A 144,179-nucleotide genomic window follows, 5' to 3' on the forward strand; every position below is an offset into this window, starting at 1 on the left:
CGTGAGACAGAGTTTGCACTTTTGCTTAGATCTATTTTTAGTAGGTACATGTGTTTCCTCTTTGCTTCCTAACTTCTAACTTCAGCGTCTAATACAGAGTTGGCTACCAACAGGGTATGAGACAGATAGAAGAAAATTAACTAAAAAAAACTTTGCACCTCACAACCTGACTATCCAAATGGCTATTTGTGCAATTCTTTTAAAAGAAACAAGTTCTTGCTTCTTTTACAGGGAGCTTACTTTACAGAGGAGCTCACTTGAAGAAAAAAGATACACACTTTTAAAAATTTTATTTTATTTCATGTATTTTACTTTATTTTATTCACATAAAATACACAGTTAACTTTATTAGGCATAAAGAAAATACATCTTTTCTACTCCCACACCCCTGTTTCAAGGAAAATACATATTAAAATCAGAATTCAATAAAGCCCGTCTACTAGAATGCCTAAAATTTTTTGAGGCAGAAAATGACAATTTTTGGTAAGACTATGGAGCAATTGATTTCTGTATATTTCTGGTAGGAATGTACATTGATACAATTATTTTGAGAATTCTTTGGCAGTATTTACTCAAACTGGACACACATCCACCTTAGGACCTAGCAATTCCACACGTAACAACTGCAATCATGCACTTATTCTGCAAAATATATGGACAAGAATATTCTGGCCCGCGTGGTAGCTGACTCCTGTAATCCCAACACTTTGGGAACCCGAGGCGGGAGGATCATGAGGTCAGGAGATCGAAACCATCCTGGCTAACACGGTGAAACTCTGTCTCTACTAAAAATTCAAAAAGTCGGGTGTGGTGGCATGTGCCTGTAGTCCCAACTATTAGGGAAGCTGAGGCAGGAGAATTGCTTCAACCCGGGAGGCGGAGGTTGCAGTGAGCCAAGATCGTGCCACTGCACTTCAGCCTGGGCGACAGAGCGAGATTCTGTCACACACACACACACACACACACACAAATATTCTTAGTAGTGCTATTTATAATTGTCCAAATCTGAAAACTCCCCAAACGACCAACAAGAGCAGAATGAATAAATAAATTGTGCTATTTTTTTCATAGTGGAATATAAACAGTAATAAGAAACAAACTACAGCTGCACATAAGAACAAATTTCACAAACATATTGAATGAAAAAAGTCATAAACAAAATAATACATTTTAGGTGACTCCATTTATATAAAGATCAAAACCAGACAAAGCTAATCTGTGATGTAAATAATCAGAAAAAGTGATTTTCCTCTGGGAGAATGAAATGACTTGGAAGGTTTTCAAAAATAAATATTTCTGGGTATTGGTGGTGTTATGTTTTTTGGTCTTGGTCCTGGGTTACATGTAGTTTCTGTAAATTTATTCATCTGTACATTTTCTATTGATATACTTTATTATGTTAGGCTTTAGCAGAATTTTATTAATGTTATAGGGATTTAACTTAAGAGTACTCTTATAAATTTAGTAATAAATAGCGTTTGTTTGTTTTGAATGAAAAGTCTAAGTGTATTTTAAAATACATCAGATTTTACTTTTATTTTCTCTTAGGCAAACTAACATTGAGAATAATACAAAATAGTTACGGATGCAAATGCTTACATCAGAAAAAACGTGTTCCTCATTTCACTTTTTACTATATTATTGGACTGTAAATATTTGATTTTAAATAAGAAAATCACATGCTCAAGATGGAAAGATTAACTTTTTAGGTATCCAGACTGACATGGAAACTGAACAGGGAAGTGAACCTAAATATAAATATAAACATTTTAGAGTCAGTAGCCTGAAAGTGATAGTTAAATTCCTGACAAACCAAAGTCTATTTACTCACTCAATTTGAAATGTTATCAACCAGTGATCTGGAAATCTAGGTTAAAATAACAATTCTTTTAATGACCTAAAATTCTGTAATTGTATTTGACTAAAAAAAGAGGGAGATTTTTCAATGTGATTTTAAACTGTAAACTCAAATTAGTATACAACAACCAAAATTACATGAAATCACATCTTATCCATCTGTCTGCTTGAGAGTTAAATCAAACTACTTTGCAAAGTGGAGATAAATTTAACTTTTATGTCTAATTTAAAATGGAGAGAGTTGGAATAACCTGTTTTAATGTCAAAAAAGAGGCAAATATGCCAACTGAAGTTATAATGCTCCATGATTTTTTTTGTAACTATTATCAATGAGATCCCGTCTTTTGCAATGACATAAATGGAACTGGAGATCATTATGTTAAGTGAAATAAGCCAGGCACAGAAAGACCGACATTGCGTGTTCTCACTTATTTGTGGAATCTAAAAATCAAAACAATTGAACTCATGGATACAGAGAGTAGAAGTATGGTTTCCAGATGCTGGATAGGGTAGGGGAGGCCTGGGGGTGAGGAAGCGGGGATGGGTAATGGGCACAAAAAAACATAAAAAGAATGAATAAGATGTACTATTTGATAGTACAACAGGGTAACTGTGGTCAATAATAACTTGGTTATACATTTTAAAATAACTTAATGAAATTGGATTGTTTGTATCTCAAAGGATAAATGTTTGAAGGATGGATACCTCATTCTCTGATATATTTATTTCACATTGCATACCTGTATCAAAACATCCCATGTACCCCAGATATGTATATACCTACTATGTACCCATAAAAATTAAATTTTTTTTAAATTATAAACTTTAGAAAAATCATAGTTTTTTCATCTAATCGATATTAAAAAACATTGCATTGTGAAGGTAACAACTGAAAAAGCCATCTTGGAATCACAGATATCATTTCATTTTATATCAATTGATTCTACTCACAGCTCATTCGTTAGCACTAAAAATAAGCTTCATTTTAGGTTCTTTTTAGGTCAGATTTTAGATAACAGTAACTGACCAAAAATTGGATTTGTTAAGCTATTAGACAGATGAACAAAGAAAAAATAATAATGTGGCATGGCATTCCTCCTTTTTAAAGAAAATGATGTATGAAACTTGGAAGCTATTGCTTTAATAATTACTGTAGCTTTTATTTATTTATTAAATTTATGATTGGCACATAATTTTACATATTTATGGGGTAAGCCTATTGTTACATGTATGCATTGTGTAATGATCAATTCGGGGTAATCAACATATCACCCTAAACATTTATCATTTGTTTGTGATGAGGACCTAAACCACTCTTACAGGTATTTTGAAATATACAATACAATATTGCTAACTTCAGTTATTCCAGTATATAATAGAACACCAAAACTTATTTCTCCTGTCTAACAATTGCTTGGTACATACTGGTCAAGCTGTCACCATATCCCTCATTCTCATAACCTCCAAATCCTCTGTTAACCACTATTATATTTTCTACTTCTATGAGAACAACTCTTTAAATTTCACATATAAGTGAAATCCTGCAATATTTGTCTTTCTGTTAGTGGTTTACTTCACTTTGGATAAACTTGGAGAACATTATGGTTCAGCTTTTCTTGGATATTTATTCTAAAACTTTTGGATGTACTAAACCAACTCAAGCACTAATTTTCTTCCCCATATGCTAAATACCTCGTGAAGAATACTGTAAACATGTATAAAGCATAATTTTATGCATATATGATTTTAAGCTCAGCTAGGAAAGTATTGAAAGGTACTTGATTTGTATGTGTGTATTATGAGCCACATATTAAGTAAGCCACAAATTCACAAAAGAGGGTAATTTTGCTTAAGAAGTGTATGGAGGCTGGGCGTGGTGGCTCACGCTTGTAATCCTAGCACTTTGGGAGGCTGAGGCGGGCGGATCACGAGGTCAGGAGATCGAGACCACAGTGAAACCCCGTCTCTACTAAAAAATACAAAAAATTAGCCGGGCGTGGTGGCGGGCGCCTGTAGTCCCAGCTACTCAGAGAGGCTGAGGCAGGAGAATGGCATGAACCCGGGAGGCGGAGCTTGCAGTGAGCCGAGATTGAGCCACTGCACTCCAGCCTGGGCGACAGAGCGAGACTCCGTCTCAAAAAAAAAAAGAAGTGTATGGAAATTGAGAAATAGAGAGGTCTTAGGAATGAGCTGTTAGTAATATCAGTAATATTTTCAGAATAAATAGAGTTTGAATTATCAGCAAAGTAGAATGAATACAATTTGTTAGAAGGAAATGAGCAAAATGTAATCAAAGAAACTGAGGTTGATGTAAATAATGATGATAGAGAACCATGTACCCAAACAGAACATGGCTTTTGTATTTACAATATGATGGAAGAGTTAGCCACGTGGACTCTTCCTTTCAACCATAAGAGAGATCATGAAATAAAGCATGGAGAAGTGTGGCAAAGTACAACAAAACCAAAATGTAATAATTTATTCATAGAGTGAACAAAAAGAGCGCGTTTCTGCTTAATGTTTTATGTAATCCTATCTTTTCCAAATGAAAACATGAAACTCAAATCTGTAATCCGATCTTACTGTTTATAATGTTTGGATAGTTGGTTCCCATAGTGAAACTGTTCGTTTGTAACTGATTAACTGTACTTTCTGCCTGTGAAAATGAATAATTAAATACTATTTACCACCCAATTATTTACAGCAGTAGTTAAAATGTGACGAAAAATAGTTAACAAAATTATTATAATGTACCTAATTGATAGAGAATTCTTGCTGAGTTGATGAATTTTGAATGTCTATATATATATATATATATATTTTTTATACTTTAGGTTTTAGGGTACATGTGCACAATGTGCAGGTTTGTTACATATGTATCCATGTGCCACGTTGATTTCCTGCACCCATTAACTCGTCATTTAGCATTAGGTATATCTCCTAATGCTGTCCCTCCCCCCTCCCCCAACCCCACAACAGTCCCCGGAGTGTGATGTTCCCCTTCCTGTGTCCATGAGTTCTCATTGTTCAATTCCCACCTATGAGTGAGAACATGCGGTGTTTGGTTTTTTGTCCTTGCGATAGTTTACTGAGAATGATGTTTTCCAGTTTCATCTATGTCCCTACAAAGGATACGAACTCATCCTTTTCTATGGCTGCATAGTATTCCATGGTGTATATGTGCCACATTTTCTATATTAAAAATAAAAATGCTTTAAAAATGCCATGTATGCATTTTATTTGTAAAGATCAAATAAAACTATTATACAATGTTCTATGAGCTTTTGTGCAAACATGTTCAAATATACACATATAGGCACTCATAAATACATATTTATATGTTAGTTTTTTTTCACTTTAGGAACTGTACTGTTCATCACATCTGTGTCTGTTAGATAAACTGTATTCTCAAATGCAATAATGACAAACACAAAAATAGAACATTTTAGCTTAAAATACCAATAAAATATTTATTATATATGGAAGTAATTTAGTTTTCATTTTTTACACTATATATTTTATAATTATAATGTAGGATATTAAATGATGGTAAATTAACATAAGTAGAAATTTAAATATCCCAGCTTTTATTGTTGAATAATACCAATATAAATGTATGTTTTTTTATCTGCCTAAATGAAATCAGGAAAAAAATTTTAACTCGCAATCTTCATACCAAAATATGTTAATATCTATTTAACATTTAATAATATAAGGATTAGGCTGGGCGCGGTGGCTCACGCTTGTAATCCCAGCACTTTGGGAGGCCGAGGCGGGCGGATCACGAGGTCAGGAGATCAAGACCGCAGTGAAACCCCGTCTCTACTAAAAAATACAAAAAATTAGCCGGGCGTGGTGGCGGGCGCCTGTAGTCCCAGCTACTCGGAGAGGCTGAGGCAGGAGAATGGCGTGAACCTGGGAGGCAGAGCTTGCAGTGAGCTGAGATTGCGCCACTGCACTCCAGCCTGGGCGACAGAGCAAGACTCCGTCTCAAAAAAAAATAAAAATAAAAATAAAAAAATAATAATGTAAGGATTATTAAACAGTGACTGTGAACTAAATTTGCTTATAAATTATTTCAAAAGCTATAGCCTACTATTTTTCTAAAGATGATATAAAAGCAAGCAGAATTGAACTGGTTTGCATACTAGCTGAATTGCATTTAACTCTAATTTCCATTGGTGTATTCCATATATCTGGAAAACCAGACTATTTCATACTTTGAGAATATATAGTTCAATAATTTTCAGTGTTAAAAATGATAAATGTTATTTCTGATCTATACTTATTTTTTCTATGCATTGTAAGTGCATTATTCATAACTTTTACACTGGGAGACATTGTAATTACATAGCAAAAATATCTTGATGATAATTTATAAATCTTGCATATAGTAGTGTATGATGTAGAAATATTCCTTACTAGCACAATATATTTAAGGCAAAATCTCCCATCTGTGTTCTCATGAAAGATTATGTGCACAAGTTATGAAAGATCTTAATAAAATCTTTATGAAAAAGAGGATTTCATAAGTAAACTGGAAAACAATGCATATTATATCCCTGCTTGATGATTTGCAGTATTCTATTATTAAAATCTATAATACATCTACTGACAAAAATACACTTAATAGAGCTAAGATGGTATTACCTATATCAATTTTAGGATGATTATTTTTTCACAATGTTTACAGTTATTTTGCAGAATATTAATTTACAGTCCTGTTACTGAATTTTTACAGATGTCCACTTAAAGCCAATTTAAAAAAACACATTTTAAAAATACTGTATGACAGGTATTGTTTTAAACATTTTAGAAATATTTACTGATTTAAATCTAATAACATGGCTATGAGGGAAATTAGAAAGCTATGAGGGAATTTTTATCTCTATTCCACCAGTCAGAAAACTGAGTCAGAGACAGATAAAGTTAATTGCCCAGAATCACACAATGAAAAAGCTGAAAGATTGAGGATATGGGCTCAGAGTCTGTGGTTCCACCATTGGGCTCGACTCATTGCACTGGGTATTATTCTTATTTAGTCTCTACTTAATTGCCTTTTGGCCTTTTGGCTAAGATCTGTTCTGATCAGTCTAATCTTTATTTACTTCAATTTATTTCAGTTCATTTATCTTATTGATTGTAGCAAGTAGAATGTTGTACAAATTAGATTAACTCTATGTATGTACATCTACATCTGTGGTAGGAGACCATTGTGAATTGCACAATAGTGATGCATTTCATAAAGAAAGTGATTGCAGGTGGAGCATGGGCTAAATTTTTAAGAAACTGATGACAGCAGGAGCACTAGCAAATCCCCATGAAATCTAACACATGTAATGAGAGCAGCTGAAACAATGAACATGACTAACTGGAGTGGAGGTATTTGTGATCCTGTAGAGAATACTCTCTGAAAACTTTTAGAGTGGAAATTGAGTAAATGCTGGAGATTCTCTATTAAGAGTAAGAAAATTAGCCAATAAAATTAGGGTGATTACTGCAGCTATCAGCACACAACTGTATTCACACACAAGGTAATTCTTGGAGAGTCTACTACCTTACTCTTCTTAACTCTGATCAAACTGAAACATATGCAAAGCAATCACATTCATAGAAGTAGGAATAAATTCTACTGTAAACTAGAAAGGTGTTAGATAAGTTGCAATAAAAAATCTATTGCATAAGTTTTAAAAAATGAAAATGATATTATTCTTATTTGACATTGGAATCAAATCTGCCCAGGTCAGCTTGTAATTAGGTTACGGTACTGGCAACTGATCCAGTTGGAACAAGAATTGAGAAATTTTGACTTTATATAATCTTGTTGTTATTAAATAAATAGGTCAATAGTCTCTGAAAAAAGTTGGGGTCACCAAACCTGGACTCGAGGCTGAGTTTTTATGTTTGATCTGTCAGTTACTAATGATTTGATTTTTTGATATATTACATATTTCTTTTGTTGCTTAGTTTCGTCCCCTAAGAAAATGAAACTACATAATTTCTAAAGTTTTTTTTATAAGTTCAAGGTTCTTATTGGGTCAAATATTAAAAGAATCATTCATGTGTTTGTAATCACATGTCCTCTCTTTACGTGGTCAAACACCAAAGGAAGTTAGAGACAGTTTCCTTTAAGTCTTTTGTTGAAACTCAATGGGTTTACCAAAAAAAGGTGTTGATAGTTGTATAAGTCACATTGGTAATCTGCTAGACATCCAAAATGTATTAACCAATTTCCAACTATGTACTAGGTATTGTGCCACCCTAGAGAGACAGCATTATGCCATACACAGTCTCAACTTTCATTATAGTTATACAATATTTGTGAAACCCGGCACGTAAAGAGATTTACAGCCAAGAGCTATAAATGCTATGATAGAGATAAACACAGGGAAGGGGTAAACTAGATCAATTAACAGATTTTATGAGTCACTAAGCATTGTTTTCTATGTATAATGACCTAGAAACTCATATAGGAGGGATACGTGATTATTAACCAGATGAAGAAAGAACACTACAAGATAAAGGGAAAAAATGCTAAGATCTCGAGGTGAGATGAATGGGGTGCTTGAAAATTGTAATTAAAGTGTAGCTGGAATGTTGAATTTAAGAATCACGGCCAGGCGCAGTGGCTCACACTTGTAATCCCAGCACTTTGGGAGGCCAAGGCAGGAGGATCAGTTGAGGTCAGGAGTTCGAGACCAGCCTGGCCAACATGGTGAAACCCCGTCTCTACTAAAAATACAAAAATTAGCCAGACATGGTGGTGGACGTTTGTAATCCCATTGAACCTGGGAGGTGGAGGCTGCAGTGAGCCAAGATCGTAGATTGTGCCACTGCATTTCCATCCTGGGTGATAGAGTGAGACACAGTCTCAAAAAAAAAAAAAAAAAAAAAAAAGAATCAGAGGTGGAACTGTTGAGGAAGCATTTGTTGAAAGGTTCGTCTGAATTTTTGTCAGGATCCAGGCCTTATAGAAATGTCCTAAGAGATGGCATTAAAGTGGCATCGTCTATGTAAGGTATAATAGTTTATCGTTGTAAAAAAGTTAATAATAAGAAAAACAGTGACAGTACTTGTTTTTGATTTCTAGTGTCCTTTCCAAACCAAGTAAAATTTAAAAATGTAAGTTCTGTCAACATAAAATATTGCTCTGATTCTCTTTCTTCCTTCCCCTCAACCTTTTGTCTCAGAGATATGGGATTTTTCATGGACATATAAAATGTCGTTGATGTAAAAATAGCTGTGATATAACTGGTCCCGCTCAGTTAATGCTAAATTGCTTGAACTGAATCTAGTGTGTTGTAAAAAAACCTAATGCAAATGAAATTTAGTAGAGTTTATTTGAGCAAAGAACAATTTGTAAATTAGGCAGCACTCAGAACTAGAAGAGGTTCCAAGAGCTCTACCTAGCAATGTTACCAATCAACTTTCATTTCACAGAAAGAACACAGATGTGAAGTAGGGAAATCACCTGATTGGCTACATACAGCTAGACATTTGCCTAATTTGGGCATGGTGTGAAAAGTGGGCTGCCTGTGAAGGGCTGAAGCCCAACTGTTTGTGATGGCCAAGATGTAGCCATTCGTTATAATCCCAAATTAGGTTGCGGTTTGTACTTAGCAACTCAAAATATGGGAGACCATCTCACACTAGTGGCCTCCTGCTTATTTAATTTGAGAGCTACCCTAGGCTTGCCTCTCTGTTGGCACATCAAGGAATTCAATCGCATCTCTGGAACAGAGGATTCTCAAAAAAAGGGCATCACATGTCTTTTTTTTTTTTTTTTTTTTAGAGACAGAGCCTTGCTCTTGTTGCCCACGCTAGAGTGCAATGGCACAATCTCGGCTCACCGCAATATCCGCCTCTCGGGTTCAAACAATTCTCCTGCGTCAGCCTCCTGAGTAGCTGGGATTACAGGCATGAGCCACCACGCCCAGCTAATTTTGTATTTTTAGTAGAGATGGGGGTTTCTCCATGTTGGTTAGGCTGGTCTCGAACTCCCGACCTCAGGAGAAAAGTGCTGGGATTACAGGCGTGAGCCACCTTGCCCAGCCCACATGTCTTTTTTAGTCTAGAGAATTTATTAATGTTTTTTCATTATCACAATGATAACATTTTAAGATTTGTGAATTTAAAAATATTCTCTGAAGTCTTTCTTCTACATTTATTCATTGAGCGAGAAGAGATACTTTGACCTCTACCACATTTGTTTGATACTGAATTTTTTTTTTAAACATTAACTTCTGGTAAAAATCTAGCAAGGGTAAATTTAATTTGTCAATATTTTTCCTACACTGTCTTCCAATTTTGCAAATAAAATATTTAAAAGTTTAATTAAATATATTTTATGAAATATGAATATTTCAGAGAAGAATTAGAATGGTTGCTTTATTAATAATTTATTCAATTATAATCAGACACCAATCTTAGCATAATCACAAGTTTGGGAGTAAATATATAAATTGGACTGAATTTCGGAGTACACTTGATGTAAGACTTGGGGTACACTGGATATAACACAGCTAATGTTAGCTGATGTCAGCAATAATGACTAATATTTAATACCTGATTTAGACTGGATTTTGGGGTACACTGGATATAAGACTTGGGGTACACTGGATATAACACAGCTGATGTTAGCTGATGTCACTAATAATGACTAATATTTCAAACCCGATTCAGTAACATAACTGCCATTTACAGTTGTCCCTTGAATAACTTGGGTTTGAAATGTGGTCAACTTCCACACGTTTTTTTTTGTTTTTTTTTTGTTTGTTTGTTTGTTTTTGCCTCTGCTATCTTTAAGATAGAAAGACAACTCATCTTCCTCCTTCTTCTTGGCCTACTCAGTGTGAAGATGACAAGGACAAAGACCTTTATAACGATCCACTTCTAGTTAATGAATAACATTTTATCTTCTTTATGATATTCTTAGTAACATTCGCTAGGTTATCTTCTGGTAAAAACTTAGCGTTTAATACATATAACATACAAGATATGTATTAATTGACTGTTTATTTTATCAGTAAGTCTTCCAGTCAACAATAGGCTATTAAAAGTTAAGTTGTTGCGGAGTCAAAAGTTATAGATGAATTAATGACTTCATGGTGTTTAGCACTCCTAATCCCCATTTTGTTCAAGAGTCAACTGTATTAGAGTGTTATAAATAAATCACAGTAGCTTTTGGCTATTTCAAAGAATAAGTTTGTACACTGATGGGAATGAAAATCTTACACTAAACCAATTCAAAACAAAAGACTTTTGGGAGCAATTAAACGAGAGTTTGAAAACTCTTTTGAAATTCTGACCTATTTATTTGAGTCAATATGGTCTCTAACATTTCACTTTGAAGAAGGTAGTACTCTAGAAAACTGAATTTACCAACTTTTGGTGTCAAACATTAATATCAATATTAAAATGTTGAAATGCATTTTGTATAAATGCTCTTTAGAAACTTGTTCAAGCATAAAGAGCATAAAAGGAAAGTTTTTCTTTGAGATGTCAATTACAGATTCTATTGGAAATACTGCATAGCTTATTAAAATATTCAAAATCTCATTTAAATTGAAATGATTATGTATAATGCCATTAAAATCACAGGCTCTCCTGGTAATCAATGTTCAATGGAAGAATGAATAAGCTCAAAGTTTAAAGAATCTTTCAATTTACTGCCAATCTTTACCATAAAGACTATTAATTACTTCTGGTACACTCCAATTTATTATTCAATACGGAAAAGGAAATGATCTATATAGTACAATTGGTTCTAATATCATTGGATTACACATCAAGTGAGTGCTAAGTATGAGAGGTAGCAATTGTTCGAAGTTTTAAAGCAGATGTTAATAAAGAATATCAAAATTTTATTTGCATTTCAGCAAGTATCTCTATGTTTCTTAATCTACAAAATGGAAATGATGATACTATTTCAGATTTTTGTGAGTCTAACAAGAGAAAAGTACGTGTAAAGAAAGTATTTATTAATTATACAAGCAAACTATATGACTTCTCAGTAATTGGTAAAATGATCATAATGATTATGGGACAATTTTGAAGATTAAATGAGATAACAATCAAGTGAACAACAAACTGTCACATTTTAAACACTAAAGAAAAGCAGATATTTGTTATAGTTAAAAAATAATCACATACCTCTTTGAACTTATTTATAATATATATTTTTAGAAAGACAAACATGTTAAAATATATCACATGCATTTAATGAAAGAAGAATGTTTTGTTTGGAATGTGTTAATTGGATTATTATATATTTTCTATGTCAAACCTAAAAATATTAAACAGTAATTAATTTATCATGGACTACAATTTGTAGATAATTATCAGCCTTTCTCCAGTTTATTGGTCTCTGTTACAGAAACATTGACACAGACTATTCTTTTTCAAAAGAATCAACCATCACTCCCAGGTTAATATTTAGCAGCTATCCAGTGACTCATGTATCTAAAATGGCTTAAAAGCATTGGAGTTTGTTGGGAGGCCGAGGCAGGTGGATCAGGATGTCAGGACATCGAGACCATCCTGGCTAACACAGTGAAACCTCGTCTCTACTAAAAATACAAAATATTAGGCCAGGCGCAGTGGCTCACCCCTGTAATCCCAGCACTTTGGGAGGCCAAGGCCGTCGGATCACAAGGTCAGGAGATTGAGACCATCCTGGCTAACACGGCGAAACCCTGTCTCTACTAAAAATAGAAAAATTAGCCAGGCGTGATGGCGGGCACCTGTAGTCCCGCTATTCGGGAGGCTGAGGCAGGAGAATGGCGTGAACCCGGAAGGCGGAGCTTGCAGTGAGCCGAGATCGCGCTACTGCACTCCAGCCTGGGCGACAGAGCAAGACTCCGTCTCAAGAAAAAAAAATTAGCCAGGCGTGGTGGCGGGCGCCTGTAGTCCCAGCTACTCTGAAGGCAGAGGCAAGAGAATGGCGTGAACCCGGGAGGCGGAGCTTGCAGTGAGCCGAGAGTGCGCCACTGCACTCTATCCTGGGCTACAGAGCAAGACTTCGTCTCAAAAAAAAAAAAAAAAAAAAAAAAAGCATTGGAGTTTGTATCTCACTTTGTTTTATTTGTAGGCGTGAGGATATATACTTTACTGAAGAAATAGTAAGAGAGTTGACGTATAGGGACCAAGGTTAGGGTGTGTTAGAAACAAAGCAGCTTTCCCTTTTAGAAGAAAGGTCGTATGAGTTTACAAAGGAAACATAATAGAAATTCTGGGTCTCTGAAACCTTGAACGAGCTGCATTTAAATTTAACAAAACGACACTAATTTTCTTATTTATTTTTTCTTAAATGAAATTTGGCTATTGTTGCCCATTCCCCTAAAGCTCACAGGCTTATACAAATTTTGCGTAAAATGCACAGTCTGTTGTTTTCTCACAATTCTAAACTGATTTTCAACATGGCTTTCTATCCATTAGCTCCAAAGTCAGGTTAGATATTAATGGGTAATTTTTTCTCCTTCTTGGTAGAGGAGTTTTTCTAAAGCTAGATGAGGATCAGACCAAAATTGGCAATTACAATTTTAAAGAGCAACATCCAGAAATATAGGTACAGAATGAAGAATCTGATTTAAAAAAATAGTTTTGAAATTGGTAACATTTAAAAATAAAACCACAAGGTAAAAAATGAAGACACAGAAGGACAGAAAAGAAGAAGTCTGGCTGAACTTTTCTGTTCAGGGTCAAAATGACTTTGAAGTGCAGCAAAAAACAGGAATATAAAATAAAATGTTAAAATCACAAGGAAAAAATAAGCCTTTCCAAATTTGCCCCATCTCTTATCTATCAGACTCAACCCAAAAGAAAATTGTTGGCAGATGTTTTATATAATTTTTTTTGTGAAATATGAAAAAGAAAAGGAATAAATATGAATGAATTGAAGAGATCAAAATGATAGAATTTGAGCAAGACATAAATCAGTCATATTAAGCTCAATGCCTTATGAAAAATTTTCAGTGGTATTACATGTTATCAGGCAAAAGGGCCCATATGAATGTTAACAGTTTTTAAATATACATCTTTTAATATCTGAAGAAAATGATAAATAATGCAAACAATACAATCAAATATTATGTAAGATTTTTGGTAGTATTTTTAAATAAATATTTGATGTTTTTAAAAAGATGTTACACAGATTGGTTGCCCATTATATTACACTACTCATTTAATGAAAAAGCATGGTACACATACTATATGAAATTTATAGCCGAAGATTACATTTACTCTAAAAATGATTTTTGGAGAGTAGCAATTGATACAGAATTTTAAAATGATGTTACAAATTTTCTGTGTGTCTGATTGTAATTCATATACATTAGTGAGTGGAAACAGCCATTATTAAATCTTCTACAGTTGAAATCATTCATTTAAGTTATTGTGCATTGAACCAGTATTGTGCCTGGTTTGTGGATAAATAAAGGAGTCCCTATTCCTGAATAGCTCAAAGTACTATGAAAGAGAAGAATAAAAGTAGAAGATGAAAATGCTCTCTGAACTCGTATGCATGTACAAAGTAACAGCCCAGCACAGTAAGAAAAGCTCAATTTCAATCCTCCCTGCTCCTGGCTACCAAGGATCTAAGTGATCAGGCCCCTGAGAGATACAGCTTTTGTTTCTCCTTCCAGCCTCATTATGTTACACGCACTCCCAAAATTCTAGCCTTTGTCATTCTATGAATTACTAGAATTACTAGGATTATTCCCTCTACTCAAAACTTTTGCACTTGTTATTCCTTTATACTTAAATTATTTCTGTTTTTTTGTTTGTTTGTTTTTTTGAGAAGGAGTCTCACTCTGCTGCCCGGGCGGGAGTGCAGTGGCGCTATCTCGGCTCACTGCAAGCTCTGCCTCCTGGGTTCACGCCATTCTCCTGCCTCAGCTTCCCGAGTAGCTGGGACTACAGGTGCCCGCCACCACGCCTGGCTAATTTTTTTGTATTTTTAGTAGAGGCGGGGCTTCACCATGTTAACCAGGATAGTCTCGATCTCCTGACCTCGTGATCCGCCCACCTTGGCCTTCCAAAGTGCTGGGATTGCAGGCGTGAGCCACCGCGCCCGGCCTTCTGGTTGTTTTCATAACTAACTCCTTATTTCCCTCTGGGTCTCATGGTTGCTGTCAATCCTTTAGAACTGTTTTCTCCGCCTCTGTTTTGTTGTTGTTTATCTGGTAATTTTTAATTCATTTGTTTCTTCACATGATTGGTGTTTGTCTTTCTTGCTGGAATAGATGCTCCATGAAGACAAGTAATTCTTTTGCATTTTTCCTATACTATTGTAAATTCCTAGCATAGTACCTAGCTACCCTGGTTTCCTCATCTGTAAAATGGAGATAGATTATAATATGACTTGGCGAGGTAAGTTTATAAATTAAATAAGAATATGCATCTAATATTTTTAAGAAAATAATACAATCTTTATTAATTATTTTAGTGCAGTTTACGTAGTGGCAGCCAAATAAAATGTTGGTTATGTATATTTTTTACACCTAAATGTTTATGCTGATTATTTTCTACATGCTACAAGTGTTTGACTACAGAAGAAATATTGTGTTTAAAATACATTAACATAGACAGTATAAAAGTTTAACTTTTTATATGTAATGGTTACCAATAATATAATTCATGGTAAACATACACATATGCAATAATAATTATACATTATATTGGTGCTATTGATAACAAATTATATACCCATTCAAGTATTAGATGTGTCTCTTCATGATTTAAATGAATTTTATGTTAAATATGACCACATCAGCATTACAATGGGTAAAATAAGCACATAATCCCTCTGATTCTGTTAGTCGGTTGTGTGTAAATTTGTTTCAAATTAATATGATAATCATATGTAAGAATAAAATCGAATCTTAAAAGTAATTTAAAATGTTAAGTAAAAATATGCTATTTTTAAGTGTATATAAATTTAAAAAGTTTTTTCTTTTACTAAATTTTATATCAAATAAATTTATAGGACATTCAACTATATATGCATATCAAAACATACATTGTCAGAATCAAATACAATATAGAGATAAATATCTAAATTTAAAATGTTTTATTTTGGAAGTAAGAATTGCAGTTTGAGGCATACACAAAGGATGTGTGGTCTTCGGTATGTCCAAAGCACAAAGGGAAGTTTGGAGATTTATTAGTAGAGAAATAGTAAGTTTTGTTGTGGAAGTAAGTTTCTTGGTGAGAGGTGACAGCGTGCTGGCAGTCCTCACAGCCCCCACTCGCTCTCGGCGCCGCCTCTGCCTGGGCTCTTTCTTTGGCGGCACTTGAGGAGCCCTTCAGCCCACCGCTGCACTGTGAGAGCCCCTTTCTGAGCTGGCCAAGGGCAGAGCCGGCTCCCTCAGCTTGCAGGGAGGTGTGGAGGGAGAGGCGCGAGCGGGAACCGGGGCTGTGCAAGGCGCTTGCGCGCCCGCTGGAGTTCCGGGTGGGCGTGGGCTTGGCGGGCCCCGCACTCGGAGCAGTCGGTGGGCCCTGCCAGCCCCGGGCAATGAGGGGCTTAGCACCTGGGCTAGTGGCTGCGGAGGGTGTACTGGGTCCCCCAGCAGTGCCAGCCTGCCGGTGCTGTGCTCTATTTCTCACCGGGCCTTAGCTGCCTTCCCGCGGGGCAGGGCTCAGGACCTGCAGCCCGCCATGCCTGAGCCTCCTACCCCCTCCGTGGGCTCCTGTGTGGCCTGAGCCTCCCCGAGGAGCACCACCCCCTGCTCCACAGCGCCTAGTCCTATTGACCACCTAAGGGCTGAGGAGCACGAGCGCACGCATGGCGCGGGACTGGCAGGCAGTTCCACCTGCAGCCCTGGTGCGGGATCTACTGGGTGAAGCCAGCTGGGCTCCTGAGTCTGGTGGAGAGGTGGAGAACCTTTATGTCTAGCTCAGGGATTGTAAATACACCAATCAGCACTGGCACTCTGTATCTAGCTCAAGGTTTGTAAACACACCAGTCAGCACCCTGTGTCTAGCTCAGGGTTTGTGAATGCACCAATCCACACTCTGTATCTGGCTACTCTGGTGGGGCCTTGGAGAACCTTTGTGTGGACACTCTGTGTCTAGTTAATCTAGTGGGGACGTGGAGAACCTTTGTGTCTAGCTCAGGGATTGTAAACGCACCAATCAGCGCCCTGTCAAAACAGACCACTGGACTCTACCAATCAGCAGGACGTGGGTGGGGCCAGATAAGAAAATAAAAACAGGCTGCCCAAGGAGTGGTGACAACCCACTCAGGTCCCCTTTCACACTGTGGAAGCTTTGTTCTTTCGCTCTTTGCAATAAATCTTGCTACTGCTCACTCTTTAGGTCCACACTGCTTTTATGAGCTGTAACACCCACTGCAAAGGTCTGCAGCTTCACTCCTGAAGCCAGCGAGACCACTAGCCCACCGGGAGGAACGAACAACTCCAGACGCACTGCCTTAAGAGCTGTAACACTCACTGCGAAGGTCTGCAGCTTCACTCCTGAGCCAGCGAGACCACGAATCCACCAGGAGGAACGAACAACTCCAGACGCGCCGCCTTAAGAGCTGTAACACTCACTGCTAAGGTCTGCAGCTTCACTCCTGAGCCAGCGAGACCAGGATCCCACCAGGAGGAAGAAATTCCAAACACATCTGAACAGCAGAAGGAACAAACTCCGGACAAGCCGCTTTTAAGAACTGTAACACTCACCGCGAGGGTCCGTGGCTTCATTCTTGAAGTCAGTGAGACCAAGAACCCACTAATTCCGGACACATTGGCACCAGAGAAGATTTTGGGAGCTGGCAGGCTTTGATTGATGAGTGATACTGGCAGGTAAAACTGGTCTTAGGGTTGCAGCAGGTGATTTTAGCAGCTGAACTTGTAGGATATTTAACTATTGGAGCAGATGCTATGTGCCCTGAATGCTTTTCTCCTGGCTCCTTGACCCTGATTCTCTGATTTAGTTGGATAGGACAAGAATGATTCAATTCATATAATCAATTTTTCATATATATATATATATATATATATAAAATATACCCAACCACCCACCCACACACACACACGTCTATGTGTTATGAGTTAATATTTTCACAAAAATGTAAAAGAAATTGAGTTTGTAGTATAATTTTTTATCTGCTTTTTATCACTTCATCATCATCAGTAAGGAGTCATGTCTTTGGAAAAAAACTCTAATAATTGCTTTATAATTTCTTTAAACAAAAAAAGTGACAGGTGGATTTTATGGCTACTACATATAAATAAACTTATGTACTCACATTACACTCAAATAAGATGGGGGGCTCACTGCCAATTCTTTCTAAAACTATTATATTAAATTACAGCATTGACCAAGAAAAAAGATAAAATAGTCAATTTAGCCAACAGATCTGTTAAACTGTCTTCCCCAAACCAAAAAGTAAAACGGAATCCCAAAGTACTTCTACATGCACTTATTTCTTTTTATTACTCAGAGAAAGTGATTTTATTTCCTGTAGCTTAACACTAATCCCTTCACTTCTGATTTCTATTCCAGTTGCTTCAATTTCTTCAGGACTGGGAATTTTTTCCTCTTTCTCACATACATTCAGTCTCTGTCTACTAATTAATTTCCCATAATCTCACAGCATTTTAATCTCTCCCATCTTAGTAGTCTTTGTTTTAAATTCTGAGCCTGTACACACTAAGTCTCTTTTTTCACTGCTAAACAACTGTGCAAAAAAAAAAAAACATGCAGCTCACATATGTCACCATAAAGCACCATCAATTTACTCTGCCAAACCAAACTTGCTTCTGACTACATTTAAAAATATCTTTCCAAGATTGTAAATTAATTGTAAAATATAGTTCTCTGTTGCAACTTCATTTGATAACAGTTGAATACTACTTTATGATTATTTCTATTTCAGAGGTAATACATGACAGTGATTAAAAGCATAGGTACTAGTTTTGTGAAATTGAATAAGTGGTTTAAAATGTCTGTGTCTTAATTTCCTTTTGTGTTTAATGTGTTAGATTTGTTAATACATGTAAAATACAAAGACAGTTAATAAATGCTCAACAAGGCAGGGCCCGGTGGCTCACGCCTGTAATCCCAGCACTTTGGGAGGCCAAGGCGGGCAGATCGCGAGGTCAGGAGATCGAAAACATCCTGGCCAACACGGTGAAACCCCGTCTACACTAAAAATATAAAAAATTAGCTGGGTGTGGTGGCAGGCACCTGTAGTCCCAGCTACTCGGGAGGCTGAGGCAGGAGAATGGCGTGAACTGGGGAGGCGGAGGTTGCAGTGAGCCGAGATCATGCACTCCAGCCTGGGTGACAGAGCGAGAATCCATTTAAAAAATAAATAAATAAAAAATAAATGCTCAATAAATACTAAGCATTTTTATACTGGGTATAATTATTCACTCTTCTGGTCATTGTTTCTCACACCACTATCTGTATGCTAATTTTACTTAAATTTATGCAACAAATCAATTCTATGCATATAATAATCTCAAATTTAACCCCAACGGTATTTTGCTTATACAATTGCCTTTCAATTTAATCATCATACTTTGTTTTCTGTCTCTATGAGGAAGTTCATCCTTGACTGATCTAACTTTGCCAAGAGTTCAGAATGCATTTATTTTCCCTTTTCTTTTATTTTTACTTTGCTTTTCTTTTAGTTCTCATACATTTAGTAATGTTTCATCTCTACTATAATTCCTAAAAGTTCACCATACTGCATCTCATGTCTATCATGATGTTACCACAAAGAATCCCATTTGTAAAATATCATCTTTCAACTTTTACCTATATTATTTTAATAGTTTCCAAATGGAGACTTTTATTTAATAAAAGGGAAATCAAATCAGGTCACTAAAATTACAGCATAACAAACCCTCTGTAGCACAGTGAGCAAGATTCTTCATAAATTACTCGTTTAGCTCCCTGCAATTTGGGCTGCAGCCATAATAATCAACATAAAGCACATCAAACACATCATGTTATTTTATTCTTTGGTGCTTTTTCTTACTCTAGCAGGAATGTCCTTCTCATCTTTCAAAAATCTTCCTGTTAAGAAGTTTTGTGGCTTTTCTATCTACCAGTGGAAATAAAAACTTATTACCTGAGTGTCCCAAGTCCCCTTTGAATACAACAAGCACAGTCCTTCAATCTTTGTGTGGCATTATATGTTTGCGCAGGTTTTACAAACTTAGTGAAAAGGACTATGACTCATTAGTCTTGTCTGTTTGAGTAGCTAATCATGTCTGGCTCATCTTCCTCCTGTGTATCAAATTCACATCGACAATGCCATAAATAACATTGATTAAGTGTGAGGTAATATAACTAGGTTTGTTAAATAATAATGCTATTAATTTGCTGAATTCAATTCTATAAATTAATTGAACTTCTTACAACGTGCTGTTTTGATTCTTTCTGATACACAAAGTCCACAAATATGGCAGCCAAAGTATTTTCCTGCATTCAAGGAAGTAGTATTGTACACACACCTGGAAGACAAAGTAAGTAACACCAGGTAGATGTAAATAAACCATAAGACTAATTTGACCTTAGAGCATTTTGTTGGTTTTGATAAATAAAACTTATTTGGTCTGAGGTTTAAAGTGCACCCAGAAATTTTAAAGAATGACAAATTCTTCTGCTTTGCAACTTGAAAGGTCAAATAAATAAAAGCAAATACAAATAAAAAGTTACAAGGGTTTTTGTCATTGGTTCTGTTTATGTGATGGATTACGTCTATTGATTTGCATATATTGAACCAGGCTTGCATCCCAGGGATCAAGCCGACTTGATCATGGTGGATAAGCTTTTTAATGTGCTGCTGGATTTGGTTTGCCAGTATTTTATTGAGGATTTTCACATAGATGTTCGTCAGGGATATTGGCCTGAAATTTTCTTTTTTTGTTGTGTCTCTGCCAGGTTTTGGTATCAGGATGATGCTGGCCTCATAAAATGAGTTAGGGAGGAGTCACTCTTTTTCTACTGTTTGGAATAGTTTCAGAAGGAATGGTACCAGCTCCTCTTTGTACCTCTGTTAGAATTTGGCTGTGAATCTGTCTGGTTCTGGGCTTTTTTAGTTGGTAGGCTGTTAATTACTGCCTGAATTTCAGAACTTGTTATTGGTCTATTTGCAGAAAAGGCCTTCAATAAAATTCAACACCACTTCATGCTAAAAACTCTCAATAAACTAGGTATCGATGAAATGTATCTCAAAATAATAAGTGCTATTCATGACAAACCCATAGCCAATATCATACTGAATGGGCAAGAGCTGGAAGCATTCCATTTGAAAACCAGCACAAGACAAGGATGCCCTCTGTCACCACTCCTAGTCAACACTCCTAGTCAACATAGTATTGGAAGTTCAGGCCAGGGCAATCAGGTAAGAGAAAGAAATAAAGTGTATTCAAATAGGAAGAGAGGAATTCAAATTGTTTCTGTTTGCAGATTACATGATTGTATATTTAGAAAACCCCATCGTCTCAGCCCAAAATCTCCTTATGCTAATAAGCAACTTTAGCAAAGTCTCAGGATACAAACTCGATGTGCAAAAATCACAAGCATTCCTATACAACAATAATAGACAAACAGAGAGCCAAATTATGAGTGGACTCCCATTAACAATTGCTACAAAGAGAATCAAATACCTAAGAAATAGAACTAACAAGGGATGTGAAGGACCTCTTCAAGGAGAACTACAAACCACTGCACAAGGAAGTAAGAGAAGACACAAACAAAGGGAAAAAACATTCCATGCTCATGGGTAGGAAGAATCAATATCATGAAAATGGCCATACTGCCCAAAGTAATTTACAGATTCAATGCTGGATAGCTACCATCAAGCTACCATTGACTTTCTTCACAGAATTAGAAAAAAAAATACTTTAAATTTCATATGGAACCAAAAAAGAGCCCCTATAGCCAAGACAATCCTAAGCAAAAAGAACAAAGCTGGAGGCATCACAAGACCTGACTTCAAACTATACTACAAGGCCACAGTAACCAAAACAGCATGGTACTGGTACCAAAACAGATGCATAGACCAATGGAACAGAACAGAGGCCTCAGAAAAAATACCACACGTATACAACCATCTGATCTTTGACAAACCTGAAAAAAACAAGCAATAGGGAAAGGATTCCCTATTTAATAAATGGTGTTCAAAAACTGGCTAGCCATATGCAGAAAACTGAAACTGGACCCCTTCATTACACAAAAAATTTACTAAAGGTGGATTAAAGACTTCAGTGTAAGACCTAAAACCATAAAAACCCTAGAAGAAAACCTAGGCAATACCATTCAAGACATAGGCATGGGCAAAGACTTCATGACTAAAACACCAAAAGCAATGGCAACAAAAGTCAAAATTGACAAATGGGATCTAATTAAACTAAAGAGCTTCTGCACAGCAAAAGAAACTATCATCAGAGTGAACAGGCAACCTACAGAATGGAAGAAAATTTTTGTAATCTATCCATCTGACAAAGGGCTAACATCCAGAATCTACAAGGAACTTAAACAAATTTACAAGAAAAAACAACCCATCAAAAAGTGGATGAGGGATATGAACAGACACTTCTCAAAAGAAGACACTTATATGGCCAACAGACATATGAAGAAAAGCTCATCATTACTGGTCATTAGAGAAATGCAAATCAAAATCACAATGAGATACAATCTCATGCCAGTTAGAATGGCGATCATTAAGAAGTCAGGAAACAATAGATGCTGGAGAGGATGTGGAGAAATAGGAATGCTTTTACACTGTTGGTGGGAGTATAAATCAGTTCAACCATTGTGGAAGACAGTCCGGCGATTCCTCAAGGATCTAGACCCAGAAATACCATTTGACCTAGCAATCCCATTTCTGAGTGTATACCCAAAGGATTATAAATCATTCTACTCTAAAGACATATGCACACGTATGTTTTTTGTCACAGTGTTCACAATAGCAAAGACGTGGAACCAACCCAAATGCCAATCAATGATAGACTGTATAACGAAAATGTGTCACATATACACCATGGAATACTATGCAGCTATAAAAAAGAATGAGTTCATGTCCTTTTCAGGGACATGGATGAAGCTGGAAACCATCGTTCTCAGCAAACTAACACAGGAACAGAAAACCAAACACCACATGTTCTCACTCATAAATGGGAGTTGAACAATGAGAAAACATGGACACAGGCGGGGGAATATCACACACTGGGGCTTTTCAGGGGCTGGGAGGCAAGGGAAAGGATAGCATTAGGAGAAATACCTAATATAGATGAGGGGTTGATGGGTGCAGCAAACCGCCATGGCGTGTGTATACATATGTTACAAACCTGCATGTTCTGCACATGTATTCCAGAACTTAAAGTGTAATTTACAAACAAAGTGACAAGGAATGCAGTACACTGGGTGTAGAGAATTTGTGGAAGAATAAAAGAATGGTTGTTTGTAGAAAACAGATTTTTACTGGAATCCACAAGGAGTCAAGAGCACTAGAAATGGCATATGCATGTTGGCAGATAGGAGACTATAAATCTATATATATGTGAGATACACATGTATTTATATAAATACCTGAACTTTTTATAAAATACATATGTAAATTATAAAATACATCTGTAAATATATATTAATATCTAAACTATATAAATATATAATCTATAAAAGTATGTAATTTATATGAAAGTAGCTTTGCAATATTAACTTGTGTAGTGTGTCAAGCATTATATATTATATATACACATATAATAGAGAGAGAGAGCAAGAGAAAGGAAATAGGAATGGGAGATAGAGACAGGATATAATATAATATTTGTTTAACTTAAACGGATACAGTGCTTCTTTTTGCTGCAGTACGTGTATATATATGCATATATATGTGAGATATATCTAAATATACAGACATATGTATATCACATCCATACATCAGACATAAATTCAACTATATTAGTAGTTACATTAAACAGAAATTACAAACAAATGATGTTCAAAGGCAAAGATTATAAGATTGGAATAAAATAAAAACAAGATTCAATGATATACTGTCTGCCCTCTACCTGTGATATATTTCAAATTAAAATACCTGAATAGTTTTAAAGTAAAGAAATTGGAAACCATATACCAAGTAATCAGTAACCAATAGAGAGGTGGAATGACTAAACTGATACCAAGCAATGTATACTTAATGTATAGAATGTCTTCAAAGTAAAAGCAGGACTTTTTTAAGGATTAGAAAGTCAATACCTTGGAAAGATGGGGAAATTTTGAATGTATATCCAGATAACATGGTCTACATAAGTTGATTTTCATTTGCTTCTGTTAATAAACCTACAAACTTTATTTCACCTTTTACTTATGACTGAGATTAAAGAAGTTTGACCCATCATACATTACTTAGTCATACAATACAATTTTATATAGTACCCCAAATCACACATTTTTTCATGTACTACATGTTTTAGCAGCTTCATTTTGATATAATATTTTATATTATTGAGATACAACACCATAATATTCACTCAAATTGTACAATTCAATGCTTCCTTGGAATAGTCATAGTTGTGCCATTATCACAAAACCTAATTTTAGAACATATTCATCAAGTCTAATCTATCCATTAGCAACCACTCTCTATCTCTCTCCTCCTCACATATAGGCAACCACTAATCTACTTTGTTTTACTATAGATTTAGCTATTCTAGACATTTTGTACAAATGGAATCATACAATATGTCATCATCTGAGACTGGCTATTTACATTTAGCATGATGTTTCATGGCTCATGCATATTATAGAAGGTACAACACTTCATTCCTTTTTATTGCTGAGTAACCTTCCATTGTATGGCCAAACTACATTTTATTGATTTATTCACCAATTTATGAACATTTTGAAATTTTTCACTTTTATGTGGTCATGAGTAATGCTGATATAAACATTTAGGTACAAGATATTTTCTGGATTTTTGTGGTTTTCATTTATTTTGGGTATGTAATTAGAAGTTGAATTACTGGATCATATTATAAACCTATGTTTAAATTGTTTGAAAACTGTCAAACTATTTTCCGAATTGGTTATAATAGTTTACATTCTACTAGCAATGGATGATTGTTCCATTTTAGTCACATTATCACCACCACTTGTTATATTCTGTCTTCTGATTTTTACTATCTGATTTTATATGTAGTAGCATTGTATTGTGGTTTTAATTTTTATTCCACGAATGACTAATGATAATGTGCATCTTGTCATGTGCCTGCTGGCCTTTGGCATATTTTCTTTGGAGAAATATTGGAATCAAATTATTTGTCCATTTTTAAAATTAGCCTATGTTTTTATCGAGTCATTAGTTTCCTTTATATATTCTAGATCTAAGCCCCTTATAAGACATATGATTTGACAATATTTATCCCAAATATTGGTGGTCATTTTACTTTTTTGATATTACCTACAGCACAAAAATTTTAATTTTGATGTAATCTATCTATTTTTTAAATTTTATTCTTATCATTTTGATATGATGTAGTAGCACTGGGACTTCTAAAAGTATCCATATTCAAATCAAGTGGTAGAATCACCAAGGTAGACACAGTGCCCAGCATCAATGGTAATTGTGTCTTCATCAATTTCATTCCTTGGTAAAATGACTGTAATTCTGTCAAATCACATCTGAGGGATTTTTATTTTAATAAGTTGACTAGTATTTTTTTTTAACTCAACAATAATATAGGAAGTTATTTACTGCTGAATTTCATGTGAGGCTATTTCTGCTGCCTATATTGTTATGTAAACTGCCTGCTACAGCTACCAAGATAATAAATAATTAAACAGTCAAATTTATCAGACATAATCATTTGAAAGACTATTTGGAAGTGAAAGGGTTTTAATGTTGGTGAATTGTTTTACTAGCTCTAAATATTTCTTGATAATAATTTTTAAATTTCTTTTCAGTTAAGGAAATACTTTTCACCCTATTGTGTATATCCTGCTAGAAGTTAAGTTCTATTTACTTTTATTTCTGAACATAGGAAAGAAGTATAATTAAAAACTAGGCCAATTCAATGGTGTTTTTCCGAAAGTAAACTTTGAAAATGATTGGTGTTTATTTATTATAATGAATTTTTCCTAAAATTTCTGGTTCTTAGTTCCAGACAATATTTCAATTTTACCACAGACTTAATGAGCTATTTATTATTTTCAACAAAATATATTTTCCCCACAAAGCACAATATTTGTAAAGTCACTTTCAAAGACTTTAAAAAATAATTTGAAAAAAAGTATAAAGTAGTTCTACAAAAATTAATAGAAAAAATAGTTTTATTCTAAACTATATAGTTAAGTTCGTATCAGATTAACAAATTAAGACTCTGAGAAAGAATATAAATAAGCTCATCACTCCAGTTCTGTAAGTACTGACATTTGTTAAAAAGTAAATCCCAGACTGACTTTTTAAGTTATCAACTGCTTCTTGTTTCCTCAAAGGCATTTTGTACTTGAAAATATTTGTCTTATTAACATAATTCAATATGCTAGAAATCTGAAGGAAGATACAAAGAAGAAAAGTTTACAATAAATCTGTCTCTCTCTTTCATTTTTACCATGCAAATACCATCTAAACAGTTAGTTCACATTTAAAGAAAATCATAATCTATAACCTTTGAACCCTCTTCATGATGGCATATTGTTCATAGCTATAATGACTAATTGAGAAAATGGAGCATAAAATTACTAAAGAAGCATAGAGAACTCATATTTAAATCACAGGAAAAGTTAATTAATTGAGAGAGCAATCAACAGAGAGTGTTATTTAAAAAATGATTATGTGAACTATGATAGAGGTGAAGATGGGAGAAGATAAAACACAGATTGTCATTAATTTCATTACTTTTTATAAAGTTAGGAAAAGTAAATGCCATGACTTTAATAATATTCAAATGAAAGAATGACAGCTTGAATACATTTGAAGGCATTATATTTCAGAAACATTGTTTAGGACCAGTTGTAGCCTAATAGTGTGTCTAGGTTTCTTTGGTGTAAAAAGCGTGTTTAAGGTGATTCCTCAAATCTTCTTCCCAACTTTTACCCATCACTAGCATTCTCTCCCTTAACAAGAATTCCTAGTTTTGCTTTGCATCTAGGTTTAATCTAGGACTGTTTTCTTATTTTAAATTTCTCATTCATTTAGAATGACTGTTTTGCCAATTTCTAAGTTAATTATAAGGCACAGTAATGGAAAATATGCCCTTCTTAATAAAAGTACTGTAAAAACTGGGATTTATTTTTTATTTTTTATTTTTTTTGTATTCTTAAAATTCCCTATTTTATTTGCAGTACTTTATTTATTTACTTCCCGTGAGAAATGAGGGAAAAAATATCTGTAACAGCGTATATACGTGTGTGTGCGTGTGTATTAGATATGTGTATGTGTATATGTGTGTGTATATATATATATTTTTTATCCAATACATACATCCTGGTGTCATCTTGTGCCTGTGAGTAGCAAAACATAAGTGTTACAAACGTTTATTTCCTAGTACTAATCTCAGTTTAATTTTTGTGTTTCATTTCCCCTTCTTTATTTTGCTTTATCAATTATACTTATTTTTAGTTATCTGTGTGTGTGTATACACACACACACATAGGTATATCTTTTGATTTGTTTTGTTTTGCATGGGAGGATATTTGAGTCAAAACACATGTAACTCCCAATCTCTTTCCTAAGAAACTCACTTGACTTACAACATGGCATGAGGAAGTTCAAGCTTAAGGTAATTCTCAAGAACAGTGAAAGTTGTAATAAAAGGAAAATGGGAGGAAATATGTGAATTTAATGAAGATAAAGCATAGACTCTAGGTCAGCTAGTTTACAGGAGGAACCACCAGGAAATCATTCTCTTGAACTCGGAACAAATATCAAACATGAATTTCCAAAACTATCCCTTCAAAAGAACTACAGTTTGATACAATAATACTGTAGAACAGTTTATGCCCTAGGGAACTGTGGAACACATACATCAATCAGCCAGCAATTAGTGGAATTTAACAGCTGAATTTGGTCAGAGAAAGAAGAACCTGTGCCTCCTGGGGAAGAATAGAGGCTTACCAATGTCTGGGGTGAAAGAATTTACTAAAATAAGCCAGGCACTCCTATAAAATAAACAAGCCAACAACAAGAGCACATTGCGGAAGGGACAGTGGAAGTGCCCAGAGTTTCAACAATATATTAAATGTCCAATTTTTTTGCTGTGAATTATGAGGCATGCAAATAAACAAGAAAGTGTGAACCATTTTCTTGGAATAAAATTTGTTAATTGTGTCCAAAAGTAATTTTTAAAGTACTTGCTGTTTTGCTGGCAAAAATTCACCATTCCTATGACAATTCTGATTCACTGTATTAGGTTTATATTGATCGATATTACATTAACCTTTGAAGCTAACTGCTAACAACTACTTTCACCAGGTCTAAACAAGAATAATAATTGACTTCAGGAATAAGTCTCATTTTCTGAAATTAATTGCTTTCATTTATGGTCTTCGGAACTTATAAAGTTACTTAATTCATGCTAACAATATCAAATTTATCTAGAAAAAATTTAGGAAATCTTATCACAAGATTTTTTTTAAATTATGTACATGTATACCTTTCAAAAGAAAATAATATGTATTATATGATGGCTTACATCTTTGAGAAATGACTTCTTAGGCAGAGATTTTCATAAACATTAGGGAGTACACTCAAGAACAGCCTCTGTCTGTGAGTGAGTGAAATAGGATTGTGTAGAAGCCAGTGTTTAAATTTAATGCAGTTGCCTTATCTGACTTACATAATACACAGCATATGCTGTAATCAAAACAAAAATTAAATATATATAATATTTAAATACTAAAAAATAGAAAGCCAATAGTTAATAGTAAGATGCTATGAATACATCTTTCTCTTTATTTACTCATTACTGATAATTAAAAATATTTACCTTCTCAAAAATGAAAAAGAAAACAAAAAAATTAACTAACTTAGGGAAAGAAAATATGTGTATAGTATTCAATTGATCATTCAACATATATATTTTGTCTGATAAATGTGAGTCAAATATTATACATGAGACTAAGTCAGAATTATTCATGCATAATCTGGAGCCATCACAGAAGCAGACATAAAGCCAATATTAATACAAAAATAACTATTTTTAATGTTACCCATTATTCTGAAGGAAAGGCAGAGGGTATTATAAAAGCATGTGTTAGGTTATCAAAGCTCTTTGGTGTGGGGATTAGGAGTATTTCCCTCAAGAAAGGACCTGAAGTATGAGTTTGAGTTGATATCACATATCAAAAGCTAATCAGAATCTCAAGACTAAAAGTAATATGGGGAAGGTGGTCAAAGAAAATAGCTAAACTTATTTAGGTTATTGGATATATATATTATTATACTTAAAGACTTTATTATATAGTAATAAAACCATATTATATAGTTTTGTTTTATTAGCCTACATATGTAGACACAGGCTGAACCAATAAGTTTACATTTAAATGAATTATGATCAAAGTATATCAATTGCCAATATGTACTCAAAAGATGTTGAATGTCTAAAAGATTTATTATTCAGAAAAAACACAGTTAAAATAAAGTCAAACATGTTTGCTAATATGAGAAAACAGAATTTCTAACATTATCACTCATATAAGTTGATTATAAAAATTACAACCAATGAAATAATGAAGATAATAATTTAATGACAATAACTTTCCTAACAGAAGCAATAAAATTTCCTTCATAATCAGGTTTTATATTTAACCACTTAAAACAAAAAGAAGAAACAACTGAACATTATTAAGCTTATAAAGTATTCAATAATGGTAAGTAACTATGCAAAAATCCATTACTTTTTTTTTTTTTTTTTTTTTTTTTGAGACGGAGTCTCGCTCTTTCACCCAGGCTGGAGTGCAGTGGCGCGATCTCGGCTCACTGCAGGCTCCGCCTCCCGGGGTTCACGCCATTCTCCTGCCTCAGCCTCCCGAGTAGCTGGGACTACAGGCGCCCGCCACCACGCCCGGCTAATTTTTTGTATTTTTAGTAGAGACGGGGTTTCACTGTGTTAGCCAGGATGGTCTCGATCTCCTGACCTCGTGATCCGCCTGCCTCGGCCTCCCAAAGTGCTGGGATTACAGGCATGAGCCACTGCGCCCGGCCAAAAATCCATTACTTTTTAAATACAATATATTGTTAGAAGAATGTCATACATATCAGCTATGACGATTTGCTACAAATGAGAATTAACTTGAAATACATTTTTAGGGGTTATTTAGAATGTTGAAAACGTCTAAATAATCCCTTAAAGCAGTAAAGAAAAAGATAATATTCCTGATTAGGAAGTCTAGAAATAGTCATTTATAAATTTTCTCGGAATAAATATGAGTGCCCTAGCCATATAGTTTTTTTTTTTTTTTTTTTTTCTGGCAATGCAGAGTAGTCTGATCTACCCATTAGGACTGTTAACTAGTACTCCTATCATAAATAACTAGGATACTAGAAAAATTAGACAAAATGACTATTTCAAATAGTGGCAACAGGTGATAAGAACTGAGAGAAAAGGCACAAATGAGGTGAGGGGTATAACTGTACCACCTTTATAATTCATGAATTTCCTGAACACCAGCTTAGGAAGAGGGACCCAAGAAGGTAGTTATACTCTCAGTTGGAAAGACAGAGATCTACATTTAGAGATGCTTAGTTTCCTTGTGTATGGGGGGTGGAAATGCCAGATGGGAAGAGATGAAACAGATAAATAGCTCTAGAAATCTGCAAAGAGCTCTCCTTGGGTCTTTTGTTGAATAGCAAGTTGTGTATGCTGAAACTGGGTGTGATGGTTACTGTTGTGTGTCATCTTGACTGGGTTGAAAGATGCAAAGTATTGATCCTGGGTGTGTCTGTGAGGGTGCTGCCAAAGGAGGTTAACATTTGAGTTAGTGGACTGGCAGAGGCAGACCCACCCTTCATCTGGGTGGACACAATCTAATCAGCTGCCAACTTGGCTAGAAAAAAGCAGACTTGCTGAGTCTTCCAGCCTTCAAATCTTTTTTCCTTGCTGGATGCCTCCTGCCTTCGAACATCAGACTGCAAGTTCTTCAGCTTTTGGACTCTTGAACTTACACCAGTGATTTGCCAGGGGCTCTTGGCCTTCAGCCACAGACTGAAGTCTGCATCGTCGGCTTACCTACTTTTTTTTTTTTTTTTTTTTTGAGACGGAGTCTCGCTCTGTCGCCCAGGCTGGAGGGCAGTGGCGCAATCTCGGCTCACTGCAAGCTCTGCCTCCCGGGTTCACGCCATTCTCCTGCCTCAGCCTCTCCGAGTAGCTGGGACTACAGGTGCCCGCCACCACGCCCGGCTAATTTTTTTTGTATTTTTAGTAGAGACGGGGTCTCACCATGGTCTCGATCTCCTGACCTCGTGATCCGCCCGCCTCGGCCTCCCAGCTTACCTACTTTTAAGGTTTTGGGACTCGAATTGGCTTTGATCCTCAGTTTGCAGAGGCCTATTGTGGGACTTCACCTTGTGGTCCTGTGAGTGATACTCCTTAAAAAACTCCCCTTTATTTATACATGTATGCTATTAGTTCTGTCCCTCTGGAGAACCTTGAGTAATACACTGGGTCTCCGTTAAAAGGGCAATAAACAACTTCTATTAAAAGAAAATGTACTGTAGAGCTATATGCTAAGCAATGAGCAGCACAGGATATGTTCAAGTCCCAAACAACCAGAGTGGACACGTCATTAAAAACACAGGGTATTCTGGAGAGGAAGGCCAGAAAGGCCTCACATTACAAGTTGGAGTCCACCATCTCTAGAGAATGCTACTAACAAAGCTTAAATGAAGCTTAAAAATAAACTACAACAGTATAGACGAATGTACACATAAATTAACTACATGCTCATAAAATGTCCACATTATTTGAAAGAAATAGTGCAAAAGTTGGACAAAGTTAATGTTTGCAATGCACTATATCCAGGAGAGATTTCTACATGAGTGGAGAACCAGGAAAATGGGATCTATAACCAATAGGAAATTTAGTCATTAGAAATAGACCCAGAAATGACATAAATGATGGAATTAGCAAGTAACAACTTTAAGAAATCAATTTGATAGAGGGAATGACAGATGAATAATCATACAGGCTGATGGATGGAGGTTCTGGGACTTAAAATATAAACATTAGAAGAAGAGAAATCGAAATTACACAGCAGAACCCAGTAAAAATTCCAAGACAGAAGAATAAAATGTCTGGAAAAAGTTAACTGGATGGACTTAACAAAATATGTGACAGTGCAGAGAAAAGTTAAGTGAACTTGAAGAAAAATCATAGAAACCATCCAATTGAAGGACAGAGAGAAAAAAATTTGAAAATAAATTGAACATAATGTCAGAGAACAAATGAGATAATATTAAGCATTGTAATCTATCTGTAGTTGCACTCCCAGAAAGAAATGGAAAATTTGGATTTAGAAAAATATTTAAAAATACATTGCCACTTTTTGGAAAATTTAATGGAAATTATAAACCCAGCAATCGATAAAGCAAAAGAAAAATCTGCAAATTCATTCACATACACACACACATCCCTCAAAGTGGCAAATTTCTGTGAACAAGTGATGCAGAAAAAATTCATGAAAGCTGCCAGAAGAAAAAAACTTTAGACCAGGCGCGGTGGCTCACGCCTGTAACCCCAGCTCTTTGGGATGCCAAGGCTGGTGGATCAGGAAGTCAGGAGATTGAGACCATCCTGGTCAACATGGTGAAACCCTGTCTCTACTAAAAATACAAAAATTAGCTGGGTGTGGTGGCACGTGCCTGTAATCCAGCTACTGGGGAGGCTGAGGCAGGAGAATTGCTTTAACCCCGGAGGCAGAGATGACAGTGAGCCAAAATCGCAGCACTGCACTCCTGCCTGGCACAGAGCGAGACTCAGTCTCAAAAAAAAAAAAAAAAAAAGAAACCCAAAATCTTCAAATGCATTCAATGGAACTAAAATAAACACAATCACAGATGTCTCCTTTGAAATAATATAAGATATAACAAAATGAAAGGGTATTTGAAAATCTATAATTAAAAACCTGGAATCTAAAATTCTATACCCAACGAATATGACAAAGTAGTGTCACACATGTAGGAGCTTAAAGAAATTATTAACAACAGACCTAAGTAATAAGAATTTTTAAAGGAAACATGAGAGTAAAGGAAAACTAGTCTCAATATAAAGTCAGATTTGTAAAATGAAATTAAGAATATCAGAAACACTCAATGTGTAGTAAAGATAAAAAAACAGTTCTTTTCCCCTAAATTTTGTCTGCTTTAAAATATAACACAGTTTAAAGTTAAAATAATAGCATAGACTTGTAAGTTTAGAATATATGTAGAATTTAATTGTTTAAAAATAATGACAAAGATGAGGTGTTACAAAATGGAATGTACTGTTTGTTTACATTTTATTTAAGGTGGTATATTTTTAAAATAATTTCCAGGATTAAAATAATTAAAACCATTATTAAGGAATCATGAGAAAAATTTTCTAATACTAGATATAAACATTCAATATAAGGCTATTACAAGGCTTTTTTCCCAAAAAAATATAAATATACGTATCAATGGAAGAGAATGTGACATAAAATATTCAGAAATATATTAAAAGATGGAATTTTAAATTAGTGAAATAATCACTAATTCATTGTAGAATAAAATATATATTATTTGAGAAGATTTTTACAGAAATATGATATCGTAGGCAAACATCCAAGGAGCAGAAACATAAAAGCTAGCATTGGTTTACTTGAACGTAGATTATTCCTCCTGCTTGAGTATGAACTGCTTTCATTACATAAATAAAAAGCACACAATGTCTCATTTTCTATCTTCTGTTAAAAGAAAACATTTTTCCTTCTCCATCCAGCATCAATAATAATCAATCAAAATCCTTTTGTTGCTTTACTCTGTATCGATATATTATAAAATATTGTCCAAGAATTATTAACCTTTGAACAACTTTAAAAGGCTTATGTATTTTGTTAAATAAAAGAAAACTCTATTTACTATCTAGATTAATTTCCCTATCAATATATATTCTTGAAATTTTTTTTGCTTTCTGAAAAATCTAATGCTATTAAACTGTTAACTATTGGGGAAAGCTTTAGAAAAGCATCTTAATTAAGTTAATGTAAAATTAAATTAACTATAACATCTTAAATGTAATAAATATAAAAAATGCAAAATAAATTGACAAAGTTCAAAACAGATACTAAATATTGTAGTAATGTACATCATATATTTTGCATGTAAAGAGAAATAAAATTTAAATAATCCAAATGAAAATAATATTTTTAAAAATTATATATTAGAAGCAAACAGAAAACAAAAGCCGAAAAAGTGCCAAAGGTGCACATATATTACCTTGGTCATATATTCTGTGTATATGAAAATGCAAATATTATTTTATTTTATTAAGAGTGTTTATATTTTTATACTGTTCTTTAATTCACTTTATTGAACATTAAAAGGATATAATAAAATTAAAATCATATTAAAAACTAGTGACGTTTGTAACATATCTTATTAAAAAATACACTCAATAGAAAAATGCCAAATGATAAACTTGGTTATATTTACATGAAAAATATATTCAACTTCACTAGAAATTAAATAAATGCAATATTAAACAGAAATTTGGTGCACTTTAATGGTTCAATAGAGATTATTTAGTTAAAATGCTGATTTTTAAGAATTCAGTCATAAGATTTATAATTCACACACAGATTTTACACATTTTAATTGGCCCTCTGGTAATACGTATCAAGAGCCTTATATGTGTTTATACCTCTTACATGGGAGTAAGGGTGAAGAACTGAATTATGGTGATATTACATATCAGTTTGTTTAATGACACTGAAAAATGATGATGCTATGTATAGGTAAAATGGTTAAACAAAATTATATAAAATTCAAACTTTTTGTTTAAGCCGCAAAATGCAATTATTCCTTTGTTTTTCAATTTACTCTCTACCCAGACTCAGCCAATTTTCATCAAAGAACTATGGATCTTCAGCTGAGTGTGTTGCACCTTTACCCAATAACCTCATCCCACGTCTCAGGAAATAGTGGAGTTAAAGTTTAGTGAGGGTTGATTACCTAGACAGTTCACAGAACAATTTTCATCAGCTGAATAGATCTAGGGAGGTTTTTTTTGGGCACAGAGTTTGTTGTGCATAATGCTTTTCTGCTGGAATATAAAGTAAAATGTTTCCTTTTTCATTGGCAAAGACAAAGTAACAAAATTCTGTCAGTATTTGGAATTGTGTTATATAATAATAGCATAGGCATGTTTAAACCAGACAACGTATAGTATTAAAAACAAGCAATTTTTTTGAATTCTTAATTTGTTTCAAACTTGGTGTTTAGCACTTTTGAAATTATTAGTACATCACATTTATTCCTTATAAACCTAAAGACATAAGTAAAAACTAATATGAAATGTACAGTGATAGTTTACAGATTATTTATGCTCTTTCTAAGTTTCCCTGTAAATGCTACAAATTAATGAAAGGCCTTTCTGACAATACAGTACCATTTAAAAACTTAATTTTATAATGTTTGCACAATTAATAAGATGTTTATTCTTAATGTGTTTACTTGTCACTATCTGGTATGTTTTGTGTGTCAATCCAGAGTAAATCTGATTAGAAAAATGTTCACTTAAACTAGCAAACATTCCAAATGTGCGCTTTAGATGTTATTCTTAAAATAGTCTATAAATAGAATATATGTTGTCATAATTTATTGCATGCTATTAAACACATATTGTATTTAAATGAAAAAATGCATTTCAATGCCATATTACCTGTTGACTCCTTTTATGTAGTGTGCTATTTTATTGCATCACTTACATAAGATAAATGATCAGTGATGTAGTTGAGTGGCTAATAATGCTGGCTCTTGAGTTCAGAAATTGTTGGTAGACTCCTGGATTCATCAACAAGTAAATGTGAAGCACTGAAAAAGCTACTTTACCTTCCTTGCCTTAGTTTTCTCAATGATAAAATAGGATATTATTTTCTTAATCATAGAATGGTTTCCAATATGTAAGAGTACTTACACAACACCTCTTAGGCATATAAAAATATACCAAGAAATAATCAAACATTGCATCTGAGAAAATATTTATTTTTCATTTTTTGACATTTAAGAACATGATTATATATGTATTAATTTAAGTAAACAAAAGCTATTTTCTCTAGTTTTAATACCCTTTAATTTCCTTTTCTAAATTTTCCTATTCCTAAAATGCTACCATATTTTATTTCTCCGGATAACCTCTCCTCTAAACAAAAGTCCTGAATAATCAAATTGAGCCAGTATAAGAATTTAGATTATGTATGTATAACAAAGCAGAAAAAATCTGAAATAGAAATTAATAGATCATACTTCACATGTTATTGTGGAAAGAAATTCTAGGTTTATATAATACAAATTTAGAGTCTCCATGAAGCATTCTTTAACTCACCTAAAATTATTACAGAAGCATTTCATCCAAAAAATGTTCTGGGGATAAAAATAAAAAGACTGACATCAAGCTTATGCCTTAATATATTATTCTTTTATTGAATTAGCAATCAGGAAGATAATATGTCATACTTCAATATAGTGGTAAAAATTAAACGATAGAAGATTTTAAATGCTTGCTTTCCACTTTAATCCTTCTAAAAAATTCTGTATGGTAGGTTTCCATTCAGTATACTTTGAGACATAATCCTACTTACCTTCACAAATTGTTTTACATGTATCGATTGTTGGAATGTTCATGCTTTAGAAGTTAGTTTTGTAATTACCTGTTTCCAATATTAATTTATGTGGAAAGTGCAAATTACTAATTTGTTGGTGTTTATTACCAGGGGGAAGACAATTTTTCCATGGATGGGAGTGGGTGGGGGAAATGAATCTGTTCCACTTAAGATGATTGGGCATTAGATTATTGTAAGAAGCATGCAGCCTAGGTCCCTCACATGCACAGTTCGCAATAGGTTTCACGCTCCTATGAGAATTTAATGCAGCTGCTGATCTGACAGGAGGTGGAGCTCAGGTGGTAATATTCAACTGACAGTGGCTTGCCTCCTGCTGTGTGGCCCAGTTCTTAACAGGCCAGTGGCCTGGGGGTTGGGGACCCCTGATACAGGGTGCATTTGACTTCTGCTTAAGAGAGTAGAGAATAAGCAGAATAACTACTGATCAAGTTTACAGCTAGAATAGTCATGCACATTATATGATTTTAATTAACCATATGCATAATTATCTGTTTTATCATATTTAACTTTTTCTTTTTCAGGTTTTATTTCCTCCTACTCTCTTGTTCTGTCTGAAACAGAGTAATTACATGATAAAAGATTCAAAATAATGAATGAATCATAGAAACTATAACAGGTAATGAATGTTGAGACAAGAAGTTACAAGGTTCATCTTTGTAGTGGGGAAAGATGCAGTTCATTTATGCTGTAGTACATTTGTGTCTGAACTCAGAATCAGAGTTCTTAGAAGACTGTTCTACTTTACAACCTGCAAGAGCTTTGTGTTTTCAGAATTTTAAGCCTTAGGGCAGACTGACTCTTCCTGGTAGTAGTTTGAGATCAATTGCCTGTTGCAATGTTCTTCATCTTAGGTTTGCCTTCCCTGAAGTTTTGTGGAAGGGTAGAAACCTGAGAGAGTGCTTGCTGGGATTTGAAGTGTTTACTTTTATACTTGGCATTTATTTTGAAGTTTGGGCATTCTCTGTCTTCAATTTATGCCAAAGGCATGATTTCCATCCAGGTATTTTTTTTTCTTACAGCTTTTATTGTTTTGTGAGATAAGATTGAAAAATTTGAACCTTGTAATCTGCCATTGTCTTTAGTTAACCAGTGTCCCCACATGTTACCCTGAAATGAAAACTTTGAAATTATAAGAAAAACAAGGATTTAACAAATGGAAATCCTGGATTTTCTTGAATATTACAACAAAACTAGATTTTAAAAGGTAGTCTGAGAAGCTGAGAATGTTCATGAGCTTATGTCTGCCTCATGTTATGCAATGAATGAATATGAGAATGTTTATTATAGTCTTAGAAGAGTATTCTTAAAACTGCATAAAGGTAAGATGTAGGACTTGAAATAATTTTGAAAGCCCCTCTCACAATTTTTATTATGTTAATGAAGTCAAACATGTTTTCTCATTCCCCAGAATTCCACCTGTGATAACTAACATAAGTACAAGTTAATTAATAAAATAATGCTTTTTTTTTTTGGAATAGAAGCACTATTCCTAATATTGACTTATGCATGATAATTTTATGATTTAAATTTCAAGCAAAATATTATAGTATATTTTTTATGAAATAATCATTATGTTAACATAAAATATACCTTTTGTATATACTTATTTTTTTGACAAATAATAATTATGTATATTTATGGAGTACAATGTAATTAGTTGGTGAGGTGAAGGATATGTTAATTAGCTTGATTGAATCTTTCTACAATGTATGCATAAAACAAAATGTCATACTGAAGCTCAATATAAAATATTTTTAATGTGTTTTGTGAATTAATACCTTCTTTTGGATGTTATATCTCACTGATGGTGATGGCAGCCTGTCTGGAGCAGCCACTATGGGGACGCCAGCAGCAGCAGGAGAGGCACAGCTGGGACTGCATGCTCTCTGTACCCAAAGAGGGCCAGAAACAAAGTGGAGCCCCACCCCCTAATGAGCTGGTAGGGTGGGAGCCCCGCACTCCCAGGTGCAGCTGCAGCCCCCCAGCAGCAGCTCTGGGCCAGGGCATCCTGGCACTCTTGGGGGCCCAGGAAGCTCCCTGCCCCCACAGGCTTAGAAGTGCCTGCTCCCGCTCTCTGGCCTCTCTCCACTCCTGGTGCCCACTCCAGTGTGGAGCAAAGTTGTGGCCAAGTCCCGGTGCTCTCATGACCTGGCCAGATGTGCATACACTCAGGGTGGTGCTGACATGCCAGTCTGCTGCCATCTCAGCCCCCTCCAGAATTTGAGCAACAATGAGCACAGGAGGGAGGCCAGGGGGCTGAAGGCAGCTTAGCACTAGCTTGCAGATGCTCCTTGGCATGGACAGCCTGGGCTCCATGGACAGCTTGTGGCTGGATGCAGACAGGTTCCTAGGCAGGAAGGGGCAGGTCCCCAGTGAAAGCCCACATTCAGGCCAGAGAAAGCCTGAAGCCTGAGAGCCAGGCTGCCTGTTACAGATGAAGTACGTGGCCTGTAGTGAGAACTTTATTGATAATTGTTTGGCTAATCTGATGGTGCTTTCTCCAGGGCTGCTTGTGACCATCCAAGGACCAACAGCATGCACTTTCTCCATTCTGAGCACGTAAAAACCCCAGACTCAGCCAAACTCCAGTGCTCCTGGGGATGACCTGCCTGTGGAAAGGAGCTACCCACTAGGGGTCTCCTCTGTTCTGAGAGCTGAACACTCATTGGGATGACCTGCCTACAGGTTTAAAAATATTAAACTATAGTTTAAAAATATTAAGCTATAATTCACTAACAGAAGACTCACAGAGAAATCAATAATCTTCACTGTTAAATGACACACTTCTATGTAATTCATGGATCAAAGAAAATGTTTTAATAAAAACTAAAAAAAAATTTTAAATAAAAAGAAAATACAATGTATCAAAATACAATGGATTCAGCTAATACAGTGCATACAGGAAAACTAGCAGCATTAAATGCTTATGTTAGAAAAACAGAGAGGTTTCAAATCAACAATGGAAACTTCCACTTTTGAAAATTCGAAAAAGCATGGAAAAATCAAGTTAAAGCAAGCAGAAAGAAGGAAACAATAAATATATAAATAAAAATCAAAGAAATAAAAATTAAGAACATATAGAATAACACTGTCTATTTTCACAGATGATAGGGTTCTCCATACAGAAATGCAAGGAATCTATAAAAACAAACAAATAAACAAAAAACACTTAAAAATAGAAAATGATTTTTGCAAGGTCCGAGGATACAAGGTCAATCACATTTTTATGTAGTGGAAAAGAGTAAGTGGAGAGTAAAAAAAAGTTTATAATAACTCAGAAATTATTGGGTATAAGTCTGATAAAATATGTGCAGTTGTGTGAGTTGTGTGTAAAACTACAAAACTCAAATGATAGAAAAAAATGTCTTACATAAATGGGGAGATATAAAATGACCAGAATTAGCAGACTGAACATAGTAAAGATGTGAATTCTATCCAAATTGACCTATGAGTTTACCGATTTCAATGAAACTTTAACAGATTTGTAAAATTTTATGTTAGACTGATTCTAAGTTTCTAACTTTTATATGTGTGTAAAGCATATAAGGAGAGCAAAAAAAAAGCTAGGCTATGTAAAACAATTTTGATTAAAAAGGCTTAAGGTGGCAAGATTTACTTTAATGTTAAGACTTGACTTAAAGTTACAGAAATTGAAACTGCAGTATTAGTGAATTGGGTAGAAACATAGATCTATAGAGTAGCACATGAAACCCAAAGATAGATTAATGCAGTCATGGCCAAATGATGATCAACAAAATTCTCAAACAATTTAATGAAGAAAGAACAGCCTTTTCAAGAGGTTTTCTGGAACAATTATACACCTATGTACCCAAAACAAACAAAACAAAGAAAACAAATAAAAACCTCAAATTCAAACTTTATATAAAAGAAGCAAATCCTGATTAAAACAGATATATAAATGCAAAGCCTAACATATGAAACATGCAGGAGGAAATCTTAGCGACCTGGGTTTAGACAATGAATTCTTAGAAGAAGTGTGATTTGTAAAATTAAAAAAATCAAATTATTAAAATTTTTGCTTCCACAAAAGATGGTTAAGAGAATGTAAAAGATAACTAGCAATTGAATATATTAATAACTACAACTTATAAAGAATGTAAACACATTCATACATACACAGATATATGTAAACAGCTCTAAGCAGTAAGAAGAGAACTGATCTTATTAAAAACGGGAAAACTATTTGAACTAGCATTTCACTAAGGAGGCAACAAAGATGACAAATATGCATGTGGAAAGATGTTTGAACTGATTATCCTTTAGGGAAATGTAAATTAAAACCACAATGAAGTATTACGATATATATTTCAGTGTTTGAAATAAAAATGCTGACAATACCAACTACAAGCAAGTTTGTGGAGCGGCTGGAACTTGCATATATTCCTGGTGAAAATGCAAAATAATACAGCCACTATGGAAAACAGTTTGGAATAAAACGGATGACACATGCACTCACCATATGACCAAGCGGTCTTACTCATATGTTTCTGGAAAAAAATATTCTGTTAGACAAAAACCTGCGAATGTTTGTGGCAGTTCTATTCAGACAATGTGCCATAATTCAGCAATCAAAACAAGCCAACTTTTGATACATCCAACCACTTGGATGTATTTCTAAAGCATTATATTGAGGGAAGCACTGGGTTTCAGTTACATGAGGTATGATTCCATTTATAGTAAAATCTGTAACAGGTAAAATTATAGTGTCAGAGAACAGACCAGTGGTTGACATGAGTCATGAGTCAAGTGTGTGAGTGGGTATGTATGTTGGGGGTGTGTGATTATAAAAAGATAAAACGAAGGAGTTTTTTTTTTTTTTTTTTGAGATGGAGTCTCACTCTGTCGACCAGGCTGGAGTGCAGTAGCGCCATCTCCGCTCACTGCAAGCTCCGCCTCCCAGGTGCACGCCATTTTCCTGCCTCAGCCTCCGGAGTAGCTGGGACTACAGGCGCCGGCCACCATGCCCGGCTAATTTTTTGTATTTTTAGTAGAGGGTGGATTTCACCGTGTTAGCCAGGATGGTCTCCAAAAGTGCTGGGATTACAGGCGTAAAACGAGGGAGATTTTTTAGAGGGGAAAGAACTGTCCTGAATCATGATGAAGGTGAAGGTAAATGCTATGTGAGTGTTCATATTCAAATAACTGTAATCCAATAAAAACATTCAATTTATGGTATGATCTATTAAAACTTAAAATAATTTTAAAAAGAAACAAAAAACTGTTAACATAATTAAGAGACTATATTATTATTATTATTATTATTATTTGCATTCCTACAGCTCACAAATCCCTGAGCTGCCACATAATCACAGTTACTGCTAGATGTATTTGCTTTTGAACTGTCACATAGCAGTGTTATAATTTACTCATGACAAATATAAATAATGTTGACAACTGTAAATGATTGGCATGACAAAAAGGAGCATTCACTCCAGGTGCAAAGAACAAAACATGAAACCAAAAAAATAATTTCCAATACATAAAAAAAAAATCTATGTTTTCATTTGCCTCACTTCAGTCACCGTATTTATTTTGCTGTCATTTTTACTAGGAAAAATCTTGTCTCAGTATTCTTTGACTTGACAGATTATTTTAACTAAGACTTAGTTGAAATTAATTAGTATTTCCAGCATGTGTGTTCTACAAAGCAATGTGTTAGTTCAATGTCAATAGACATATCTTTAGTACATCTTCAAATACATTTTTGAAATAATTAGCTATTAATGAAACAAAGAAATGGTATGCAATATTACTTTAGTGATTTTCATGTTTGCTTTTTTGGTTTATTTTATGTACGTATAGTGATTATTAATCCACCTAATTTTGTTGAGAAAATTTAAAATAATTGGTATTTTAAAATTATTATTACTATTAATAGTAGTATTCAATTCATCATCATGATATGTATTTTAACAAAGATAAAAGTGCATAGAGTGGAGAGTGTGTGTCCCTTTCCCACATGTCTGAAGTCTATCCAACCCACAAGTTTACCACTTCTGCAGTTTTAATTATTTATGAATCCTAGGTATTGGGTCATGTATATGTCATACATTACATAAATGTTTCCTCAGTCAAAATGAGATTATAATTTCTTTCGTTTTTAGTGATTTTATTATTTTACATATATTTTAATTCATCCCAAATTTAGTTTGGCATATAATTCAAATGGTAGTTCTAATTTTTTAAAAATCTCTATATTGAAATATATAATTAATACAAAAATAAGACACAAATTTCGAGTGCAGTTTTATTAATTTTTTACATAGTTTTTTCATGCATGTCAAAATATGACATGTCAAGAAACAGAATATCACTGGCAGCCCTGAACCTCTCTTTGCAACTTACTCCTTGACCTTTCCTCCTCAAATATAACCATTGTCCTGACTTATATCATTGTAAACTAACTTTGGTTTATTTTGAACTTTATATAAATGAATATATGTGTCATATGCATTAATTTATTTATATTTCATTCAGAATTAGATTTGTAAAAAAACTGTAGTATATACTATTTCCTTACATTTGTACACTAAATTATATTTAGCCATTTTACTGCTGGTTGGCATTTGAGTTGTTTTCAATTTGTTTATAATTGTAAATAATGAATGAATTTTTTGTTTGACATTTTTATTTACTTTTGTATTTTTTGCCATTGTGATGTGTATGCATTATTCCTTGGTATATTCCTCAGAGTAGAACTGCTTTGGCATAAGTTACGGTATATATTAGCCTTTAGTACATGCTATGAAATACTTTCTCAAAGTGTTTCTATCTCTACATATATCACTTTATGTCCCTAAAGGCAGTGTATAATAATTCATGTTGATCTATATTCTCAACACTTGATATTGTCAGTTTTTAAGTTTAGCTATTTGGGTGTATGGATTGGGTAATATTTGACAAATACTTTAAGGACTGATTAGATCAGTTAACTTTTATGTGTTTGTGGGTCACTTGGCTGTTCTCCATTAATAAAGACCTGTTCAAGTATTTGCTCTTTTTTTTAAATAGATTTTCCTCCTTTTTTATCTTCTTGATTTGTGGGATGTTTTATGTAGTTTTAATGTGAGTATTTTTTTTTTTGATTGAAGATATACACATATCTCCCAGCCTGTGCCATCCTTCATCGTTTTTTAAAGAAATATTTGTGGAGAATTTATGGTCATGAATTTAATATCATCACTGTCCTATAAGGTCAATAGTATTAGTTTCTGATTAAGAGGGAGTTGTTCTCATTAAATGTGTATCATGGCATGTTTATATCTCCTGCCTTCTAGAAATGTATTGTTTTTGCCTTTAATATTTAAAACTATATTCCACATGGAATATTTTTGTATGGTTTAATGGGGTCAAATTTTTTGCTTTTCTTTTCCCACTTCTTTTTCCCACATTCTATCATTTCTCACACTCTCTTCTTCTTCATCTCTCACCCTAACCCTCTCTCTTACCTATGTGCATTTAATTGACTTGGCAGCATTTATTTTATTTTAATTTTTAATTTTTACAGGTACATAGTAGGTGTATACATTTATCGATTGTATGAGATATTTTGATACAGAAATATGTGAAATAATCACATTGGGGTAAATGGTATATCCATCACCTCAAGCATTCATAATTTCTTTGAGTTATAAACATTCTTGTAATTCCAAAGTTATTTCAAAATTTACAACAAATTATTGATGATGGTAGTCACCCTGTTGTGGTATCAAATATTAGATCTTATTCATTGATTTAAAATAGTCATCTTTCCTTCACAGCCCTAGAGTACCAACTTTGATGTTCATTAAAAGTTTAATACAGTTAAATATTTACCTGGACTCTTTATTCTCTAATTAATTTGCTACATTTATTGATTTGGTTATTTTTATGCCAGTATGTGTTCTTAATTTCTGGTGCATTCTGGTAAGTATTGATATTTGGTAATGTGATTTCTTAATTAAATTTGCATTCTACTAATGAAATCAATGTGGTCTTTTATTTTCATTTAATTTTTTTGAAATTTTTCTCAATAATATTATATTTAGCAGATTTGCACACCTTTATTTAGCTTCATTCCGATGATTATAATATTTTTGGAGCTAATATGAATAACACCTGTTTAAAAATTTTGTTTTCTAAATATTTTTTGCTGATATAGAGAATTAAAATTAATTTATATATATTAAACTTATATAAGCAGAAGTTTTAATGGTAAATTTCACTCATTAATTGCTAAACTCACTTATTAAATGAATTTATTTTTATATCTATTATTTTACATTTTCTAAGTGCATAATCTTATGAGCATAAGGTTGTTTTATTTTTTTCTTTCTAATCTTAATACTTTAATTAGCTTTAAATGCCTTATTACATTGTTGAATAGAAATTCTTTGAAGGGGCATGATCACTTCAATTTCAGCTTCAGAGAAGTTGGTCAATATTTGACCATTAAGTAGGGTATTAGTCTTTTTAAAAAGCTATTATTTATTTCATTAAGACAATTTCTAATTTACTAAGCATTGATAGATCCAACTTTATCTTCCTTTTACTGATAAGAGCTGTTTTTTTATGACCTAATAAATCCTCTTTTATATTTTATCCTTGCCCTTTTGGTTTTTAATTTCTTTACTTTAAAATTTTATAAATTTATAATAGTTGTACATACTTATGAGATACATATGATATTTTGATACAAGTATGCTTGCATTTTCATTTTCTAGTCTTAATGTTTGTCTTTTCAAAGTCATTATGTCACTGTGTTTGTTATTGTATCTCATAAATGCTAAAATAGCTAGCCACCCCTCTATTTATGTTATTTTCAGAATGTTTCTGTGTTTTCTTGTTTATTTAATTTTTTAAATAAATTTTAACTCTTGTGTGGTTTCAAACATGTAATTGTTATTTGATATACTTATAAGTAATTTTTAAAGTATGATTGATATTTAATTTTTATTTCAGGGCTTTTTTTTTCCAGTTTCATTATCACTGTTGACTGATTTAAAAAATCATGGTAGATTTCTTTTTTTCATGCTCTTAAAATAATATTTTATAACTTTTTTCTCTAATTTTAATTATAATTTGTCTATTAAATGTTTTTTGAATAAGAGTTTTCTGTAGGTATATGAATTCTTTTAAAAACCAATTTATTAATAATAATTAGTTTTCTCATATTGTCTATGTTTTGTAAAAAAACTTTGGTACATTTTTTTTCATAGAATACTAACTTCATCCAATTCCACAGAATTAAAAAAAATTGTTACATTCTGCTTTGAACTTTATTTATAATTTCATTAACTTATGTGTTGCCTTTGGTTATTACATTTTTCTATTCTTATAAAATAACAGAAGTTTTTATATTTAAATTTTAAATTCCATTTTTGACTATGTTAGCTAATGGTCTAATTGTGTAGTTTTTAAAATATGTTTATTAAAGAACCAGCAAGTACATGTATTTGTAACGTATTTCTTAGTTCTATGGATTAATTTGCTATTTCATCAATTTTTAATTTAATATTTACTAATTTTTCATCTTTCTCTTTTCAGTCTTCCTTTGATATATTTTATATATACTTTCTTTCTGAAACTCTTACAATGTATGCTTATTCATTTACTTAATTACCCCACATCTTATAATACATCTTCAAGGGTACAAATTTTTTGCTGATTAATGTATCAGAGTTATCTCATTAGTTTTGATGATGTTTTTCAATTCATTTTGTCCTTTTTCAAAACTAATAATTTAATATCAGTTGGTACTTTTCTCTTTGACCCAAGAGTTAAGGTTTTGCTTTTCTCTTTTCCTAATTGATAGAGCGTATTTGTTTATTGATTTTGTTTTCTTGTTTTTGCATTTATTTTAAATGGTTAGTACTCTTTCTATAACTCAGAAATTTTTAATTAGTTTCTTAGGGCCTTTCATAACTCTGCTATCAGATTATATTTATATGCCACTTGATTGAATGGACAATGATAATTTCAGCTTGTATGGAAGTCAAGCACGCTCAAGAGTGTTAATAATGCACTTTCAGCAATCCTGCCCTTGGAGAGACTGCTATGTGATGATTTTCACCATGGTCATACTAGTGAATATAGATCAAACCGAATTTACTGAATGTTGAGATACTTAGGAGATTCAGCTTTAGACTTGGATATTAAGCATAAGGGAAATAAAAGCATCTAGATTTGGGGATTTGGATATATAATAGATGATGATGCCTTCTATTGCTATGAGGCTGGATACGACCCCCGTTCTTATAATAGGGGAAGCTTTGAGAAAATTAAACAAGAATTTTAGTTTTTAACATGCTAACTTTAAAAAGCTTTTCAAAATATAGGAAAGGAACTTGATTTGGAGGTGTAACTTAGAAGAGTTCAACATCTGAATGGCGTTTAAAGGCATGGGCTAGAATAGACTACCAGATTATCATTATAGGTAGGTGAGAGAAGTTAGCCTTGTACACAACCCTATTCTCCCAAAATAAAGTCTCCAGTTGGAGCAATGGCTTTCAAAGAACATGTGTATGAATGGCTGGTGGGCTGAATGAGAAGTGATTAGAATATAATGTAAAGAAAGTCAATAAAATGAAATATCTAGAGAAGGCAAGCCTTTACATGTTTGTTCAGAGGGTGAATAAGATGAAACTAGGTAAATGGGTTTTTCAACACAGCAATTAGTGGCTTTAGCAAGTCATTTTTGAGACATTTCACCTGATTTAAGTGGGATGAAAAAGATATTATATACGCAAGCATAAACAGAAAACATAATTGTAAGAAGTTCAGGAGAAAATATACTAATCAGTTGCTACAGTGAAGTATATGTCAAAGGAGGATATTTAATAGGTAGATCAGTTAATATATTATCAGAGAAATTGAATATGTTTGTATGCTGATGTGAATTACCTATGTATACAATAAAATACAATTCGTCTGGTAAAAGACAAAGGAGATGGCTATTAGAAAAAGCTTCTTTGAAGAGACAGGATATGAAATTTACAGTAGGGCATGGGTTGACTTTGAGAGGAGCCAATTCAGCTCATGTAGTACAATCGGAAGAAGAAAAGAGTAGCAGCATGTCTCTGCAAATGTTTGTTCAATTGGAGGCATAAGTAAGTTGTTCTGCTTCTCTTTTCTCAATGAAGAATAAGCCAGAATAATATGTTGAAAGGAAGGGAGAGGAATAACACATGGACAGTTTCACTAAAGAAGTGATAGTTGTGAAATTTCATGAAATGGCAAAGCAGAACTTTAACTAAATGCGGTAATATAGGTGGTAATGTTGGGTGTTCATTGAAATTTATGGTAACAAATTTAAAGTAATACAAGTCAGCAGATTTGTGTTACTTTTTTTTCAACAATATTTTGTTGCTCAATTATCCCAGGGAACAATTGTTTTCAAGTAGGGCTGAGTTTGTCCCAAGGAAATAATCAAATGAAAGAGAGGCTAAACCATTAAGAGTGTTCTGAGAAGTGACTTTAGTAGTTAGGATAACTAAACTTTTCTTCTTTCTTGAGTTCTGAGCAAGAGAATAGAACAACAGAATTAATAAACTGAAGACAAAACTATTAGCTTTATTTCTGGGGAAAGTGGCATGGAGGATATGGTTTCCATAGGTGAGGCACAGCCTGCTTTCTAATAATTCCTGCCTTACTGCTCAGTTTAGATTATAAAACAGTGCAACAGGATGAAAGTTTAAGTATGCACAGTACACACTTACTGAGATTATTACTTTGCACAAACCTGAAGTTTATGGCAAGTGTGTCAAGAAAGCAGGGAAGCATTAGAAAGAAATCTACCCTTCCATGCTCAGGAATTTTGATAGAAAATATAAAAACCCATCCAGAAATCAGTAAGTGGTTGCCACCTACTTCTCAAGTAAAACACTCTATCTCTGTGGAGTGATAAATGGGATGATTCAAAAGACCAGGACTATTTAAGGGGAGGAAAATCATCTACATTAAAATAAGAAAAATAGAAAAAAAATTTTCCTCACATTCCCAAATAATTATATAATGGAATTTAATCAAGTTGTGTTACAAGTCAGATTTAGTATCCAGAAATATATATTTTTTTCTTTTGCAGGGTGCTGCAATCAAGAGAAAGAGACAGAGCCACACTGATAAGACCGCGTTCGAGAGAGAAGGAAATATGAGAGGCTCAAGGGCAGAGCTGTGAGGACAAGCAGGGGAGATGAGGTAGCGTGAATCTTTTTTTTTTTGTACTTTATGTAAAAATTTAGTTGACCAAAATGTATAAAAAGTGATACTATTATATATGATACTACCCAGGAGGTAGCATGAATCTTAGCAGCAACGGGAGGTCACCTCTGCCCACAGGTAACAATGTGACCTGAACCACAGACATGGAGAGAGTTGCCTCCATCCTCTAATGAAATGAAGACAAAAATTCAGTCTGTTATTGTACTTCAAATTAGACAGGAATGGGAATTTTAGATGAATGACATTCATTTTCAAGTGTTAGAAATCTTATTATCATAAGGAGGAATCAGGATAAATCAAGTATATTTCTCTTCACATAATTTCCTGATTGCTCCTCATTACATGGAGAAGATTTGGACTTCATTAAATTCATTATTTCAAATTTCCTTGGAAATCAAGAGTTGTTGAGGTGAAAAAAGAATTGTATGCTAAATTTTAAAATTCATATTGAAATGATATAAATATTAATAATTAGAATACTACTTTATTTTTAACTTTTATATTTTATTAACACTGACATTGTCTTACATTATAAATTATTTTCTATATTAATGATTTAAGAATTAATACATAGTTTGTATTTGACATTTAATTAAATTTGATAGCAAAAATCAATTTACCATACCATGGAAGAGCCAAGAGTTACTGACAGAAACACATTCTTTGTCAGACTTTTCTCCATTAAAAATAATGAAGTATAATCAATATTTTCTACATCTGTGATTTGAAGTTGAAACTCAGAAAGAACATTTGGACATATATCCTGATTATACAAGGTTATAGATAGAGTCTCACAGGGAGAGTTTTCATTTCCTTTTTTCCATGCCCTTGAGTTCAGTAAATTAAATAGACAAATATAGGAAACATTTTTCAACAAATGAGAATCTATTTAATATGACTGAGAAACATTGCAACTTAAAGAAATTTTTAAAACAAATGCTTAGACAATGTAATGTTCTTCTACAGACTTCATTCTGATAGAGTTGTGTTTCTATATTTTAAAAAAATGCAATGGTATTAGCTATTCATATTTCAAAGCATTGTATCCTATACTATTGACTTGTAAATAATATGCTTAGTTGCAATGTATGGCGAATGAGTATTCATTGGAATTATTTATTCACAAAAAAGCTGTAACATTTTCATGTAGTTGAGGAAAACAGACAGTTGGTCAAAGGATAAATCCAGGCATAGACAATAATTTAACACTCACATTATAAATTTACTTTTCAAATGGTAATAATAAATTTTAAAAATTGGACTGTAAAAGATTTCCCTATACAATATAGTAGCTATAGAATTCTGAGATTACTTATAGATATGAACAAGAAGGGATAAAAACTTTGTACTAGCTCTAATAGTGGATAAATTATTGTTTTGCAGGTTAAAAACAGCAAATATTTGAAAGAAAATAATGCATTCAATTTTCAGAAACAATGCTAAAAAGAAATTGTTTTTATGATTCTTATATTTAATTAATTTTAACATTGTTTTAAAAAATCTTTCAATATCCCTAATAACAGATGCTTACAGTGAATGTGATAAGAAACTTTTTATAACAGATTAATTGGCTGATTTTACTTCTTCAAGTCCGTAAGATGATGGTACCTTTAAAAATCAATGGCATCTTAAGTTTATGAGGGAAACATATTTTACAATAAAATTAGAATAAAAAGTAAAATTTACCCCCATCGCCTAAGCCAACACTGAATCTTCCTAAAACATTGTTTTGAATATTTTTGAAAAGTCTTTTATATGCTTAATTTTCTAGTCTTTTTGTTCAATTTATTGCCCCAAATAATAGATTTAGAATCAACTGAGAGTCATTTTGTTAATTTCACTCCTATTTAGGCATCTTACCAATACATACAAATTTAATTAACTTCCTTCTTCAAAACACAAATTGACAGACATGAGATTATCCTTTCCCCTTCCTCCCTTTCTCCTTTCTTTTCTGTCCGATGGCCTTTGTTGCCCTAACCGAAGACTGCTGTGTGGGAAGCTTCCAAAGCACTCTGTGTGGAATCCATCTGTCTTTTTGTACTTGGAGGCTTTGTTTACATTTATACCTTGTTTGTTCACCACCTTAATAACGTGGTTAATCATTTACACAAGTGCTCTGAGACTTTATTCTTTGACCTGGATAAGATTTCTCTTCAGCGTGGGATAAGTACGTACCCATAATGTCATTACAGATAGCAATGGGCTGTCTGTGGCTTTGTGTTGAGCAACTTTTCATTTAGGAGGATGAGTATGTCTGAATTCCATGTGAAGGCATGGATGTGGACATCTAAATATTGTGTATACTTGAATACATATACATGTATCTGCAAGGGTGTTGTGTTATTATGTCAGTTCAAATGCAATGATTACAAATTTTGAGACTAGCGATTTCAAGTTTATATTAATAAAACAAATGTGTTTGTGTGTATGTTTAGAGACATCAAGAAATGAACGGGAACATTTTTCTAAGTAAAATTATAAAACATCTAGTTCTAGTATACTGAATAAAAAAACTATGAGGCTTACTTTATAGAACCAAAATATACAAAATAGAAGAAAAATAAATAAAATAGGAAAGCTCAAAAAACAAAGTTCCTTCTCGTTTAAATATCTTCTCAGCATTTGACAGTTAAAGATTAAAAAAAAACAGAACATGATTAGTTAGAAAATATGACTTAAATCTTGAACTTGGATCTATATATCTACCTATCTATCCACTCATCCATGAGTGTATGTTTTTAACCCAAAACATGAATAGAATATATAATGTATTGTTGAAAATGAAAATAATTAATATGTTAATGATTTCCAACTTTCGTATGTTCGGAAATTAGTATATATTCAAGTGAATCACATACCATGGAGATGTGAGTCAGCAATTTTTCACTAAAATTTTCATATGATCCTAGGGTAATTCATGTAGTGTTGACAAATGGCTAGGAATGACATGATATTTTGTTGATACAATGTATTTCGGAATGTAAATAAAAACAAATTCCATATCTTATTTAGATTAAAACAAATGGGAAAAAAGAAATAGTCATATATTAAACAGTATGAAATAAAAGATGCCATGTTAACAAGAATTTGTTCTTGCTATAATATATCCTTTATTAGGTTGGCAGGAAAAAAGCCAACCTTATTAAAGTAATTAATAACATACTGATTTTAATTTGAGGAGCAGACTAGGCTTATTTTAAAAGTTACTCAGAAAAATATATAAGCTTGAAGATTTTATGAATGGGTTTCAATAAAACTATAATAATATTTGTCCACTGTCCTACCAGTGTTAATTCATAATTTAACTGGGGTTCCTGACTTTTTGGCCTATCGTGGATGTAATCGTCAGTATGATAAAGCATATCTTTTTTTAAATGTACAACATAAGATATATGTAATCACAAACAAAATTATATAAAATACAATTATACAAATTTTAAAAATTCACATCATTCACTCTCAATACATTAAAATATTTTAAAATGTGTGGAATTCTCTATTAACATTGAACAACCAGTCTGATGACGTGCAATGAAAATTTCAAATTCTGTAGTTTCTTTTGGTGATGAAACAATTTCATTCTAATTCTATTATAGCTTGCTACCTACATTAATAATTAAATAAACAATAGATTTTATCTATAGATATTTAAAAATAGGTGTAAATTTTTACTCAGAACTTCACAGATCCTCTGAATTCTATAATAGTTTCATAATAAATATTTTATAATAAAATCAGCTCCTATGAGCATATTAATAAGAAAACTTACATTTATGGATAATTAATATATTTATGGTATTTTATAATCTATAAACAGAAAAATTTTGGAAAAGAAATTTCTTAGGCTTTTAGCATGTCTGTTTTCTAGAGGTTTTTTTTTCTAAAATCTTGTTCTTCTACCTCAATATTCCTAATTTACATGAGATTTATTTCACTTTTAACTTACTTATATTTTTACACACACATATATATGTGTGTGTGTGTGTATATATATATATATATATATATATTTTTTTTTTTTTAGCATCATTGTCTCACTCTGAAGTGCACTGGCCTGGCATAGCTCAACACAGCTTTGGACTCCTGGCCTCAATCCTCTAGCGTTGACCTCCTAAAGTTTTTGGATTACAGGCATGAGTCTTTGCTTCTGATCATAAAATATTTGATAATGTAAAACAATCTTCAAATTGATTTATTTGGGGCGATTTCTGTATGTCTACTAGCTTCTAGAATGTATACCTTATGAAATAAAAATAAAATAGAATAAAACCAAACAGGAGACATGTATTTAGTACATTTTTCACCTACAGAATTAAAATTATGAAAAATATTAGGTTATGTAATTTTTAAAAGATCACTATATAAATGAAAATATCTTGTCATATTTGCAAATTTGCAACTCATTCATTATTTGATATGCTACCATTTAAGTATGAATTTAAATGCAGTTTTCTTGCCTTTGGAAATAGAAACTTTATATATTTGATGCCATAAGTAATCATTAAACTATGCCCCAACTGAAGAGCATTTTTAAATATGATATATTATTTATGTATATACATATTCAGAGATTGCTTTTCAATGATATCTATGTTGAAGTAACTTACATGTTTATATCTACTTTTTATTTAATTAACTATCATCTATGTGTGAGTAGAAGTTATATGAGGTTATTAAAATACATTAAACAAAAATACTAACATGAATAGCAACACTTATACATAATACCCCAAATAAAAACAAAATTTGAATATAAAATATAAATGTAATAAAAGTAGCACATGACACTGTTAATAGTGTTGAGTGATTCATTTAATACTCTATTTCTTAGTAGGCAAAAGAGAACAAATGTAAAAGTAATTCTTTAAGCAGTTTTTACTAACTTTAGGACAACATACTAATCTAAAATGAAATGTTAATGTAAATTTACAGTAATATATTCATGAGAAAATATCTTCAACGGCTTCCTTGAAGCAATTGACTCTCAGGTTTCATAAGACTATTTTTGTAGTGACACTTTGATGAATGCTGACTACATGATCCCAACAGCAATAATATAGAAACGGAGACAATATACCTACTGAATGTTTAACTTCTCCTCTCCTAGATTCCTTCAAAAGTAAACATTAAAATATCTTAATCAGTTGTTTTCAAATTTTTCCATGCATAAAATTAAGAGCTTTTTTCTTACATGCAAAGCTCAATTCCCATCAATCATTTTTTAACACATATGCGTTGGTAAAGGTTGTCTATATTTTCAATATTCCTTCAAGGTAGTGCTAATGCAGATGGTCCCTGAATATCACTTGAAATAAAAATGCCCCATGGGAAATGTTCTATTATTTCTCTTACAAACAATTCTCCATAAATGTAGTTGTTCTCAAATAAGTTTCAGTATTTTGAAAAAGAAGGATGGAAACATCCAAAATCTAATAATTCAAGCCAGGCATGGTGGCATGTTCCTGTAGTAATAGCTACTTGGAAGGCTGAGCAGGGAATTACTTGAGCACAAGATTTTAAAGCTGCAGTGAGTTGTTATCCTGTAATAGTGCCATAAATGCATAATCATGCAATTATGTTCTACTTAAATGCAAAATTAAAAAAATTGTAATACTTTAATATTTCAAAAATACATTATTAATTATATTACCCATATAATTCATAGAATAAAACATTTAAAACTGAACATCAACTATGTCTTTCCCTTCTTATCTAAATCTTACTAATAATGACTAAATATCTTTGTGTATCAAATCATTATTTTTTATATTAATGCACATATACTTATTTTTGCACATAAGTAGTATCACATTACATGAACTTTTTAGTAATTTATGTTACTTCATATATTGTAGATATGTTTTCACATAGTCAAATTAATTAAATAATATATTTTTATGAGTAATGTTCACTTACTGAGACAACTTTTGTTGGGATATAACATAACATATTTCATTTTTTTATTACTTCTTAGGCAGTCATGAAAAAACCCACACTGTTTTTCTTCTACTATTGTAAACAATGAAATTTTTACTATTGTAAACAATGAATTGCTTCCTGCTCATGCACCTTTATTGGAGTATTTTAAAGTATAAGTTCTAGAAGTAAAACTGCTGAGGCAAAATCAATGCACATTTTATATTGGATAGTTACTGCCAAATTGGCCTTTAAAAATATATACTCCCATCAATGTTGTATTAGGGTTCTTATTTTCTCAAATTTCCCTGCACTGGTTATTATAAGTATTTTACGTTTTGCCACTCACAGTGTTGCATCAATATTCATTTTCTGGATTTCTGGTGACATTGAGCAGTACTTCACATATTTAAAGTTATTTAAATATCCCAGCACTTTGGGAGGCCGAGGTAGGCGGATCACGAGGTCAAGAGATCGAGACCATCCTGGCCAACATGGTGAAACCCTGCCTCAACTAAAAATACACAAATTAGCTGGGCGTGCTGGCATGCACCTGTAGTCCCAGCTACTCTGGAGACTGAGGCAGGAGAATCGCTTGAACCCGGGAGGCAGAGGTTGCAGTGAGCCGAGACAGTGCCACTGCACTCCAACCTGGCGACAGAGCGAGACTCCATCTCAGAAAAAAGAAAAGTTATTTAAATAATTTTATTGAATAGTAGATACATATTTATCATTTTTAAAATAAGATTATTTAACTTTCATTTACTGACTTGTAGGCTATTTGTAAATAATATTAATCCTTGATCTATTGTGCATATTTAAAAATAATTTCTCTCTGTTTTGTAATATTTTTCATGATACTTTCCAAATACATTTCACTGGAATTTTAATTGAGATTCCACTGAATTTACACGTTTATAAAAGGGAGAATCAAGATCTTTTTAATATTCCATTTTGTATTCAGGGAATTATCTACCTTTTTCATTAGATGCCCATAAAAGAACATGAGCAGTTGTATAATGTCACTCAAACAGTATTGATACTATTTTTAGATATCTTCCAACACATTTAAAATACTTTTGATTAACATGAGTGGGCTATATTGCATATGCCATTCATAATTTTGAATCATGGAGAAGGCAAAAGTTGATAAATTTACATAACCATATGTTATTAAGGGAGACTATTGTATAAAAATGATAGTTACGAGCCTTCTTCCATATCAAACTGCCTTTGACTGAATTCCATTGGGTCGCTTTCTAGGTGCACATCTTTGGACAAATTAACTTAGTCGCTGTAATTCTCATTTTTACTATCTGTAAAATGAAGCTATGAATACAATCAGGTCTCCTGGTAATTGTACTGGAAATATTGCTAATATTTTATCCTTAAGCATAATGTTTTATATAGATTTCTTATATAAACCATTTAAAAGAAAAAATAAAGTTCATTTTAATTTCTAACTTACAAAATATTTTGTTTGTAATTATTTTTGTGATATTTGGTGAGATTTGGCTGGCTAAAAATCTGAAGGCCTACAGATATATTGCAGTGTTTCATATGACCAAATTGCTTATTTCTTTAAAATAAAATAAAAATGTCATAGTAGTTGGCAAAGAGGTATGTTGGTACATACTTGAAAAATATTATAATTTGTTGAGTAATTATTGACTTTATTCTGCTTCAAAATTCAGGATTAAGTAAACAATTATAAATCATTTTCTTTTTGGCATGCTTCCTATAATTACATTTAGTCAGCAGAAAAATGCATTTATAATTTTATTTACATATGAATGACATCATTGAGTTCATAGCTTTCATTTTACTTATGTGTGTGTGTGTATATATATATATATATATATATAAAATCCTCATTTAATATTTACAGCCACTTACAAGATAGATATACACTCATGGTTTTCCTAAGTTGACCTCTAATAGGTCTATAACTCTCTTTTCTCTACACTCATCTAAATACAGTTTTATAGATAAGAAGTATTATATAGATGCATCAAGGTCAGAAAAAAAATGATTCTTTAGAGCTGTGAAGGGGAATTTTATGTGGTTAGATTATAAAGTGTTTTCATAGTCCTAGGAAATCCTCAACTGTTCCAGAACCATAGTAACACGGCAAGGAATAATAACCCAGTCAATCCATCAGCAACAACTTGAATCAATGAAAATGCTTTTCCATAGCCAAACAACCAGTGATAGACTTTTGGTTTTGAAAGTCTTATAGTCTTGGACAAATTTACTCCAATAAACAAGCCGCTAGCTGTCAATCAATCAATCAATCATCTTCTTCAGGTGTCAACACTTACATGTTTCAGAGTCCTCCAATCCCTCTTCCCCAGGTTTCCCCCAAAGCCAGTATCAGATCAGCAGTCAGCTCTGCCCAGAAAGGCTGTGCAGCTCCCTAAATATAGCTTTGTGAGTACAATTTCTCTTTATCTGAAGCCATCTACCCCTCATATGCCCAATATACAAGTGGACACTCTCATTCTAAAAGGTAGAAAATAGAAAACACATAATGGTTATTGGTCCAAACCAATTGCAAAATCTTGGTGGCACATGCTGGCAGTCCCTTGATTAAGGCTTAGGCTTACTGCCTGGCAATGTCACTGTGGCTTTTGCCTCTGCCCTTGCCCTTGGTTCCAGTTTCTTAGGTATTATTTTTTTTCAGTGAAAAAAAGTAGCTGATATTTCAGTTGAGAAGCACCCTCAGCCTATTTCTCATCTATAATATTTTGGAGTCCAGTGCCTCTGTCTATTTCAGTTTAAGCTGGCCATCCTACCAGTATAGTTCTGTTAAAAACTTTATGAGATAGAAAGGCATGATTATGTTTTGCATGTGAGAAGGATATGATTTGAGGCCAGAAAGAAAACTGTAGCAGATTATATTTTTCAAAGGTGGCTACACCATATACATTTTATTCTACAATCTCTTCTTTCAACACGACTTTGATATGCCTGCATTCCAATGTGTGGTTTATGTTTCCTATTCTTCAGTCTGGCAAGATTTTTGCTATTGTTTAACCCATAAGCTTTGGCAGAGATCATGATATGGTGAGTTTAAAAGATAAAACGCACTGCAGCATTCATCTTGTATGCACAGGTCACACACTCTGAGGGAAGCCAGCTGCCATGGTGTAAGAACCTGTCGCAGTGCCTTGCTGAAGCCCAACTAGAGAGGTATTGAGACCTTAACAAAAAGCCAATCCCAACTTTTCAGAAATGTGAGTGAGAAAATTTGGAAGTGAATCTTCCAGCCCGGTCAAACCTTCTGATAATTTCAGTGCCAGCTATAACACTGCAAATTTATAACACAAACAAGGACTGCCTAACTAAATCTTTCCCAGGCTTTAACTATTTTGCAAGAGGATAAAAATGATATTCAAGCCACCATATGTGGGGGCAATTGTTATGCTATTTTAGGTAACAGTTTTGGTTATACATCCAAAAGGCAATTAAATTGAAATAATTATTACTTTAAGAAAGGGATATGTTCAAATATGTTTCCATAATACATAACAAGATAATTAGAACAAAGCTTTGTTGAAACAAGATCTCAAATAAGTATTTATAAGGCATACATTATTAGCACAATGGAAGATAAAAAGTAATTTGGAGCGACTTAAAACTTAAGTAAAATGTAAACAAATATTAAGAAAATAATTTCGACATTCAACATATTAAAAATTATATTTGGAAAGCTGAAGTGGAAGGATTGCTTGAGCTCAGGAGTTCCAGATCAGCCTAGGCAAGGTAGGGGTAACCCGTCTCTACAAAAAAATTTTTTAAAAAATTAACCAGGGCCGGGCGCGGTGGCTCACGCTTGTAATCCCAGCACTTTGGGAGGCCGAGGCGGGCGGATCACGAGGTCAGGAGATCGAGACCACGGTGAAACCCCGTCTCTACTAAAAATACAAAAAAATTAGCCGGGCGTAGTGGCGGGCGCCTGTAGTCCCAGCTACTCGGAGAGGCTGAGGCAGGAGAATGGCGTGAACCCGGGAGGCGGAGCTTGCAGTGAGCCGAGACTGCGCCACTGCACTCCAGCCTGGGCGACAGAGCAAGACTCCGTCTCAAAAAAAAAAAAAAAAAATTAACCAGATGTGGTGGCAAGTGTCTGTATTCCCAGTTACTTGGGAGGCTGAGGTGGGAAGATGGCTTGAGCCTGGGAGATGGAGGCTGCAGTGAGCTATGATTGTGCCCCTGGTCTCCAGGCTAAAAAAAAAAAAAAAAAAAAATGGGACCCAGTCTGAAAAAAAAAAAAATGTCATTCACTGCTGAAAACTGGGTGAGGACGCAACACGATCCAGAATATTGAGAAAGACAAAATACCAAAGATGAAAGGGAAGATACTCTAAAATGAAAGGGAATATCCAAAGTTTTAAAAATTCTCTTCTCCAAGTAAAAGAATTTGCAAAATGTATCTTTAAAAACATTCAAAAATAAATTTTAAGAAAATGTTTCCAAATAAAATAATAACAAAATTTGAAGAGGCAAAGTGTGCTGCTGAAATTATATTTATTTTTAAATTTAGTTTGTATGTTGAAATGGTTTCTGTAGATAGAATATTAATATTTATGTAAATAATAGAAGTTATAATTTTATATTTTTATTATTTGTATGCATTGCATTATATTATCTATGTAATACATAGGGAAACTAATGAATATGCTATATCATATAATAATTTCCATACTATAAACTAATAAAACCACTTGTAAATTCACTATTATTAATATTAAATACTCACTATCAAAATATTAAATAATCATGCAACAGGTGTATTTAATGTTTTATTTCATGCAGGAATTGTTCTGTATTTAAGAGTGATTACTGTCAAAATTCTTATAAGTTTTTCCGTTGGTTAGACATGAATTATTCGTCCCATTTAAAACAATGTGATATAGGATTACTGTTTTCTAAAATTTGCTATTCCACTATTTTTTCCAGGACTAAGTTAGATTGAGATATGGGCAAATATATTCAAAGAAAATATTATAAATTGTGAATTAAATATTTGAAACCCATAAAAGGATGCATTTCCGAGAAAATATCATTTATGAAAATGACAGAAGAGATTGTAAACAGAAATATATAAACCACTCTGAATATCTGGGTTGTTTTAAAGAATGCCTCTTCCCACCTGATTCCTTCAAGTTGCCTTAAGCTCAGAGTGCTTCTTGGATAAATTCTATTATGATTTGAATAAATATATAACTTAGTGGCTATTTAAACGCTCCCCAGCATAGACAGTGAAGAAATCTACAGTAGTATGAATCCAAAACAAGACTAAATTCAACATGTTAAGAAAAACATTTACCATAAAGAAATCTACTTTAACCTAAACAATACAACTAACAAAATATATCTTAAGTTTTTGAAATAAGCATTATGCTACTGAAGTTTTTGTGAAAAAATAAATACAGGAGAATAGCTGGAAAATAATAGTTTTGAAAATAAATGGTAATATGAAGACCTAACTTTACTGGAAATTGAAATACCTTCTACTATTAGGATGCTTAAGCGAATGCTTCTAAAGCCATAAATACTTATAACAATAAGGCAGAGCTTAAAATACAGAATACCCATGGGAACCTAAACTACACTAAATGTTTCATTTCAAAATAACATGGGAGAATTGATGATTCAGTAAATTGTTTTAGAAGTCATTCTTTAGAAAAATAAATGACTAGATATCTATTTAAATTCGTTATTTCAATAACTTCTTCATGAATCAATGACATAAAATTAATGATACATTAAAAATATAAAAATATACAGGAACTCATATTCATAGTATTGAAATGGAAGAAGATATTTTAATAATAAAAAATTCCCAGGAGCTACCAATGGAAGGACTATGATATTGGACAGATAAAAATTTATTAACATATCTATGGGGCAAAAAAAAGAAGAAAAAGCCTAAACAAAGTAAATTAACCATATAAATATAAAACAATAAATATGTTTTAAAAACACACTATAAAACAATAAACATATAGTGTATATATAATATATGCTACCGTGTATATGTATATATATGTATATATAATTTAGGTAAAAACTTGCTAATAGCACACATGGCTATTAAAGTTACAAATTTCAGAATACTTAATAGTAAATTTAGTGTAATATAATTTTTTTATTTTGAATACACTAATACAGTAATATTTATAGAAGTGTATGCAACCATTGTGTATCCACATATTCACATATAAATATGCATATACACTCAAACACAGTGAGTGAGTTGGAAATACATCTCACTCCTTTTCTGAGGCAAGTGCAATTTGCATTGCATTCTCTGCCACTGTGGAGGTGGGATGGCGATGTGATTTGCTTTGGCCAATGAAGTTTGAGTTGTTGTGGGGATATCTTTGGAACAGATTTCTAGAAGAGCAGTTTTGGCATCAAAAATAATATGTGCTTTAAATTCAGGTATAGTTTCAATTTGTACTATAAAAAGGTTGTATAGACTTACACTCTGATCATCTTTGCTTCTTAGGAGTTCTTTAAAGCAGAAACATTTAAGATTTATTATTTAACTCGAGAAATTTTCTTTCTTTTGTAAAAGTGGCTGACCTTATTCCAGAAAATAAATGTTTCATCTTGGGTTCCAAAGGAGCTGGCTGCATCCAAACTGCAATGAACCTATACCATAGGTAAGAAATAACTTCATATATATATATATATATATATATATATAAAATATAAATATATAGCAATGAGATACTGAGCATGTTTGCACTGCAGCATAACCTGATGTGGTCTGACTGATACTCTGGTTAAATGATAAGTCCTATGTTAAACCATGCTTTCCTTTTCCTTATTTATGAAGTTTTGGGAAAGTACTTAAATCTCCCTAACCCGCAGCTTTCTTATATTGAAAGTGTTAAATCCAAGTACTTATATCACATAATTAATAAATCATAAAGAAAAGTTATGTTTTCCTATTAACTTTCAATAAGAGAAAATTAAAAGTTGAATGTATTTCTGATTCATCACAAGATTAAAAATACTTCCTCCATTTTTTCTCACCATCTTGGAAAACTTTCTTTCTTTCTTTTTTTTTCCTTTTCAGTAATCATTCACAATTCCCATAGATGTGAATAGGAAATCTAACTAATATTATCTATTATGTCTTGGGATTCTTGAATAGTTTATTTTAACCTTTGTAGTAGAGGGTTATAATATTGCTTAAGACTTTATCTGTGAATCTAAATATTAATTAATATGAAGACAGTGCAAAAAGATTGTCATTCATATTGAGAAACATTTTCACGGGCATTTCTTAAAGTTTCTCAATGGAACTGAAGAAACATCTAAATCCTACATAGGTTTAGTCTACAAAACTAATGTTTTGGTTTAAAATGTAGAAACAACTGGAGGTGATTTAGAATTAGTCAATTGAAACTAGCCAAAATATTTTAATTTTTGTTATTGAAAAATTGTGTTTGCTGAAGTTAGATAAATTCAAATCAAAAGCTGCTCCTCTGCTTCATTTTAATATGGTACCCTTAACTGCATGTACTCAGTAGAGACTTGGCTCTGATGGAATCCAAGATCTATGAAGGGATGTAGTGGATGGGACTAGGTGGAACAAAAGCACTTCAAATTTCGAACATTATCTAGTTGTGACAAATCTATATAGCTTGCTTCATGAGATGATGCAGCAGGAATTATTTGGTCAAAGAAAGTATACTAATATCATATCTACATTTAACATCAGTCTACTGAAGAAGGACTGATGTGTTGCCTTAGAATAACAATCACTGTCTTGCTAGTAGAAGTCAATACAGCTCAGGCATTAAAACTATTCAAAATAGAGCATAGAATAGTGTGAAAAGTACCACATAATTTACTTATAAAATTTTTTAAAAATGAAACACAATATTGGGTCTGTAGATATTTAGCCTGATTTACATTTTGAGTTAGTAATATTATTATTCATATCATTAGTAATATAGAGTAAATATATACTTTACAGTTTTCTGCTTTCTCAGATATAGGCCTTCATACACACATTTTGAAATTATTTCCCAACACAATTACTTAAAGAATGCTGTTCATATACACTAAAGTTGAAATCTATGCTAATATGTATTTTAGGACATAGAGGTTCATGCAAAAATTTTTGGTTTTCTGGCCCATATTTTCCCAACGCTTAACTTCAGGCTATATGCTCTTTAACGGTAAAATGATTTATAAGTATATACCTCAAAAATAGATGTCAAAGATGCTAACTGAATAAGTGTGTTTAAAAGTCCTAAAAATATATTTAATCCAGGTTAATCTTTACCAGAGCTAGATTAACTGTCTTATGTGTAAATTCATTCATGAATTTGACTTCATGTTTAATGAAAAATATTGCTTGAAACATTTGACAGACTTCCTGTAGAATGACTAAAAGAATAGACAATATGCATTCTTATTACTTCATATAGTTTATTCGTCAAGGAGCATTTTATTGCATTTCTTGACTAATAACAACGATCGCGAGAAAGACTAGCCCCCGGCATCATACTACATCATTGGTGACAACTAAAGAATAAAACAAACTCATGAATATTTAATGTTTAATAACAACATACAAAATTAGAAACCATAATAACAAGAAAAGATTAGGTATTTGAATTATCTTGTTACTAATCATGTAGCATACATAATAATACTAAAAATGTATTAAAGCAAGATTTTGTAGGTGACAATAATTTAATAAAAAATTTAAAAATAAGACAACTCAATAAACAATGTATAGCAGCAGTATTATATTCAAGTGACAGAAACTAATCATTGTATTATTCACTTCTTGGAGCAGGATTAGTGCTATAAATGAATGCAAATATTAAAATTGGTCTCAGATGACCTAACTACTAATACAAAATACAAAGGCTAATTAGGTCCATTTCATTAAGCGTGAAATGAAGGTTAAACTCCTCTCTCAAAATGAAAAGTGTCACTATTTTAAAATCAAAATCCTACATTGTAGAGCCAACCTTTGACTAAAAAGTCATTACACTATCTGTGAGCACTTATAGGCACAGACTTTTTTATTTTTTAATTACAAAATTTTACTGAGCTTTATTGATAAACTTTTTTATTTTTATTTTTATTTTTTTTGAGACAGAGTCTTGCTCAGTCACCTAGGCTAGAGGGCAGTGGCACAATCTTGGCTCACTGCAACCTACATACAACAGCCAACAAAAATATGAAAAAATGTTCAATATTGCTAAGCACCAGAGAAATTCAAGTTAACACCACAATGGGAAATTGTCTTACACCAATCAGAATGGCTATCTTTAAAATGTCAAAAAACAACAGATGTTGGTAAGGATGTAGAGAAAAGGGAATGCTTATACACATTAGTGGGAATGTAAATTAGTACAATCTCTATAGAAAATATTATGGTACTGGGCGTGGTGGCTCACACCTGTAATCCCAGCACTTTGGGAGGCCAAGGCAGGTGGATTACCTGAGGTCAGAAATTCGAGATCAGCCTGGCCAACATGACAAAACTCCATCTCTACCAAAAATACAAAAATTAGGCGGGCATGGTGTCATGTGCCTGTAATCCCAGCTACTCAGGAGGCTGAGGCAGGAGAATCGTTTGAACCCCGGGAGGTGGGGGTGGGGGGGGGAGATTGCAGTGAGCCGAGATCGCGCCACTGCACTCCAGCCTGGCGACAGAGTGAAACTCCATCTCTAATAATAATAATAATAATAATAATAATAGTAAAATAAAGAAAATACTATGGACATTTCTCAAAGAACTAAAAATTGAACTACTCTTTGATCTAGCAGTCACCCTACTGGGTATCTATGAAAAGGCAAAGAAATAAATATTAAAAAGACACCTTTGGGAGGCCGAGGCTGGCGGATCACGAGGTCAGGAGATCAAGACCATCCTGGCTAATACGGTGAAACCCCGCTTCTATTAAAAATACAAAAAATTAGCCAGGTGTGGTGGCGGGTGCCTGTGGTCCCAGCTACTTGGGAGGCTGAGGCAGGAGAATGGCATGAACCCAGGAGGCGGAGCTTGCAGTGAGCCCAGATCACGCTACTGCGCTCCAGCCTGGGCGACAGAGTGAGACTCCTTCTCAAAAAACAAAAAAAAGACACCTGCACTTGCAGTTTTACTGTAGCATTTTCAGAATAGCAAAATTATGGAATCAATGTAAATATCCGTTAATAGATGACTGAATAAAGAATAAAGAATATGTGGTGTATATATCCCATGGGACTACTCAGACAAAAAAGAATGAAATCATGTCTTTTGCAGCAAGATGGATGGAACTGAAGACAATTATCTTAAGTCAAACTTAGAAACTTAGAAAATCAGAAAATCAAGTACCATATATTCTGTCTTATAAGTGAGAGCTAAACAATGTGTACACGTAGACATAGAGAGTTGAATAATACACATTGGGACTCGGATGGGTGGGAGAGGGGTGAGAGATGAAAAATTACCCATTGGGTACAATATACACTGTTTGGGTGATGGTGGCACTAAAAGCCTGGACTTCACTGCTACACAATGTATTCATGTAAGAAACATGCACTTCTGCCCCGTAAATCTACAAAAAGCTTTAAAAACAAATTGCCAGCAACTAATTTTATGCAGACAATATATCCCTATCAATAATAATTAATAAACTAGCAAATGAGTGAAACTGTGCTCTAGAGAATGAAACGGACTTTAGAGTTATTTTTGGGATCTCATACTCATTCTCAATTCTGATGAACAAAATTAGATTTTTTATACTTGTGAAACAAAACGCTGAACACTTTTAAAATAATATTCATGCTAAAATTATTTTTTCTTTGTACTTTATTATGTCTGAACTAGTTTTTTTAAGAATAAATGTAACATCTATACTTTAAATGCAAGAAAATACATATCTATCAATGATCCAGCAATTCCACTTCACAGATATTTTGCTGGCATAGGAAAACATTTGACCACAAGGTAATCATACAAGAACATTCATAATAGATATTCATAATAGCCCAAATCTAGAAGCAAATGTTCACCAATAGGAAAATGATAATCACAGTGTGGTCTATTTATTCAATGAAGTATTTCTCAGGAATACAACTACAGTAGGTATAGAGAAAATGCCACGAATACATCTCAGAACCACTATGTTGTATAAAAGATGACAAGCAGGAAAGAGCATATTGTGGTTTCACACTTACATGAGCTTTTAAAAGGATCTAAACTAAACCATGATCATATAAATCAGAAAGGTTATTGTGGAGAGTTAAAGGTGGTTGTATAGGAAACAAATAAACTAACAAATGTCACTGAGAGAATTTTCTAAATGAGAGAAATGTATTTATCTTGGTGTGGTGGTAACATGAGCATATACATTTGTCAAACTCATCAAAGTATATTTAAAACAGACTTAAGTTTTTTCAATGGAAATTACACCTGAATAATAATCGTGGAAATTGTTACAGGATGTTGGGAACAGAAAATAATGTTATATCAATCATTTCACATAGCTATTTAAGATTTACTCCTGGGAGAAATACGTTTATTAATACTTGAGTCAAAATAATGAGATTTTGAAGCTACATTTCTGTCTCATATTTATTTTTGTTATGATGACTGAGTGGTGGGTAGGCTCAAGGGAAGGCAGAGGTATGAAGGAGAAGAGATTGATTAGTGTTTCCTCCAGGGACCTGAGATGTTTGGCATGGAGATTTCCCGGGGATATTTAATGCTGCAGAGCAATGCTGTTGGGTGGAGGGGGAAAGTGACTCTGAGACTATGAGGCTACTTCTTACTATTTGACAAGCTTTTATTATCTGATAAACATGAAGAATTATGATGGATCATGTAATCCATAGGCAACTAACCAACTAACCCATCCCCCAACACTTACTTAGGTATAATTTGTATAGTCAGGTGCCCATAACAACATTTTATCAACAACAGATTGCATATACCAGGACAGTCGCGTAAGTGTATAATGGAGATGAAAAATTCGTATCACCTGGTGACATCACAGCCATTTAAAAGGCATAGTGCAGCACATTACTCCTGTGTTTGTGGTGATCCTGGTATGACCAAACCTGCTATGCTGCCAGTTGTATAAAAGCATAGGACATGTATTAAGTATTACATAATACATTATTAAGTATTACGTAATACTTAATAATGATTATAAGTGACTGTGTTACTGGTTTTATGTATTTCCTATGCTACACTTTTATTTTTATTTTAGAGTTTACTCCTTCTACTTAAAAAAATGTAAAACAGACTCAGGCAGGTCCTTCAGGAGGTATTTTAGAAAAGGTATTGTTATCATAGGCAATGACAGCTCCATGTGTGTTATTGCCCCTGAGGACCTTCCAGTGGGAAAATATGTACAGGTGGAAGACAGTGATATTGATGACCCCTACCCTGCATAGAGCTGGGCTAAAATGTGTGTTTGTGTCTCACTTTTAAACCAAGAATTATAGAAAGTGAAATTAAACACAAAAACAGATAAAGTTTGTAGAAGGATATAAAGAAAAATATTTGTACAGTTGTACAAGGTTTGTCTTTAAGCTGTGTTATCACAAAAAAGTCAAAACTTAAAAAATTTAAGTTTATAAGAAGGAAAGTTACAATCAGTTAAATTTAAGTTACAACCAAAGAAAGACTTTTTAAAATAAGTTTACTATAACTTAAGTGTACAGTGTTTATAAAATCTGCAGCTGTGTGCAGTAATGTCCTAGGCCTTCACATGCACTCACTATTCATTCACTGACTCATCCAGGGCAACTTCTACTCCCGTAAGCTCCATTCGTGGTAAGTGCCCTACAAAGGTATACAATTTTTTGTCTGTATTTTTACTTGACCTCTTCTATGTTTGGATATGTTGAAATACACAAATACTTACCACTGTGTTGGAATTGTCAACAGTATTCAGAATAATGGCGTACAATACAGGTTTTTAGCCTACAAGCAGTAAGCTAAGTCACATAGCCTGAGTGTGTAATAGGCTATATCGTTTAGGTTTGTGTAGGTGCACTCCATGATGTTTGCACAATGACCAAATTGCCTAATGATGCATTTCTTCTCAGAACATATTCCCATTGTTAAACGATGCATGACTGTACTTAATCTTTCCACAGCCTGTTTTTATAGCTCAGCTGCCTTATGTAAGTATAATGCTATACTTTGAATTGCTGTGGGGGCCAGAAATGTTTATATTTCTTAAGTAGAGTGTTAATAGCCTCAAAGTTTGTGAAAACAGAATAATAAATTTTAAAAAGAATAGACTGGATTTCAAAAATTATAAACATTGCTTATTGATTTTAGTGGAAGGATGTGGTTTGATATATGGTTTCCAGGTGCTGAAAATTTATTGATTAGTAAATAGATATTTTGCAGTACCTACTATGTGCTAGAACAGTCTCTGTGTAAGATGAGTGATGTTTAGCAGAGGACTTCACTTTTCTGCTGATATCACTCAGTCCAAGAGTTAACAGCAGCAGCGATGTCCACCTTTACAAGCACATCCTTGTATTTTCCAGTTTCCAAATCCGAGGGGTCTAAGGAGTTCATGATGACCTTTCAGCTCTCTCTGTCTATTGCTGCCAGTTTCAAGACTCTTTTCAACAGCCTTTTTAAAAGGTTTCCTCTTTTGCTAGTATAAAGTTAAACTGGGGAAAGATTTAAGAGAATTTAAGACAAGATGGACTTACATAAGTTGAATATTGTTCAGCTTACAACTTCAAGCACCTGAGACACTTTCTCAGCTCACAGGAGCCCACTCAGTTCAACCCAAGTGCTTGTACCAGGCAAGTATCAGACAGCCAACCAGTTCCTTGCAGGAGTTTTTAACCAGTGTCTGATAGAATTTGTCCCTTGCTTGTGATACATTTGAGGCATTAACCACACGGCCTCTTAAAGCTACCAAGAAGTACCACTATGTTACTCAGCTTGAAACCTGCTCAGAAGGAAACACCATTTTCTTTCCCTGATTCAATTATTTACTCCTTATCAGTAGACTTGAACAGTCGGAGATAGGTAGGGTGATTTGACTGGGGTCATATGTCTGGGGCCCTGGTTTAGATAGTGATCTGGCTTCCTAGGTTTTTCTTCACATTACATCCTCTATGAACAGAATGTTTCAGCTGAGGTGCACAAAATTATGAAAGGATTATTTTATGATACTAACTCCTAGGTTATTTTGTTATGCAGCAATAGATTACTAGAACACACTAGGAGGGCATCAAATTTCTGTCAGCAATATAGTGGATCAATGCAATATTCTCCAGAAGACTAAGATGTTCAGGGTCTTTTGTACTATATGACTAAAAGCAGAAAAATTAAAATATATGCATAAGGCAACTCAGTGGGTATGTACTACTTTCCATGTTAATGTGAACAATGTTTGAATCTTTTTATTGAAGGGTATCTAAGGAATTGATTCAACAGAACTATATATCAGGTGCCAGGGGCTATTAATTTATTAATCTATAAAATTAAATATAGCACATCTTGCACAGAAAGTGATATTCAATTGAGTAAGTCAGAAGTCATGAAATACAATTACTTTTCACCATCTGTTTCTTTTTTGTTTTTATTTATTTAGTTTTTAGAACCTAAATCCATTAATTGAATAGGAATATTATATGGCTGATCACCTCTATGTTACTTACATTTTATATGGTGGCACCTAATTATGTAATTTTACTTGAAATGTGGTAGTTATTCTGACTTACTTTTTTGCCTGAAGAAGTAATTTTCAGGGGCTTCCTTTGGTTTATTCCATCATAATGGCTCTTAATCCATGGATTGGCAAGTCATGTGAGTAATTTGTCAGCTACCAATATAGGATTTCAATTATGCACATAGGAACTGAAGAAATGAACACAGAATGAGTCTTTCTGGAGCTTAATTGGTATGTAGGAGTCATTAATTCAAAGCCTGTTTCCAACAGAAGTTTAAGAAGCTGGGTGTTTCCCTTCCCTGAGTGTACACTCATACCGGGAAACTGGTAAGAGCTGTAGTATACTTCTAATCTTCAAACTTTCTACTCCCTTGAGGGGTTTGGGCAGAGAGAAAAAAATACCCTAATTTATAGCATTTTTTAAAAATTCCATGGTGTAAATACACCCACCATGGCTGATTTTAACATACCAACATGATAATATTAAACATAGAGTTGAGCAAAGATGAGAACAATAAGCTCTTGAAAACTGATATAAACTGGTTCCATTACACAACTGGTTAGACGAATGTTTATAGTATAGTTTTTATTTGGTATTACAGGTTCCATCTTCAAGACAATCCAAATCCCCCTTCATTTGACATTATCTGGCTCTAGAAACTGGTTCAGATACAAAAACTGAGTAAATATATATATATTTTAAATTAGCTGTTGACATCTGCCATCATCTTGCATGATTTTGGTCTTTCTTGACCATATATTGTTTGCTATACGTCTGTTTTCCCTCAAGAATTATCAATGTCCTTTTACTTACTTTTAATTTATTGTTATATATAATCCTGTTGCACCATTCACTTTCTGTTCCTTATTGTGCTAACTGCATCTTTCAGGGAACATAGTTTTGTGATTCTTTCCTTTTTAATTTCTGTCAATATTCCCACTTTAAAATCACCACCTCTACTAAACCATCAGAATGCTTGCTAAAACTCTTTCGAGAAATATTAATGCTCTTACCCCATTTGACTGGAATTATGTCATGTCTAATTTTCAAATATCTATCCTATTAGTATATCAAGACCAATTCCAGGTGATTTAGTCAAGATGTTGACTCTTGAGTCAGAGGAGGGTTTTCCATATCTTCAAACTTTACCTTTTTTCACTTAATTCTCTGGAACTATTAAGTGCTTGATTTTCAGCGTTGCTTCACCTTGCCAAGTCAAGTGTTAAGGCCTTCTTATATGTTGTCTTGGACATTCTACTTCCTCAAGTCTTCTGGGCAGTTGACAAAAACAATCCAACTCAACAATGTAAAAATTGCCATTGTACCCGTATCTTTTGAAAGCCAGAACTTTCAAATAAGCCATTTCTTACTCTTCAACTTGCACCTAATCTGAATCCACCATGGGCAAGGGTTTTACAGACTTATTTTATAGTGCCCCATGGCTATTACATCTTTATTTATACTAAACAGGTTCTAGTTTTTAGTTGCATCAAGTGATCCAGTTTGAGATTTCTAACATGAGATTATGCTTTCTAAGACCACTGTCAAATAATTGCCTAAGTAATTGTTTTCTCAAAAGTGGACAGTGAGGCAGTACTGGAGTATGGGAAGTAGGTAGTTGATTTGAAGATGGTCCTAGGAAACATTGTGTGAAAGCGGAGAGGTGAGACCAGAAAGACTAAGGACCATAAAGAGTGACTTGGCAAATGAATCACTGCCAAAGACAACTGGAGCTTGTGCTTGTTAATGAGACTTAGAATAATTTTATGCAGGCTTTATTGCTTGAAGGTTGTCACCAAGCATCTCAGAATTTCAGCCTGCCTTATACATTGACAAAGGAGACTTTTTGCCTCTAGAGAAATATTTTAGCAAGAAAAAAGGGTGCTTTAGATGGAAAGCTGACAATTAAAATAGGAGATGCCCACTGTTCTATCAGAAGAACTCAGGGTGGACCAATGTGAAAAGAACAATGTAACAATAGCATCTGCTACCAGTGAGGTTCTCAAAATGTTGTCTGTGGACCAGCAGCATCAATATCACCTGTGAAGTTCTTAGTTTCATGTTCTCAGACCTCGTTTAATGAATCAGACTTTCCAGAAGTAGAGCCCAGCTAATTGTTTTAACAAGCTTCCCAGGTGCTTACAGTGCTCACTAAAATTTGAGAATAACTATGATATAGCATTAGATCATTCTAGAATACTTGAATTTTCAGCAAAGTAGTTGGCAATTTTTATATATCTTAGGTTTTATATTAAACAAGCGTAATAAAATACAAAGATGACTTTTTAAAGAACATAAGTAGCATTAATAAATTTCAAGCCAGCAAATGAAGAAATGGTTTGAAAAAATAAAATTAACCAAAACTAACTTAAGCAGAAATTTTTGACAACCATTTACTTTATAGAGCAAGTGCTGAAAATCAATCTAAAAATGAAACCCTGGACCGTACCGCTATGCCTACATAGCCAATTTATGCCAAACATTTCATGAATAGTTATTTCTAATATTACAAACCTTTTGTATTCTGGAGAATACACCAGATTTTAATTTCCTAATGCATTGTGTGAGTCTTCAGATGAAAACAAGACAAGAAAAGATAATAATTGCAGGTCAGTGTCATTCATAAAAGTAGATTTAATGAACTGAAACAAATTTTTAATGAAAAGTGAAATACAAAGACACATAGGAATGCAAAGGTATAAAGGTGGACATTCCCTAGCAGATATCAGTTTTAATTTTGAAACTGTAGTAATTAAGAGCATGTGGTAATGACACAGAATTAGACAAATCAACCACCTAAAAAAGAGCAAGTACTCAGAAGCAGACTTTGTTCCATAGCAGAATGCTAATAAATGACAATGTAACGTGATAGAGCAATGGGAAAGAAAGGAGCTATTCATTAAAGGAATATTAAAAATATGTAAAAAGAAAAACAAACGCATTTTCAGTCTCAACTATATACAAAAATTAAAATAGTTCAATAATTTAAATATCAAAATCAAGATGTTAACATTTCAGAGGAAATACAGATGAATATACATCTGTCTTTGAAGGAGAAAGACAATGCAAAAACGTAGCAGAGATTTATTTAAAAAACAAACTAAAACACATGTTAAATTTAAGTATTCACTTGTTAACCAAAAGATATCTATAAAACCATGAAAATGTCAATTACCAACTGAGAGAAGATATTTGCAACATATAAAACTGACAAATAAGTAATATTAATGATATGCAAATATACTTTAATAATATATGAGAAATATTAAAACTAATAATCAGAGAAATGCAAATAAATGTAAAATTGAAACACTTTTGTAACAATATTGTTAGTTTTAAAATGGAATAAGAAACATATGTTTGAGATACAACATGTTTATTTATTAAAAGGACTAATTTGTTTACTCATTTAAGCAACAATTAGTGTGTACCAACTATGTGCTAGGGCCTACTCTTGACACCTAAAATATACAATCAATTTCACAATGAGAGATCCATACTTTCATTGAGCTTACATTCTTGTGTGGAGCTAATCAATTAAAAGAAGTATTTCAAACAGAATTATCTAAGAAAATAAATACAAAGAAAAAAGTTACAGCTAATAAGAAGAATTGGGAGGGCCAAATAGGGGCTACAGGAGTAAATTTTCGTATTGAACATAATGGCCATGGAAGTTTCTTAAGAAAGTGCATTTTAACAGAAATTAAAATGTTAAATTTGGACTTGAGCAGAGTAGTGACACGATCTGACTTGTTTCTAAGAGACCATTATGTTTTTCATGTTGGTAAAAAAACTTCCAGGAAGCAAAACTAGGAAGATCAGTCAGGAAATTACGCTGGTGATGCAGGGGAGAGGAGATATGTTTTGGATGACATTTGAAGAGGTGGAGGTAGTTAGGATAGAATAAATTGCGACCTAAGTTTTGATAGAAAAGTATTCGGCCAAAGTAACTAGAAGGAAAAAATCACTTTAATGAAATGATGTAATCAGATACAGTTTTTTTTTTTTTTTTTTTAAATCGCTGTGACTAAATGAAATCACCTCAGAGTGAATGGAATTAGAGAAGCAAAGAAGACCAAGAACTGAGCTGTGGGGATACTAAAAAATAAAAGAAGAGTAGAAATTCATATGGTAGAGTAAGACAGCTGTCAGAAAATAATAAATCAAGGAAAATATGTGTCACATACTTTACAAATGGAATTGAAACCTGCCCAGTTGTCCCATAGGTTTATGGTTTCTTTTGAATAAACATAGAAATGGATTGTCCCAGTCATAAAACTTGAGAAAGTTTGATTTGTCTTATCTGAGTTCCTTTACTCAGGAAACCAACCATCAGGCCTCCCAGATAATATCAAGAAACCGAAACGTACCAGATTGTTGCATCTGGACAACGAGATGCCAAACTCCTCACCCATCATGATTACTGTCCATCCGCTTCCTGTTGGCCAACTCCTCTTCTTCACTCTTCCCTAATTCCTGTTTTTCCACACAAAATTACATTTTTTCCCCAGCTATATAAATCCCTAATTTTAGTCAGTTGAGGAGATGGATTTTGACTGATTTCCCATCTTTTTGCCTGCAGTACACAAATAGAGCCTTCTTCCTTGGCAATACTCATTGTCTCAGTAATTGGCTTTCTTTGCAGTGAACAGCAAGACTAGACTGAACCCTTGGTGCTTTGGTAAGATTTGGGTCCCTGACCAGAAACACTTTGCTCATAGCTTGGCTGCTATAGGTAGGAAGGGTTTCAGAAGTCCTCCTAAGCAACTGTCTGACTTTTTGTTTGGCCCTTAGTGGGGTTTGGTCTCTTGCTGGCCCCATTGCTGTTGGCCCCAACTGCTTTTCTCATTCCTAAAAAGAACAGCCTTTGAAATTTGTCATTTGCACTCAGATGAGTGAGTGACTTTTATGGGTATTAGACAACAGGATTTGCTCCTGTCGATCTGGGTAATTCACAAGGAATTTCAATAGAACAAAGCAATCACTACAACAATAACAACAAAAAATGATTTAATTACATGGGAAATTATTTGGTGAATAAGCAGCTGAAAATGTAATCAACATCATTATTAAATAGACTTACAAATTTAAGACATGAAAATCAATATGTCTCTACTCATTTGGCAGAAATTTTGAAGTCTAAAAAGTTCATGCATTCATGAAGATATCACATAATTGATGTAGTAATAAAATATTAGTTCAAATTAAAGTTAGTAAATGATTTTTGAGAAAAAAATTTAGGTCATAATACATTTAAATAAATGGATTATAAATTATGACCTAGCAATTGTACTTCTAGTTAAAAATTCTAGTTAAAAATTATATATATATGAGGAAGAATATTCATGTCAGCACTTATTTCTAATTTCATTAAAAAATTCAAGAGACAAGATTTTCAAAAGACAAAAAACAGGTGGTGGAATATTCATATAACACTATACAGAAATGAAAATGAGCAATTTATCTTTCTGTGTAATATGGATGGATCTCACAAAATAGCTCTATGCCAAATTGTTTCAAATTAATACATAGAGCATAATATATTTATGTAAAATAAGGATAAGCAACAAGATAATGAAAGACAAAATTTGGAATGATGTCTACTCTTGGTAGAGAGAAGAGGGAGAATGTGATTGAGGAGGTATTCAGAAGAAGCTAAAGGGAATAGTAATATTTCATTTCTTAGTGGGGTGGGAAGTACACAGATGTTTTGTCTGTGTGCGTATAAATGTATATTTCATAATAAGTGAAGGTAAAATTGAAAGAAAATTGTTTTCTAAAAGAAGGCAGTAGTGAAATGTCAGAGGCAGCTAACAACTCTAATGAGCACAGTAAATTATCTATACATTGGCTTACAGGAAGCTAATGGATGCTTTTAATAGAAAGGGATTCATTAAAATTATAGGATGTAAAGCACTGTTGCTTTGGGTTTAAAGAGTGAGTTCTGGAGAGAAGAAAGTGAAAGTTTGGTATCTTTAAGTCCATACTCCTTTATTTAGACTAGCTGCAAAAGGAAAAATGAAGGAGCAGTATTCAATAGTGACAGTTGAGACAAAAGAGATTATGTTTTGTTTTTCTTAAAAAATATCAAACAAAAAATATTGCAATAGGTTTATATGTTGATCCTAAAAGTAAGACTTTTGTAATGCAGAGAATTAAGGCATAATTGAAAGTGTGGGGACTTTACAAGGTGAGAAAAGATGGGATCCAGTGGACACGATAGGCAACTGCAGGTTATCCAGGCAGAGTGTCCTGTGTAGAAGATGACACATTAACAGATTTGTTGATGGAAAGATTATAAGCTTCTCTCATAATTAACTTTGTAATTTTAGGAAAACAAGAAAAAGAGTCATCAGGTGAGACTGATGAGGGAGATGTTAGAGACTTGAAGAGAGAAGAGATGTATGAAATAGTTTTCCTGTAAATGCGATAGATGGAATTATTTTGAATTGTTGTAGGACTTCCAATTACTTCTCAAAGACAACTTGAAAGGACACCCTACTTAATAAATGGTGCTAGGATAACTGGCTAACCATCTACACAAGAATGAAACTGGATTCCTACTTTTCACCATATACAAAAATTAAGATTGATTGAAGACTTTAAGACTGAAAAACTATAAACATCCTAGAAGAAAACCTAGGACATATAATTGTGGCAAATTAATTATGACTAAGTCCTCAAAAGCAATTGCAACAGAAACAAAAATTGACAAGTGGGAATGAATTAAACTAAAGATCTTCTGCACAGCAAAACAAACTATCAACAGAGTAAACAGACAACCTACAGAATTGGAGAAAAGATTCACAAGCTATGCATCTAAAAAACATCAAATATTCATAATCTATAAACAGCATATCAACATATCAACAAGAAACAGGAAACAACCACATTAAAAATGGCAAAAGGACATGAACAGACCCTTCTCAAAAGAACATACAAGCAGCCAACCAACACATGAAAAAAGTTCATCATCAGTAATCACCAGAGAAACGCAAACCAAACCACAATGAAATATCATCTTACATTATTAAAAAGTCAAAAAAAATTCTGCAGAGACCGTAGATAAGAGGGAACACTTATATACTGTTGGTGGAAATGTAAATTAGTTCAGCCACTGTGGAAAGCATTTTCTCTACTAACTTAAGACAAAACTATTTGACCCAGCAATCCCATTACTGGGTATATACCCAAAGGAAAATAAATTCTTCTTCCAAAAAAATAAATGAATTCATATATTAATTGCAGCTCTATTTGCAATAGCAAAAGCATGGGAACAACTTAGGTGCCAATTCATGGTGGATTGAATAAAGAAAACATGGTACATATACACCAAGGAACACTATGCAGCCACGAAAAATAAGATTATGTCCTTTGCAACATGGATGCAGTTGGAGGCCGTTATCCTAAATGAATTATCACAGGAAGAGCAAACCAAACACTGCATGTTTTCACTTATAAGTGGGAGCTAAGCACTGGGTACACATACACATAAAGATGGCAACAATAGACAGTGGGGAACACTAGAGGGAGGAGAGAGGGAAGGGGAGAAATGCTGAAAAGCTCACTATTGAGTACTATGCCCACTACCAGTCTGATGGGATTGATTATAATCAAATCTCAGTGTCACTCAATACATCCTTGAAACAAAATTGCAAATGTACTTCCTAAATCTAAAATACAAGTAAAAATTTAAACAATAACAAAAAAGGAGGCATAGAAATATGATGTGTGTTTGTGGTTGTATGTGTCTTTGTGTGTGTATTTGTTTCCTCAAGCAATATTCATCAGCTCAATCAAGGCACAGAATTAGAGACGAAAAAAAAAAAAAGAAAATCTAACCAGGTTTGGAGTTTTGACAGAGTATGAGAGAGGAAGAAGGAAGAAGAGAGTTAGTATTATTCAAATGGAATGCAAAAGGTAACTGTAGTGAGCCGTGAAATATAAGGTGAATAAGAGAGTAGGCAAATGAATACTCAAAGAACAATGCACTGAAATACACAACTGCTAAGAAATGTGTTGGAACTGGAGTGCAAGAGACACTGAGACGAAACTGTGTGGTTCCCAGATAGTGGAATGCAAAACTACTAGAACTGATAAAAGATACAGACAATAAATTCACAGTAGGGTAATCAAGTATTGCACCAGGGGTTGAAAGGAGTGTATTGTACAGTACAAGATGGCTTCTATCTGTAAAGAGGAGTGAGTTACAAGATCAAACAAAGAAGGAGTTCTGATTTGGAAATGAGAATTTGTTATAGGTATTTTCATTTTCCTTTATTTTGTATGTAGGAAAGGAAGGAGACATATAAAATTATGATAGGTCAACAAGACTACATATGCTCCAGCATTCTGTCTGTCCACATATTTTCCTATAAATCCAACCATTAATCAGATATAGAAATATATGGCTAACACCTCGAGCATAATCCATTGCAAAAACAATCAGCCCATGTTATAAATACCATTTTTTTCCAAAAATAGTATTTGATATGTATATGCGGCAACCTAAAAGTTTGATGTTATCTACATCTGGTCTTATTTAGGGACTTTTAAAAACTGTTATTAACTTTCTCAATAATTAATTGTATAGCTACAATCATATAAATTTTGAAAGAAAATCTTTGTGGTCGCAGGCAAGTAAAAATAAAATGTTTCATATTTCTTTGAATGATTAATTACACAAACGTGTTATAATACAAAGATAATTTATTTTAGTCAAACATACCAAAAAACAAGCATACAGTGACTATAAAATGTATTTCAATTTACTGATAAATGTACTTATTGTTTTATTTTTAACAATATTTTATTAAGGCTAATGTACTATTTTAATCATTGCCATGACAATCACCAAACAATCTCTTTATTTTTTTCATCTGTAGCCTGCGAAAAAATTTTATTTACTGAAAGACACCTATTGAATAGCAAATATAGAAAAAACGCTTTAGCAAAGATTTACATCATTATTCTAAAACACTTGTAACCTAGTTTTTAGGGCAACATGGTGACATTCTTTATTATTATGTTATTCACATTAGATTAAACTTTGATAAATAAGTTTTTGAGAAAATGTAATGATTAATAATGAGTACATTTCATACGTAGAATAAAAATTTGCAAGTATAGACACAAACAAGATTCAAATTACAAGTGAAAACTGACTATCAAATGATATATGCGTCACAATGCTATTCCTGTTTTAGGAACAAAGATATCCAAACTGGTAGAGTTTAAAGTTATACTCATAAAATTCAACAGTTCTGTAAGTGGTTATCGGGCGTAATAATGAAGGAAGTCGTATCTACTTCCAACACTTTGATGCATTTTTGCAATGGTAACAACAGCAACATACTTGGTTGTATTCTGTAAGAAAGAATCCCACCGTTTCAGCATGTAATCTCCCAACTATTATCATCATTGAGTCTTCAGTAGGCCAATTCAGTTATGTTAGCCAGATACTTCTGGTTAACAGGGAATGTGCATAGAATTCCCTATCATGCTGACATGATGATAACAACTTAGGAATTTTTTAATATCATGGATTTTACTGAAAACAAAGCATTAAAAGTAGAGAAGACATATGTATATCCAGAATACATGTCTATTCTAGTGAGAAAAGGCCAATGCCCATTCCATGATGGAACTGTTCCAACATAATCAAGCTTACACATGGTAGCTGCCTAGATCATCTGAGCAATGTCAACAAATTGAAGGATCAGCTGCTGGCAGGCCAGGCATTTAGCAGGTCAGCCTTTGTGCAGGGAAGTTCACGTTGTTGATCCCGTAGATAACCTCTGTCTATCCTGTCATCACGGTTATTTGTACATGTTCCCAGTGAGGAAGCACTGAGGTGATTGGGAAAAGAAGCTAACCGATATCAGTAGGAAATTTCTTCTCATTCACCTCATTATTAGAGCATTTTCTACATTGGAAGCCATTTGGTGAACATTCACCTGAAACACAAATATCTTCACAGTCTTTGCCCAGTTGGACAGATGCCTAAACATACCGTTTTACCAGAGCTTTTGTGTTACCAATTTTTCAATTCTATTCATTCCATTTAGCCAAAACCTTAGCAGCTGCACCTGAATTGATGTAGCTCTGTGCTGTAGGCCATATGTAGGACCAGAGAAATTGGACAACCACATTTACTGCTTCAAGAATTTGCATTCACCACTAACCTTCGGTGATAATCATCCATTCCTGCTTGATCCTAGCCTATCCTGTAGAATTGTTTATAAACCAATGTGTTTTTTCCGCCTAATAAACTGTTTACAAGAAACCAGTTTTCTTGAGGTCATAGGTGTAGATAGAGGTAGCGAAGGCAATGCAGCAGGAGTAAGTGTTGAGGAAGCTTGAAGCACTGACTACAAGTGTGCCTAAACCCTTTCATATCATTTCTAGTTGATGATAGGTCATTGCTGTACATTCCTATTCTCGTGACATTTTGTGTCAGATAATATCCAGTCATTTTATGTCCCACAGTTCCGTTTTCAGACTTTACCTGGTTCTAGGAGCAAGACTGGCTTCATTAAAGACTTTACCTGATTCTAGGAGCAAGACTGGCTTCATTAAAGCCAGTTTCTCCAAAATAAAAATAATTATTGGCAAATGAGGGCACAGATAGACATCAGAAACCTAAAAATCAATGCCGTGATTTTGCCACTGAAAAGTGTCTGATGCTTTATACAGTATCCTTATTGACCACAGATTCTTTAAGTACCACGAGGTCTGCTGGTTTATAAAAACAAAATGGAACAACACAGTACGGTTTAGCCTGGATTGGTTGTGGAGATTTCTCTCATCCTCCTCCCCAGTCAAAACTGGAATCCTTATGATTACACAATACATGCTTTTTTCAAATGTGGACCACATTACCCATATATTCAAAAAGCCCTACTGGGGGCCAGGCCCGGTGACTCACGCCTGTAATCCTAGCACTTTTGGAGGCTTAGGTGGGTGGATCACGAGGTCAGGAGTTCAAGACCAGCCTGGCAAAGATGGTGAAACCCCGTCTCTACTAAAAATACACAAATTACACAAATTAGCCTGGCATGGTGGCGGGTGCCTGTAATCCCAGCTATTCGGGAGGCTGAGGCAGAGAATTGCTTCAACCTGGGAAGCGGAGGTTGCAGTGAGCTGAGATCATGCCACTGCGCTCCAGCCTGGGTGATGGAGTGAGACTCTATCTCCAAAAAAAAAAAAAAAAAAAAAGAAAAAAAGAAAAGCCCTACTGATTATCTCATTTTGTTAGTGCTAGATGACACGAGGCGAATTAACTTGTTTTTACCTTGGAGGAAAATACAGTAACATTTTAAAAAATACTGACCTTAACAGTCTTTCACCAAGGTCTATTCTCAGATTTTGAATTTGGGTGTGATTTATGTGTAATTATTAGGTATATATGTGTTTGTGCATTTTTTATCTCATTCTGGAATGCTTCATTTAACAAGCTCTTTTTATTCTTGACTATCAAAGACTACAGTAGAGTTTCTGGTTGAGTACATCCCGTTTTATTTTAATATTCTTGTAAGGCACTCAATGGAACTTTTGAAACTAGGGCTTGTTTATAAATTTAGGGAAATCATAATTTTATACATATATTTAGAAAAATTATATATAGGGAAATGATATATAGGTATACATATATGTATACCTATATGCATCTCTCAGGTCTACCTCAATTTTATTCTCTCATACATTTACTCTCTTTGTATTTTTGTCATATATCCTGAATAATACTTAGATTATATCTTTAAGAACACTACTTCACTTTTCAACTGTGGTAGTGTATGATTTAACAATTTTGCTGAATTTAATATTTTGATTTTTCTTATTTTTAAAACTTTTATCATGTTTGCTCTTCTTTTTTATAGCAATATTCTCTTTCTTTGTAATTCTACCAACTCTGTGCTTTGATGGTCCTTATGGCCTTCTCCCTAATCCTTTTCTCTTATCCTACAGTCTCTTTATCGAGGTATTAACCCACATAAGTTCAAACACATTTGCACCCCCTCAAATTAATCATCAACCTGTATCTGTGTGTCTAAATTCAGATGCAGAGATCCTGTGCCTTGGAATCAGAAACATCTAAGAGATACATGAACTTTAGTGTGTCCCAACCTGAAATTCTGGTTTTTATACCAACTATATCTATGGTCTAGTATCATCTATCACCATGAATGATCTTTCATGCAATGTTTCCTCCAGAAACCTCAGAGGAAATAAAAAGTCATTATTCTATTTCACCTCTTCATTCCAAACAATTTCAAGCCTTGGTAATTTTCTTTTCATTTATTTATTTATTTATTTATTTAGAGATGGAGTCTTGCTCTGTCGCCCAAGCTGGAGTGCAGTAGTGTGATCTTGGCTCACTACAATCTCCGTCTCCCGGGTTCCAGTGATTGTCCTGCCTCAGTCTCCTTCCTGAGTAGCTGGGATTACAGGCGCCTGCCACCATCCCCAGCTAATTTTTGTATTTTTAGTAGAAACAGGGTTTCACGATGCTGGCCAGGCTGGTTTCGAACTCTTAACCTCAGGTGATCGGCCAGCCTTGGCCTCCCAAAATGCTGGGATTACAGGCATGAGCCACCATGCCCAGCCCTTGGAATTTTAATTAGATATGTTTTCCCCATCTTCATTGCCACTATGCTAGACTACAGTGGCATTATACCTCACCAGTGTGCTTGTCTTTTTTATATTCTTCCAATAGATTTTCTGAAGAGCAAGTTATTCTTCCAATAGATTTTCTGAAGAGCAAGTTAATTTTTTTGATATGTAAGTTTAATGTGTCATTATCCTGCATGAAACAATTCAGTTTCGACTCACTACCTTTAAGTTAGAGGTCAAATATCTTTATATAAGTCAAATGGTTCTCATGATAGGCATCTTTACTCCCTCTGTTGATTCATCACTGTTTTGTTTTTTATTTTTATTTTTTTAGTTTTGTGGGTACATGTGAAAGTTTGATACATGGGTAACCTCCTGTAATGGGGTTTGTTATACAGATTATTTCATCACCCAGGTATTAAGGCCCACAGCAAATAGTTGTGGTGCCACTAATTATCAGAAGTTTTTAAAGTTTGTATAATCAAGAGAGGAAAGTACAAAAGAGAGTAGCTAACAACTGAACTTACCCCTATTTACATGCATATTTTTTGTTTGGCTGAGTAGTCACAATTGATTTTAATGTATAAAATAGTAATGTAACATGTATGCTATATATATGTGTGTGTGTGTGTAATAACAAGACACAGCTACATAAATATACGTACACATATTCTGACAAACATCATAGCACACATGAATGTTAACGCTTATTGCTATGACTACTGAAAATTTAGAAGAGCCATTGATTTGAACATTAGTTCTATTTCTACTCATTTATTCTAATGAAAAAAATCTAGAAAATGTGTAACTTCCAAGAATATATGTGTACCTGCTGGCAAAGACTAATGATCTGATCCAATGGGCAGTGAATCAGCTGTATGATGAATTCAGTATTATTTAAACCACCATCATTTACTATGAAAAACTATATGAATCATATATTAATATGATAATAAAAGGTTTTATATAAAAGATAAAACCAAAAAATACTAAATGCATACTGAATTAATTTATCAGTCAGCAGGCCAGTAAATATACAGATCAACAGAACATTTGAATAGCTAATATCTAATGCTGCCAAGTAAAAACAAGTCCAAATATGAGATATAGTGTTTTAATGTCATAATAAAACATGTAATTTAAAATAGTACATATATTTATACTTATATCTATATCTGTATATACGTGCATGTGCACACATATGTACATCTTTATGTACATATACATTGTAAAACATTAGAATATGTAATATATATAATAATATTACAATTCCTATTTGAAATAAAATGAAAACAAAATGGAGGCATAACACTTGTTTATTGTTGGTTTCTGCAGAATACTGGGACGAGGCTAAAGCTCAGTTGTAAAATCCTGTATTCCGCCTGAATACCTCAGATAGGGATCTACGTATTTGAAAATATTCCATGATGCAGTATTCACGGGGAAGTTCTATTTTGGGACAACACATTTTTTAAAAAGGCTTTTTCTCACTATATTTTTTCTTTTAAATTAATTTTTTCTTTTTAATTGATTAACTTTTACTACCATCATGTGAAATCTCTTCAGCTTTCATTAACATTTTTTTCTCAAGTATTAATGAAATACGACCCACTAATTCACATTTAATTTCCTAGGTGCTACACTAAAGTTGTTGTTTGTGGTCAGTATAGTATATTATAATTAAGTTAATTAGAAACTTTTTTAACTTTTGTATTAGGTTTGTGGGTACATGGAAAGGTTTGTTACATAGGTAAACACATGTCATGGGTGTTTGTTGTACAGATTATTTCATCACCGAGGTATTAAGCCCAGTACCCAATAGTTGTCTTTTCTCCTCCTCTCCCTGTCCCACCCTCCACCCTCAAGTAGACCCCAGTATCTGTTGTTTCCTTCTTTGTGTTAATAAGTTCTTATCATTTAGCTCCCACGTATAAGTGAGAACATGTGGTATTTTTTTTAATTTTGGTATTTTCTATAAATTTATTCAGTAGAATGTTTGAGGGTTTGATAAGTAATGCAAACCAAATGTATCTAGACAGAATTTATTTGCATAGGGAATAATATGTTTCAGATAAGTGAAAAGGTCAGTGTTAAGTGCTGGTGGTTGCTGGGCACCTCAAGGTCAGCAGTCAGATGTAGTTCTTAGAAGGAGAATATAGAGACATATTTTAGGATTATGTTAATTCTATTATTCTTCATTAAAGCTGTTGTTAAATTAGTGGCTTTCTTTTTCATTTTTTAATAAAAAAACATGCTGTACACTCATTATCTGTGTAATTTTCCATTAACTGGAAATTTATACAATAATTTCCAGTGTACATAATGTATTTGTATAATTTTCTAATGTTGTACCTCCTTTAGAAATATCATTGAAACATATGAATCCTAAATCCAAAACTAAAAACTGACTCAATGTTACTCAGTCGATTGTATCCACTTTCCTGACCGGATAGTTTAATGAGATGTAATTTCTTCTTGCTATGTTGACCTGGATAAAGTGGATGGGCAGGCATTGCATGTGATATTACAAAGAACAGGACAGACAGAAGAATAACTTGAAGGGATTTCAATCCTAGAAGGTATATATAGCAAATAATTAGAAGTCATATATGACAAATATACAATTATTAGCTGGTGACACTATCTAAATAATATTAAAGTTATTTCCAAATATAATTATAAATATATTTTACAGACTTATAAAAGTCTTGATTAAATTACAGAAATCACTAGTTTCGTTCAAGCAACTAAAATACCTTTTGAGGCAGGTGGATAGAAGATAAAAATAAGAAAAAATAAATTATAAACAAACCAAACAACACACCTGCCTCTTTCACAAGAATGTTCTAAGTTTTAGATAAGAATATATGCAAGAAACTTATTTCATCTTTTCACTCAACAACATTCTGTCATTCAACAATAGTTTACTAAAGTGCTGTAGTGCCAAGTATATAATTTCAAGGAAGACAAGAAATATCTTGGTTTTCAAGTAAATTATACACAGGTAGGGGGAAATTAATATAAACAAGCAAATAAAAATAAAATACAAGGATTATACAAAATCACAAATAATCTGAAGAAATAAACACAATGGTGTGATTGCCCACAGCTGTGTGAAGTAGAGTACTTTAATTTAGACTAGACAGTCAATAAAGATCTAATTGAATAGATGATATTTGAGCTGACACCTGAAGAATGAGAAGGAGCCAAACACTCATCCAAAAGAATAACTTTTAATACAGAGAAATAGCGCTAGCAGGCAAGAACCACGAGCATTTCATCAAGAAAAAAATAAAAATTCAGGAAAGTGGAAGGGAGTAAGGAGATCATTAGAAAGAAATAATTCTGCAGAGCTAGTCAGAAACCATCATAGGGTAGAAAATTGGCTGTGATTTGCTTTGTTTTATGCTATACAAATACAAAGTCACCAAAATGTTAAGCTGAGTTTGTTGCTACCTAATTCAAAAGACTCTGACTATTGCATAAAATATTTAGAATATTATTACCAGATAAACGTCAAGAAGACTAATTAGGTGGCTACTGAATTTGAATTAGAAAAATGCATCATCAATACAGACAAAAATAGGTGCCCAGCAATAGTGGATTGGATAAAATATGGTACATATACATGATTAAATACTATGCAGCTATAAAACAGAATGAAATCATGTCCTTTGTGGCAGGAGGGATGCATCTGGAGGCCATTCATTATAAAACGAAAATGCAGGGACAGGAAACCAAATACCACATGTTCTCACTTATAAGTGGGAACTGAACATTGGGTACTCATGGACATAAAGATAGCAATAATGGCAAGACACTGGGGACTTGGTTGAAATAAACAGGGGAAATGGTTGAAAAACTAACTTTTGGGTATTATGCCTACTATATGGGTGATGGAATCATTTGTATCCAAAATCTCAGCATCACACAATATACCCATGTAACAAACCTGAACATGTATCCCCAAAATCTAAAATAAAAGTTGAATTAAAAAAAAAAATAAAAATTAAAATATTTAGCTGAGCACAGTGGCTCACGCCTGTAATCCCAGCACTTTGGGAGGCTGACGAGGGCAGATCATGAGGTCAGGAGTTCAAGACCAGCCTGACTAACATGGCAAAAAACCCTGTCTCTACTAAAAATACAAAAATTAGCTGGGTGTGGTGGCATGCACCTGTAATCCCAGCTACTCAGGAGGCTGAGGCAGGAGAATCGCTTGAACCCAGGTGACGGAGGTTGCATTGTGCCGAGATCGAGCCATTGCACTCCAGCTGGGAGACAAGAGCAAGATTCTGTCTCAAAATAAATAAATAAATAAATAAATAAAATATTTTGGATTTAGAACTTTGAAGGTTTATTGATGGATTGGATATTTGACACAAGGAACATAAGTTAAGACAATTTCCACTTTTTGACTGATGCAGTTGTTGGATGCTATTTACATTATTGAAATTTATATGGAAAGGAACTGGTTTGATATAGTAAAAATCTAGTGACATATCAATTCACAGATAGATACCTCTAATAAATCGAAGTGAAAATTGCAACTTTCACATTTTATATCTCCTTTTTGCACTTCGGTTTTCACCTTGGCAGTAATCATCAACTGATTTTTAACACATTGATCTAACTATGTTCCACCTTCTTTGCCAGAATGAAAGCTTCATGGGACTAGTTAATTTGTCTATTCTGTTTAATGCTTTAATGTTATATCCTGAGGATATAGAACAGAATAAGTGTTATGATACATGTACTAAATGAATGAATATATATATAAATATATATAATGGATCTAAATATATATATAAATATATATAATGAATCTAAAAATATACATAAATATATAATAAATCTAAATATATATAATGAATGTATATATATATATATATATATATATATATATAAATTTTGTTTTCTTGAGACAGAGTTTTGCTCTTATCACCCAGGCTGGAGTGCAATGGTGTGATCTCAGCTCACTGCAAACTTCACCTCTCAGGCTCACATGATTCTCCTGCCTCAGCCTCCTAAGTAGTTGGGATTACAGGTGCCCCCCACCATGCCTGTATAATTTTTTGTATTTTTAGTAGAGACGGGGTTTCATCATGTTGGCCAGGGTGGCCTCAAACTCCTGACCTCAGGGATCCGCCTGCCTTGGCCTCCCAAAGTGATGGAATTACAGGCATGAGCCACCGCACCGGGCCTAAATGAATATAATTTTATGTAGATATTTTATTGTACGAGTCCATTGCACAGTGAAGAGTTTGAGGCTCTGGAAACAATTTTGAAGCTTATCAGCATAGATCCTACATGTTATGGGTTTGGATACAGTGACCTCTGTGGAGAAATTCGGACGTAGATTTAAAGTGTTGTCAAACCAAATCCATTCCTGAAGTTTCCCAGACTTTAATAGGTAGAAGGATTAGCAAGGAGACCAAGAGAAAAAATACAGAGGAAGAAAGAAAAAAAAAAAAAAAAAACAGAAAAACAAAGATAAGTGAAGAGAGAAACCAAACCCTGAAGATGCACGAAAACAAAGACAAATTATTCAAGTGAGATAGAATGGTGGAATATATTCAAATGTGCCGCTGAGCCAGTAAAATGATATCACAAAGTGCCCATTGGATTTGGACAAGTTGTGAACATTGATGAACAGGATAAGTGTAAGGTCAATAAAGGGGAATGAAGTAGATGGACAAGTGAATGGAAAGAGGCATAAATTCTGATATTATGGCTGAAAATGAATCTAGATTTATGAAACTTCTAAAATATTTGATTATTGATATCTATATATCTATCTATCGATTTTAATTCACCCATCAGCTAATAAGGTTGTAAGGACAAATCCAGTAAAGTAAAGCGGTTATCAGCACTGCTTTTCCCCTGAAAAATTTGTTAAATAAGAAAAATGTAAACATTGGTTCTCATAGATTCAGATTTTGTGGAAGTAGAGACAACAGTTTATGCCAGTACACATGGCAAGTTTAGTAAGACTCTTGCTCATATTATTACAATTCCTAAGGGATACAGCCTTGTCTTTAAGAACTGCAAAAATAAAAAAAAAAGTCACTTTGGCATTTTGTAAAGTGGAGCAGTTTATTCCTAGAGAAATTTTAAAGCCAAGCTGACATTCACAAGTCTTTATATACATAACTTGCCTTACTTGGATGTTTGAAACCATCAGCAGATGAAAATATTGAAAGTGATCTGGCACAGTACACACTATTCCAGTGATGTGTTCTCTTAAAGCCCAGACCTCATCACTGTACAATTCACCCATGTAACCACAAACAATCTGTACCTATAAAGCTACTGAAATTAGAAAATGAATAAATAAACAAATAAATAATAAATAAAATGAAAATATTTAAAGTGATAATAGCCAAGTAAGAAATAGCTTTTAGAGGAATATCACTTTACACTATTCCTCAGAGTAAACACAAATATTTTCAAAATAACATAAACAGCTTAAAGAAAAATAAGTAAATAAGCACAAAAGGAAACAAGGCATGATTTGTGAAAATCAGAAAATGCAGGGAAAAACTGTTCTGCTTGGTTTGACATTGGGTATAGTATAAAATAACTATTCCTACAAAGTTGCAATTTAAAAATACAATATAGAATATCTAGAGGAATGGGGAAATTATTGAAGTAAGCAGATTTTAAAAAGAGCATATATTTTTTTTAGAAATTAAGAACATAATTATAGAAAAATAAACCCTAATAAAATACACTCAATTCTGACTGAGGTAAAAAAGGCGGCTAGCTATTCTTTTCTTGCACCAATCAAAGGAAAGAAAAAAACTGGAGATACATAAAAATATATAGTTTTTAAAGAATAAGAATACTTTGTAAGAAAATCAGATTTAATAAACTGAAATTACAGAGGGACAGCCTTTACAAGGTAAGCAGTTTATCATTGGTATTTCTTCAGAGGCTGTATTTGCTGACTCTGGGCATGGGCTGCTTGAAGTTTGCCTATAAATAGGTAGCTTGCTGAGGAAAGACAATCTAGCAAATATTTGCATGTTTGCAGCGCTCTGACACAATAATTTTGAAAGTTCTGGAGTCCAAAATGCCTGATTGATTTTATTCCATGGTTCATTAGCTACTTTTTTTTTTTTTTTTTTTTTTTTTTTTTGCTAAATAGGAGGTGAAGAGTTTCTGGAAGGAAAATATCATTTCTTATAGTCTTGGAATATTTGGAAGAAATAGTCTGATCTAAAGAGAGGGGCCTCTCTCAAACCCAAATCCTGTTTTCTATCCAGGACCTTTGCTATGACTGGATATTGCATGGGGAAGGAAGACAAAGTGCAAAACTTGAAACTTCCAAATAACAAACTCCCACAGTTCTCCATTTGCGAAGACAGAGAACAGTCAGATCCTCAAATACAAATCTGTTAGGAATATGCACATAGAACAGAAACAACCAAAGGAGAAGTGATTCTTACAAAAATTGCGAAAGTTTCCAGACTCGACTGGATCCCTGACTGAATTGAGGTGATCCACCACTTCCCTGTTTCCCAGTGGAAAATAAAAATGATCCTCTAAAAGGTATCACTTAGAACTCCTTCTTTTCTTTTCTGTATCTTGCCCAGAATACTATTAAAAAATTAAATGTGAGAAGACATAGGATAATAATACTGGTAATCAATGGAAATTAATAAACATTGGAATCAAACCTACAAATAACATAGACAATGGGGTTAGTAAATAAAAATTTTAAAAAATCATTATAATAATATAAATACAAAGGTATTAGTAAAAATGCTAGAAAATAGATAAAACGATGAAGAAAAGTGACATCAATAAAATCAATCACTTCTACATGATACAAATGCTTAAGAAAATATTTTTAAGTAAGAATCCTTTGCATAGGATTAACAATAGAATGAGGACTTCAAAATATTACTAGTTTACTTGAAAGCAGGTGATTATAAAATATTGAAACTGGAAAAATAGAAAAAGAAAATATCTATGACACATTCAGAACACAGTAAGAGTCTAAAACATGAGTCAACGGAGTTGCAGAAAGGAGAAAGAACAAATAAAGCAGAAAAGAAAATATATTTAAAATTATCAAAGGTAGCAACACATAAATTCAAGAAGCTAAGTAAACTCAAAGTGGGAGAAATACAAGGAAAAACATGATTGGAATCATACTGAAACCACTGAAAATGAAAAAGGAAAAGCAATTTTTGAAAGTATCTTGAGGGGAAAAAGACATGTTATCTTCAAAGGATCATCAGTAAGATCTGTATCTAAAACAAAAGCAATGATTTGGAAAACATGAAGTTGGTCAAATAATTTCAAATACATGCTAATCCAAATATTTAAATATTTAAAAACTATTCTCCATATACATATCCATGGCAAATTAATGTGAAATAATATAATTCCAGACAAAAGAAAACATAGTCTGTCATCAATAGTTCTGCATTACCAGATGTGCTTAGATTGAAACCTACCTTCACTTAACCAGCTGAGTAAATTTTTATAAGTTAATTCATCTCTCTGTGTCTCAGTTTTATTACCTATAAATATGAGATGTAAATATTGTCTAATTTATAGCGGTATTTAGAGGATTAACTGACTTAAAACATTAAGATTCTTAAATCTATTTTAGGATATCAAATCTTTCTAACATGCCATTTTTCTCAGTATTAAATGTTACATGCAAAATTACTATTTATGGGTGCAGAGTATCCCATTATTAAATTAATATGCTTTTGTCACTGAGACAGTATTATAAGAATACTAAGAGCTAGGTATTGGAATCAATTTAAATCATTTTTCTTGATATAAATCTTCACTTTTCCACTTTTAGCCTTTATCATGCTGGGCAAGGTATGTTACCTCTTTGTGCCTCTATTTCAGCACCTGTTAAATGCAAATGCCATTTGTAGCTAAAATATATGGTTGTTGTGAGTTTTAAGTTAGTTAATGTATATTTAGACATCATCAATTTATAGTAGTAGTTTTTAGTATATGTCATTTATACTCAACACTATAAACAGTCTTGCAATAGCAACTACTACATGTATTGCTATATGTTCATCTATGATCAATTTCCTCAGATAAAATCTTATATTCAGAACTCTGAAGTAAAAAGGTATTAACATCTTAAAGTAATATGCTTCCTCAAATTGCCCTTTAATCAACTCTAGAAATTTAAACACTCACCAGAAATGTAGAAAGTAGCGCATTTATACACATTCTTGATAACAATGAATCAGAGCATTATTATATTCATACCATTTGTTCTGTATTTTACAGCTGAATGAAATGGTTCCTCACATTTTTCCTTACATTTTTCTGTTATTATAACATGATGAATCACTATCATAATACAATGTAATAAATTAATATATTAGGTGGTATTCTAACAGAATTCAATTTTTAAAAGCCATTTGGACTACTAATTAAACACCACAAAACAGACAATTTTTTATCTGCTTATGATTGTCCACATAATATTTATTATAATTATGTCATTTGCTTGGTAAGCAACAATGATTTGCATGGATAATTTTCACAGGAAAATAATGACATTCACTCCCTTTAAACTTTTGACTTTTTTTATTACTAAACCTAATAAAAACTATTTTTCTTCTGAAATAAAAGGATGACATACAGTTGTGATTTTATTCCCATTATCTTCTCTGAACTAAAAACAAAATGAAGTAAAATACATGTGCTGAGGCTAGTTAAAAGTAGAATGGACACTTTGAACTTATAGATTGTTAGTTTCAGATGTCCTCAGAGATGACTTTAATATGATTTCTCTCCTAATGCTGAAACCCCTTTACAATGTCCCTGATTGTTATACATTGCACATAAGAAGGGAAACGACTAGTCGTTAGAAAATACTTTCTAATATTGACCCAAGATTTCTCTTTTAGCCACTTTCACTTGCCTGCTCTCAATTCTGCCCTAAGATGTCTGAAGGCATCTTCAGTATATCAATTTTATAATATTAGAAGAGAGTTTAAAAATCAATAATTTCCTAATTTTGATAAACCAACTTTATTTTTGTATTTTAATGCTTTCTGATTTCTACTTATCCTGGCTACTCTCACTAAGGAGCTCAATTTCTCAACATCTTTTTGTACCTAGAAGAAAAACTTTTACATAATTTTATTCAAATTTTCTTAAAAGCTTTACTGAGTATTTGAAATTTTTTAAATGACATGTAATTATCTGGGGATTTATTTTCAATCCACCATGGAATAGTAGTTTAAATATATGGATCTCTCCCCATAAATTCCAGCAACTAAAAGAAACACAGAGGATAACTGAGAAGCATATATCTATATAAAATATATATTATATATATAACAAATCAAAATCAAAATTATTTAATATGCAGCTGTGTATTATTTTATCCTCTACAAAACATTATTTGAAAAAATTAAATATGTATGACAATATCCTAGTCTTGACCCTAACGAAACTGAAAATCCCATTAGAAAAAAATCCCACTAGTTCAGTGTACTAAAGATTTAAAAAATGAAAGTCTCTGAAAATATAAATTAAAAGTAATTGCATTGTTTTATTCACAATAACTAAACAACTTGTAAACAAATAAAAATTAAGAAGAGATACAAAATCTTTTATAATTATGATTTAATTAAGTAGAATACAAAAATCAGAACGGGTAACAATATTAAACCTTTAGGTACTTTATAGTCAGTGTCTAACTCATATATACATACTTTTTAAAAATACGGCATCTATCATGAAGTATAATAAAAACTCATCCCAGAGAAACAAAGGATAGGCTTTAAAAAGGCAATTCTTTCTGCTGCTGCAGCTAAAGCTAAAATTGCCCTGCATGAAATTTTGATTCTCTGGCACATTTAAGTATTTCTCATTTACAAAAGTGAAGTAAGGCAAAAGAACCTGAGGAAAAGCCTCTTTGTTTCATTTTTGTTCACAGCAGTTCCCACAAAAGATCAAATTTTAATGGAAGAAAATTTAGATGTTTAGATGATGGGGCAAAATAATACAACTGCTCCTGCAACTAGTTCTTTTGAAAATGGAGAATCTAAATAATTACTCTTGAGAAATCAGCTTACCTGCCTATGTCATAGCTTTCCAATTATATATGAATGAATAAAATTGCTGGAGGACATATTTTTTCTGCTCCTTCTTAAAATTGGGTGATAATCTGTTAAAGTCATTGCTAAACGTACCTTCAGATTTGCGGTGTTCTGATTCTAAACAACCTACTTTAGCTCTTATAAATGCAAGAACATACCCTATATTAATCCTTTCTGCTTAGCCTCTCAGCAGGATAAATTTAAAGCCATCTCAATGGCCCCAAGCAATATTTTTAAAAAGAAGTAAAGAAAAACCCTAATAGATCATCCCGATCATTCTGATGTCAGAAAAATAACAATGCTAAATACAACCTTCACTGTTTTATTTCAGACTCATTGTCAAATTCCAAAGTGATAGAGTTTTAATAACAGGAAGATACATTAATCAGGAAAAATGTATACAGTTATGCAAAAGTAGCTCAGTGTGAATTTGCTTGTTACGATACTAAATTTGAGTTACTCATCATACCAACGATACTAAAAGCATGGGTTTGTTCTTAAAATTGATGCATTTGATAAGATGAAATATTAAGATTATTGTAAATAACAACAGTTATTTAAAATTATGTAAAAGAAATTAACTATACCACAAATAATATAAGAAAATAATTAGTTGAAATTATGTTAATTTTGTCAATATAAAATGGAAATGTACTTTCAAATATAATTTTGTTAGCAGACCCATAAAAATCTATTTTTATTACAATGGACACATACACTAATGTATAAATTATAGGGAAACTTGTATAACCTATATATATTCTTTAAAATACATGGCATAGATAATCTTGGCTCTTTCTAGTTAAAACCTAAAGATATAATAGAGGACTTTACTGTAAATGTATGCTTATAGAGCTTCAAAATTACTAGAAAATTTGAAGTACCAGGTTTTACATATTCTGTTAGAAATTTATTTCTTAAACCATTTGTTCTGGTTCTTTGTGTGGTGTTTGCATGGATATGAGGCTGAGATCATGTATATATTATGAAAAAGAAATAATGCCTGTTCTTTCATACATATAGTCATGGGAAATATGTGATATGATGATTGGAATTTTTTTGGGGGAGATGCCAACTTTTTTTCCGTTCAAAAGACATAAAGTTTACAGCTGTAAAAGACAGAAGTACACTGTTGTATTTTTTTTAACTTAACATTCTATTAAAATCAAGGGTTATTTGGGTTATTTTAAACTGATGATAAATTTTCTTAATTACTCATAGAAGAGACCTATAGGTGTTTCCATGAATGAGATAGCATTTTTAAATGTTAAGAATTTTAAAAAATAAATGATGAAGAAAAAGTATTGATAGTAGAATGTGGATGGAATAGTAGAATGTGGATGGAATAGTAGAATGTGCATGGAATAGTAGAATGTGGATGGGATAGTAGAATGTGGATGGAATAGTAGAATGTGGAAGGTATCCAAGTTCAAGTGTTAGATATGTTATTATGACCACTCCTTTGAAATTAATTTACTAATCATAATCATTTACTAGCTCTGTGAAATTGCACAGTCCACATGATAAGAAGCAAAAATTATCAAACTAAATAATCTATATTGTCAATAGGAGGTGGTGAAAGGGTGAGCATTAGCAATGTTTTATCAAAATGATTTTATCATCTAATTTTTTCCTCAATGCAACATATAAAATGTATACTCTGATCACAATACAAGCATGTTTGTGTCCTGGTTCCCAGTAAGATGAAGTAAGCATATTTTACCTAATTTCTCCCACAGAACACAGAACACAAACATTGAAACTGCCGAGCCTGTATGAAGCTACTATCCCAGGGCTGTGAAAAGTAGACTAGCTGAGGAAGAATTCAAGTCAACACTGAGCTAGTGGTAAGTTACCAACAATCTGTCCCTATTTTCAGGGCCAGGACACTACACAGACATATTTGTGGTTTACACAAAAGTGAGCATTCATATACAAAGGAAGAGAACACCATGAAAAGCTTTTGTCTGATTCAAGGAGCTGAAAAGTGAACTCAGGATCACAGAGTGGAGGGATTCACAGAGATTACAACAACATATTACAAGAGTTGGAACTCTTACAGGTGAATATTCCTTTCTTAGTCGTAAAGCAGTGGTCCCAAGAGGCTGGAACAAACCACTGTTGCTCTTAGACCTCTCTCTCTCTCTCTCTTTCTCTCTCTCTCTCTTACTCTCTCTCCTTCTAAAACTTAAAGATTGAGATAGGTATAGTCATCAAAGTGTGCCAGTGATTCTGGTAAGTAAAGCCAAACTTTCTAGATAAAGAAGCAGAAAGAGGAGCCCCAGAGAACCAGAAAGCTCTAGGAAGATTACAAGGCATCAGTGGGTGGGAAAGTGACCCTCTAAAGTTTTCCATGAACTCCTAGGCTCACTCTTGAGCAGAAGCAAAACAAAATGAAACAGAAAACCTCAACAAATAAATGAAACATATAAAGGAGAATTAAGTGGAAATGTTAATAGCCACAACATAAAACAGACTTAATGAAAAATGCACTAGATGAGCTTAACGGCAGGATGAAAATGACAGAAGAGACACTGAACGTCAAGTTAAATCAACAGACATTATCCAATCTGAACAACAGAGATGGAGAAGGTGCAAAAAAGAAGAAGCAATCCTCAGGGACCTATAAGAAATTAACACCATGCTAACTATTTATGTAATAGGAGTTCCAGAAGGAAAGGAGAAAGAAGGTGGTGCTGAAAATATTTACAAGATTGATGGCTGAAAGTTTCCTAGATTTGGCAAAAAACTTAAATCTATAAATTCAAGAAAATCAGAGAATCTCAAATAACATTAATCCAAATAATGCCATGATTAATTACATAATAACAAAACTTCGCCAGACTAAGAAAAAGAAAAAATTCTGAATGTAGCCAGAGCAAAACGACACATGACCTGCAAGGAAGCAACAATTTGTAGGACATCAGAGTCCTAATAAAAATATTAATAATAAAGAAAAAGGGACATACTATTTTTAAAGTGGTGAAAGAAAATTCTAGTTCTATTGGATATACAATTCAGAAATGAATATGAAATACATTTTCAGATGAAGAAAATGTGAGAAAACTTATTATCTGCAAATCTGCTATAAAAGGATTGCTATTAAAATAAATTATTCAGACTGAGTGGAAATAATGCCAGTGAGAGACTTGGAGCCTTTGCAGTGAAGTAAGAACAACTAACATGGGCAAATATACTAATTTACCTTTTGAGTTTTTATAACATACTTGATGATTGAAAGCAAAAATTATAGCACTGCCTAACTTGATTTTCACCGGTTGTAGATGAAATATATTATAAAACTAATTAGATATACAGGGACTGAAATGGTAAAATGTTGGTTGCACAAAGAGTGTGAAATTTGAGTATGTATGTTGCAATCTCCAAAGCAACTACTGAAAGAAATTGGTATTGAGATAAAATCAAAATTATATATCTTAAAATGCATTACTAAAAAATGTGCAAATGACCCAAAGGAAACACAATGTAAATCAGAGGGAACAAAGGAAAACAAATAAGGAAATTATAGAAGTAATTCCCAACATTTCAATAATTGGAATAATGTAAATGATATAAATGTAAATGACCTAAATACACCAATAAAAAGATAGAAATTGCCAAAATGGTTAAACAATTATTCAACTATATGCTGTCTTAAGAATTGATTTCAAACAATTATATACTTTTAAAGTAAAAAAGATATTTAGTGTTTGTATGTTATGCAAACACTATATATTAATACAGTATCTCTCACTGCCTAAAAAAGGCAGAGAATGAGCCAGTCCTTACCTGACTTCAAAATCACTTTAACTTTATTGCAGACAGCATGTGCTTATCAAATTCATTTTAACAAATTACTTAAGAGTATCAACAAAGGTATTGTTCATTACTTCCTCCTCAGCAGAGAAGAACTGCTATAAGTCAGGGAAAGTCTGATATTTCTATGTGAAAACTTCAACCAATTCTATCTTTAATATGACCAGTAAAATAGGCAGCTCTACCTCTTAGAAAATTTGCTATTAGATCCAGAAGCTTCTTAAAAGAATCATAAGAGGACATTAATAAAGTCAATGTTAATGCTATGCATTGTTATTATTATTATTAGACAGAATTTCATTCTTGTTGCCCAGGCTGGAGTGCAATGGCACGATCTCGACTCGACTCAACCTCTGTCTCCTGGGTTTAACTGATTCTCCTGCCTCAGCCTCCCGAGTAGCTGGAATTATAGGCATGTGCCACCACGCCCAGCTAATTTTGTATTTTTAGTGGAGATGGGGTTTCTCCATGTTGGTCAGGCTGGTCTCGAACTCCCGACCTCAGGTAATCCTCCACCTCAGCCTCCCAAAGTGCTGGGATTACAGGTGTGAGACACTGTGTCCAGCTGCATTATTTTTATTATATATATTTTTTGAGATGGAGTCTCACTCTGTTGCCCAGGCTGGAGTGCAAAGCCGTGATCTCAGTCCACTGCAACCTCCCCCTCCCAGGCTCAAGCGATTCTCGTGCCTCAGCCTCCCAAGAAGCTAGGATTACAGGCACCCGCCACCACGCCCAGCTAATTTTTGTACTTTTAGTAGAGGCGGGATTTCACGCTGTTGACCAGGGTTGTCTCGACCTCCTGACGTCAGGTGTTCCACCCACCTCGACCTCCCAAAGTACTGGGATTATGGGGTGAGCCACCTCGCCTAGCCACTATGCATTATTTTAAGCTGAGCTTTTCTGCTTTTCCTAGGTCAACTGCATTATCCATCATAACTCCTAGTCATTTTAGTAAAATGCATAGTACATTTAATAATTCAAAATTATGTATTGAGTTATTTTTGAGTTAGATATTGAAGTAGAAAACAAAACAGATAAACCCCCTTCCCTTATGAGGTGTTTATCTACTGAAATAATTGTTGGTATATCTCAAAGAAAATGATGTCAACAGTAGCAAAATTACTGAAGTATTAATTCTACCACTTCCTACCCAATATCAAGTAATATCTATTTTTAAATTATAAGTTAGTGTTGAAAAAATTATTAAAATTTTTTTATGAAAGTCAACATTTCTAAATGTAATCATCTTCTGTTTTTTTTTTTTTTTCTTTAATAGAAACTCTGGGCCGGGCGCGGTGGCTCACGCTTGTAATCCCAGCACTTTGGGAGGCCGAGGTGGGCGGATCACGAGGTCAGGAGATCGAGACCATGGTGAAACCCCATCTCTACTAAAAATACAAAAAATTAGCTGGGTGTGGTGGCGGGCGCCTGTAGTCCCAGCTACCCGGAGAGGCTGAGGCAGGAGAATGGCGTGAACCCGGAAGGCGGAGCTTGCAGTGAGCCGAGATTGCGCCACTGCACTCCAGCCTGGGCAACAGAGCGAGACTCCATCTCAAAAAAAAAAAAAAAAAAAAAAAAAAAAAAAAATAGAAACTCTGTAGGAAATCCCAAATCAAACTATCTTTGGCCAAATATTACTTATTGGAAAACTCACATAACTCTAACAAAAGCAAGAGGATAGATTATCCTTAGCATCAAATTCTAGGTGCTTCACCGTGAAATCTCTTTCACCTCATCTTTTGTCAGTGTTTCCCATTCCTTATTGGCTTCTTTCTCCCAAGCAAGTTTCCAACACATGTCAGGAAACAATGCCAGTAGTAAAAACTGAGCATGCTTCTACCCAAAGAAACACAGGGCCCCATTCTTAGTTTTGGAAAATTGTTTAGTGTAACTTTGGTGAAATCAGAATCCCTAGACCAATCAATAGATCAGTCAAGGTGATAAGAATTTAAAAAGTGATAATTATTTTTTAATTCGTAATTGCACATGCAAAATCAATGTGTCTTTGGAGGAAAGCTGCTAGGCAAGGAAAGCAATACATTTCTCCAGTATTTGTCTGAACCCCAGGTTAGTTAGGCTTTCCATCCATATAGCTTCATTTTGGACTTTATTCTTTGTAATGGCTGACCCTTTATAAGAATACCCAGAGTCAGTTTATAAAATTTATCTAAACTGTACTCCTCAAGCACCTCACATTTGCCTAATTCCAAAGGACAGAGGGATATCAAAGCTCTAGCTCTGCATTCTTATATTTCAAGTCGATGAAGAAAATGATTGCTTCAAAGAATATCATTCTCTAATATTTATTATTCTATTTTAGAAAACAGAAAATCATCTAGTTTCATACTAAATCTAATCTGTCCATGCAAGCTGACTAGAGCTTATGAAAAAAATTGAAAATCAGATAACAGAAATCATCCACAGGAAATTAATTATGATCCTTTCCTATACCCGTATTTTCTGCAATGACTTCTTCAATGGCAACTTCTCCCTGTTAATTGACCTTCTGAATATTTGAAATCATTTACTTTCCATTTCCTTCTCTAACAATTTCATGCAGGAATTACAATGCAGAGATGAGCTCTTCCGGGGCAGAATAAATTTTCTATTTTGACCAGGGCACTCCAAATTTAGGACAGGTCACCGTTAACATCCCAGCTTTTATTTGATTCTCACTTCATGCTATTCTGTCTGCATTGCTTCAGTCTCTGGAGAAGCTTAAGAAATTTTTGGAATGCATTCTACTGGGTGTATTTCTTCATTCTCCTTCTGAATTATTTAGTCCATAAATTCAGGCTTTTGAAAAGGCTCCCCTCTTGTTTGAACATTTCTACCAGCTGGAGAATCATCATTAACAGATTTCTGAACTGAAGCTGCTTTCTTGATGTGTCCAATTTTTGTAACCTTATGCATCCAGTAAGAAACTACATGTACTTAGCCAGGTGGTCCTCCCCAAAGCATCGCCTTCCTTCAGCATTTCAGCTTCCAAGGACTTAAATAACTTGCACTACATCAGTGACTGCAAAAACATTCCAAATTTGCTACCTCCTTCACTATAGCAATAAAATATCATTTTAATCTTTCTTAATGTTTAATTTTCCTCTGTTGTTCCTCTAATCCTTTGAAGTAGACACAGCTGTTAAAGATATTTTTAACTTAATTCTCAATTTATCCTTAGTCTACCTCTGCCACGTTTTGCTGGATCAGAGTATCTTCCTCTCTATTTGCTACAGGCCAATACATTGATTTTTCTAACAAAGTATTGCTTTGTGGAGTTGAGAGATGGGATTGGCAATTTCAGAGACTTTGACTGCATATTCCCATTAAGTTAGCTCTCACTGCACATGCAGGGATGCGATGTAGAAATTATTCCAATTATCATGTCTATAAATCCTACTTATAGACCATAGGTAGGGGAAAAATTATCAGTGGATCTGTAACCCACTGTAAAGCATGGTGTCATTTATGACTTGTTCCTCAAAAACCCCCACTCTCACAGGAAGCCCATGGTGATACATGGGTCTCTGGGTATTCACGTCATATCAGAACTTTGTGTTCAACAGTTTTCAAAATTTCTACTCATACTCCTTTCCTCATCGTACAGTCAACTGACTAAATGGCCATAGGTTCTTTTGGAGAAGAACTGGAGGAATAAGTGTGGATAAGCTTACAGTGTAGTTGCAGAATACTTCCTACTAAGCATTCAGACTCCTCTTCAGTCAATGGATTTCACAAGTGAAAACTAATTAAGGTCTGGGAACTGAGAACGTGTCATTTTTGTTGAGGTAACCACCCTCAACCACCTACATGTGCACCATTGTTGAAGATCCCAAGGGATACCATGATTATTAACCATCGACACAATTCCCAGCTGGCAGTCTCCTTGCCTGCCCTTCCAATTTTGTTATGTATTACAGTAATTGCAGCCTTCTGCCTCCTGGTAATTAAGTACTGTCAACTGGCCTCTATCAATGTGGGGCCCCATGGATGTTGATGAACTCAGCACTGTAATCACTACTCCTTATGTTTTACCTAGCCGGCAATGAAGAGACATTGCTTGGCTTCCTGTAGCAATGCTGGTATTGCTACACCAACGCATTCCTAAAATGCAATTCTCTGGCAGTGAGGTGAGGAAAATAGCCAGAGGATTGTGTTCCACTGGGAAGGCAAAAGGGACACACCATTTCCCAAGGATATGAGGAATGCCAGCATGCACATTTCCATCAGCCTCTGTCTTCTTTCGTCTACTGGGAGACAGCATAATTACACACTGCATGTAAATATAAAAATAATTACCTATTTCTGTCAGCTCACATCTTTAATCAAGCCGCCTCGATATTCAGTTTCTGTGATACTCCCATGGTTGACTGTAATATGTCAGTCATGAGTGAGTATTTAAATACTCACTAATTCTGTACCTCTAAATACTTGAAACTTTATTTTCTGCTCAGCTATGTTTATCTTACAACTCAGGAGATAAAGTACTACTCATAAGCTACACCATAGACACTTTGACTCTCAAAATTTATCTGATATTAATCATCTTAAGTCTCTCATCCCTCCGCAGAATGTCAGGAATAACCAGCCATCAATGCTATGTTCCATAATTTTCTAGTGCCTGAAGCATTGCCCCTGCAAGCGTAACTCTCACATGTGTGACATTTCCCAGGGCACCTCAGTGATATATTTAGTAAACCTCCACTGCCACACTATATATGCCATACATACAACTCTGGATATCATCATGTTGGCTAACCATGTGATGAGTAAGCAATTTCAGAATGCAGCCTCTTAGCTTCAGATCACTACTGGAACCACATGCTTTAGTTTGAGTCCTCCAAGAAGCAAACAAAATAGCATTAAACATGCAAGAGATTTATTAGGCAAGAGAGAATGGGTGGGAGCCTAAAAAGTTCAGGAAAGTCATCACACCATGAGGCAGGGCTGACTCAGTGAGAAATGTTAGATAGAAAAAAAAAAAATCTTATCGACCGTGGTACAGTACCAACAAAGATATAGCAACAACAGTGATAAGTTTTCAAGCCAAAGTCATCTGTTGTAAACTAAACTGAAAACTAAATAAAATCTTAAGTCCCCCAACCAACTGAATGGACCCACTCTTGGCCAAGGGGACCCTAAAGAAACCTTAAAACTTGAGTTCTGGGCTGGGTGTGGTGGCTCACGCCTGTAATCCCAGCACCTTGGGAGGCTGAGGCAGGCGGATCATGAGGTCAGGAGATCGAGACCATCCTGGCTAACATGGTGAAGCCTTGTCTCTACAAAAAAAAAAAAAAAAAAAAATTAGCTGGGCGTGGTGGCGGATGCCTGTAGACCCAGCTACTCGGGAGGCTGAGGCAGGAGAATGGCATGAACCCGGGAGGCAGAGCTTGCAGTGAGCCAAGATTGCGCCACAGCCTGGGTGACAGTGAGACTCCATCTCAAAAAAAAAAAAAATTGAGTTCCCAGCCATGATGGGATGGGAAGCCTGACACATCCTGTTACACCCTCTACCTTTTTTGTTTAGATGCAACAACTGACCAGCATTAATGTTACAATAGAAGTCATAAGACTAACAGAACAAACCATTTGCGGCAATAAGATACAAATTATAAACAGGACCTAAAGTCATGCCAAGCAAAGGTTAAGCCACACACCTCGTACACTTAAAGAACAAACTATGCTCTAATTACCACAAGGCTTTTCTTTTTCTCTAGCAGCTAAACAAGCACTAGCCTTGAGATAAAACAAAATTCAAACAACTGAAGCTCATTACCAGACACTGACTATCTGACCCTTTGTTCTACAAACCATAACTACAGCTTGGATTGGACAAGAGACTGATTTCTATAACTCTCCTTAGAGGAGGCCACTAACCATGAACTGGTTCTGGCCAGTTTCACAGGGCTGCGCATTACCGTGCCTTCCTGTCCCTGCTTCACCTTTTGACGTGTAGGGTCTAATTGTGATGCCTTCAGATGTTTTCATGGCCAGGCGTGGTGGCTCACGCCTGTAATCCCAGCACTTTGGGAGGCCGAGCTGGGCGAGATTACTTGAGCTCAGGAATTCGAGACCAGCCTGGGCAACACTGTGAAACACCGTCTCTACTAAAAGTACAAAAATTACCCGGGAGTGGTGGCAGGAGCCTGTGGTCTCAGCTACTCGGGAGGCTGAGGCAGGAGAATGGATTGAACCTGGGAGGCGGAGCTTGCAGTGAGCCGAGATTGAGCCACTGCACTCCAGCCTGGGTGACAGAGTGAGACTCCATCTTAAAAAAAAAAAAAAAAAAAAGTTTTAGTATCTTACATATGACTCAGTGAACATGAGTTATATGTAACATGCATGGTCATTTGGTATGCATGTGTTAGAACCACTTTTATAAATAATCAGAAATCCCCCTTAACCTACTGAATATGTATACGTGGCCAACCCATTCAGCATAAATCATTGTTTCACTCTCTCCTCCCTTGAAGTGCCTGCTAATCTCCTCTGCTGGAGGCTAATCTTCCCAGCCTGTCGGAAGGGCAATCTTGAAGATTGTAATGCTTTACAAGAAATAAATAGAAAAGAAATATTTCTCCTTTCCAACTTTATGAAGACCTCTGGATTTTTCAGCTGATAAAATGTGTTATATCTCCCAGGAATGAGATCGCTTCACTAACCCTGACAGGGACACTCAGTCCTTGCTGAGAGGATCCTACTGAAAGTATGACCTTGCTGAGTGTGCTGTAATGGATATCAGGGCACGGCAACTGTGTCCAATGCTCAATTATGTTTCCTGCAGTCAGATATCTGATAGGCACATCTTCACGACAATGATTCCTATTTCCTGACCAGGTTTCATTGGCATACAACCTCTACAGTTGCATAAGGTCCCAAGCTCAAGAGACTTTACACTTCATTTAATGCGTCTTAAATTTCTTAATGATTTTAAAAGAAGGAGCCTCACCTTAGGCTCTAGAAATTATATAGTTAGTCTTATGTGTTACTGTAACTATAATTAACATTCTAAGAAAACTTGGCCATTTTCACCTAGAGTAGGGTATTTTTGAGCAAGAAGTAGTTTTCACTTATCATCCTAACATGTATCTCAACTGTTATTTGGTCTATTATGACTTGCAATTACTCTGCTATTGTTTCTCATATGCTACAACTCTAAAATCCTCCTAGATTTGTTTCCTCGTATAAGATATAGTTTTTATCACCCATGCAAATGTTACCTACATTCCAACAAAGTCTCATGATTCTATAGTGAATTTTACCTTTATTCAAACATCAAATTTGTGTAAAGCACATAATTAGTCCAGTTTTCTAGAATATCATATGCAATAGAATTTACTTTTGACTCCCTTTTGTGTATTTTGAGGAACACCTTTCCAAAATTTGCCATTACCTTCGATTGTCTGGGCAGTTCATCCAAGTTTGATTTCTGAGTTTATTCCTTTTGTATTTTGATATATGTTTGGCACAGACCTCAAGATATAATGAAATATAATTTATAATCACCTATATTATGGCTTAAAAGTAACTAACTGTATTAGTTTTTTCTTTTGTATAGAGTTCTAACATTGCCTGGTCATCATAAAATAATGCCTTTTTCAGAACAATGATTATTTTTTTCTTCAAGTTGGTTTCGCATTGCTTTTCTTCAGACCATTTCTAATATTATTTTATTACAATGTAAGTTTTCCTTTTCATGTTTAATGTTTAATATTCCCTTTGAAAAGCTTAATTAATGTTTTTCTATTTCAAAGTCTTGTTCTTAAGTCTTTTCATCTTGTCATTGTGTTTTTTATTCAGTTGATAAAGCCAAAATTTTAAAAATTCTTTCTCCTTGAGTTTTACAAGAATATTATTAAAGCTGGTCCCTCATTCGAACTTCCAAATATAAAAATTTATCTTTATAATAAAGGCCTCCTTTTTATACACATTAGCTAAAGGCTGCCATATAAGCTTTTACTGAATCCAGAGTTTGAGTCATTTAAATTTATAGTCATATGCAAGACTTAGTCTATGAACTAACTAGAGGTAATTTGAAAACAAGTAGCAAAAGTTAACTGTGAGATTGCTGTCAAACCCCTGTGAAAAGTTGGGTACTACAGTCTGAAGTCCACAGGCTCTATCATCTGGAGAACAGCTGGAGCGACCTCTTGCCAGGAGAAACCTGAGTGTGAGAATCTACGTGAACATGTTCCCCCAGTCAACCCCGTGTTTGTGGAAACCATTGCCTATAGAAGATGCTGCGTCAGTGGTGTAGCTTTGGTCAGTGTTGCAAAGCTTCTATCCACTGTGTTGAGGACAATTCCTATCATTTTGCAGTGTTTTGACAAAAACAACAACAAAAAATGCTTTTATATGGTAGGCTGCATGATACACATTGATGAAAAATCAGGACAAATACAAGCCCAGCTGTCTGTATGTTTTGAAATAGGGTGAGAGAAAAACCTTGTATGTTTAGAGGCCTTTGGTCTTGCTCATGCTTACGCCTGTTTATTGGCCATTGTGCTCACATCGCCTAAAGTGGATGTAGTCTCAATAACTATTAAGTGTTGCCAACAGCCCATATTTATTTAGTGTGATATTTACTCTCTTCCCAAAGCTTATTTTAACAGTTTTAGGAAGCTTGTGCCATGTTTTCAAAAGGAAGTGATTAAACTGGTCCATTTGTACTCACTTTAATCTAGTCTCATTTGCAATAGATATAATTAAAATTGCATATTGAATTTTGTCATGGGGATTTTATAATTTCAAAAATTCAAATACCTAAATATCTTCTATATTTAATTTCTTTGGGCATTTTTGTTAGCTAACTGATGGTGGGAAGAGTAAAATATAGCTCATAAACAATCATATGTTCTGGAAGTGTGGGGTTCAAATGGTCATTAGAGAAACATTTTTGAATGTGGTCAAAATGAGCACTAGTATAAAATCAATGAGTTCTTAATAAATAATATTTTATTTTATCTATTCATTATTATAAATGCATAATTAGCCACTGCAAATGCTAATAGGCATGTATAAAGAGCTTTTAATTCCCTTTTCAAGTTAATAATTGAAACTGCTAGTGAAACCAAAGATCAGAAGATATATGGATGTTTTGGCAGATCTAGTCTACTCTATTAATGCCAAATGTCTGGATTGATTATAAATTCTTATGTCCTCAAAAGGTCTGTTAATACTACTTCTAAAGATGAAACATACATGTAACTTTTATTTTCTTTATTATTTTGTATTTTGTTTTTTATCTTTGAATTTCTACTTTATGAATTTTATGATTAATATGCATAGGTATAGAAGTTAAATTATATTGTATAATTTAAAAGTTCTCATGAAAGTGAAATAATTCCAGTAAGATACACTAAAATGTTCAAATTTATAATTCAGGATGAAATAAGAAGTCATTATAATGGGTAATTTGGAAGAACATAAAATAAGTAATGCACTGATAATGAAAAAGATTAAAAAAAGGTTTGAGTAATCAAGAGCTAAGCTATATTGAAGATAAAATAAGTTTTTTTTTTCTATTTACAGAGGATAATGTGCATATTGGAATAAAAAAAAAAGTTCCCTGAAAAATCATGATTCTTATAGTAATGACTATAATTCTTATAATGCTTTCAATTTACATGACATTTCTAATTGAGATGACCTTCATGATACATATAAAACAGCATCTAGGCTATATCAGCATTTATCGTATAATAAGCACTTAATAAATTTTAGGAATAGAAGGCTTTACCAATTAATTTTTTCGCAGGAAGTGAAATTCAACTCAATCCTTTTTTTAAGAAAAAATAGCAATAATTTTGTCTGCATCTGGGGAATCACAAGATAGTTGCTTTATGCACTACTAGATCTATTGCCCTTTTGAATAAGTCATTGGTAAATCTGATTTTTCTCCACCTTTCAACTAGGTTTCTTTCACATCCACTAAAGTATATTATAGTCATATTGTTAGGGGTAGAAGGTCTCCAAGTTACCGGCGGTCAATCTGTAGGGTTCTGCAGAAACCTCAATTCATGCCTCCTCAGAAAAAGTAACTCAACTGAAGGGAATAAGACAGAAAAAGAGACCAAGGCAAGTTTCAGAGCAGGAGTAGAAGTTTATTGAAAAACTTTAGAACAGAAAAAAAAAAAAAAAAAAGAAAGAAACTACACTTGGAAGAGACCCAAGTGGGCAACTTGACGGACAAGTGTGGCGTTTAACCTTGATTCTAGGACTTTACATGCTTGCTTACCTCCAGTGGCTTGCTCCCCTTTCCTCTCATTTTTCCCCTAGGGCAAGCTGCCCCCATGCACAATGCTCTCCTTACACTCGGGAGGTGAGCATGCACAGTGCGTTTAGGAAGTTGTACACATGCCCATCTGAGGTTTTCTTCCCTTTTCTGGTGGAATGCCTCCAGAAGACCATACTCTGTCATTTTGTCTCTTAATCTGCATGCCTGGGCTCACTCGCCCAATTCCTGAGATTTTATTGGAAGTGATTGATTACTAATCTCAAGTATTTTTATCTGTTTGGAAAGTTGCCTCTCCCTGGTGCTTATAATCAATTAACACTTCAGTGTGACACGTGTGGACCATTAAAAAATGGCCTCTCCCTGGCACTGGCTGCCAAACTATTTTTAGTGAGGCAGTGTGATAACTGCAGAACCATCATCTGATGGTCACCTGACATTCGTGGTGGGTGGAGGAAGGGAGAGGCCTCTCCTGCCTTGACTCATGCCTGTCTAACTACCTGTAACTACAATATTGCATTAGGACATTCTTTCATTGCTATAAAGGCATACTTGAGACTTAGTAACATATAAAGAAAAGAGGCTTAATTGGCTCACAGTTCTGCAGGCTGTACAGAAAGCATGGTGCTGGCATGTGCTTGGCTTCTGAGGAGGCCTCGGGGAGTTTTTATTGATGACTGAAGGTGAATTAGGAGCAGGCACATCACAGGGCTTGAGTGAGAGCAAGTGGGTTGGGGGCAGGTGCAACACACTTTTAAACAACTAGATCTCATGCAAACTCACTCGCTATCCTGGGGACAGCACCAAGGCAATAGTGCTAAATCATTCATGAGAAATCCACCCCCATGATCCAATCACCTCCTACCCAGCCCCACCTCTAACATTGGGGATTACATTTCAACATGAGATTTGGAGGGACAAATATCCAAAATACATGAAATATGAATTTAAAAAGTGGAAGATTTGATTCAATGAACAACCATCCACAGCTTTGTTTAAAAGTATTTACAGAAAGAGTTGTTTTTGTAAAACAACATATTAAAATAGCATAAATTTAGGATATCTTTAAATAAAAGTTGATTAATTACTTTAATAGGTAATATTGAGAGAAAGAAAAGTCAGCACGCAGTGAACTAGAAGCAACAAATATATTACACTGAGATACTCCCTAGAATAAAATATGAAGAATTAAAATAGAAATCACATTTTGCAAAAGTATGTGGCCCAATTTTCTTTTAGGATGGGCTGAAATCTTTCTGGGGAGAGAATAGATCTGTGATTTTTATTGTTTTTGATTTGATGAGTTAGAGTTTATAGGAAAATAAGAGCAGTGTGAAGTTTTTTAAAGGAGGATCAGAAACTGAACATAAAAGAGAAGTACCAGGCAAGCATAGAATTGTTAAGACATGGCATATCCATTAGCATAATAAGGGGAATAAAGAGTAAATAATGTTGTAGGTACTTTATTTGAATATAAATATGTTGTTTTTTGTGCCTGCTAAAGTGACAGAAAAATAATGAACAAAAATACATCAAGTACTGTGGCTTGTAAAACCTTTGTTAAATAAGATAGCTTTCCAAAATCCTCTACAATGCCACTTTATTTCCCATGCCTACTAAAAGATCTTTACTGTCTGTTACCGAGTTCAAAATGTTCCTTCTTCTTAGCATGACATTCTTAAATTAATATGTGATAATTTATGTAAAACAATTTTAGTTTTTGCATAGGCATCAAGAGTGTTCATTTTCATAATTTGAGATGTTACATAATTTTTAAATCTTAAGCTTACTTATACAGTGGTCCTACAATGAAATTCTCCAGCTTCAAATTCATTCATAGCTGCACTTTTTCCTTGGATCTGAAATGTTCTGAAAGTAATTTAATTGTCTCTCTCCACTGCTTAGTGAATCATATTAGTTACTAAAGATCTCAGAATAAAGGTGAAAAAGGCACTCATAAGTACTGAGTCAACATGAGGAAAGTATTATGTCATTATGATAATACAATATATTTGTACAGAGCTTTATAGTTTATGAGGTGCTTTTATGTGCTTTAAATCATTTGATCTGTAAAATAACTCTGAATAAGTAAGGGTATTTTTTATTGCACATTACAGACATATCATCCTAAAGTAGTGTAAGAATTTAGAGAAATTTGGTGGCTGGCAAGATGGCCAAATAGGAAGAGCTCCGGTCTGCAGATCCAACGAGATCAATGCAGAAGGATGGTGATTTCTGCATTTCCAACCAAAGTACCCGGTGCATCTCATTGGGACTGTTTAGATAGTGGGTGTGAAAAAAAGAAAAGATCCATCAATGTGCTGTATTCAGGAGACCCAAATCACATGCAAAGACATAGGCTCAAAATAAAGGGATGGAGGAATATTTACCAAGCAAATGGAAAGCAAAAAAAGGCAAGGGTGGCAATCCTAGTCTCTGATAAAACAAACTTTAAACAAACAAAGATCATAAAAGACAAAGAAAGGCATTACATACTGGTAAAGGGATTAATGCAACAAGAAGAGCTAACTATCCTAAATATTTATGCACCCAATACAGGAGCACTCAGATTCAAACAAACAGTGGGAAAAGGATTCCCTGTTTAATAAATGGTGTTGGGAAAACTGGCTAGACATAAATCAAGTTCTTAGAGACCTACAAAGAGGCTTAGACTCCCACACAATATTTGTGGGAGACTTTAACACCCCACTGTCAATATTAGACAGATCAATGGAACAGAAAATTAACAAGGCTCTTCAGGACATGAACTTAGCTCTGGACCAAGCAGACCTAATAGACATCTAAAGAACTCTCCACCCCAAATCAACAGAATACACCTTCTTCTCAACACCACATTGCATTTATTCTAAAATTGACCAGACAACTGGAAGTAAAATGCTCCTTAGCAAATGCAAAAGAATGGAAATCATAGCAAACAGTCTCAGACCACAGTGCAATCAAACTAGAACTCCGAATTAAGAAACTGACTCAAAACCTCACAACTACGTAGGAAATGAACAACCTGCTCCTGAATGACAACTGGGTAAATAATTAAATTAAGGCAGAAATAAGTAAGTTCTTTGAAACCAATGAGAACAAAGACACAACATATCATAATCTCTGGGACACAGCAAAAACAGTGTTTAGAGGGTAATTTATAGCACCAAATGCCCACAGAAGAAAGCGGGAAAGATCTAAAATTGACACCCTAACATCACAATTAAAAGAACTACAAAAGCAGCAGCAAATAAATTCAAAAGCTAGCAGAAGACAAGAAATAACTAACGTCAGAGCAGAACTGAAGGAGATAGAGACACACAAAAACGCTTTAAAAACTAGTGAATCCAGGAGCTGGTTTTTTTTGAAAAGATTGACAAAATAGATAGACCACTAGCCAGACTAATAAAGAAGAAAAGAGAGAAGAATCATATAGATACAATAAAAAATGATATAAGAGATATCACCATTGATCCCACAGAAATACAAACTACCGTCAGAGAATACTATAAACACCTCCATGTAAATAAGCTAGATAATCTAGAATAAATGGATAAATTCCTGGGCACATACACCCTCCCAAGACTAAACCAGGAAGAAGTCAAATCCCTGAATAGACAAATAACAAGTTCTGAAATTGAGGCAGTATTTAACAGCCTACCAACCAAAAAAATCCCAGGACCAGATTGATTCACAGGCGAATTTTACCAGAGGTACAAAGAGGAGCTGGTACCATTCCTTCTGAAACTATTACAAACAATAGAAAAAGAGAGACTCCTCCCTAACTAATTTTAAGGCCAGCGTCATCCTGATACCAAAACCTGGCAGAGACGCCACAAAAAAAGAAAATTTCAGGACAATATCCCTAATGAACTTTGATGCAAAAATCCTCAATAAAATACTGGCAAACCAAATCCAGCAGCACATCAAAAAGCTTAGTCCACCACGATGAAGTCGGCTTCATCCCTGGGATGCAAGCCTGGTTCAACATAAGCAAATCAATAAATGTAATCTATCACATAAACAGAGCTAATGACAAAAACCACATGATTATCTCCATAGATGAAGAAAAGGCCTTAGAAAAAATTCAACACTCCTTCATGCTAAAAACTGTCAATAAACTAGGTATTGATGGAGTGTATCTCAAAATAATATGAGCTATTTATGATAAACCCACCGCCAATATCATACTGAATAGGCTAAAGCTGGAAGCATTCCCTTTGAAAACCGGCACAAGACAAGGATGCCCTCTCTCACCACTCCTATTCAACATAGTATTGGAAGTTCTGGCCAGGGCAGTCAGGCAAGAGAAAGAAATAAGTGGTATTCGAATAGGAGGAGAAGAAGTCAAATTGTCTCTGTTTGCAGATGACATGATTGTATATTTAGAAAACCACATCGTCTCAGCCCAAATTCTCCTTAAGCTGATAAGCAACTTCAGCAAAGTCTCAGGATACAAAATCCAAGTGCAAAAATCACAACCATTCATATACACCAATAACAGACAAACAGAGAGCCAAATCATGAGTGAACTCCCATTCACAATTGCTACAAAGAGAATAAAATATCTAGGAATACAGCTTACAAGGGATGTGAAGGACCTTTTCAAGGAGAACTACAAACCACTGCTCAAGGAAATAAGAGAGGACACAAACAAATGGAAAAACATTCCATGCTCATGGATAGGAAGAATCAATATTGTGAAAATGGCCGTACTACCCAAAGTAATTTGTAGATTCAATGCTATCTTCATCAAGCTACCATTGATTTTCTTCACAGAATTAGAAAAAACTACTTTAAATTTCACATGGAACCAAGAAAAGCCCATATTGCCAAGGCAATTCTAAGCCAAAAGAACAAAGCTGGAGGCATCACGCTACCTGACTTCAAACTATACTACAGGCTACAGTAACCAAAACAGCATGGCAATGGTACTAAAATAGATATATAGACCAATGGAACAGAACAGAGGCCCCAGAAATAACATCACATATCTACAACCCTCCGATCTTTGACAAATCTGACACAAACAAGCAGTGGGGAAAGGATTCCCTACTTAATAAATGGTGTTGGGAAAACTGGCTAGCCATATGCAGAAAACTGAACCTGGACCCCTTCCTTACACCTTATACAAAAATCAACTAATGATAGATTAAAGACTTAAACATAAGACCTAAAACCATAAAAACCCGAGACAAAAACCTAGGCAATACCGTTCAGGACGTAGACGTGGGCAAAGACTTCATGACTAAAACACAAAAACAATGGCAACAAAAGCCAAAATTGACAAATGGGATCTAATTAAATGAAAGAGTTTCTGCACAGCAAAAGAAAGTATCATCAGAGTGAACAGGCAACCTACAGAATGGGAGAAAATTTTTGCAATCTATCCATCTGACAAAGGGTTAATATCTACAAGGAACTTAAACAAATTTACAAGAAAAAAAAAAAAAACAACCCCATCAACAAGTGGGAAAAGGATATGAACAGAGAGCTCTCAAAAGAAAACATTTATGTGGCCAAAAAACATAAAAAAAAAGCTCATCATCCCTGGTCATTAGAGAAATGCAAACAAAACCGCAATGAGATACCATCTCACACCAGTTAGAATGGCAATCATTAAAAAGTCAGGAAACAACAGATCCTGGAGAGGGTGTGGAGAAATAGGGACACTTTTACACTGTTGGTGGGAGTGAAAATTAGTTCAACCATTGTGAAAGACAGTGTGGTGATTCCTCAAGGATCTAGAACCAGAAATATCATTTGACCCAGCAATCCCATTACTGGGTGTATACCCAAAGATTATAAATCATTCTATTATAAAGACACATGTACACGTATGTTTATTGCAGCATTTTTCACAATAGCAAAGACTTGGAACCAACCCAAATGCCCATCGGTGATAGACTGGATAAAGAAAATGTGGCATGTATACACCATGGAATACCATGTAACCATAAATAAGGATGAGTTCATGTCCTTTGCAGGGACATAGATGAAGCTGGAAACCATCATTTTCAGCAAACTAATACAGGAACAGAAAACCAAACACCGCTTTTCTCACTCGTAAGTGGGAGCTGGACAATGAGAACACATGGACCCAGGGAGGGGAATATCACACACTGGGGCCTGTTGGGGGATGGGGGGCTAGGAGAGGGATAGCATTAGGAGAAATATCTAATGTAGATGACGGGTTGATGGGTGCAGCAAACCACCCTGGCACATGTATACCTGTGTAACAAACCTGCACATTCTGCACATGTATCCGAGAACTTAAAGTATATTAAAAAAAAAGAATTTAGAGGAATTTATATAAAGGTCTTCAGCTGATACTTTGAATGCTGTGGTCAGAAATGACTGAAGAACATATAGACAACAGCTAAAAAGTACTCTCTCTATCTCTCTCTCTTTCTCTCTATCTGCACCTTGCTTTTTCCTATTCCTGTATGTGCTCTCATCCTCCTGCCCTCCTCCATTTCTACTGATTTTATTCATTCTAGTTTTACATATTTATTAGGTATGTAGTATAGAAAATATGTCCACTGGTAGACTCAAAGCTTTATGCTTTGGGAACAGACAAAGACAGACTTCTCTTTCTCAATACCCTTTCGAATGTTTTGTGAAGCGTCCCCTAGACCAGCAGGAAGCTTCTGCAAAAACCATTCAGATGAGTGGAAAATAGGGACAAGTCCATTTCACAGAGGAATAAATGAGTCTTATTCTCTAAGAATATCACAAGGTACATAGGAATATCAAACCAAATTTATAAATAGGAGCCAAGTAAGGCTCAGAGATCATAATTTATTTTCGACATATTGTATAAAATTTTATCCAAAATATTTATATAAGACTATGTGATTAAATTAATTTGGAATATTACATATCACATATAAACAGTTATTAAGTGATTGCAAAGTAGATGTGTGTTATAATTTTTACAACTTAAAAGACTTACCTAATCTTAGTTTTTAACTTATAATTATAGATAATTGAATGAATAGACAAATATATACATGTATATAACACTAGACATACACATATGCATGTATGTAAATATATGTATATATACATATATATAATTTATAGTCACGTGTATATTTCTGTTTGTCATTTGCAACTCTAATGGAAACTAATATGTATTGATTAAAAGATCTAGACTGATATATGTTGAATATGAAAGCAACTGGTTGTGGTGGCACAATGCTTTAGTCCTCACTGCTTGGAAGACTGAGTTAGGAGTATTGCTTGAGTCCTGGAGTTTGAGACTACAGTGCACTATGATCAGGCCTATGAATAGCCATTCTGCTCCAGCTTGGGCAACACAGTGAGACTCTGTCACTAAAAAGAAAATAGGGAATGGAAATTTATAACTTTAAAGTTAAAAGTATACTATTTGGTTGTCTAAGTTAATCTGTATCCAAAAGAAAAAAACACCAAAATAAGCCAAATTAGCCATCATGGTGGTAGTGTTACTTAAACACCAGGGGGTTAGTCTGGCTCATGCTGCTCTCCACACAGAAAGCCAATCACTGACACAATGAGTATTGCCAAACAAGAAGGCTTCAACTGGTGCTGCAGCTGAGGAGATGGGAGATCAGTCTTAAATCCATCTCTTTAACTGACTAAATTAGGGGCTTAGAGCAGAAAAGAAAATGTAACAATATCCAGGGAAACAGGAACTCAGAAGGGGTAAGGAATTAATCATAATGAATAAGGGGCCTGTCATCTCATTGTGTGTACACTATGATCTGGTGAATTTCAGTTCTTTGATACTTTTTGAGAGACCTGGGGATCCTTTCCTGAGGAAGGAACTCAGATAAAACAAATTTAAGTTCCAAGCTTAAGAACAGAGTCTCAATATCTGTATTTATCAAAAAAAAAAACTGTCTATGAGACTATTGGGTCAGTTTCATTAAAAGACTTACATACTCTAATAAAAGATGTAATCAGGTGTTCTTTGTTCTGAAGTAACTCTAATTTGCTACATAGCCAATATGTTTTTGAATATTTCCTGTATGCCAGTCGCTTATCTACCTGCCTTCCAATTATTCACTCAAATAACATCACATGGTAGTCTTTTTAGAGCTCAAACTTCTCTAAATTTTTGTAAGACAGTATGTTTCTAAATTTATTTCCCATTTAGTTAGTCTTAGAGCCTGTTGTTCTGGCTATTGAAAATATTACAGGTACTAGAATATCAAATAGTCAAGTCTCCTGTCTTCCAAAAATATTTCTGGTATTTCTCAGATGCAATATTTAATACTCATAGTTATTCCATAACAATTAACCATATCTATAGTTGGAATACCTATAGGTAACATTATCTTGCAAATAGCAATCATTCATGCAAAAGTAATTTGTTGATTTGCTTTAAAAGTGCTACACTTCAAGTAAAGACCTACTTAGATAATACAATAATATTCATTTTATTTTTAATGTCATGTGTCATGTGGAGGGAAAAAACTTTTCATATTTTTTTCAAATAATGCCTAGGCACTCTGCTGTATGAAGAAACTTATTTGATAATTTTATCTGTTGTCATACTCCAGGTAGGGACACAGATGAACACACATGTACACCCACATATGCATTTTATTTTACTTTTCTCAAGTATAATTTTATATTGTGACCTTCATCTATTTTTTTATTTTTGAGTTGGACTATCACTTTGTCATGAGGCTGGAGTGCAGTGGTGTGATCTCAGCTCACTGCAACCTCCGCCTCCCAGGTTCAGGAGATTCTTATGCCTCAGCCTTCCAAGTAGTGGGGATTACAGGCATGCACCAACACGCCCGGTTTATTTTTGTATTTTTAGTAGAGACAGGGTTTCGCCATGTTTGCCTGGTTGGTCTCAAACTCCTGAGCTCAAGTGATCACCCGCCTTAGTCTCCCAAAGTCCTGGGATTACAAGGGTCAGCCACCGCACCCAGCCTTTTACGACTTTTAATTAACTCATTTTCTTGTCAAGTTGTTTAAATTAATCTCATATTCATAAAAGATTTTTCAGCTTGTAGAGAGAAGACAACTATCAATGTATTTTACAGAAACAACCATTCTCTGTATGACTTTATATAAAAATATGCAAATATTTGATGAAATAAAAGTTGCAGAATTAAAATGTTTAATAATGAATTAGAAGTAATCATATCATAATGGTTGAGCATTCCTAATCCAAATAACTGAAATCAAAAATAATCCAAAATTCAAAACTTTGTAAGTGCTGACATAACTCCACAGGAAGAAAGTTCCACATTTGACCTAATGTGACGAGTTGTAGTCAAAATTTTGTTTTATAAACAAAGTTATTAAAAATATTATCTATCACACCTGTAATTCCAGCACTTTGGGAGGCCAAGGTGGGCGGATGACCTGAGATCAGGAGTTTGAGACCAGCTTGACCAACATGGAGAAACCCTGTCTCTACTAAAAATACAAAATTAGCTGGACATGGTGGCACACGCCTGTAATCCCACTACTTGGGAGGCTGAGGCAAGAGAATCGCTTCAACCCGGGAAGCTGAGGTTGCAATGAGCCGAGATCGTGCCACTACACTCCAGCCTGGGCAACAAGAGCAAAACTTTGTCTCAAAAAAAAAAATCTAATATTACCTGCAGACTATATGTACAAAGTGTATATGAAACATAAATGAATTTTGTGTTTAAACTTGAGTACTGTTCTATAAGATATATCATTATGTATACACAAAAATTCCAAGCTTGAAAACACTTCTTGGTCCCTAGCATGTCAGATAAGGGATACTCAACTTGTACTACCACATTTTAGACTTATTTCAAACAAAGTACTTAATAACAATTGTTTTAAAATAGAACACTGAGATTATGGCAAGTAGACTAAAGATGTATATTGATAAGTGACTGAGAAATGTATTTATTTTTATAATTTTGCTTAATGTCAACTATATTCTATTTATGTAGGTAGAGCTCTCATCATATAGATAGTTGGAAAGTAACATCCCAACAGTTCTGAGAGAAAAAAAGTGAGTATGTATAAACACACACACACACACACACACACACACACACACACACACGTTTCGTTTTTGCCATCATTACGGGCTAGCTATTTACTTTGCATTGTCATTTTCTGACTTCTCTTGGACTTCTGAGCTTCAGATACCTGATAAACATTGTATAAAGGAGACAGGAAGAAAAGAAATTGATTTGTGCTGGCCGGGTATGGTGGCTCACGCCTATAATCCCAGCACTTTGGGAGGCCAAGGCAGGCAGATCACGAGGTCAGGAGATTGAGACCATCCTGGCTAACATGGTGAAACCCCATCTCTACTAAAAATACAAAAAATTAGCTGGGTGTGGTGGCACATGCCTGTAGTCCCAGCTACTTGGGAGGCTGAGGCAGGAGAATCGCTTCAACCTGGGAGGCAGAAGTTGCAGTGAGCCAAGATCGTGCCACTGCACTCCAGCCTGGGCAACAGAGAGAGACTCTGTCTCAAAAAAAAAACAAAAATTGATCTGTGCCGTAATGCCCACAACTGTGACACATGACATCTTCTATATTCAATGTAGGCTGAAAAATTATATTTTTAACTTTTAAAGAATCAATAATTTAACAAATATCTCTTCATGACATTGGAAATGATAGATCCATAAGCTTTGGCTTTTGATACAAACCATGATATACAACACCTCTTGAAAATTACTTTTGTAATCAAGGCATGTAAACACCTGTCTCTCTTTCACTCCTTCTGTCTCTCTCTCTCTCTCACACACACACACAAACACACAAAGGTAAATGCAAATATAGTAACTCATAAATTACTGGAATTTCACTTATTTGTTCCATACTCTTTTAGTTACTCTATAATATGGCTTTAAATACAATGAAGTGTATTTCCCCACTTAATTTATTAAGTTCTTCTCATGTCCTTGTGTTAATGTGTGTTCTACCTCAAGATACTTGCTCTGCCAAAAAATAAGATCTTTCAAGATAGAAAGTTTTGACCAACTTTTATAATGGAACCCAATACATGAAGAATTCGCTCTTTAAAAATGTTTTTTTCTACAAAGAATAGATTTATGTTTTATTGTTAGCAAAATTAGCAATCTATTATTAGCAAAATTAATGAAACTCCAGAAAACATAGATCAGCTATTATTTGCTGGACCAATAATGACTGGAGTACTAAAGTGATCGGAGTAGAAGTTAGGTAGTATATTAATTAATACCAGAGACTAAAACAAGGTATAAAAAACACAATGACAGAAAGGAAACAGGGTTATCTTTTGCTGAACTTAGATGAAGATAATAAAAGTAAAAGTTTGTCCTAAGTGAAAACATAAGTCAAGTCACAAGAAGAAACCAAAAGTAAAACTGCATCATACATAAGATTAAGTGCACAATTAGACACAGAGTAAGAGAGCATAAATATTCCATGAGTAGTCCCAATAGCAATACCAGTTATAATAGTCAACAGAGTCTGGAAAATATTGGAGTAAAAACAATGAAACTGTATCAATACTTCAAAAAAGAAAGTGAGATGTTTCTTCTCCATTGCAGGTATGCATGAAACTTTGTTTTTATCCTCTGCCTATCTTCTAATCTGACAGAGCTTCCACCTTGTGAAATCACACTGGCTAAAGCAGCAGGAGGAGAGGGCATCAATTATTAGGAAATGTTGCTTAAACACTTCTTATAATTTTCCCTCATATCCCTTTGGTCATAGTGACTCATATGGCCACTGCCAACATTATTGATGACATGGTTTGGCTCTGGCTCTGTGTCTCCACCCAAATCTCACCTCAAATTGTAATCCCCACATGTTTAGGGAGGGACCTGTAATCCCCACGTGTGGAGCTGCAATCCCCACGTGTGGAGGGAGGGAGTTGACTGGATCATGGGGGTGGTTTCCTCCATGCTGTTCTCATGATAGTGAGTGAGTTCTCACAAGGTATGATAGTTTTAAAAATGTCTGGCATTTCCGTTGCTTTCACTTCTCTCTCCTGCTGGCATGTGAAGAGGATCCTTGCTTCCCCTTTGTCTTCCACCATGATTGAAAGTTTCCTGAGCCCTCCCAAGCCATGCTGAACTGTGAGTCAATTAAACCTTTTTCCTTTATAAATTACTCATCTCGGGTATTTCTTTATAGCAGTGTGAAAACGGACTAATACAAATGGATATTGTGATTATCTTTTATGTCGATAGTTTGAGGAAAATGTTAGTAATGTATACTATAGCAGTGATCGTGGTAGGTGTTCTGTAACCATTTGTTATAGGCATCATAACACACCCAAATTCATATGCTGAAGCCCAAACTGCCAGTACTGCAGAATGTGATTGTATTTAGAGATAGGGACATTGAAGAGGTAATTAAGTTAAAATGAGACTAATAGTGTTGGCCATAATACAATCTGATTGGCATCTTTATAAGAATAAATTATGATGTATGGGGAAACAGGAGGGGTGTGTGTGCACAGAGATACCACCATATGAAAAGACAGCAAGAGGAACATCATCTGCAAGCCGAAAAGAGAGGTTTCAGAGTAAAGAACCCTGACAGCACCCTGATTTTCTACTTCGAAACTTTAGAACTATGAGAAAATAATTTTCTGTGTTTTAAGTCACTCGGTCTATGAGACTTTGCTATGGCAGCCATAGCCAACAAATATACCAGTCGTGCTGAAATTATTGGCCATTTCATAGATAACAGACAATGTTTGAGATTCTTATTATGAGAACCACATAAGAAATTTTTACATGAAGCAAACAACTTTATAAAAACCTGGCAAATTATTTAATTATTTTCTCCAGTTAAACTACGTTTCTATGAACATGGCATGGTCATTCCTACCTCTGGGTTTATATGTTATATTTATGCTGCCGTGTCAGTTTCCCATTGCTGTTGTAACAAATTAACATGAAATAGTGGCTTAAAACAACACATATTTATTTGTTAACTGAAAGTTCAGGATATTAAAAGTTCAAATTGGGTCTTATTGGGCAAAGTTGAGATGTTAGAAGAACTGTATTTCTTCTGGAGGCTCTGTAGGCTAATCTATTTTCTTTACTGTCTCAGCTTCTAGAGGCCATCTGAATTTGGAATTTTGAACCTGTCATTCATCTTCAAAGGGAGTAGGGTAGCTCCTTCCAAAATATTTCAGACTCTAAAGTCTGTTACCACATCTCTTACTCTGATGTTTCTGTCTCTCTTTTAGTTTCATTCACAAACACTCTTGTGATTATGTTGGGTCTGCTCTGATACTCCAGGATACTCTTCCCATCTCAATATCCTTAGATTAATCATATCTGCAATGATTCACCACGTAACATAATGTATTCAGGGTTTCCAGAAATTCAACCATTATTCTATCTACATGTAAACCTAGAACATTCTTTTTCCCCTTTGCACCTTCTTATAATATAGATCTCAGATTATTTCCTACTCAGGAAACTATCGCTTGCCTTAATGAACCCATCAGATCTCTGTGTTATAAATGATTATGGTACTTTATGTATTTCCATTAAACTACTTAAACGTAATCACTTGATATAAATAATTATATATTTATTATTTTTTCTTGTTTTTCTTCATAGAACATATGAGGGGAGGGACAAATTCTGCCTTGCTCACTGCAGTGTCCTGAATGCCTTGCACAGTATTTTAGTGATAATATTTAGCAGATGAATGTTGATTAGATAAAAAATTCACACTCTAATGAATATCTATTAATACTTTAATTAGAATGAATTTATTTTAAGCATTTTAAATATATTTGCAAATGATCAGTGTTACTTCAGAAAATAAGAAAATATTTGGAGTTATACAAACCTATGGCCAAACCTCACTTATTTAGATCAGTTTCTGGCCATACAATCTTGTACAAGATATGTAATGATACATGTAAAAAAGGGGTGGTTACATACTCTAAGATTCTTTGGCAATTAAATATCAAAAGTAGCTCCTGGAGTTCCTGGGCACATTTTGAGTACTAAATGAATCATATTCTTCAAAACCGTTTTAACTTGAATAAACTTTGTATTTTCTATCATACGTTTTTGTTCTTCAGTATTTTATTGTTCAGTTATTAAAACCTTCAAACCTTCACGTTGTAATCATATAATTCTGTATAAATCTAGCCAAATAACAAGAGGTTCCTATAGTAAATTTTAGGGCTTTCTAGGGCCAGATCCATTGTAAAAATATACTCCCAAACAGAACAAATTCACATATATTTTAACTAGGAAATATAGCAAGTAATGAAAGTCAAAATTGCATATTAATGTATTTAAATTTATAAGCTTATATATTGATTATGTTCTTTATGAATTCTATGTATGTTATTGAAATATTTAGTCTAACACTTGGCTCAATTATTGTTTGCTATGTATTTTTCTTTTGTTAGTAGACATAGGTGTTTGGCAGATCAAAAATATGCCTAATTAAACTGTGAATCAAAACATCTAAAACTTGGTAGATGCTCAATAGATGCTGGTGAATTAAATATGTGACTTAATATTATATCATATCACAGTTAATATAATTTGGTATCTATCAAGCATCAGGGGAAAAATTTCATGTCTCTCAAAAGACAGAAAAAGTTCACTCATACCCCATTATAATTATTGCAGACAATTCTGATGCCAAAAGAAAATGGTTTACATTTCTGTGATCTTAGGTAAACTAATATAACTTAAGCAAACCTAAACACAGAGAAAAGAAATTCATTTTTTAAAATGCTGAGTATATTCAGTGCATTTGTAAAACTGGTGCATAATTTGTAGTGAAGCCATAGATGCATGCATACCTTAAATATTCATAAAACTGACCTTATGTCTTAAAATGTTTTTCTATATATAATGGTGGGATTTTATTTCTTCTATTTTAATCAATTACCATTTTTAGGCAAGGTCTTTTTATTGATGCTAAAATGTCAGGGTTCCTGATGTCTGTTAATTATGAACTTCATGAGATGTGCTACTAAATGTATGCTTTTTAAATAACTAGGTCTGCACCACTTGATTCAAAGTTGGAGCATGTATTCATCTGATGTGATGTTGTGTTTTGGACAAAAATATAGCAAGTATAGTAAAAATTAAACTAAGAAAAGAAATAGAAAAATTTAAATCTTCAGGTAATTAACCTCAGGGTCTTCTTCTACTAGAAGAAAATCAAATACATCTATTTATATTGTACTATAATGTAAATACAAATCATACTAAAATAAAATACAATTATATTAGCAACTTATGTATTTAATACATTTTCTATATTCTTTGTTTCCTATGCAATAAAGATGATAATTTCAATACATTTTGCAGATAAAATAAAATAATGTTATTTTTAGTTATTTTGAATTTTTAGTTGCTTTCCTTATTAAATAATGATGAAGTGAAACCAGCTCCCTATTTTCTGCTATATAAACACACAGCTCCTCCTACAGCTATATTTTATACTTAAAAATTTAGCTGTTTTTTTTTCTCATAGTCTTCCAGAAAATGGTCTCTGAAATAGTATTAAAATAATAGTTTCCTGTAGTTGATACTTTGGAATATTGCTGATTGAGTATTCATTTTTGCTCATTTATTTTGCAATTTTAGATAAATGCTATACATATTCAATATGCATTACTCAAAGTAAACATGTAGATTTAAGTTAATAGTTAATATAGCTTGAGTCAAAATTATTATCAAAATACTTTATAAATGCTTCAGCTGAGCATTTTAATACACATCTAAAACAAGTTAAACATTATCCCAAGAGTTCACTCTCAATTAAAGCTTTAAAAAAGAGATAACATAAATTATAAATCATTACTGCACAAAGCATAGTATTATAATGTCATGGTTGTAAGAACAATAAAGCTTTAAATTTCCCTACAGGCTACTCTTGCCTATTTGGATATGTTGTTCAAGTTATGCATTGCCTAAAGGGATATATTCGCTGTGAACAATACTTTCCAAACAAATGGATGTTCCTTATCACAAGTTAGGATTTGATTACTGAAAATGTATATAATGCAAAGCTAATTATAAAACCCCAAGATTTAAATGTAGTTTTTTTCAGGGATTTACATTTTTTCTACTTAGGAAGAGGAATTTTCAATATGCAGAGAGCTAGCATTATGCTTCTACGAAATAGTAAAATAGCTCAAGCCAAGTAACGCTTTCCAAAATTTTTTTCTAACATTTCTATGTGGCTTTAGAGAAATTCCAAAATAGTGCTTAGGATCATATTCTACATAATGCTTATGCCTAAATGAAAATATGCACTGCTTTTCTTTCTAAAAATGTCTTTTATGTATAGAGATGCTGTCTTTCTAATTAGCGATTCTATAATTAGCAATCTAATTTTGGCTACTCTTGAGAAATAATAAAATGAAATTTTCATTTGCCATTTAGTTTCCCCGGGAATTTCCCAGCCATGCTAAATGACTGCCATGGAGCCACAGATTGAATTGAAAACAAATGTCACACACACATTTTTGTGACTTGTAGAATGTCATTAACATTTTGTAAAAAAAAAAAACATAACGTATTCTCTAGTCTTTAAGGTATTTATTATTTTATGCCTCATGATTCTTTCCTATTACTTTATTAGTCTTCTTCACTAACAAATTCATAGCTTTTTAGAACAATCTTTACATCTTAATAAACAAGAATATTAGAAGCTAATGTAAATATTTACCTACATGTCTGAAATGTTCATATTCCTTTTAGAAATATTTTCACACACCAATGTGTGGTGCTGTGAATATCTAATAAAATAAGGAATAAAACCCTGTCATATAAACTCTACAATGTAGAGCAACGTTCGTACAATGGCATGCTGTGAAAACAACAAAGTACTTTTGAAATCAGGCCAATTGGAATTTGACTACAGTCCCACTATGCTGTGTAACTTTATGACCTTTGCTCTCTGTACTTCTATTTTCTCCCCTAATAAAACATCAACACCCTTACTCAGGATTATTTATTTCATGAAAAATAGCCAACTCAATGCCTAGCACATAGTGCTGTTCAATACTTGTATTTCGTGGTTACTTTAGAATAAAGTAAAAGTGGAAAGATTTCTTGGATGCAATGTAATCTTCGACTTGATAGTTGAATGGAAAATTACAGCAGAAAGATGACTGGAAGCAAAGATAAAATACACAAAGCTGTGTTGAAACAAACAATTACATCTATTACCGCAAAAAAATGACTACAAGTCAAAATGAATAGGCTGGAAACGTTCATAGTAGTCAGGTTATGAAGAGCCAGAGAAAAAGATGTGGCTCTTACACTTTAACATGTATCTAATGCACAACTATGGGAAAAATTTAATTACAAAGTGGCTAACATTTTGAGAGAATTCTCTCACAGTCCTATTATTTGATTACTTCATAATCATCATTTACTTAATTGATAAATACATTTGTTAATTTATTCAGCTCAAGGATTGATTTCTCAGAACAAAGCAAGTAATGAGGGCAGGGAGAATGTCATTGTGATAGCAAATCTGAGACACACTGAGGGATTGAGTTTGGTTTGTGTAATAGGGAAGGTGGGAACAGTATTTCAAAGAAAGATTTAAGGTGTAGTGTTGTTTGTAGGATTTCAATAAGTAATAATCCTGTCTCCTTCCTCAAGTATTCCTTCCTTTATTTAATAACACTTATTAAACATCTGCTATGTGACAGAACTCTGTTAAGAAAATGTATCTGTTATGTGACATAATTCCTGCTTTCAAAGACCTGATACTTTAGAAGGGTGGTTCGAAGGCTAAAAAAAAAAAAAAAGCCTATATTTGTAAATACTATGAAAAAGACATAAATAAAGATTACATATTTTATAGAGAGTAGTTGCAAAAATTATCTCAGTGAAGATGGCATTTAACCATAAACAAAATATTAAAGGAATAAGTCACACAGTTATCAATGACAATAGTGTTCTAGAAAGATGAATCAACAAGAAAAATGCATGTAAACCATGACAAAATATGTATTTTGTTTAAATCAGTAGTTAAACTATTAGGATTACAACTGAATAAATGTGGTCAAATAGATGGAACAGAAAGTAATAGAAAAAGCAAGGAACCAAAACAATGTAAAAATTTGTACAGCATGGTGAGGAATTTCATTTTTATACACAGTGAGATTGAAAACTTTTGAACGTTGTTAATCTTATAGATTACTTTGGTTTCCATATGGACTAGTTTGTTAGTAGAGAATAGACGTGGTTATATCAACCAGTGGTTTATTAAAATGGTCCAGGGAAGAAATGTTGGTGGCTTGGACTAGAGTACAGCATAGATGCCATGACAAGTGTTATTTTACATATATTTAAAAGGAACCTGCCGTAGGACTTATTGGTAGATTGCTTAGACTAGTGATAAAAAGAGAGATGAAAAATAGAGTCAAGAATGAATTTTGTGCTAAGAATATAGCAATTCATTTAATTGACATAGGGAATTTTGAAAGAAAAGTTTTTTTTCTTTAGTGTATTTTCTTGAAATGATTTTTTTAAATTGCTTTTGGATACATCATGACTATATTATCTATTCTGTATATCCTGTTACAGATAGATAATAAGTCTACAGCTCTGAGCATAAAACAGGGCTGTAAATAAGCATGAAGGAGTCATCAGCAAATAGGTGATATTTAAAGACATGTAACTAAATGAGTTTTTCTAAGGTTTGAATGATAAGATGCAGAAGATGGAGAGTGATCAAAATGTCTGCTTTATTAATAAAATTATATTCAGTAGCAGATGTGAAACTTGTGCAAAGCTAAATTGTATCTTCTTTTATAATACACTTCTGAATTTAAATTGTCCTTTTGCCAGTGTCTGAAGCTACCTCGCAAAACTTAATGCATGTCTGAAAATAAACAAACAAACATACGAAATGACCAGAATGCACCTCTCTGCAGGAATGAGTTTCAGGAGAGAACTGAAGAGAAAGGTTTATAACTAGGCATTTTTCAATTAACAATTAGGGTATTCCTGACAGTAAAGTAATGAGGGGTAAGGAGAGAGATAGATGTTTTTCTAGTGTGTTCTTGTCACGATTAGTGAAAGAATAGTATTCTAATAGTGATGTCCACTGATATTAAAATATAATTTCAGAAAGGAGATAAGGCTGAGGGAGGAATTTCTGCGAAATCTCTGATTTTCTTTGAGGATATATAAAGAATAGCTATTTCACTACATAAGAAGGGTGCTCAAAAGGGACATTTATTGTAGTGAAAGAAATCCCTAAAATTACATATTAATGGTCTCATGGGGGATTAGAACAATATTTTCGTAATGTGTTCATGAAATAACACACTTAGAAATAACATCAGTTTATTTATTTATCTTAAACTGAAGATTGGTTTCAGATGTAATTGATCAGCTGAGGAGTCAGTGTTGCAACATAGGCCACCCCAAGGGATAAGGAGAGCAGTATGTTACACATATATTAGACATACTTTCATTTTTTTCTTTTTCTTTTTTTTTTTTTTTTTTTTTGAGACAGAGTCTCACTCTGTCACCAGGCTGGAGTGCAGTCGCACCATCTCGGCTCACTGCAACCTCTACCTCCCTGGTTCAAGCGATTCTCCTGCCTCAGCTTCCCGAGTAGCTGGGACTACAGCACACGCTACCACTCTCAGCTAATTTTTGTATTTTTTAGTAGAGACGGGGTTTCACCATGTTGGCCAGGATGGTCTCGATTTTTTGACCTCGTGATCTGCCCACCTCCCAAAGTGCTGGGATTACAGGCGCAAGCCACCACGCCAGGCCTAGACATACTTTATTTATTTATTTATTTACTTTTATTATTATTATTATACTTTAAGTTTTAGGGTACATGTGCACAATGTGCAGGTTTGTTACATATGTATACGTGTGCCATGTTGGTGTGCTGCACCTATTAACTCGTCATTTAGCATTACCTATATCTCCTAATGCTGTCACTCCCCCTCCCCCCACCCCACAACAGTCCCCGGAGTGTGATGTTCCCCTTCCTGTGTCCACGTGTTCTCATTGTTCAATTCCCACCTATGAGTGAGAACATGCGGTGTTTGGTTTTTTGTCCTTGTGATAGTTTACTGAGAATGATGATTTCCAGTTTCATCCATGTCCCTACAAAGGACATGAACTCATCATTTTTTATGGCTGCATAGTATTCCCTGGTGTATATATGCCACATTTTCTTAATCCAGTCTATCATTGTTGGACATTTGGCTTGGTTCCAAGTCTTTGCTATTGTGAATAGTGCCACAATAAACATACATGTGCATGTGTCTTTATAGCAGCATGATTTATAGTCCTTTGGGTATATACCCAGTAATGGGATGGCTGGGTCAAATGGTATTTCTAGTTCTAGATCCCTGAGGAATCACCACACTGACTTCCACAATGGTTGAACTAGTTTACAGTCCCACCAACAGTGTAAAAGTGTTCCTATTTCTCCACATCCTCTCCAGCACCTGTTGTTTCCTGACTTTTTAATGATCACCATTCTAACTGGTGTGAGATGGTATCTCATTGTGGTTTTGATTTGCATTTCTCTGATGGCCAGTGATGATGAGCATTTTTTCATGTGTTTTTTGCCTGCATAAATGTCTTCTTTTGAGAAGTGTCTGTTCATGTCCTTTGCCCCCTTTTTGATGGGGTTGTTTGTTTTTTCCTTGTAGATTTTTTTGAGTTCATTGTAGATTCTGGATATTAGTCCTTTGTCAGATGAGTAGGTTGCGAAAATTTTCTCTGATTTTGTAGGTTGCCTGTTCACTCTGATGGTGGTTTCTTTTGCTGTGCAGAAGCTCTTTAGTTTAATTAGATCCCATTCGTCAATTTTGGCTTTTGTTGCCATTGCTTTTGGTGTTTTAGACATGAAGTTCTTGCCCATGCCTATGTCCTGAATGGTATTGCCTAGGTTTTCTTCTAGGGTTTTTATGATTTTAGGTCTAACATGTAAGTCTTTAATTCATCTTGAATTAATTTTTGTATAAGGTGTAAGGAAGGGATCCAGTTTCAGCTTTCTACATATGGCTAGCCAGTTTTCCCAGCACCATTTATTACATAGGGAATCCTTATCCCATTGCTTGTTTTTGTCAGGTTTGTCAAAGATCAGATAGTTGTAGACATGCGGCATTATTTCTGAGGGCTCTGTTCTGTTCCGTTGATCTGTGTGTCTGTTTTGGTACTAGTACCATGCTGTTTTGGTTAAAACTTTAAGCATGTTGCAATGTCTTCTTAATGCTTGATGGACTCCATCAGGTGCAATCACTTCTTGGCAGATTGGAAACGTCTTACTCTTTTCTTGGCTTATTTTGCTAACACATCTTCCAGGCATTCTTTAAAACACATAATTGTACTGTATGCATATCTATTGAACTCTGTCTAATATTTTGAGGTGCCTGTGCCTATGGAACAATAGTACAATACTCTTTGGAGCTGCATGCCTGATCAATCTTTTAAGACAAAACTCTATAGAAGCTCAGTTGGTACACGGGATTAGGTTGGGGATTCTATCAGAGACTTCCATTAGACTTTTAAATATTTGCCACTTTGGGACTACTACACTCAGGCCTGCCTTTGGAAATAGAGAGCAAGAATACTGGCATCACTTTCCCATATGACACCTACAAGCCCGTATTTTGTAACATTTTGAAACTTATAATAATAATTGGATACATTTGTAGTTTATTATTATATTAATAATTAAAATATATGGAGAGTATATACATATATTCTTTTTGCATGAAGAAAACGAGTTTAAAGGTTTCTCTGTGTAAAGTCATAAATAGATGCTGAAAATCTAGACAGATATATCAATAACAGCTCTTATAGAATGCTATTTTCAATAATCCTTATTTCTGTATTTTTTTTACATGTTATATATGCCAAGATCATTTACTGCATATAATCTCTGAAATGAGATCTTTAAACTTAGTTGTGCTCCTACTGTTTCGCTTTTTAACTCTGTTTCCAAGTTATGAAAGCATACAATTTTAGTTGGTAATCCAGTCTGAATGATGTTTCATTACAACTTTGAAGATTGCCTAATTTGAGTAGGGGATTATTTATATTTAGAGCAACAGATGAGGATCGAGCTTAGAAACATAAATTGTGTTAAGATAACAGAAGTATACTGAGGCTAACGTGTACCTACTAACAAGTTAGTTAGTGTTCACCCTTTCTCAACTCCGTGTTCAGTGATGTCACGTGGGTAGCATTACGCCAGCCATGGTGGGAGAATTTACAGTACAGAAATGGGCAATACGGTGGACCTTTGAATAACAGGTTGTGAAGTACTCAGGTCCACTTATAGGTGGATTTTTCTCAACCTAATGCAAGAAAAATATATTTGTGGTATAGAAAATCTCACAAGGATGACGGCAGGGCTTGAGTATGGACATTTCGTATATGTAGGGGTTCTCTGAAACCAATCTCCCATGTATTCCCAGAGATAGCTGTAGTTACAAATCAGTTCCCATTTCCCTTCCACCTCAGAGTTAGATTTTAACATTTGCTATCCAGCCATCAATCACAGATGCCTTGTGTTTTATTCTTGACAGTTTAGGTCAATTTTGTCCAACCCATGGCCCATAGGCTGCAAGCCGCCCAGGCCAGCTTTGAATGCGACCCAACACAAACTTGTAAACTTTCTTAAAACATTATGAGATTTTTTTGGTGATTTTTTTTTAGCTCATCTATTATTGTTAGTGTTATTGTATTTAATTTGTGGCCCAAGACGATTTTTCTTCTTCCAATGTAGCCCAGGGAAGTCAAAGACTGGAAATTCCTGGTGTAGGCTATATTTGATACACAGTAAATGAAATTAGAAAATTGTATACAGCAAAAATTTATTTATGATTGCATCATAAAGAGTAATGTGGAAGCTTTTCTAAGTGTAAATGAGAGTTTTTAAGGAACTAGAGGCAGAGGGCAGGGCAGTGGTTGCTGCAGTATCCTAAAGAAGGATTTGTAACTCTCCAGTTGTGGTAGGAGGCAAATGAAATGAAGAGAGCTTCACAAATGTGTGTTCAGAAAGGTTCGTGGATACATACCAGGTTTTAAGCCTAAGCAGCTCTTGTCAACAAATACAGTAAAATTGAGAGGAAAGTGATTTAATTTATAATGAAATAGACATAGGTATATAGATACAAAATCACGTGGAGCAGAGAGGCTATGTTGTACTTTTTTATTATTATACTCTAAGTTCTAGGGTACGTGTGCACAACATGCAGGTTTGTTACATATGTGTACATGCGCCATGTTGGAGTGCTGCACTCATTAACTCGTCATTTACATTAGGTATATCTCCTAATGCTATCCCTCCCCCTTCCCCCCTTCACACACCCACGACAGGCCCTGGTGTGTGATGTTCCCCTTCCTGTGTCCAAGTGTTCTCATTGTTCAATTCCCACCTATGTTGTACTTTTTAAAAAAATATTTCATTCCGGAAATCCTGAATTGGCCTGAAATTATACCCATGAAGGTAGTCTACTCTGCAACCATTCTCTGAGCATAGCACCTGGAGGGACCAAAACAAAACAAAACAAAGAAAGAAAAAGGAAAAGAAAAAGAAATTCAATTTTTCCTGCAGAAGAAAATTAGAGAACTTCTTTAACATATTTTTAACATATTTATTTTCATTAAATTTGCTTTTTAGTTTCTGCTAAAAATATAGAACATTTTTGAACATTATGTGTGCATTATGTCTTTTAAATTCTTTCCCTGGAGTTTATCGATTTTTAAAAATTGATATTTATGTTTATTTACTCATTTATTTATTTTGTGACAGGAGATGGCTTTGTCACCCAGGCTGAAGTGCAGTGCCACCATCATAGCTCATTGGAGCCTCTAACTCCTGGGCTCAAGCTGTCCTCCCACCTCTGAATAGCTGGAATTTCATAGTGCACCAATACACCCAGCTAATTTTTTAAAGTTTTTTTGAAAAGACAATGTCTCACTGTGTTGCCTCAGGCTGGTCTTGAAGTCCCAGGCTCAAGTGATTCTCCCACCTCAGCCTCTCAAAGCAGTGGGATTATAGCCGTGGGCCACCACACTCAGTCTTTTACTGATTAAAAAAAAATAGTTATGTGATTGATCACACAGATTTGAGGACCTTAAATCCAGGACTACTTATGCCACTACAGTTGTCACTTGAGATCTGTAATGAATTAGTTACAGGACTTTCTGTGGATACAAAAATATACTGATGCTCAAGCCCAATATAAAAAATGGTGTCATATTTGCAAATAACCTGCACACATCCTCCCAAAACACTAAATAATCTCTAGATTATGTATAATACTTAATACAATGTAAATACTGTGTAAATAGTTGTTATACTATTATGTTTAGGGAATAATGGCAAAGAAAACAAAGTCTGCAGACACTTTTTATTCTCCAAATATTTTTTATCGGTTTTTGGTTGGATTCAGGAATGCAGAACCCAGCGATAGTGAGGGCCGACTGTCCTATGATGAACAGACTCATCGCGTTCCAGGACATAAGCACATCTCTCTGGGCTTATTTTATTTTTTTAACCAAAGATGCATAACCAGAATGTAACCAAAAAGGACTAATTGAAGTATATTCTACACAATAAATGACATGTACTCTGCAAAAGTGTCAAGGTCATGAATGCTGAAGAATGGTTCCAAATTGAAGGAGACTGAAGAAAGACATTACCAAATCCAATGAATGATTCTGAATTGTATCTGGGTCAGCTAGTTGCTTGACTGCTCTAATAAGGAAGGCTCCACTGGTCTTGGTTCCAAGTTGTAGGTTGAGTCCAGTCTGGTACCACGTGTTCATATTCTCAGCAGCTAACTGAAGCACATTTTTCCACAGTCAGAATTCAGGACAAGTTCAACTGCACAAAGATATTTCAAGTGTCTGCTCACTTCACATCTAAAACATCTAATTGGCTAAAGCAAGTCACAAGACCAACCCCAATGTCAAGGGGTTCATATGGATGCATAATACTGTCACTACAGGGCAGTGAAGAATTGAGATCAATAATTCAAGCTACCACACTAGCTAAGTGCCTTACACTTTCCTTGGCTTGCTACATGGTATAACACACAGTGGCAAATTCCCATCTCAAGTGACAATTAGTGCCAACCACATTGCTGAACCCATGGATGATGCTGATGCTGAATGTTCTACTACTGTAAAATCTTTTTACTCTGTTGATGAAGAGGTTGCCATGCCAATGTTCTATAACTATGTTGGTTCTAGGGAAACATAGCTTTTTGGAAATTTACATTTACCTATTATAAAATCTGCAAACATCTTATAGCAGAAGTTCCAATTATATGGTCTGGAAAAGTAATTACAAATATGACCAAAAAAGAAAAACCAACAACATTGTGAACAAGGGGGGTTAGTAAGCATGAAATATGAGGGTGACAAAGTGAAAAATTCCCAAATTTCATCAAAAGAGTAAGAAATAAATAATTCTGTCATTTCCATGACAGTTAAAAAGAATAAAAAATGAAGTGTTGTTTTTAAAAATAAAGAAAAAATAAAACAGTGAAAAATATAAGCTAGCTTTAGAGTCACAATGCCCAGATTTATGTACTGGCTCCAACATGTAGAAGGCCTGTTAACTGATATAAATTATCTCACCTATCCAATTCTTAACATCCTATTCTCTAAATCCAGACAATAAGAAGAATATAGTTCATGGAACTGTTTGAGAATTAAAAGAAGTAATACATGTAATTCCCATAAAGTGGTGGCTGGTTGGCCCTATTTAAAAAGTGTGTGGAACTTGTCAATACATTGAAATTATTATTTTATAATTATTTATTATCAATTTTGAGTACAGTAATGAAATGTCATTTATTAGTTTTAAAATAAACAAATATATTACTGATCTTAAAAAAGTTCCTAAGACTTAGTTATATATTATCATATACACATATTACAACATATATTTTGATGATAACTATATACAATATACTTCATTATACATCTTATCTATGACAATATACACATAAAATATTGCTGTCATTAGAAAATTTATTGTGTATTTTTTGTTAATAAAATAAATGTGATAATCTGGTTAATCATTTGGAAGAAAAATAAAGATTATTCTTCCCAGAATCATTTTAGATTATTCTTATAAATATGAATAACTCATATGTTAATAAAAATTGACATATTTTAACATATAAAATAAAAGATTTAAAGGCAGTAAAAATTAGTTAAAACTTTCATCATGTGAGGATGATAAAAACTATAAAAATTTTGCTAGCTAACATTCTAGAAGAAAATCACATCTTTTTGTAATAAAACATAATAAACTTGAATGCAGAGGAATATTGAAAGATTACATTATAATAACTTGTTAATGAATTTCAATTATATACATTTAAATTTTAATTAACAAAAACAGTTAAAAGTAACAATTTAAATCCTAAAATGTATCATTTTTTCTCAAGTATAAGTAACATATCTAGCCAAGCAAAAAAATGCATATAAATGAACTTCTTTGACCTCACAGATTAGATCAAGGATCTAGGTGCTTTCCAATAAAATATTTTTATTAATTTATTTGCTCTACTCTTGATTCGTGAACACTACAGATGAACCCTATAATAATTCTTTCCCAGCTGAAATTTGTTTCTGAAAAAAGGTACTTCACTTATTTGTTGTATTAACTACCTAATCCTCTGTTCAACACATTTCTTAATGCATGCAGGTATAAATTAATATATTGTCTTATCATGCATTCAACATGCATGCTTACTAACGCCATACTTAGTTAATGAATATCTTCTAGATGAAGGACAATGTGCTAGAAACATGAATGGACACTAAAGTCAAGGATGTATATGAGACATTAATTTGGTATTTCATCATTTAACTTCATAGAATGTAAGAATTGTAGTGCATTATGAATTACTAATAGCCTGTAAACTCTTAGGGAAATGCTCTCTAGAACAGTCTGACACATTGCAATAGTTCACTTTCCTTTGCAATATCACAGCATTGGCTTTTACTATTCATTAAAGAGGAGATTTCTAATATATGAAAGGTGTTTCGATATTTGGAGGACCAAACAGTATTCATGAGACCACTTTAAGTAATTTCATAATATCCTGGACCTTACTTAGGCCTCTCTACTGCCTATATTTGCTCCACAGACAGACTTAATTACCTGCTCAATCATGAACACACGTTTCATCCTTTCTAGTCTCTATCGTCTCCATTTAGCAATTTTTTTTTACTCTAAAATTTGAAAAGTCATCCCCATTATTTATAAGTGACAGGGCAACTTGCACTCCTGCCTCTTAGCCTCCCCAACTCATGTATACACATGGAAATGCACAAATCTTCAATATACTACAAACTATTGGTAAAATCACAATGTACTTTCTATAGAAACATATCTTCCATTCGATTCCTTTGACTTCTTTCATAACAGTTAGTCATTCTTAAGTTCCTGCAGTAATCACATTCATTTTTAGTTCACCTAAACATGGAAGGCTTTACTGACTCACCTGGAAACTGTGATCTCACCACTACTAAGTTATCCTCATGCATTTTTATTGGCTGTAATAATGATAACAATGATGTTCAAACCAACAATATCAATATGGCAATGTCTGTGATTACTTTGCATGTATTGTTTATTCATGCAACAAAACTGATGTGGCTATTGCAATCTACTTTTAACAAACAGGTGAGAGAGAATTTAAATAATTTGCCCAAGGTAACATAGCCTAGGCTATTTGTTTTATTCAAATCTATCTATCTATCTATCTATCTATCATCTAATTGTGTAAAACATGCATCTTTTTATCTATAATTGGATATATACAATATTTATGTTATAGTATGTCTATAGTTCTAGAGATTTATTTTATAACACAGTAACTGCAGTTAATAATTTATTATATACTTGAAAATTACTAAGAGAATAGATTTTAAATGTTCTCAAAACAAAAAAGTTAATTAAGTGAAGAGATAATCGTATTAATTATCCTGATTTCAGCATTCCACAATGTATACAGATATCAAAACATCACATTGTACCTCATAAATATATACAATAATAAATATTTCAAATGTTATGATTATTCCATAATTCTTATATCTTAATAGGTATATTATAGTTTCCTTTTTTTAATTTAAGTGTATTTATTAACTCATTAGATTGTCAAATAATTTTAGAGAGGGCTATAATCTTTCTATTATCTTTCTACCTATCTATCTACCTAATCCATTGGTTTTCTTGGCATAGTGGCCTGCCTGTAAAATAAAATAGTTGCTCATTAGGTGTTGTTTAAATTTAATAGTTGGTAAAAAAAGATACATCAAGGACTACAAATATATCGACTACTTTAACATCATAAAGCCCACCAATAGCTCCTGTATAAATTACATTAAATCTTACAGCAGTTTTCTTAGTTTTTTTTTTTTTTCTAATATATGTGTGTGGGCTGTGATCCTGACAAGCTTCGGAAAAACTCTCAGACTCTTGTTACTGTGGTGATCAAAGATCTGTTTGTATAACTGCAATCTCATTTCTTTTGGAGGATCAGAATCAAAAGAAATTGAGAATTCTTATGCTTGTTTTTCATCATGTTATTTTGTTATAGGGCTGTTGGTATTGGAAATTAGGAATCATAATTTCAGAACAATTTTAGAAGAAGTATTTTGGTTTTATCTGAAATTAAGATTATAAACTTTAGTAGCTTATAGTAATTCACTGATGAAACAATATTTCTAAATATATAAGAATAAATATAAATATAAATTATTAATATAAACAGAGAAACAATAAAGGAAGGTATTTTTTTAAGAGAGACATTTAAATGGTTGCTATAAGGTAATATGTTATGTTCAGATTACTATGGTGGCAGCAATAATTATAACTGAACCACTGAGATGGGGGAGGGTATTAAAAGAAAGGAGAAAAAAGAAATAAATTTTGACTGCTGTGAAAATACATAATTTTGTAAATTTTATAATATCTTGTGACTATATTATTAAGATCTCTCCCTGTGATTGAAAGAAGCCAGTACGAGTAAGATTCATGAATGTTATGCTTCATTGGCTTCTCAATAGTTCTGCTACTGTTCATCATATATATATATTAAGTTATATATTAAATGTACATATATGGATATATATATATATATATATATATACACACACACACACAAACACACATATATATGGTTGGCCCCATTGCAAAAGCTTTTGGAACTTGACACTACATTGAAATTATTATTTAATAATTATTTATTATTAATTTTCAGTAGAGTAATAATTTGTCATTTATTAGTTTTGAAAGAAACAAATATATTAATGAACTTAGAAATGTTCCTGAAAGTTAGTAATATATTATTATATGCATATATTACAACTTATATCTCCACCATTTTGTCCAATAATGCTGTATCTGACATTCTTCGGTAGTCACTAGCCATATATCATACATTTCAAATTTTGGACCATAAGCAACCCAGACAGAATGGGCTTCTTCTGTTAAAAGAAATTATAAGAAGAACATCAAATGCTTTACTGAATACATTCACAGAATCATTTTACTGATTTTTTTCGTGTTCTCCAAGGTTACAGAATAACTGCTAGCCATTTCCTTACCAGGAAAATAATTCAGAAACGTATCATAAAAATTAAGATTAAGATAAAGATTCTTGAGAGATACAGCCCTGCATTAACTGGACTGTTTATTTTTAAAAATCTGTCTAGAAAAAATGTTTCATTATGTTACTAAATCACGTATTGATTTTGCACTTACCAAATTTTTGAAAATGAAGAGTCAAAGCATTCATTTTGTTGAATTTCAGGATCATTATAATTTATTTAATTTTGCTATCCAGCAAAAGGTAAGCATAATATCAGATACAATCTTATGGCTAGGGTGGAGAATCAAGTAAAACATCACAGTGAATCAAAAAGAAGTAAAAGAAATAAAGCCTCCAATAGGAAATTATCCAATTTGATCTTAAAAATGTTTCTTCCTCTTCTTTTTCTTCCTCCTCCTCTTTCCTCCTCTTCTTCTTCTTCTTCTTCTTCTTCTTCTTCTTCTTCTTCTTCTTCTTCTTCTTCTTCTTCTTCTTCTTCTTCTTCTTCCTCCTCCTCCTCCTCTTCCACCTTCTTCTTCTTCTCCTTCTCCTTCTTCTTCTCCTCCTTCTTCTCCTTCTTCTCCTTCTTCTTCTCCTTCTTATCCTTCTTTTTTTTCTTGAGATGGAATCTCGCTCTGTCACCCAGGCTGGAGTGCAGTGGTGAGATTTCTGTTCACTGCAACTGCCTCCTTCCAGGTTAAAGCTATTCTCCTTCCTAAGCCTGCCAAGTAGCTGGGACTACAGGTGCCCGCCAGCACACCTGGCTAATTTTTGTATTTTAGTAGAGAAGGGGTTTAACCATGTTGGGCAGGCTGTTCTTGAACTCTTGTGATCCACTGCCTTAGCCTCCCAAAATGCTGGGATTACAAACATGAGCCACCACACCTGGCCTGTACTTTCTTCTTAATTAGAAAATCAGAAATAAAAAGTCAATACTGTTCATTAGCTACCCAGCTAATAGTGGAAGATAGTTTCTCAAGGTCAAATACACATTGAGGTAAGTTAAATACTATTAAAAACTTGATAATAACTAATGTTAAAGATATGCGATTCGTCCCTTCACTGAGAACTTAGAATGACTATCAAGTAAGTATGATAGCCCATGATAAAAAATGGTAAAAAGAAAATGACGCAGCATTTATACACAATAAAGGTGAGTTGTAACATACTCTTAAAATGAATTGTGTACATCTTCCTAAATTATAATGAATAGACTTGAAGCATGACAGAATGTAATTAATGCAATGATACGGTATGTCAAATGCACTTTCCTTAATAGCTAGTTTCAAAAAAATTCAGATGTGTGAATCGACCTTACCATATTTATTTGTCATTTCCAATATTGCTGTCACTTGAATGTGTGTGTATATCTATATGTTTGTGTGAATATATATATATATGTCTTAATGTTGCTGTCATATTTGCCAATTTCTTTTTGTGATCATCATTGATTTGAATTTACTGAGTATATTAAGACAATGATTAGGCAATTTTAGATCAGACTTTGATTTAAACATACCAATTATTGTATATATTAAATTAAATTAACATATATTAAATTAAATATATATTATACATATATCAAATTATTATACATATATCAAATTAAACCATCTTGAGAATATCTCCAGAGTATAACATGAGTCTTTTTTCTGGGTTGTTTTCCAAATATGGTTTGTTGATATTACATTAAAAAAATTAAGGAGTCTTTCAACATTAAATCCTTCTCTAAAATACATAAACAGTAATAAAATATTAAGAAGTCTATAGTGAAAGAGGTAATATAAGTGTAAATAATAATTAGAACAGATATAGATACTTTTTTTGAGTACATTGGCAAATATTTCTGAAAATCAAGTATGAAATAGATTCTTTACATTTTGAAGTTTTATTTTCAAACATTGCTCAGAAACAACAGAAAAACTTGGAAAAAGAGGAGAAAAAGGAAGAGAAGTAGGAAGAAAGTGGCAAGCTTTCATAAAATAGTTTGTTCTAAATTCTAAAGAAACATATTAAAAATTTTCTACTTTAACTTTTGTTATTTTATGTCACAGATTATTTTTCTTAACTTACTGAAATATATAAGACTAATAAGTGTTGAAATTTCACATCGGTTTGTCAACTAGGCAATGTAGTCTGGACAAATTATCTTTAAATTAGATTACTATTTGTAATTTCATACTGTATTAGTTTTCCATTGCTACTATAACAAGTTACCACAAATTTGTTCAGTTAAAATAACACAAATTTATTACATCACATTTCTTAGGTCAGAAGTATGATGGAGGTTTCATTGGACTATCAAAGTCTGGGCAGGGCTGTGTTTCCTTCTACAGGCTGCCAGAAATAATTCATTCTACAGGAATATTTAATCAATAATTCAGGAATCAATAATTTTGTATTGATTAATTGGCATAGCAAAAATTCAAAGCAAATCAACACCAAAAAATATAATTTTGCAAAGTTGCCTTGAAAACACTCTGAAAAGAAGCATTTTTTTTCAGAAATTGCCAATTCTATCTTAGAGATTTTGTTATGATCCACAAAGAAGCAGGTCAGGCCTGGAGCAGTGGCTCACGCCTGTAATCCCAGCACTTTGGGAGGCCGAGGCGGGAGGATCACGAGGTCAGGAGATCAAGAACATCCTGGCTAACACAGTGAAACCCCGTCTCTGCTAAAAAATGCAAAAAATTAGCCGGGCATGGTGGCGAGTGCCTGTAGTCCCAGCTACCCCGGAGGCTGAGACAGGAGAATGGCGTGAACCCTGGAGGCAGAGCTTGCAGTGAGCTGAGATCTCGCCACCGCACTCCAGCCTGGGCGACAGTGCAAGACGCCGTCTCAAAAAAAAAAAAAAGAAACAGGTCAGATTTTCATAGTCTGTACTCCCCATGTGTCTATCAATCTAAATACCATAATGAGAATATAATCATAACTCTGAGACAGTTTAAGCAAACTGTTTCTGAAAATTCAGCTATAATATGCTCAGGACACACACACACACACACACACACACAGTTTCTCAGGATCACTGAGACAAAGGCAGATGGAAACCAAGTCATAGGTAAAATAAAATTTGTCTTCTCATTGTACAAGTTTAACTTGGGTTTGCACAGCCTAAAAGAGAGAGAAAGTCAAATATGATTTGCTCTGTTCTGAAGCCAAAATGGCATGTACATCAAAGGCTCGATGCTGATAAATTTGATTATTTCTGCAGAAACAAAATAAATGCCTACTTGGAAGTACTTTATGTCATTTGTATAATTCCCTTTATCTCTGAAGTATATATTGTTCATAATACTCTGGACCTAACAATTAAGATATTTCCTCAGTTTTCCATTTATCAAAAATAACTTCTAACTCTTCTTCAGGAGTAAAAAATATACTATGTCTAACACGAGTTATATTACTATAAAAATGTAAAATCCAAGGCAATTTAAACCCTTAACTGAAAACAAGACTGTAATCAAGAATATTATTTCTATGGAATTTGGAAAATAAGCCCGTGTCTGAACTGTATTTAAGGCAATTAAGAAAAATTACACATTGTTTTTCTTAATGATCTACAATCCCTGAAAAAGAAAACAAGTGGGCTAGAAATGAACAAATAAATAGACACTTTAAAAGTTTTATGTTCGGTAATCAAGAGTTTCAGAATTATTTGCCAGTAAAGTGATTCACGCCAATTTATAACTTATCCACCTCCTCCAAATTTGGCTAGCTTAAAATTCCATCTGATTTTTTAAAAGCACATGTAATAGGTAATATTATTCAATGTATATCTTCATTTGTTTATCTGTACTTTTTTATCTGTACATATAATTATTTAGGGAAAATAAGTTTCAAGAATATTGTTTTTTACAATATTGAAGACTGCTACTTCAAACTAAGAGTAAACTATTATAACACAACCATGTGAAAGATTCAGATATCCCTTCCAATTAATCTACACATACTCAGTGTAACTAATGTCCATTAAGTAGAACTACTATTTTGGAATGAATTATGCTGTTAGCACTTAGTGATAAGAGCTGTTCTAGCTATAAGACCTACCACTTCTTTTCTGTAACCAGACAAAAAACCAATTGACACAGTAAATTCATTGTAATTTTTTTAAAAAAGAGAAAAAAGGTTATACCCTTTAAGTGATATACCATTTATGCACTTATAAATGGATTCTTGCTTTATTGTAACAGCGTCATGGAATTTGTCTAGAGTGCATCTGCTTTCAAAAACAAACAAGTTAAGAACACTGTAATATTACATCCTCATGCCATAGTCATCCATCTAAATATGCAAAGAAATATAAATTGTCTTGTTACTTTTAGGATGCCACAAAACAGTCTTTCCTCTGAAATGTTAAATGATGCATGTTCTATACTATAAAGTTACATATTATATATATAGTATATATAATTATATATACTATATGTATTAGACATAGTTATATACTATACTATATATACTATATAGTATATACTAAGATATACTAATATATACTATATAGTATATACTAAGATATACTATTTTCAAAAAGTGGTTCCTTAGTGAGAAAATTACAATTGTGGTTTTGTATTGAAAAACAAGAAATTGATCTCCATAATTACAAGACAAGATTCCTTTTGTCAATATGTAGTACTTTTAGTATTTGAAATTCAACAAGGAAAAGACCCTGCGAGGTCTTTGGTGTAACACTTAAATGGTATAACATTTTTTCTCATTTCTTAAAAAAATTACAATGAATTTACACTATACTATACTATATACTATACTATATAGTATATGGTATAGAGTTATACTACTATAACTAAGTAATTTTCCTAAAAGATAAATTAAGGTATCGAAAATGTTAATGTGTTTTCATGGTTTTTCTTCATGATGTTGATTCTTACACTATACTATATTCTATTGTATAAGTTTTCCCTTGTTTTCTCCCACTGTATTATATGAAGATTAGAACAAAACATTACCTACTCTAACACACAGAATCAAAATTTCTGAACTCTTTACACTCTAATGTCTATTTGATTATGTGGTATCTATGTTAAAATATTAATATAATATTAAATATTGAAGTTATATATTCTTGGATATTAACAGGGCAATTCTACATCTATATACAATATAATTCAAATTTCTACAAGCACAATGCTTTATGTTAAAAAATGAAAACATTTTTCTCCTGTTTGTTGAAGGTATTAATCCCATGAGTTTCTTGTACACATTTTCACAAAGTTCTGCAACCTGATTTCTACAGGAAATTTCAGATTAATAACTAAACTTATGGATTTCGAGAACAGCTGTAGTGAATTCAGAGATTTTACAAATTTTAAATAAAGTCGTAAATGTAATTCATCTGCAAGGGACATTGTCAACATACGCAGTATTGAACAAGTTATTCTCCTTCAAACCTCGCAGGGTCTTTGCCTTGTTGAATTTCAAATACAAACAGCCCTAGATATTGACAAAAGGAATTGTATCTTGTTGTAATTATGGAGATCCATTTCTTGCTTTTTCAATACAAAACCACATTTGTAATTTTCTTACTAAGAAACCACTTTTTGAAAATAGATGAATGAGACTGACATAACACACCTGTAGCTGGGTCATCAAATCAGACTCACAGCAATTGGAGATCTTAGTCATTATTACTGTTTACCAATAAATCAAAAGACAGAAGAGATCAAAAGACACAGGTGAAACAAAGTTTGAGACAACTCTTGGGTTCATCTTAGCTGTTTTAGAGTGCATCCAGGCTGAGATCCAGCATATGATGTATCTAAGTGATACACAAAGAAGCGTCGCCTTCAAAAAGGGACCTGTCTCAGTCAGAAAATATCTCCACCATTTTTGTCCAATAATGCTGTTTCTGACATTCTTCAGTAGTCATCAGCCATATGACATAAATTTCAAATTTTGGACCATAAGCGACACGGACAGAATGTGTTTCTTCTGTTAAAAGACATCATAAGGAGGACATCAAATGTTTCATGGGTATTTTTACAGAATCATTTTATTGATTCTTATTTTTGTGTTCCCCTAAGGTTACAGACTAGCTGCTCTCCCTTTCCTTACCAGGAATATAATTTAGGAAAGTACCACAAAGATTAAAATTAAGATAAGGACTCTTAAGAGATACAGCCCTGCATTAATTGGGCTATTTATTTTGAAAAATCTGTCTAGAAATTATATCACATTATATTTCTAAATCATGTATTGATTTTTGCACTTGAAGCTGAATAGTCAAAACATTCATTTTGTTGAATTTTTAGGATCATCATAATTTATTTTATTTTGCTATCCAACAAAAGGTAAACATAATAGCAGACAAAATCTAGTGGGCTAGGAGTGAGAATAAAGTAAAAAATCACAGTGAACCACAAAGACATAAAAGAAATAAAGTCTCCAACAGGAAATGATTAAATTTGATCTTAAGAATGTATTCTGTGCTTTCTTCTTAATTAGAAAATAAGAAATAAAAAGTCAATACTGTTCATTAACTACCCAGCTAATAATGGAAGTTAATTTCTCAATGTCAAATACATATCAGGATAAATACTATAATAAGAATCATCTGGTTCAAAATCCTAGTATTTCTGAGGATATGAAATTTTCTCAAGTTAGTATATCCAGGCAGGACAGAGCATGACAGCATAAGATTTTATCACACTACTAAGAATGGCACACAATTTAAAACTTACTAATGATTTTAATGGAATTTCCATTTACCATTTTTGAACCATGACTGACCACAGGCAATCAAAGCCACAGAAAGCCAAACCATGGATACTATTATATAGGATTTTGAGTTAACAATTCTTTTCTTTCAACGTCTGAAAAATATTTTGCCACCTCCATCTGAACTCATGGTTTTGGGTAAGAAACCTCCTGCCTTTCTAATTTCTTCTCTGATATTACTTAAATCTGGCTGCTTTCAACATAGTTTGATTATGGTTTATACAAGCTTAATTATGAAGTGTATTGGCACGGATTTCTTTGAGGTTATTCTGGTAGACTTTGGTCTGGTTCTTGAATCTATACTTTTATTTATGTATCTTGCCAAATTTGGGAAATTTTCCGCCAGTATTTCTTAGAATACATTTTTCGCCCCACTCATTCTTCTACCCTTTCTGTTTTCCAATGATAAAAAATTAGATTTTATGTTATATTTCCACAGTTCCCTGAATGCCTCTTTATTTTTATAAGGAATTTTCTGAAGGAAGAATGTTGCACAGATTCAGTAATAACTATTGTTCTTTTTTTAACCACTGATTTTTTTCTTGTCCTCTCCATTTTGTTATTTTTGAGCCCATAATCTGAAGTTATTGTATTTTCAGTTCTTTCATTTGTTATATCTTCTATTGTTTGTAAA

The 144,179-nt window shown here is 33.7% G+C and overlaps 1 long non-coding RNA gene across 2 annotated transcripts; it reads left to right on the plus strand.

Annotated features, from left to right (window-relative positions):
- Window positions 1–41,630: 41,630 nt before the first annotated feature.
- Window positions 41,631–95,050, plus strand: LOC116467375 (uncharacterized). Of its 2 annotated transcripts, none has more exons than XR_004247778.2 (4): window positions 41,631–41,819; window positions 48,761–48,873; window positions 61,400–61,487; window positions 94,949–95,050. It is a non-coding gene; the product is annotated as an uncharacterized LOC116467375 (long non-coding RNA). The 2 variants fall into 2 exon arrangements; XR_009213419.1 differs by having other exon boundaries at window positions 41,631–41,808.
- Window positions 95,051–144,179: the final 49,129 nt, after the last annotated feature.

Source organism: Hylobates moloch, unplaced genomic scaffold (genome assembly GCF_009828535.3).
Source record: "Hylobates moloch isolate HMO894 unplaced genomic scaffold, HMol_V3 SCAFFOLD_4, whole genome shotgun sequence".
In the NCBI taxonomy this organism is placed as follows: domain Eukaryota; kingdom Metazoa; phylum Chordata; class Mammalia; order Primates; family Hylobatidae; genus Hylobates; species Hylobates moloch.